Raw genomic sequence first — 144,179 nt, forward strand, 5'->3', positions numbered from 1 at the left:
CCACACAGAATGGAGCAATAGGTGTTGAACTGAAGGCGCTCAAGCTATAGTGATGAATCTCGTCTATGGCTGCAACCCACGCTTTGCAGTTGTTTTCAGTGAGTGCTGGTGGTATTTGGGGCATTTCAAAGCAAATCAAATCCAGCAGAACAGCAGAGAAATAGTGGGCTCTTCATGTTCCATTAAATGAGTTCCCTGGTTTGGAAATGAAATTGTGTCAGTCAGCTTTCTGCCCTAAGTGAAAAAGTAAAAAAATAAAAAACAACAACAACAACAACAAAAAAAAAAAACCCTGAGGATAAACGTCCATGCAGCAAATGTATATATGGCTTTAGTCGTTTCTATAATGTAGCCCTTGGCTTGTGACTGCAGAATACATTGTGGTAATATTTATACTGGAAGAAAGAGGCTATGCTGGTTGCTTAGCTTACAGTAATTGGTTACTTGGCTACTAAGGAGAAAGACAGAGACAAACAGGCACACACAGATTGGGGGACGGGGGGAGGCAACAACACACCCTCAGTGACCTTTCATTAGGTCCCAAGTCCTGGTGTTTTTACCTCTAACACTAAGACAGGCTGGTGACAAAGCCCTTAACACAGGAACCTTTCAGAAGCAGCTAAGATTGGAGCTTCGGAAGCTGGAAAGAAGGCTCGGTGTTTGAGTAGTTGTTCTTCCAGAGGACCTGAGTTTGGTTCCCAGTACTCACACCGTGGCTCAAAACACATCTGGAACTCCAGTTCCAGGGAACTTCAACTGACTTCTTTGTGGAGGTATATCCGCCTTCACACACCCACAGGTAAAGCTCACAAGCATTAAAATAAGTAAATATTTTAAAAGTAATTAAAAAAAAGATCTAAGCTACAACAGAAATTTATACTCATAGCATTTCTTTTTAGTTAGTACAATTCCTTTTCTCTTGATTGATTGGTTTATTTATTTTATGTAAGTTCACTGTAGCTGACTTCAGACACTCCAGAAAAGGGAGTCAGATCTCATTACGGATGGTTGTGAGCCACCATATGGTTGCTGGGATTTGAACTCATGACCTTTGGAAGAGCAGTCAGTGCTCTTACCTGCTGAGCCATCTCACCAGCCCATTTAGTATGATTCCTACTATACTAGAAAGAGCAAACCCAGAGCAATTGTTGTTGCCGGAGAGACAATAAGGCAAACAGCCCCTTTTGACCATGCAGTTCTACTCATTGTCTCTTCCTGACTTTTCTTCTCCCCGAATTCAACTCCTTGGCTGTAAGCCTCAAACTCCTTTTCCTCAACTTAAGTCGCCATATGTCTCAGTCATCTGGCCACCTCATTGGATCTCATGACTTTGTGAAATTCTCCTGTATACTCATGTGACTGAATATTATTTTCTCCTCTTTTTTTAAAATTATTTATTTTTATTTACGTGAGTACATTGTCGCTGTCTTCAGACACACACCAGAAGAGGGCATCAGATCTCCTTACAGATGGTTGTGGGCCAACCTGTGGTTGCTGGGAATTGAATTCAAGACCCCTGGAGGAGCAAGCAGGCAGCACAAGCAGCTACTGCTCCTAACTGCTGAGCCAACTCTCCAGCCCCATTTTGTCCTTTTAGTCTATCTTTTTTTTTTTTTTTTTTTTTGGTTTTTCGAGACAGGGTTTCTCTGTGTAGTCCTGGCTGTCCTGGCACTCACTTTGTAGACCAGGCTGGCCTCGAACTCAGAAATCTGCCTGCCTCTGCCTCCTGAGTGCTGGGATTAAAGGAGTGCGCCACCACGCCCGGCTCCTTTTAGTCTATCATACATTAATTTAGCATGGCATAGAGCATAGAAGGGTATAGTACAAAAGTTTTCCTTCCTCCTACTCAATGAATGGAAATTTCCCAAAACATTTTATCAGAAAAAATACTGACTCCCATCTTAGTCATCTTGCATCCCCACTGGATCACTAAATAACAAAGGAAAGAGAGAGAGAGAGAGAGAGAGAGGAAAAATGATCCTTAAAATACGATTCTGCCTAGTAAGTTTCATTCACACACATTCAAAAAAAAATCAATCTATGTTTTAATTGGGCAAAAAAGGATCAATATACTCTATGTGCGTTGAGTGCTACTAGTTGGCATGAACTCAATGTTTCATATAGATAGCATCTATAGAGTCTCATGTCAACACGGTAAAAACCTCTTATCTCTGTAACAGATGATATGACTAGGACTTAAAAGTGTCAGCTCTTTTCTTAAAGTTATAAAACAGTGTTAAGAGCAAGTTCTATGTTTTCAACCCAGGCAGTTTAGTTTCAAGTAGCAGGGAAAGCCTGATTTACACGTGTACGCCTGGCTTACCAAAAGGGTAATGCTAACACCAAAACAAGCTGTTCTGAGGAAATACACCGTGGGTGATCAAACCTTCCGATTTTCTTTCCTCCCACTACTTTGGTTTTGAGTACCCTTCTTCCTAAATTCCAAGTTGGCTTCAGTTTAAGTTGACATCCTGACATCCTCTTGGCTGGCAATCTCTGGAGTTGGAAAGAAGGGGGGGTGGGGTGGGGAGAAGGGAAGCTGGGTAGAAGAGGAATGGGGAAGGGATGCGAGAGAAGGTAGGAGCAGAGGAGAGAGAGAGAGAGAGAGAGAGAGAGAGAGAGAGAGAGAGAGAGAGAGAGAGAGAGAGAGAGAGAGAGAGAGAGAGAGAGAGAGAGAAAGATTCTTCACCCTTTGAAAACTTCACTTTCTAAAAAAACGAAGTAAAAGCAGGGCTGGGGACAGTGACAAAGGACCTCTCTGATAAGCTTCCCTCGGCCTCCGACCTCCTTCCCGCGGCCCTCCCCACCCCACCCCCGCCCCCCAGCTGCGAAGAGCTTCCAGGAAATGTCCCAGTCACCGCTTCCCCTCCCGGGCTGGGGGCTGGGAGCGGGCGGTCCCCTCCGCCCCTGGCTGCTCCGCCCGCCAGCGCTCGGGCTGGGCCGCGGCAGAGCTGGGAGAGCAGAGCCCGGGCTCGCAGCTTCCCTCGGTCGCCTGAGCGCAGGCACGGTCCCCGCTGCGCCAACCCTGACCCCCGGCCGTCCGCTCAGCAATGAGGGTCCTGAGCGCGCGCTTTCGGGTGCTACTGGCCTGCCTCGCCCTGGTGATCCCTGTCTCAGAGACAAACTGTAAGTAATCCATATCTTCAGGCTTCCCTGGTCCCTACGTGCCCTGGCTGGTAGGATTGTCTCCTGGACAGCTTGTTGCTTCCTAAATTTCCAGTAAGTCCCCCAGCGTCTCAGAGAGTGTTGGCAGCCTGGATCTGGCGGACTGAGTAAAGGTGGGACAAGATCAAAGCTTGCCTTGCTTTGAGAGTCATTGTCCCCAGGACTAATGCAAGAAGCTGGTGATACCAAGTGTCATAGGAATTGGATGAGCATAGTTCTAAACATTGGTAGGAAAACTAAGTCAATCCTCGGTGCCCTCCGATCCCAGCCTGCACCCTCTCTTACAGTTAACCTTCCTTTTGCAATTTCTGGACTTTGTACTTGATTGGCTTGTCTCACATTGACAAACTGTTTGAGGATTACTGAGAGTTTACTTATCATTCCCTAACCTTGGCGTAAGAAGTTGCTGTTGGATATTATCTTGGAGCGAGGATCATTTTGTACTGAGGATTTTGACTGCTACCGATCTGCGGTGGTGGCAAGGATTCTTGGCACCTTATTGTCGTGTTTCTTGATCCCCCCCCTCCCTCTTCCATTCTCAGATTCCAGGGAGCATATTGAGTTTTCTCTTAGGGATATATAAAGAGCAGCACAGGTTTGGTACGTTGTAACTGTCCACAAAATTGTTTTCAAAAGTTTAAATATGTTCGTAATTAACAGTGCTTTCTTCTGCTCTGTTGGATTCCCAGAAACAGGCATGGGAGAAATAACTGCATAACATTTAGGCGACTAAGAGTACCAAAGAAATCTTTCAAGGATGGTTCATTAAATAGGCGTTTGCTAGAATTTCAAATTTTTATTAAGTAATAAGAAGGTGCAGGTATTCTTAAAATTATAATTAACTTAAAGACCAGACTATAACGGGTTTGTTTTATATTGAAGATAAACAAGTTACAATTACAAAACATCAACAGCCAAGCCCCCATAACAAAGCCGCATGTGACTGTATGCTTGCACAAGATCTATCTTGTACATTAGGACAATCAAATGTTTTCAGACAGCAGCAGGGCGGTGGCTGGCACGTGCCTCTGATTCCCGCCACTTGCTCGCCAGACAGAGGTCAGCAAATCTCTGAGTTCAAGGCCAGCCTGATCTACAGTTCCAGAACAGCCCAGCTGCCCTGAGAAACCTTGTCTCAAAGCAAAGCAAAGCAAAATAAACAAACAAAAACAAAACAAAACAACAACAAAAGACAAAGCAAGAGTTGGTGTTTGGGGAAAGAGCAAGGGACAGCAGTGGCTGGCTAGCCACACAGAGACTAGACAAGTTCTTTCTACAAGGACATCACAGAAAGAATATTCGGTCCTGTGATGGCAATATCCTTTCTTGTTACCTGGATGAAAAACGATCTCTGGTTTATGGATGAAGAAACAGACACCTATGTGCTGTTTCTCTTCCCTAAAATTTTGAATTTTTGTGTTTTGGGGTCTTGCTGGCCATGCATTTCATTGTGGTGCTGAGAATTGGGTCTGGGAGTTGGTACATGGTAGGCCAGTGAGCTACATCCCCAAACTCGAAGCTCCAGGAGAATTGAAATGTTAGATACAATTAGAATGTTAAACACATCATGTATAATCAATTATATGGTCCTCAAAATATGCTATAATAAGTGAAACCTTTCCAAAGCAGTTATTTCTTGAGAGAATGAACAAAAATATACAACACCTCACAACCAAAATCAGAGTCCTGCTTTGTAGTTCTGACTTGCCTTTAGGCTACCTTCTGCCTTGACCTTCTAAGTGATGGGATCGCTTGCCTGTGCTACCGTCCAGGCTTCATTTAACAATGAAGTATTCAGTTATCAACTGACTTTCCAAATGTATTTCCATAAATAAAAAACACAAAAATAAACAAGAAATATACACACAACTAACTTGTATTTCTTGCTAATCACTCATGAGAGCTTGTGGTGAAAAGGGAAATGGGAAGAGGAGGATATCTATTTTGGGTAGGCTCATTTGGCCTTATCTAGACTTCCCTTTTGAGTGGAGTAGTCTTCTCTGTGTGTTACTGACCCATCTTCTCTATACGGTTTTGTACTCTGCTCTGTTCTTTCTTAACTCTCCCCTTTGTTATGAGTTTATCCCTGTCTTTCTTAAGTTTCTTTTCTTTACACACACACACACACACACACACACACACACACACACACACACATATATATATATATATATATATATATAAAATATGTAAATAATATAAATATATATTATATTGTTACATATTATAATATATATTATATATAATATATTATATTATTATATATATTATATATATGTAAATTATATATATATAACTTTAAAATCCACACTAATGGATTAACTTAAAATGCTACACTAATGGAGTGATTTTTCAAAAGGTTAGCTTACATTTCAAAAGGTTAGCTGCAAGAGTTAGTTTCTTATGGTTTGGTGAAGAATGTTGCTGCCTTTTGCCCTTTTCTGAAGAGTCTGCCTGAGATAAGGTGAAGAAACTTAGATTAATTGCATCGACAAAGGAAGTCTTAGAAATGCCCAACACAGACCTTGTCCTCTGGTTTACTTTCATGAACACCGTTTTTATCCAGCATAGCAAGCTTAGAAAGAAAAAGTAGAAAATGTGTGATTCAAGTATTAAAAGGGCACCAGAAAGTACAATGAAGCTAAATTCTGTGTTCAAGAATATTAAATGGAAATAAGGAAGGTGTGACCTCGGGGCAAGATCCCACTCAGCTAAGCTTATTGTTTATGTGTTTGTCACTGAACAAGGAATAGTTATATCATATTGGGTGTTATTATTACTTAATTATTGTTTTCATTTGTACTTTTAATCTGGAATGACTACAATCCTGAAGTGGAGGATACAGGCTTATGTCCAGATCTTGAGGAATAGTGGCCACCAAAAGCTTAGGTCCAGGTATGATACGGGTCTTTAATCCCAGGCAAGAGAGGCAAGCTGACCTCTTTGTTCAAGGCCATCCAGGTAAAGAGCAAGTCCCAAGCAGACAAAGGCTTAAGTCCAGGCATGGTAGTACATGCCTACAATCCCAATATTCAGGAGACAGAGCCATGAAGATTCTTGAGTTCAAGGTCAATCTATGGAGCATGTTCCATGACAGCCAAGCTTACTCAAACTACCACACCAGTTTAGTCATTATGACAAATTACATGAGAAAATCAAACAGAAGAAAAGGAAGGTTTTATTTTCAGCCATGTTATGTAGGTTTCCACTCACGTGCACTTAGGGAGGCACATGTTAAGGCAGAGCAATGTGGCAATAGGTACGATATCAAGGAAGTGAAAAGAAAGCTCATTTTTATGAGGAAGTCACTCTCTCCAGACCTATGAAGCTGTGAATTCAAAGCCTTGGGCAAATGTTTCATGGCCTAGAAACTTCCCAAAGGCTCACTTCAGATCCTTTCTTCCTTAGGGCCTAAGTACTCAATGCATGAGCTTTTTTAAGGATATTTAACATCTAAAATATATCTGCCTTCTTGGGCCTCAAAGACCCAAGCCCACCTCATAATGCAGAATTCATCAGAATTCACTAGCCCATATTTATGTGTGAGTCTTTGTATCTTACCAGTTGTATCAGTGCTCAAAAGCCGAGATCCCAAAGTGTTTTCAGACTTTGGCAAATTTTTATATATGAAATGTAAAATGTAAAAACAAGTTACACACATCCAATATGCAAATGCCCATGGGAGTCACTCCTATTTCAAATGAGAAGAATTGTAAAACAGTAAGGCAGAATCCATTTAAAGCAAAACTGAAAACTTGAAGGGCAAACATCAAGTGCTTTGCTTTGTAGTCCCATGTCTGCCATCTAGGGGCACATCCTATCCTGCACCATGGCTACAATGGATTCTTCAGTGGTTTCATGACTAAACAGGTGAAATATTGCGGAAATAATTTCTTAGCTCTGGGACTAGAATACCCAGGGACTCTCAAGTGAACATTTTGTATTTACCAACCTTTCCGCCCATGAAAGATGAATCTTCCTAATTCATGAAATCACCTCAATGACAGTCTTTCCAACTGTCTAGGTAGAAAGTTCTTGTATTGTTTTTTGGTTTTTTCGAGACAGGGTTTCTCTGTATAGCCCTGGCTGTCCTGGAACTCACTTTGTAGACCAGGCTGGCCTAGAACTCAGAAATCTGCCTGCCTCTGCCTCCCGAGTGCTGGGATTAAAGGCGTGCAACACCACGCCCGGCTCTTGTATTGCTTTTAATGGTGCTAATTTCTTTAGTGTCCCCATGGGCACCAACCTATCCTTAACAGACTTTTTCTTTTTTATTGCCAAACAGTAAATTTCTCAAGTCTTTCTGCTCTGAATTTTTTCTTCCGTATTCTTAAGTCTCACTAAGATCAAACACTAATACTGAGGCCACATCTAGATGCTGTAATGCCTTGAAATTTGGCTACCTAGTATGTCATTTTTTTTAAGCCTCCCATCACATTATAGTTATAAAACATGGAGAAAATATAGACAAGTCCTTTGTAAAATGTAGCATAAATGGTTGTTCGTCCAGTTCCCAAAGCAGTCTTTACTTTCATTTGAAACTTCTCCAGTATTGTCTTTACATTAGACCAACACTCCGATATTCTGAGGTTCTTCCAGAATAGCCCTTAAAGCTCCACTTACAGTGTTATACACCTTCTCTAGCCTGCTTCCCCAAACAACTTCAGACCATTCTAAACTGCATCATTTAAAATCACGACAGCCCAATCCCAATGTCAAATTTCTTGTCATCTTGAAATTACTATGGAAAAATTATCCAAGAAAATCAATCAAGTCAAGATTTAGTTGGGCTCATAGTTTCAGGCTTTTTAGTGACTGGTCATTGGCCTGGTTTCTGTGCCTACAGTCATGAAAGGATGCTATGGTACAGAAGCATTGGTCCCCTCACCTCACTGAGGTTAGGAAGCAAACGGAGTGCTTGTTTCATTCTGTGCATCCTCCCTCCCAATCCACCTCTTGGTGAATCCACTGATGAAGCCAGAACACGCTCTCACCAAATTGCATACCAAAGACTCCACCCTGAACATTGATGCTTTGGGTTTCAACATTTGAGTTTCTCTGGTATACTTACAGGCTAATCCATAGCAAAGATGAAATTAGAGAAAGGTTGGAAACTTTCTATAAATTGATCTGAAGGCTACAGAATGGTATATGATCGGCCATGCATAGGGAAAGCAAAGCTATGAGCATTTAGGTAATCTATATGGTGGATCTCTTGTGCTTCTTTTGCAGAGAAGGCCTTAAGATGACTAAATTTATGTGTCTTCTAGTTCTATGTGAGGACTAGATGTCTCGTGACTTCTAGTCATATCAGGTCACATAACTTGAAGCACTTTAGTTATAACAATCCTGGGAAACTCATACAGGGATTTAGTTTTTATTACATTTTTGCTTTGTTGTCCTACAGCTAGCTAGGTTTTACTCACACAGAAATATTGAGACTTGGAAGGAATGCATTCAGAAGAAACTACTATCCTTTTACCTTATTAAAATCTAGGACTAATGTACAATTGTTTGATGTTCACATGATGATAGTTGGATCATCTGCTAAAAGCCTATTTCCAACTCAGTAAATATTCACGGAAACTAAAAGAGATTGGACTTTGATTGTCACTAAAAATCACCATATCACACATGCTTTTTTTTTTCTCCTTAATTCTTTTTTTTAAATACTTACTATTTAATATACAGTCATATACTATAGCTGTCTTCAGATGCACCAGAAGAGAGCATCAGATTCCATTACATTACAGATGGTTGTGAGCTACTATGTGGTTGCTGGGAATCGAACTCAGGACCTTTGGAAGAACAGTCAGTGCCCTTACCTGCTGAGCCATCTCTCCAAAGGAGCAATATCTAGTCTTATGCCTTAAATATCTGGGAGACCTCAATCAATTCTTGGCTTAGCTTGATTCTAAAGCCCTGGGTTTGACAGCTTGCATAGAGTCTCACAGAGCACCAGAAGGATGGTTCCCACAGGGAAACACTACCAAGGCAGAAAGCAGATGGGAGAAAAGTTTACATTGTAGTTATTCTTGGAGCATACACAGCCTTCTTTCCAAAGAAAGGCACACAACAGAGTATAGGCAGTGACTTTGAAGCTTGTTTGAGTTTCTCTTGCTTAGCAGGAGCTTGGTTGGTAATGATGCCATCATGACACATTTTCTATCTTTCTTGTTGTCAGGAAAATTTTCCAGTGTTACTTTTCAGTAAGAGCAATTCTACCTTTACATACTGAGTCTGTGCCTCCTTACCTGTGGGTGATGCATCCATTTATTCCAAGAGTTCTGCTTCTTGAAATCCTGATTTTTATGTTGCAAAACCACTAGTTTTTTTTTTTTTTTCTTGTTTACTGTCATGACCGGCATAATAATGTTTTTCTCTCACAAGTCTCAAAGACTATCAGATGACCATACATTAGATCTAGATTTAATAAGGTAGAAAATAATAGTAGGTTCTCTTGCGAATGCGTTCCTTCACAGCTCCAAATTTCTTTGTAAGTAAAACCTAGCTGTAGGAAAACAGAGCCAAAACCACAAGAACAAGTTCTTCTGTGAGTTTCCCAGGACTGACATAACTAAAGTGCCTCAAATCATCTAACGTAAACAAAAGACAATTATAGTCCTAAGAACCTGGAGTATAAGTTAAAATCAAGCCATTTGTAGGCATTCTTCCTTCTTCACAGTAGTGAGAAGATGTGTTCCACGTTTTTTACTTTGTAACAGGTGGTCCAAGGTGTGTACCACTTTCTTCTAAGGTTTTCACATCTTCATAGTCACCTCTGTGTCCTTGCGTCTCTTCCTGCACATTCCTTTTTAGAAATATTATTACTGGTGATGAGTTACAGCCTCCATGGCCTTATTTTAATTTGATCATCTGCTAACGCCCTGTTTCCAAACTAGTAAATACTCATGGGAGCTGAGAGACTGCGCTTTAGTAGTCACTAAAAATCACCACGACATCACTGTTTCTCTTTCTCCTTAATTCTTCACCTGAACTGTTTAGCAGTAGCAAAGCAGCAATACCCACTAACGGTTGTTGATACAAAGTATAGCATCTTTTTTTTCATCATTGAAATGCCATTTTATTGCAAGTCAATGACAATGGGAAGTAGACATTTTAATTTGGTGATATTACAGAGTCAAGCAAATATTACGTTTCCTGCACAAAAAGACCTCTACAATAAAATAGACAGGAGACATTTTAGAATCTTCTAATAATTACAATATCCATTTCAATAGAAGTGAAAAAGAAAAGCTCTGATTAGAGGTTGAGTAGACTTGTCTGAACATGTTCCTTAAAGTTCTCCGCAGGCGATTTCCAGTCCTTTCTGAACACCTTATCTTCTCATCAGGAGTCTCAGTTGGGCTGCTCCTACTTGTCAGCGAGGTCTCCACTGCACAGTCGTTGTCATGGAACACGTATTTTTTGTTGCTGTTATTGCTGCTTTCTTTTGTCTCTTTCTAAATTGGAACGAGATTTTTCTGTCTTCGATGAAAACATCCCCACGACAGACCACAGTTTTTCCTCCCTCTGCTCAGCCTAGCTTTTCTATCTCCCCTCTTCTCCAGATCTGCTTCCCTCCTGTTCCTTTTCACAAAAGACCTGGCTTCCAAAAACACGACATGACAAAACAGGAGACAATCTGACAAGGTAAAAGCTCTCATAAAGGGGCTGACAAGGCAACCCAACAGAAGGGAAAGAGTTCCAAAAACAGGCAAAAGAGCCAGAACCATACCTACTGGTACATGTATGAATGCACCCCCCCCCCAAAAAAAAAACCAAAAGAAACAAAAAACCAAAAAATAAAAAAACAAAAACAAAAACAAAATCAAAACAAAAACAAAAACAAAAACGCCAAGATGACAAGCATAACATATATGCAGATGACCTGGTACAGTGCTAGCCACTTCAGTCTCTGTGAGCTCATGTGAACCCTGCTTAGTTGATTTGATGAGCCATGTTCTCCTGGTGTCCTCTATCTCCTCTGGCTCCTTCAAGTTTTCCTCACCCTCTTCCACAGGGCAGGGGTCCCTGAGTTCTGAAGGGAAGGACCTGACAAAGACTCCAATCTGTCTATATGATGTCTGGCTGTGGGTCTCTGTATCTGTTCCTGTTTGCTGCCGGAGGAAGTAATATCTAGTAATAATTATTGATGCAAAAAGTATATTATCTTTAAAACATCCCACACACTCTTAAAATTTCTTGAGAATTTAAACTGTGGTTTGAAAAGTATTGTTATGAGGCCAGGTTTGGTGGCACACTCTTTTAGCCCCAACACTCAGGAAGCAGAGACTGTCAGATCTCTAAGTTTGAGGCCAGCCTGGTCTGCATAACAAGTTCCAGAACTGTTGGGGCTATATGTAAAAGGATACTGTCTCAAACACACACACACTAAAAATGATTTTGTTAGTTCTTTGAGAATTTCATACAATGTATTTTGGTCATATTTATACTACTCTCTACCCTTCTCTAAGATCCACCCCACTTCCCTACCCACCTAACTTTGTGTTTCTTTAAGACAAACAAACAAACAACCAACATACCAAAAAACCCATGAAATCTATTTTGTGATACATACACACACACACACACACACACACACACACACACACACACACACACACACACACACTGTGTGTGTCATCCATTGGAGTATGGTCAATGTACCAGAGGCTATACTAACTCTCCCTGTCCCAGCAGAATGAGGTGAAGTGGGCATAAAGTTCTACCCTTAGCTGGTAACTATTTACTATGTCAGTAATTGGACTCCCAATATTTGATCAATCAATCACTCTATAAAGCTAACTCCTAATTATTTGAGTATACAATAAGAGCAGTGAAAACTGAAAAATTTTCCATTGATATTAGTGTTATTCTTTATTTAGAGTTTATATTATATGGGTATAGGACACTGATTAAGTCTATTAAAGCTAGTGATAACAGATAAAAGAATCCTAAATGCAGAATAAATGTCTCTGGATATTAGTCATTAACATTCCACAACAGAAGAGCCTCACTTTATCCACTTATGAATAATCTGCTGATTGGAATATGTCTAATTTTCAAAAACTTCAAGAATACTAGGTCTTGTTGGTAACATCAGTGTTTTTATTTCTACGTGAGCCTTGATGTGCAAAAGCTTACCTGGCAGTGTTCCTATGCAACCTTCATTATATTTGTGACAGTCTTCTGTCTTCAACATTATTTTTTATGTAGTAGTAGTATTTGTATGTGAGTGTGTTCTTACATGACAAGTGCCTCTAACCTACTAAAACATTTTCATCGGCATGCCTTTTGATGGACTTTGCCAAGGTCTGTGTTGATGTCCTTGGCTTGTGTTACCATTGAAGGTCATGCAGATGCCCATGGTCTGTGCTTCAGCATGAAGCCATGTTAATGTCCATGGGTCTTGCTACTGCTGCTCTGCCATGTGACGCCAGGGCTGCCTCTGTGGACTGGTCTAGGTTCATGGTTCTACTGTAGCCAGGGGCCATGTTCATAGTGTGTGCTGCTGCTGGAAACCATGTAGAAGCCTGCGGTCCATGCTCCCTCTAGTATAAAGGGCATTAAAATCTACTTTTGCAGTGATACCAATGATTTTAGATCCACAGTTGAGAAAAAAGGGACATGGAAGGCTTCTGTGACAGCTTCTACCCACCACCCCAACCCCCAAAAGTAGCAACCTACCTACACAGGAAGCCATTGAAGAGAATTCTTAAAAAGTGTGAAAAGGATGCTGAAGTTAGCTCTCCACAATTGATGGCTTCTGATGAGGGAACAACTCAGTTCTGTTTAAGGAGCAGGCTATGGAGAGTCTGACCATGCTCTAGTGAGTATAGTGATAAGACAAATTGTACTTGTTTTTTTCTTTTCTTTTAATTTTAATTATAATTTTTTGGGAGGGGCTGAGGGAGGTGGAGGAGGCAGACATGGAAGCACAGGGAAATGACTGTAATGGTGTTGAATGATGTGAAATTCCCAAGGAATCAATAAAATTATTATGTAGAAAACAAACAAACAAACAAACATACTAAAACACTTAGAATTGGATATTTGAAGATTGGAGATTTTGGAATGATCGTGTTGTGATTCCATAGCCAATCTTATTCCAAGAGAAGGTTATAAAACTTTAAACTAATGCCTTTAACAGATTCAGCAATGAAAATTCAAGGATTCCAATTAAAGAAAATGTACATAGAGAGTCACATAAAGTCTAGTGTGTTTTATATAACTCTCTTCCATCTTATCCCATCTGGTTCACATAAAGTCCAACATACTTGCATGAGGTGAGCAACAGAGCCGGTAACTGCCTTAGTGGGAAAGTAAGAAGATGTGAGTTTTCTTAATGTTCAAATAGTTCCACTCCAAGGATGTTCAAGGCATTTTTCATGAACTTTGTCAACTCTCTCTATCTGATACATATTTCCTCTAAGGTTAAAATTAATGTCTCTTCACCTAAGTATGAGCACCCATTACTTAGTTAACCTTTATCAATTTTTCATACAGAGTGTGAATCCATTTAGCTATCTGCATATTAGTTTGTGATAGACAGAATAATTAACTATGTCCAGAACATATACCAGATGGGGACTTAGCGTTATTACACCCAGTTGGTGTTAATGTAGCAGATTGAATTAATGTATAGCTAACTTTGAAGTCATTCTTGTAATGAGGACTCTGTCCTCTCTTCTTGGCCCCCCATTGGTAATATTAATTGATGTGGTTTATGAAGACCCACTGCTAATCATAATTACTCATCATACTTTAAAAAATAAAATACCTGTTGGCACTTTCTCCACTGTTACCTTTTAAAAATGATTTCTTCAGTTGAACACTACGGTTCATACCTGTTATTTCCAGCACTCAGGGAAACCGAGGCAGAAGGGTTGTTGAGACTTCCACGGACAATTCCACTATACTGTGAGACTTGGTCAAGACAAGAGGAAATAATGAAACATAACAAAATAAAATTCTCTCTTGGCCAAACAGTTATTCCCACCCTGTGATCAAGCCAGCTCAGTCAGTCAATAGGGTCTCCAGGGAAGGAGTGAGGATTGAAAAGAAAAAGACAATCAGACAACACGAGAACATGACCCCAGCCAGGGCTGAAGTTGAAGCTGGTTTATTTTTCCCAGTCTGCTTTTATATCATCCTAGCTACATACAAAGCATCTGGTCGCTCCTAAGGCACAAGCAGAGTATTCAGTATCTTAACAAGACCCATCAAGATACAAAGAACACATTCCCCAGTTGTATTTATCTTGAGCCTACTTCCTTGTCCTAACCCAACGCAAAATTCCTGCCAAATTCCTAGAAACTGGCCCCAAAAGCGCTCCACACCCCTATGTCTATCAGTACAGAGACACATGGACTCATGGTTCAGTTTTTGCTGCTGCGTGTATATGCTCAGCAATTGGGCTTCTGTGTTTTAAGACCTTCTCTTTATCTTTGCTGAGGTGCCATTTTTGTTTTGTTTTGTTTTTTTAAATTGGCAATCATATTTATTTGGAAAGCACAATGTTTTCCAATGCATGCATACTCAAATGACCAAATCTTGGTGATTAGCCCATAAGTTACTTTACGTACTGTACTTATCATTTCATTGTGGTGAGAATATTTAAATTTCTTCTTTAACTGTTTTGAAAAGCCTCAGTGAGCCGGGCGTGGTGGCGCACGCCTTTAATCCCAGCACTCGGGAGGCAGAGGCAGGAGGATTTCTGAGTTCGAGGCCAGCCTGGTCTACAAAGTGAGTGCCAGGATAGCCAGGACTACACAGAGAAACCCTGTCTCGAAAAACCAAAATAAGAAAAGCCTCAGTATGCCATTAATAACATGGGGCTTCCCTTAGACTTGGTAGCTTCCTTGCTTAAACTTCTTTTTAGAAATTTCAAGGTTTTTTTTTGTTTTGGTTTGGTTTTTTTTGTTTGTTTGTTTTTATACTGTCCTTATTTGGGAGGGTGCACAGGTACATACGTGAGAGTGTGTGTCCTAAGGTACAGATGTGGAGGTTAGAGGACCACTTGGCAGAGTTGATTCAATTCACCATGTGAGTTCTAGAGAAAGAACTCAGGTCCTTAGTCTTCCATCCAGTACCTTCAGAGGCTAAACCGTTTGTCTACTCCGAAGTAATCCAAGTATATTCTAATTAAGACCATATCTAACCCAACAATAATGTAACATTTGTTCTATATTTCTTGCAATGTGGATTCAGACACTCTTAGATATGAAAGACATAAACGATCCTTATTTCATGGGGCTGGAGAGATGCGGGGTAGTCAGGAGCAGGTACTAGTCATACCGATAACGAAAGTTTAGTTGCCAGCACCCATGTCACATGGCTAACACCTGACTGTAACACCAGACTCAAACCATCTGACATGTTTGGTATTTCACAGATGCACAGACATACATGCATATAAATAACAAAATAAAACCAACATTTTAAAATGTTACTTGTCTTAGTACTCCATACACTATACTTTAAAATGCATTTAAAAATTTTTTTTTTTAGTTTGTGTTCATTGTAATTATCTAACCAGAAGAGTATTTGAGAATACTTAGCATGCTTCCAACCATTTGGCTATCTCAAAGATATTAAGAGCCGCATGTTCATAGCATTTCTTTGGATATGACCATATTAATTTCATTGGCTTGATTTCCTAGGACCAGAAGAACTGCAGACTGAATGTCTAAGTAGTGTGTCTGTTTGGAAGCTTTCAGATACAAATTGTGAGATATCTCCTTGGAAATCTGCTTGAAATGGTTGATATTGCCTTCATATTTGCCAACATTGAACATTAACGTAAGAAAAAATCTTTGGAAATGCAGTAATTGAAAAATAGGTGATGATTTTGGGGGCAGTGGAGGAGTAGAGTCATAATCCTACCTAGCCTGACTTTAAACGGTTTTTTTGTTTGTTTGTTTGTTTGGCTTTTTGTTTTGTTTTGTTTTGATCACAATTCGGCTATGTTTGCTAATGTAACCTTTTGGTTTATCCACTTCCTGGGAGGTTTCAGGAATTCCAATAACATTTGCATTCAACTTCATGTTTGTGTTGCTCCAGTGTTATCTGTTTTAAAATGCCTATTGGTGTTTCAGTTTATTCTTTTTCTTCTGAATTGATAAGTTCTATGTATATGTTAAAACGTTCAAGCCCTTTTTTTGCTTTTTCTCGCTTGCATCTTGGCGTTCTGTGGACGTTTATTCCATCTGTATATAAAGCATTCTGATGTCCCCCCACATGCCCCAACATCACCCTAGCTTATCATTTTGCCTTGCCAACCTCCCTTCATTCCTGCAAGGCCTGTCCCCACATCCCTTGAGCTTGTTTAGTTTTGTTTTACTGGAACAACTTATATGTTTTGGTGAACAGACATTTTAGTATTTGCAAGCCAAATCTATGTTTATATGGTTTTCCAGTTTTGGTTTGGATTTGAGTTATAAAAGGACACCCCCACTCCAATAAAATATAAACATGGGATAATCCTGCCAAACCCTGTTGTAAAACAGTAGAAACCCATGATTTTATAGAAATAAGTAGCATCAATTGGCAGATGATTGAATGACAGGAGTGAACTTATGGTTGATTCAGTGAACTTAGTTTGATCCAGAACAACACAGACACCACCTTACCACACACATACAACACACACAACTTACATAACACTCACATAAACAACACATGCAATGCAGAACACACACACATAGACACACACCATCATAAAATGTTTTGTTCTACTGAAACAGATTATGTGTTTCAGTAGAACAAACATTTTAGTATGAATGACAGGGTGAACTTGTGTTTGATCCAGTGAACATACCTTTATCCAGAGCAAGACACACAGCACACCACACCACATATACACAACACACAAACTCAGCAAATACTCTTTAACTTTAAACCTACTAGTGCAGCAAGATTTCAATTGTTATATTCTGGGACCACTTAGTCTAAGTGTCTGCCCAACTTATATATTGGTAAGAATCACTCTTATCCCTAGTGCTAGCTAGGAGTTTCAAGATGGTGACCAGCAATTCTAGAGGCCTTACTTTGTTTTTCCACATCAGTCCATAAAACAGGGGTCATGGTGCATACCTCTAATCTCTGATTCCAGGACTTGAGGTGTGGTGGAGGACTGGGAGGGGGTGAGGGCTTTAAAACCATCTGTTTTGTTTGGTTGTGTCACTATGTAGCTCTGATTGTCCTGGAACACATTTTATAGCCCATGCTAGCTTTAAATGCTTATAGATCCACCTGTCTCTGTCTCCTGATTGCTGGGATTAAAGGCATGTGCCACTAGTGACCCAGGTACTGGAAGACGATTTCTAACTACATAATGAGTTTGAGGTTGGCCTGGACTGCATGTGACTTTGTAAAGTGGACTTTAGGAGCAATGTATAAAAATCTAGTTCAGGGTTTTCAGTGAAATTACACCAAGATTACAGATTAATTTGGGGGTATATCTTTGAAAATACTTGGATTTCTTACTAGGAATTACTGCATACTAAATTGTTGCGTCCGCTCTCCACCAGCAAGAAGGACACGGCCACCAGTCCTTCTAACAGCAGTTTATTCAGCAAATTTCAGTCTTCATCTTTCTTCTTTCTCTTCATCTATATCTCCCCCGAACCCTGGGCCTCTCACTCTTATATACTCTCAGTTCCCATCCACTCACAGCAGGCCATGCCACGTCACCAGGTACGCAGCTTCAGCCAATCAGGGCAGCAGGAGCATATCTCCACCAAAATGGATTCGCTAGTATCCTGGTACACCTGCACAGCTCTCACGATGGTTGTGGCTTATATTCAGGTGTATGAGGAAGACAGGTGTAAGTCATAAGACTTAGCTGCAGTCCCTGGCACCTTCTTGGGACTGCTGCCACACCCACTCCTCACACTAAATCTCCTTAGAACTATTTATGGTGGTGTGTGTGTGTATGTGTGTGGGGTGTGTGTGTTCGGTCCTGGGTGTGTGATTTGTATGTGTGTGTTGCTCTGGATCAAACTAAGGATCACTTGAGTACTTGACAAATCCTCTATCACCAAGTCATAGATATCTTCAACCCTACCATGTCTTTGTCATAATGACCTCCAATGTTCCACACTAAATTTATTATTTAATATTAATATTTCTGCTGATATTCTGTTGCCATTCCATTCATAGTTGTGTCTGATTTTTATTTGTGCTAGTAAAGCTGCTGTTTTTATTTTTATTTGAAAAAGTTATGTATTTTAATTATGTTTTATCTTCTACCAACTCCTCCCAGAACCACATACATCCACACCCACCCAACTTTATGTTCTCTGGGTCTCAAAACACACACACACACACACACAAATCAGAATAAGCAAAAACCCAACAAAGTGAAAAATGTACAAACAAAACAAAAAGTACACATATTCACACACTTTAGAAACACACAAAACAAACAAAATAAAAAAAGAAACAAGCATGGAACTCATTTTGTGTTGGCCTTCTACTCCTGGGCACAGGGCCTGTTCTGGCATGTATTTGATATATTTATTCAGTGACACTCCTTTGGAGAAAACTGATTTTCCCTTTGCCAGCTGATATCAATTGTAGACAACATCTTAGGGATGAGACTCCATGTGTACCTTCTTCTCTCTCAGCCCTGGAACCAGACTAACCTGAACTACTGTGCTCACTGCCGTAGTATCTGTGAGTTCATGTGAACTACAGTCCAGCTATGTCTGTAAGACACTATTTCTTGGAGTCATCCATTACCTCTGGCCCTAACAAAATGTTTACCTCCTTTTCTGCATAGATCCTTCAGCCTTGAAGGGAGGGATTTGATGAACACTTTTCATTTAGAATTCTTTTAAAGAATTATTTCTTGTCTAGAATTTTTAGACTATTCTAATTAGCACTAATTGGCTTTCAGTCTTCTTTGGAGATCCCTGGTAAACACTCATGTTATTGCAAGACCATTTTGTTTGTGTTCATACAATACTTCTTTTATTGTTTTATGATATACAGACATAGGACTGGGGACATGTTCATCTTCAGGACACTTGACTGAAAGAAGAAAGGTAGAACTCAACCGGTTTATTATTCTGTGGAGAATCATCTCAATAACTTCACGGTTATGGTTTCTGTTTTGAGGAAATGAGGTTTTACTATGTTGCCTAGGCTGGCCTTATTCCTGGGTCCTCTGTCTCAGTCTCTCCAGTGCTTAGGAGGAATTTACTGTCCTTCCTGACTTTAATGCCTACTTTTATTATCTCTTTACGAGATTATCATGTAATTTCTCTACCTTGTTTTTTCTGTCTTTGTATGAATTATAGTGTTTCTCCCCATTTCTAGAAATGTTTCAACTTTTACATATTATGAGCCCTGCAGCTGAGTTGTTACCCAGTGCCTCTTTGTGAACTTAGATGATAACTTCTGTCCTTCCATCCTCTCTCCTCTCTTCCTGGAATTTTTTTTTTAAACTTTATTTATTTTATGTATGAGTACACTGTAACTGAACAGATGGTTGTGAGCCTTCATGTGGTTGTTGGGTCAGCCTCACTTGCTCCAGTCAACTCCGCTTGCTCTAGTCAACTCTGCTTGCTCCGGCCCAAAGATATATTTATTATTATATATGAGCACTGTAGCTGTCTTCAGACACACCAGAAGAGGGCATCAGATCTCATGGTTGTGAGCCACGATATGATTGCTGGGATTTAAACTCAAGACCTTTGGAAGAGCAGTCAGTGCTCTTACCATCTTGCCAGCCTCTTCCTGGAATTCTAAAGAATGAATCCTTTACGAATTCTGATCTCTGAATGGTCTATTTTTAAATTTTTATTTTAGGTTCCTGTAACTGTCTTCAATTTTTCTTTTAGCACTTTTTTATTTTGGTAATTTCACTGTAGGATTTTGTGTTTGACTTGGTTGTATATTTTATTTTGCCCTCCTCTCATGAATGTATTATCTTGTTAAGTAATTTTGATGACATTCATTACCTTTAAAATGTTTTTTTTTTTTTTTGAGTTCTCTTCTATTTTTACAGATCAAGTCAGTTTTCTTGATGTTTCGTTTTTTTCCCTATCATTTTATTTTATTTTAAATCAGGTTGCAATGTGGGCCAAGTTTGTGATCCTGCCTCTATTTTTTTTTTTTTTTTACTATTTCACATCAGGTTTACTGGGAATAAAAGACAGTAAAACTATTTAGTAGTGGTTACACATCCTTGCTGTGAGGACAGAGTGATTGCATGCTGCCCCCCAGGAGTAGCCCACACCACTTGTTTGAACAAATCAGCTTATGAACAAAGTCACTATTCCCATTAAAGAAGCATCAAGAAGTAGCCCTGAGGAAGAGGATGAAAAGGCCTCCAACTTTTGGATGCCAGGAAGTAGCTTTCTGAGAGCCGCAGACAGACAGCCTGGCGAGGAGCTGCAGGACCCAGCCTCTGGGGCCACACAGTGGGTTCCGATGTTTCTAAAGGAATTCATCATTTAACCAAACAATTCAGTCTTTCCTCCAAACTAATGCTAAGATAAGGTGAATCACAACACTTCCAAAGGTGCAACCCCTGAGACAGGTCATTACCACAATCTCCGCAAGGCATCCATACCAAGAGTTAGTAATTTGTACTGAGGTCATTTCATAAAAGGAACATTTCCCATCTTCCTCCTCTAGTGCCTCTGTCCTTAGGGTTCTTCACTACTTGGGTGTAGAAACTGCTTCGAAAGATTCACCAACTCACTTTCAAGTTGAACAGCCTTATTTCTTAAGAGCTTTGAGCTGTTTTGTATTTTCTCCAGTTGGCCTAACTCTTTGGATAGTCTAGCAATGTCTTCTTCCAGATGTTTCTGAGTGACATCAACTTGTTAGCACAGTTGAGCAAAAGTGGTGGCCATTTCTTGCTGTACTCGGTGACTGCAGTTTGCACTTGAGATGCTCTCCATCATCTGCAGTTTCTTCGTTGCATAGTTTACAAACTTCTGCTTAAATGTACTCTCCTTAGCATGGGTTGTCCACGTCAGACTTTCATAAAGGTACAAAGCTCCGCACATACTTAAGGTAACAGAGATGAGTTTCTAGTCCACCGTTTTTCAAGTCATGCCCCAAGCAACTACGATGCACATGGATGTTCTAGACGTGAGGGATGCCAATCCTTTGGTCGGTATGATCATAAGCTCTTCCTTGGCTGTATTATCCAATGGTGCTGGATTAGAAGGAGCAGTAGGAGTTGTAGCTAAAAAGTTCTAGGGCCCTGAAAGATGGGCTCTGTCAGCTTGAACAGCACCCTCTGTACATTTGTGGAACCCAGGATTGGATGTCCAAGAGAAGACCAGCCCAGGGTAAACCGAAACACAATGTCCTCTTGAAAATCCGAACACAGCTTGTGGCAATCGAGATCGCAGCCGACATCAAACATATTGCAAGGGATTAATGTGTGAAGTTTATTCTGTATACCAGCTGGAAGTAGCGGCTTCAAGTTTTTGATGATTGATTGGTGAGATTGAAGAATGGAGGCATTGACTTCACAGGTGTACCGATCAGCCAAATTTCTTTCCATGCCAACTTCTATGTGCTTATTTAATTCACTCTTAGACACTTTCAGTACACTGGAGGTAGGATGAAACTCAGAACAAAACTCATCAGCCAAAACAGATGGTCACAAATTTCATCTGTCATTGCACAAGAAACCTTGTTTGCCACCTCCTCCGTTACCTCCTTGATCTTCTTAACTCCCAGTGTTAAAAGGTCATGCCCGAAATTTTTAAAAAATGCCATAGAAATAGAAAGTAAGAGCATTTCCTATAAGCAAGTTGTACTTGCTAATGTCATGTGGGCTAGCATTTCTTAATTTGTTCAAACACCATGTAGTCTTTTTTCTAAGTACCTTGAGTTTTCAAAGGTTAGATCAGTGCAGAATTTTACTTTCTTGGAGATAAAAATTACATGAGGTTAGTCATAACAATTTTGTTAATTTTTGATGATGAAAAAATTTTAAAATTGCATGACATATTACACATATTAAAAATTAAACAAAATTTTATGAATCAGATATTCCTTTTTTTAAAGATTTATTTATTATTATAAATAAGTACACTGTAGCTGTCTTCAGATGCACCAGAAGAGGACTTCAGATCTCATTATTGGTGGTTGTGAGCCACCATGTGGTTGCTGGGATTTGAACTTGGGACCTTCGGAAGAGGAGTCAGTGCTCTTACCTGCTGAGCTATCTCTCCAGCCAGAATCAAATATTTCTATCAATATATGTTAAACATTCTGACATATTCTAGTTTAAAAGAAGATGCACAGCTGGATAGAGTGGCACATGCCTGACATTTAATTTTAGGGCCAGCGTGAGTTACACAGAGTTATAGGAGCCTGGACTGTATATAAAATCTGTATTTAAAAACAAGCATGAAGAACCAGAAATAGTGATTCTTGCCTACATTACAGGACTTGGGAAGCTGAGGCAGAAGGATTGCTGTGAGTTGGAGGCCAGCCTGGGCTACAGAGTGAAACATACTTCAAAATATCAAAACATACACACACACACACACACACAAGAACAAAACAGACTAAAAGAAAAAGGTGGAGCGGGTTCTCTTGTTAGGAGACACTGATTGCTGCATTGAAGGAGTACATCTCATAGTCAGCAGTGAAAACAAAGTTTGAACAGCACACTCTCAGAGCTAAACAGATACTACTAGACACTGTGAAAAACATACTGGACTCAGTAAATGTGGTAGTAGCCACGAAAAGGGTTTATTCAATGGAAGAGAGGGAGATCAAATCGATAGACTGGACTTTATCTGTAGCCTTTTCTTCAATATTTGTTTGAGGTATGGAAAACAGAACAATTGCTTTCTTTAGGCTCAGGACATGAGAGCAGTTCCTTTAGTCCACAGCTTGTAATGATGGCCCAAGCGTTCCCCAATCCAGTTAGCTGTGCTTTTCCTCATAAATCTCTCCTAAGCATCACTCACTCTCACTCAGCTTCCTCTGACAAGGACATGGTCCTCGTCCTTTTCTGTGAGTCTCTGATTTATATGCTACTGATTTTTAAATGACTAAGCTCAGCTTTGATTCTACTTTAAGTAACTGCTTGTAAATGCGCCAAAGCAAACTCCACAAAATTATAACAAAAGCATACAAGTGATTTTAAGAGAAAAAACGAACAGAAATGTTCCTCGATGAATTACATCTAGATGCCAGCAATGAAGACCCAGTGCACAGAAGACAGTACAGTGTTAGAGCTGGGCTTGATGGAGTGAAGAGGCCTGCAGCTGCCAGGCCTTGACTCAGGTCACGCAATGGAGAGCAAGTACAAACAAGGAAAGAAGCCCCTTCTTCAGGATCTGAAGAAGCATCCGGAGAAGTCCTAACACACTCCTGAATGAACAAGTTTTCACTAAAAGTGCACAAGTACACTTTGCAAGAGGTTAACAATCACTGACCAACTTCTCGATTCCATCTTGTTAGAATATCCTACAAACTTTCAAATTAAAAAACTGGGAACCAAATGGTAAGCACAGATCAATTTGTTTTCTGATTTCTTATTAACATCTAAAGTCAGTTAATTAATAATATTCAATTACAAACACCCAGGAATGCTAGTTAAGTATGTTTAAAACTGAAAATGCAAAAGAGAGGATGAATTTAATTAAACTCTTACCTAGATGTACCATACGGGTAGATATGCACTATTTTTATATATACATGCACACACACAGTTTGTTTGTTTAAAGAAACAGTCTCACTGTGCCTCACTAAATTGTCCAGTATAGCAGCCCTGAAACCCTGGGTTCAATGAATCTTCTGACTTAGTCGCCCCAGTAGCTCAGACTACAGCCGTGAACTTAGCTTTCTTCTTGTCTATTAAAGGTCAAACCTCTAGGATCTCACTACCAAACACCAGGCTCAGAGTCACACCTGTGTCTTCAGTACTTTACAGGCTTTGATGGGAGGATTATTCAGATCCAGGAGTTCAAGGCTTAACACAGAGACCTTGACCCAAAGTAAAAATCAACATCAACACTTGTTTTCTTAAATAGGGGGACATTCAAGGCTAGCCTGGTCTACATAATACGTTCAGCCAAAGCTACATAGGAAACCCTGTCTAAAAAGAAAAGGAAAGAAAAGAAGAGGAGAGGAGAGGCAAGGCAAAGAGGGGAGGGAGGGGAGTGGAGGGGAGGAGAGGCATACTTCCTCCCCTGCCTCTATTTTCAAGAAGTGCTGGGATAATAATAGGCTTGCACAGGACTTTCTCTGATTTATTTATTTATTTATTTATTTTGGCTTAGATGGTTTTTGTTCTTGTTGTTGTAGTTGTTTTTTTTTTTTTTTTAGATTTATTTATTTATTATATGTAAGTACTCTGTAGCTGTCTTCAGACATCCCAGAGAGGGCATCAGCTCTCATTACAGATGGTTGTAAGTCACCATGTGGTTGCTGGGATTTGAACTCAGGGCCTTTGGAAGAGCAGTCAGTGCTCTTAACCGCTGAGCCATCTCTCCAGCCCCTCTCTGAATTTTTAACCCAATCTTCTCCCCTTCTTTCTCTGGTAAGTTTTCATTTGATTTTATTGTTATTTATATTAGACTTTGGCCATCCCATAAAGAATTCTGAGAGGCTGATACAAATTATACTGAATTGTAAGCATCTAGCAGATGATCAATCAGTATTCTGAATTTTTTGACTTGCATCTACACCTTTTAGACGGCCATGTACATATTGAGTCAGTGAGGAATCCACTGAACATTGTAGTTCTTTGTTTTATAATCTGTTTTTGTGTATATACTTTGGTCAGTCACAGAGCTCATAGATTGCACATTAAGTTGGAGTTCTTTTTCACTGGCTGGTCTGGGGAAAGAACTCAGGATGACTTGCCACTGAGAGACCCATGCAGCACCCTAGGCAGCTCCACAGGCCAGTGCAAGCCTCTAAGCACACCTCATCTTTGTTGATTTCAGAGGTCCGGGGAAGGCTTCGAGGAGGGGGAACATTACCGAATGAGGCCAGCTCATCAGTGTTGACTTTGATGTCCCTAGACTGTCAGCCAGTTATTTTTCCAGATATAAGCACAGACACAGGCCAGAGAACTATTAGTGCTGATGCCATCTTAACAAAATAGGTCAAAGTGAACAAAGACAAAATATTTTCTTTTGCATTCATGCCTTGGTACATGACGTCAAAATCAGGTCATGGTTTGGTGTTCCGAAGGGGTGGATTAGAATGACCGCTAAGCTGACTGTGTAAATATCTTACTCTAGCCATGAAAGGGGCCCCCTGTTGTAACTCCATGGAGTTATAACATAGCAACTGGGAGAACAGCAAGGCCTAGAAAACCTCTCTGTCATACCTTGCCAAATATCGAACTTCAAGTCTCATCAAACAAAGAGTCTTCATTTGTGTCTGGACAAAGCAAACAAAGAAACAGGAGGACATAAGTTGTTTTTGTTTTTGTTTTCCCCCCGGGGTGATGCGTTTGTCTCTTTGGAGTGAATAACTAACCTTTACTGCTTCTTCTCTCCCTGACTAAATCAAAGGCTCCGACCCCTTGAAGACAACACCAGTGATTTATTCTGTTTCCCTCTAGAATAGGAGCTGTAAATTAAAGTTGTAATTAGATCCCGGAGTCAGGAGAGGCCCACCTCACTTCTGTAGGAGATAAACAGTCCAGACAGTTGCTTTTCTGTGCAGTCACTGAGTTGTTCCAGAGTGAAGGTCATTGGTGAAATTATTCAATGACAACAGTAGCTCCTCTACTTCTAAATAAACCCCATTGTCACTCCACTCAAATGCTTCAGTGTCACCTTTGCCTATGTCACAGATCATTATTTCCCCTTTGCATTTCTCCATCACATCCCAGAGTCAAATCCTAACGCAAACCCATCTTATGATCCTTACTTAACTCTTTAAAAATATTTCTCATCAGCTTGTTTATGGCTTAGTTCTTTGGAAGCCCTTGTTTATAGTTTACATTTCCAAAATTCTCTTTAACCTTTAGCACAGTGGCAGAAGAAATGTTTTCCCAGCAGCATAATGCAAAATATTAAACAAGTTATAAAATTTAGACAAAAGCAAGTACAATACCCCTCGGGCAAAGAAAAGACTATCATTGAGAAGATTAAAGCATAAAATACATACAGACCTAGCATTGCACTGTAGAAGTGGCACAAGTCTTCCTGAAGTTTGGTAAGACTTTAAAGGGATGGAAAACCCACTTAAGAATGTCTATCTTTGGATTTTGTTTTTTAATTCCCACAAAAGCCACAGGTTCAAAACACTCTTCACACTGCCAAATATTTACAGTTCAAAATCTAATTATTTTAAGTGAAAAATTCCACATCCAGTCATTATTATTAACTCAAGATTGTTGTGGGCTAATGCAGTTTTTGTTTTCATAAGCTTTCAGGAAAGCGAGCTAGCTATTTCAGCCATTGAACCACAAAAAGAACAATGTCAAAGTGCCTCATGGCTGTTCTGTTTGTACAGTGAAAGGCATTTGCCTCCTGCATGAGACACGGAATCACAAAAACAAACATCAACACTGCCAAGATTCTCCTCTTACACACATTCCTCTACAAGCAGTTTTTAATTCTTGGGATGCCCAATAAAAATGGCTCAGGGAGAGGGACAGAAAGCAAATCTAAAAGAGAAGCAGGCTTGGAAGAAGAAATAGGCAGCCATCTTGGACACCGACAAGGTGTCAAGGTGGGAAAGCTGTAGAAGATGAGCTGTTCTAGAAGTTGGATGCTCTCCCTCCTGTCTGTCATCTCCTCCTGACTATTGAGTAGGTTTGGGGTAGAAAGACTTTGAGGATCTTTAAATATTAACATCAAAGTCTTCAGTTGAACTTAATATTTTTGAGTTCATTTATTCTTTCACAGTTTCACACATATACATAAGACATTTGGTTACTTGTCCCTCACCATCTCTTAACCCAATCCCACTTATCCAACCCCCTCTCTCCTTCCAGCATGTCTCCATTCTGCTTTCCTGTCTTTCCTTTCGCTTTATCCCTGGCTGGGTTTATCCAGGGTGTGCCCCTTGTGAGAACCAGTGAGGAGCAACACACTGAGCCACCACCAGTGGCTTCAGCATAGGAGACCATGACTTTCTTTCCCTAGTGGCTGCCAAAAGCTCCCAGGAGCCCTCTCTCCATCTCTCACAGAGTAAGGGCTCAGTCTTGTTTAGAACCATTGCAAAAATTCTTTATTTCTTGAAGATATAAACAATAGTCTATTCATCCTCCTCCTAAGGATAAACTGAGGCATGGTCCCACCAACGTTCAGTGGGAAAACCAATGAATTTATCAGCCTCTCTGACAGAGCACACTACCTGTAGTACTGTAGATGCTCTCCCTAAAATGTTTTTACCCAACTTGGATAATGGCTTTCCTCTAGCCTCATAGGTGGAGCCCCAATCCCTTCCCCAGTGTGTGTGACCTGTATACTCTAGCTCTTCCCCAAGGCCAAGGGCAATTCAGAATTACATACAGCATTTATGAGAATACCTCAAGCTCCTCTACAGTTAACAAATGCAGCTGTGACCATTTTTGCAAGAGGGCATAGGTGAAGCAGGCAGTTGTTCCTCTGGATTGTCACGTAGAACAATGTCGTAGGTAGGCTACTACTGCTTCTGATTGGTTGCTCTTCATGGGTGCCTCTGTCATGCCTTGCTCCTGAGTCAGCATTTTCCAGCCCTTCTCTCCAAGGTTATTCTTGTACATTTGTTCTGCCCCTCTCTTCTGAGAGATTCCCAAGATCCGTATTCTTTTAAAAAGACATAATACTTGTGTGTATATATGTGGGTATCTATGATATGTGTGTGGAGGCTGAAGTATAGCTTTTTGGAGATTTTTCTCTCCTACTACCTTCATGTAGATTCTGGGGGGAATCAAATCACATACTCAAACTTCCATATAAGGTGCTTTTACCCTCTGAGTCATCTTGCTGCATGGCCCACAAGTTTAGTATTCTTTTTTAAAAAAATGTATTTATTACTATTATTTTATTATTAATTTACTTATTCACTTTACATCCCACTCACTAACCCCCTCTCAGTCACTCCATCCCACAATCTTTCCCCTTATCCCCACTCTCCTTCTCCTGTGAGCGGGCAGTGGCTCCCTTGTATAACCCCTGACCCTGGTACATCAAGTTTCTGCAATGCTAGAAGCCCACTGAGGCCAGACAAGGCAGCCCAGCTAGAAGAATATATCCCACATACAGGCCACAGCTTTTGGGACAGCCCCTGCTTCAGTTGTCCGGGACCCACATGGAGACCATGGGGTACTTCTGCTACATATGAGTGGAGAGGCCTAGGTGTGTTCTTTGGTTGGTGCTTCAGTCTCCGAGAGTCCCAAGGGTCCAGGTTAGTTGATTCTGTTGATCTTTCTGTGGAGTTCCTGTCCCCTTATAGACAGCAATCCTTCCCATTCTTCCATAAGAGTCCCCAAGCTCCATCCACTATTAGGCTGTGGGTATCTGTCTGAGTCAGCTGCTGGGTGGAGCCTCTCAGAAGACTCCTTTCTGCAAGCATAATAACTTTAGTATTTTTAATGGAAGAACTGCTGGGAAGTGACTGTGTCATTTAAAAATGTATTTGATTTTTGTTGTTGTTGTTATTGAGACAATATTTTTGTTGTTTTGGTTATCATTTCCCTCAGACAGAATTACATATTTGCTTTGAAATTCAGAAATTCGACGTTTTTGCTATATGTATTACAAAATTGCATTGTTAAACACTTCCAAGTAGTGAAATGGCTGCTCTTGTAGGACAGGTATTATTGGCACTGCTGCCATTTATCAGTCAGTAATCCACTTGGCAGGTAGCATGCACCTTGTTAACCTTTATGCACTCAGAGCCTTGAGCCTTTGAGTCTTTATCTTTTAACAAACAGTGATGAAATGGCCAGAGATAAGAGTTATAAATACAACCCAAACTATTTATTTAACCATCACATTGACATTTCTGTTTCAGAGATTAGGAGATCTAAAGCAGTATTAGTTTATTTTAGTTATTTGCAACATTTCCTTTTTGGTGAGATTATAATATAATAAAATAGTATACTCCCCTTGTTTCCTCCCTCCAAACTCTCCCATATACCCTTCTTTTTAAAATGTATGGTCCCAGGCTGGAGAGATGGCTCAGCGGTTAAGAGCACTGACTGTTCTTCCAGAGGTCCTGGGTTCAAATCCCAGTAACCACATGGTGGCTCACAACCATCTGTAATGGGATCTGATGCCTTCTTCTGGTGTGTCTGAAGACAGCTAGAGTGTACTCATATACATAAAACAAATAAATCTTTAAAAAAAATTCATGACCCTTTTTTATTAAATATCGTTACATGTATGTATCTATATATTCCTAAGTACAAACAGTTTGGTCTGTATAATGTTACCTATATGTATGTTTTCAGTGCTGACCACATTGGATAACCAATTAGAGTGCTCTTTGAGGAGGGAGTCTTTTCAGTCTCTGCCTTCCTTAGGTGACAGTTGTCCTTTATAGAGGGTTGAGGTCTCTTGGGCTTTTCCCCTGTCTACTTTGGCTTGGCTCTCATTGTCCTTGTTAGGTTCCTGTTTAGACAGTTGTGAGACTTTACCAATGTATTTTCTGACATGGCTAGGAGACACAATCTCAACGAAAAAACTCTCTGATCCTCTGGCTTTTTACAACCTTTCAGGCCATCGTTCCCAGTGTTCCGTGAGCCTTGGGTGTTGAAGTTGGCTGTTTAGTGGGACCATTGGAACCAGGTTCCACAGGTCTCCATTTTGATTAGTTGTGGTTTCCGGTGATAGTCTCTAGGTGTTGCCATGAGGAGTTTCTATGACGAGGGGTGAAGACTACCTTGCATGCATAAGGACAGATATTTAGAATGTACTTACGGACTATGCTGGTTTAGTTGAGTGGTGGTTGTAGGCTCTCTCCCAAGATCCATGACTTTGCTAGCCCTGGGTAACGGGCTAGGTTTCCAGAACCAGGTTTTGTTTCTCTCTTGTTGAAGAAGTCTAGTAAGAGAGCTGTTGGTTAGTGCAAAGGTATGTTTGCCACTAGTCCTCTCTTAGGGAATATCCTGCCGTGGTGGTTGTTGTGGTGGTTCATAGACATCATAGTTGGGTAGGGCTGTTGGTTGCTTCCCTCCTTTGAAGATTGCATGGCACCTTCAGGTATCATAAAAGTGTGTCGTCAGAGAGGAGGAATTCGTGTCAGTTCCAGTTCAGGAGTCTTTGAGCCCTGTGTGTCCATCATGGTATCTTCTTCAGTAGAGACTTCCACCTCTGGGGACCAACCAAAGGCCATACCAACAGCCACTAATGGTATTGGAGTTTCATGGATAACCCTGACCAACAATTTAAAGGAGGGCTTCTCATGCCTGGTGTAATATAGTTTTTTTTTTTTTATTTGTTATATGGTTTTACGTACTATATTATTTGTAGGTATATAGTAAATAATATGATTACTTATGACTGCTTCAGATATCCTTACTGTTTATTTCTCCTTCAGGATTTGTCTCAATCCCCAATCCCTAATCAGAAATCCCCCTCTTTTTACCTTCCCCCAATCAGATTGTATATTCCCTGATAGTCCCCTGATCTATTTCACCTTTGAAAGAGTTTCAGTGGTTCAGGTAGACTCTTTATGAATCCATCCTTTCCTTTTTACCTCCTTCTTTTGTCAAGCTTTTGAGTATATGTCATTTATTATAGTTATGACACACAGACATGAAATAAACCCTTATGTTTATAGACTTACTTTTCTTCATAGTAAACAAAATTATTAATGAATAAAACCTAAAAATATGTAGGTTTCATTTATGCTTTAAAATTTTTTTGACTAAAAACTATTGTCCAGTATATATAATAATATTATATAACATTTCACATTTTCATTATTTTCTTCAAGTATAATTGGTATTGGTAGTTTAAGAATATTTTCAATTTATTTCTAGATATTTGTCTGGATAATAGTTACAATTTGGACTGGTGTGTGTGTATAAATAAACTTTATGCTGAGGGAATAGCATTCTAAAATTTGCATTTTAATTTTTATGTTTGAGGTAGTTATCCAAGAGTATTTATTTATTTATTTATTTATTTATTTATTTATTTATTTATTTTGGCTTTTCGAGACATGGTTTCTCTGTGTAGCCCTGGCTGTCCTGGAACTCAGTAGACCAGGCTGACCTCAAACTCAGAAATCTGCCTGCCTCTGCCTCCCAAGTGCTGGGATTAAAGGTGTGCACCACCACTGCCCGGCAAGTATTTCTTTCAATGTTATTCCTCGTTATTTTATTTTTAAATCTATTCCTCCTCATATTTCCATAGTGTTCCTACTTTTTAACTCTTTTTTTTTCTCTAAAGATTTATTTATTTATTTTATGTATGTGAGTAGCTGTCTTCAGACACACCAGAAGAGGGCATCAGATCCCATTAGAGATGGTTTTGAGCCACCATGTGGTTTCTGGGAATTGAACTCAGGACCTCTGGAAGAGCAATCAGTGCTCTTAATCGCTGGATTTCTCCAGCCCCCACTTTTTTACTCTTATAAAGATGTTTCTGTTATTTTCTCTATGTTGTTTCTATTAAGTGATTTTGTTGTATGTGTGTGTGAACAACCTTGTAAACATTCCTTTCTTATTGGCTTTTTTGATTTGCAAACATGACCCTAAAACTACGGTTACAATTTGTTTCCTCCAAACATAATATTGAAGTTGGTTATATATTTTGTTGTTGTTGTTATTCATCTGTTTAAAACTATTGTGTAACCAAAGTTACTTTTCGTTTTTCTTTGCCTTCTATAGTGCAGGCTTAGCAAACTTCCTTTCCTCTATATTATTCCTCTCCCTGTCATCTCTCACATGGTTGATTGGCATTCACATCTGTCTTTCTTTATCTCCACAGAGATTCCAGATGTTTTCCACTAAAATTGAGAAAGTCTGTTACTTTTGTTGTCATAGATTTTTGACAACTCATTTTACCATGGGATGGCCACAGTTAAGGAGAACATTGACTATCATCTAGTGTATTTGGTCTCTAGAATGACTGAATAATTTTATAGATCATATAAAACAGTTGTAGTGAGCTGTATAAACTGTCATGAGCTGAACTTGCTGCTTGAGTTGTTAACCAAAGGGTTTATGTATCTACGTCTTTTTCTGAGATCCTGCCTACCAATTTTAAATATTATGCATTTTCATAGGCAGAACATTATTTCACCTTGTATTGTTTAATAAGATGAGATATCTTAGGGGGAAAATGAAAATTTTTTATTTATATAAGTGTGCGTTTCTACAGTCTTGTCCAAAGAACGTGCTTCACAAGTCCTGGTGAGGAAGCGCCGTGCAAATACCTTGTTCGAAGAAACTTTGAAGGGCAACCTTGAACGAGAGTGCATTGAAGAACTCTGCAATAAGGAGGAAGCCAGAGAGGTCTTTGAAAATAATCCTGAGACGGTAAGAAGTCGTGGAGACTGTAGAGTCCACCCACGTACATATACAGTTACAGACTGAACATTGCCAGCTTGTGTTTCCTCGCCTCCATTTGAAAGCTAATGACTGTAGACCACTTTCTATGTGTCACCCTGTCACTTCAGGAAGACTGCCAATGACAGGTGCTCTGGCCTAACTAGATTTCCCTTAAATCTCATGGTCAACAACTAGGGTTGACTTTGTGATTTGTAGCGATTTTATCCTAACGCAAATTTGATAACATCGAGGTTTCCAGAGAAGATGTGTGTGAAGTGGAAGTGACCGTGGGTATTTCTATCACCACTGTGCTTCTTGTTTATTTTGATTAGGATGGTTGCTTGTATTTGAGATAGTCTCTTACGTGTAGTCCCAGCTAACCTGAAACTCACTCTCCTCCTGCCTCTGCTTCAGCCTCCCAAATACTGGGATTATAGGTTGGTGTGTACCACCCCGTACAATGTCACCATTTATCTTTAGGAGGGTCTAGAAATGGGGCCATCTAAACTGAGACTACTTATTACAGTGTCATGTATGCTGAGTATACTTTATAACCTTTGGAAAGTTTCCCTAGCCTAATAATATGAGTCGTAAACTTCAGTGTATGGAAATTTACAAGTTATCCAACCCCCAAATGTAACCATAAAGATTTAAACATCACACAGCAGCATGGGACTTATTTCCCATTCTGTTTTAGTAGAGGGTGCTCTGTATCATGCCTGTAGCTAGCAGGCATAGCATTAATACCTCCAAAAAAAGCTTCACCCTTAGAGTTGAAAGCTCATACCCTGAAGGGTTTCCTTGGATATTTTTTTTTTTTCTGAGACTAATTACACAATCTGGAGAAAAGAGGGAGATGACATGTATAATGGTCCTCCTGTGCTTTCCTGACAGCTCCCAGCATCCTGACAATAGCTGAGTGATAACAAGCAAGAACACTTTGTCCACAGTTAGAAAATCTGTCCCAGACTGTAGCCACTCATGTTCTCTGTGGCTGTTCTTGTAGCTCTTTTTATCTCTCCATGTTCTGATAGGTTTGAAGAAGACATTTTTTGCAAATACCCAACAATCAGGTTTCAATCTACTTACAATTGGGACCAAGGTATGAGAAAAACACCAAGAGCAGAAGCAATGTGGAGATTAAATGGTTTATTTGGCTTACATATCCTGATTAAGGTTCATTGAGGGAAGTTGAAGCTAATCCAAACCAGGTGGGAGCCTAGAGGCAGGAGCTGGAGCTAATGCCAAGGCACGGAGGAGTGCTGCTTACTGGCCTGCTCCTCATGGCTTGCTTAACTAGCTTTGTTATAGAATCCAGGACCACCATCTCAAGGATGCCATCACCTAAAATGGGCTGGGCCCTCCATCATCAGTCACGAATAAAGAAAATGCCCTACAGGTCTGCTTACAAGTCTCTCTTATAGAAGCATTTTTCTTAATTGAGGTTCCCTCTTTGATGTTTCTAGTTTGTATCATAAAATTAGCCAGCACAAACAGTTGTAATACAAAATTTTCTATCCAACACAATATAGTAAGCTTAGTTACTGTATAGCATACACACACACACACACATACACACACACATGTTTTACATTTTCATACTAAAAAAGAATGTATATGTACTTTTACAGAGATTGTGGTATATTCCTTTCTACTATGAAAACATTTTAAAAAGTAGAAAGAATACTATAAAACCCATCATACCACCTCTTACCAATAATAATCAAGTCCTTCCATTTTATTTTGCCTGTCTACCACATCTACTCAATGGCTTTGATAGAATGCTTTGAGCATTCATGTCGCATGATTATGTTATCCGTCAATACTTGGCTGTATATTTCTGCATTGAACATATGTTCAGAGAACAGACTTCAATGAGTAGCTGGAAAGGGAGACACAACAAAGGGAAGAAGAGGGAAGAAGACAGAGAAAGAAGACTCATTCATGGTTCATCATCAACACTGGTTTTGTCGACAGACTCCACCCACTCCCTGTCCACATCCCTTATACCCTTAGTCCGTATTCCAGGTGTTTACCCTCTTGCTCACCTCCTCACTGTCTCTAATGTATTCCTGTCATTAGCATATCATTAGCATATCACAAAAATTTGAACCCTATTTGTTGCTGCTTATGGTTTGCCTTTGCTTCTGCCATAAACAACGGTGTTGTCTGAATGATTCAGTGTCAGACCCTTTCTAATAAGTTAGTACAAACCTGTTGTGCAGGTTTATGTGTAAAAGGAGGAAAAAGTAAGGCCTTTGAGATGGAAAAAGCCATGTTCCACCTTGACTGAGCCAGAACTTTGAATATTATTGTGTGCAGAAATGTTGGTTGTGCACGAAATATTCTTATGTTATTTATGCTACATGTGAGATATATTCTGAGAAATTTATAACATGGTCCACCTTCATAAATACATTCCTTTTATTTGTATGTGTGTGTGTGTTTTGTTGTTATTGTTACTGTTGTTGTTGTTGTTGTTGTTTTGAGACAGGGTTTCTCTGTGTAGCCCTGACTGTCCTGGAGCTCACTCTGAAGACCAGGCTGGCTTCGTACTCAGAAATCTGCCTGCCTCTATAAAATACATTCCTTTGTCCACCTTGTGATAACCACTTTTGGTACCCACCAGTTTATAAGTAAGGTGTTACGTACGTGTGCATTAGTTGCAAATAAGGTAAGTGTTCAATTTAGTTCCCTTCGAAGTATTTCATTGTGACCTTAGTGTAGATAATCATGATATAAAAATATATCAAATGAAGGGCACATGTGGTGGATACACCTTTAATCTCAGCACTCAGGAAGAAGGGGCATGTGGATCTCTGTGAGTCTGCACTGGACCTGAGCTACATAGTGACTTCCAGGATACCCAGGGCTATGTAGAGAGACCCCATCCACACAAAAAAGTGTATAAACTGGATGCTTAATGCTTAATCACCATTAAAAAAATTGCTTATAAAAGAGGGCACATATATATCAACTTAAGTACAACCTTTTTAAATCAGAGGCTTTAAAAATTATTTAATTGTTCAGTGGTGTTTTAAGCCTAGGTATATATAGATGTATATATATATATATATCAAGCTGGTGTGTTGGGCCTTATTGTGTATTCTTTCTACTTTTTAAATTTTTTTCATAGTAGAAAGGACTATATGTATCTATCTAATATATACCACAATCTCTGTAAAACTACATACACATTCCTTACCAAGTATTGGCTATCTATCTTTTCTTGAAATATTTTCATACCAAAAAATTAGAATGTGAAAACACACAGCATGTAATTTATTCCCATGTTAGTATAAAAAGTACTAAAGCATGAATCTTTAGCTCTGTGGTGAAATTTCACTTTGCTAATATATCTATTTTTTTATTTTTTCTAGGATTATTTTTATCCAAAATATTTAGGTAAGTTTAAGCATCTGAAGCATAAAATCTTGGAAATTGAAGGGGACTTAGATATGTTCAAGCATCACCTTCTGGCCATAACCCATCCAGTACTAACTTATCATCCTTTAGAAGATGCAAGAGCTATGATGCTCTTGTATATAAAGTCGTGCTGACTGATTTGGAATGACTCTTTACTATATTGAACTGTCACTGTTAGTGTTCCATGTCTTTCTGCTAAAATATCTTTAGGCTGATGCCAATTATTTTCAGACACCCAGACATTATTTACAAATATATTCTCATGGGCTTTCTTTCACAAAATGAAAGATATCTAAGATCATCCAGCCGTGTGTTATACACTTATCCCTCACCCATTTATAGAAGTCTTTCACAACTCCTTTCTCTGTGACGTCATCTCATCACTTCCTACAGTCTCCCATTCATGCTGTTTTGGATTCTGGGCTCTCAGTGGGGTACTATTTGGACCCTAATATATGTTACATGACTTCAATTAAAGTAACAAAGCCTGTTTTCTTAAAGCAAATGTAGAAGTGTTTCATATTAATATTATTTGGGAATGTTATTTCTGCTTCCAAATATTAGGGTTTCTAATTTCCACATCTGTTTCTCATGTAATTCTCTGTGTTTACAACAGCTTTATGCTCTTCTTCCCAACTTTCCTTTCAGAATTCCTCTTACCTATGCTTGGTTTCACTCCATTACCTCTAGCCAACTAGAAATAGAAAGGAAGTCATTGGGAAAATATAGGAATGAACGCTGATATTATTGTTAATATAGTCTTGTAAATGTTTAAGCCATTAAACCCACTACTCTTGGAATTTGAATACAGTACTTTATATATTTTGTTTATTTTTATATATTTCTCTGTGTATTCTCGGTTCAATTCCGGAGACATTTTGAGAAGAATATGTATACTTTGGATCTTATGAGAAAATTACAAAAAATTAGTATGCATTTGTATTTATCTTATAGGATGATTAATAGACTAAAAGTTGAAGACCACTGGGTACACGATCTCTTTGAAACATGACTGCTCTTCAGAGGTTTTAGTGTACACAATGGTTAGGATCCTTTATTTATGCCACCTGCTGAGCTTGGGTGACTTGACTGTACTGTACAATGCTGTATGTAGTTCATCCTTTTGCCAACTGTAAGACATCAATCAATTCTATGGTAGCTCTCAGTTGAGCACAGCAAGATCTTAGCTTTCCAAAGTCTATGAGCCCATTTGTCACCTCTGTAGGTGGGTTTTTAGCAAGATTCCAAAGCACTTAATAAAATGTACTTCTTTTTGCTCTCTTCATTTTTCTCCTCTGATGTGCAATTTCTGTTTTTGCTTCTTTCTCTTCTCTTCATCCTTCCAAGTTTTACCCAAGCTGGATCCTTCTTAACTTCCATGATCAGATGAGATGGAATACATTCAGGGTGGTAAGGCTCAGTCCTTTCTTTCCTTCTCTAGCTATGAATACCAGTGTTGAATATCTTTTTTCAATAGCACACACCATGAACAGTAATTGGGAGGTCCTGTTATTTGTGTCCACAAATATGAAGTTCACAAGGTTTTGTTAAACCCTTTGCTTTTACATTTTAAAGGATAAAAGCATTCATCCAGGAAAAGAATTTATTTTTGTATACATTATGAGTAATCACTTTCCAGAACAGAAAACAAGAATTTACATTGTGGAAGTAGCTGAGAAAGGATAAGTTATCAAGACTCTCATATTTAGAAGGGAATTTAAATGTTTAATAATGAAATGAAATACTACTAAGCTACTTAAAAGTATAAAGTTATATTAACCTTGCTTCTTGAGGCCAGGTAATGAGGTGATATGTTTGTAGGAGCAACCATCTGAAATATACATTCTTTGATCACAGTACATTTGAAAAAATATTAATGTTTTAATATAGAACTATGTATTTTTGGGAGATTCCCGAAATAACAATTTTCTCTTCTTTTATCTCTTTAATATTTTCTGGCCATCCAACCTTCTCTTTTCTTTCCACGACTATTTGGCAGCATGACAGGAGATTAATATACAAGCAAACAAAACTTAAAATCTGAGATGTGCTTTCCAGTTTCAGAATAACCCTTAGCTGGCTTCATGGTTTCATTTTTGCTTTTGTTGTTGTTTTTAACTATTAGAAGAGGTTTATAGTTATAATACGCAGAATATCACTAGGCTTCCTAACTTTAGGTTTCTTGGACTGTTAAGGGGACAGGTAATAAATTTATTGTCAATTTTTCTTCTAATGGGAGGTGTTATTATTATCTAATCCATTAGGTGGAAAAATGCTCTTGATTGAAATTTTATATTTTGTTTTTTATGTCAAAGTGGTGCATTTCACTGTTGAAAGAGAAAGAGAAGATTTTTATTAAAGTTAGATGTCTTATTGCATGTGCAGAGGGGCCATGGTCCTTGTTAGAAAAATGCAATATGGTTTTGTTTTTGTTTTTTTGTTTTTTATCGTTTTTGTTAGTTTGTTTGTTTTTAGCATGAACCTGGAACCTAGACCATCAGGATAAGAATTATCACTTTGTTCTTTATCAGAACAATAAAAGTTTTGTGTTCTACAGGGAAAAAAAGAGAAAAGAAAAATACAATATATACTTCCTTTCACAATGAACATAATAGTGATTTAATCATTCACAATTTATGCTGGGTTATCCTTATAAGGAGAAAAGGTTATTCAGCACATTAGACCACAGATGTCAATACCTTTTGTACAGTGTCTAGACTTAAAAATGTCAGGGTCATATAAAGCCCTTCATGCAGATACCCTCACCATCTGTTGCCCTTAGAACATGCAATTTAGAATAGAAATATCCTGGATTTACTGACATTTATACGTAGATAGAAATAATTGATGTCATTAGTTCATTTCAAGAAATGAAAAAAGATAATGGTTTCAAAGGACTTTTCAAATGAAGTTTTGAAATGATACAAACAGCTGGGCTGTGGTGGCACACGCCTGGGAAACACTTGGGAGGCAGAGGCAGGCGGGTGTTTCTGAGTTCGAGGCCAGCCTGGTCTACAGATTGAATTTCAGGACAGCCAGGGATACTCTGAGAAACCCTGTCTCAAAAAAAAACCAAAAAGAAACAAACAACAACAACAAAAAATGACCCAAACATATGTTTATATATAGACTTATAAAATCAAGTTTATAAACATCTTATGAACTGTTAGAGCTTGAACTCAGTCCTTGTACATACTAAGTGCCACTCTGCCACTGAGTTATAACCCCGGGATATCACTATAACTTAAATTCTCTTTATTCTTAAAGCATTCTTTGTATTTTCCCCAAGGAAATGGGATAAATAAGCTTAACATCTATATGGGCATTGGAAAATATCACCTGGTAAATGAAATGACTTTGTTCATAGAGAATAAATTCTATGGAGAAAGGTAAACTGTGAGCCTAAATGTAAATATTAAAAATCATTCTTTCGGGCTGGAGATGCAGCTCATCAGTAGAATGCTTCTGACATGCATAGGACCTTAGGTTTAGTTCTTAAAAACACACACACACACACACACACACACACACACACACACACACACACACACCAAACAAACAGGCAAACAAAAGCAAACAAAGCAAAGCAGTTTAGCTTGCAGGTCCTGCCGAGCTCGTGAATTCATCCAAATTCTTTCTTCATCTTCTCAAATCATCTCTGGAGAAGCCTTAGGAATCTCAGCACTAATTAAGAAAAACCTAAAGCAAGAAGTAGCCTGAAGTCTGGTAAGAGACAGGGCTGTAGTCACTAAGGTAGCAGTGAGAACACATACAGTAAGGGTTGAAAAAGGTCCACGTGCTCAGATGAAGAAACCAAAAAAGCACAGTAGAGTAAGCTCCAAATAGCAAGACATAAAATATGAATAGAAGTAGGTGAAATGGAAAACAGCAGAGAAGACGGATAAAAGCAAAATTTATACTTTGAAAAGGCTTGTAATTCACCACAGTAACGGGAACTTTGAAGCCTACAGTGACTTCCAGTGAGCTTTTCCATCTTTCTGTGATGAACTGTATTTTCCAAAGATGACACAGAAGTAAGTGTCTCCTGCTCCTCACACTCTCTGATGTGTCGTTCCCACTCCGTTATCAGGAGGTAGATATCTTCCCTGCCCACACACCCTTGGGTGGACCCTGGAGTTGCTTACATCATAATAAAGAGTGGCAGCAGTACAGTATCCCTCACAAGGCCTCACAGTTTCTGCTTTCTCCTTGTATGCTAGCTGCTATGGGAAAAGAGCCACATTAAGACCAGCATGGTGAAAGAAACTCAGCCACATGAATAGACTCTGACATATAATATTTTATATCCATGTAGAAGTGGGGTATCAGACAGTGTGAGCTGACATGGCTCACCTTAGAATGGCTTTCCTCGGAATCCAATGCTCTGGCTGACTTCACATGCCACAGACATCTTTTGTTTGGTGAACTAATTGCTTCTCAGATATTGGACCCCCCAAATCAAATCCAAATAGCTATTTGTTAAACTAGTAATTTGGGGGATGGCTTGCTATCCTGCAAAAGGTAACTAGGTATTGAGTATCTGAGCAAAGAAGTAATACATGCCATTTCTTTTATGTCAATAAGTTTGGAGAACTGTAAACATTAAAGTCTCTTATCTCTTTTATGTCATATTTTTTCTTAACCTGCTTGCCATTAAGCCATTACTTTCATAGAATTGTAGTCAGGAACAAAAGGAATGGGTCAACTATTCCGTGATATTAAGGAATTATGCAAATATTCCTTATGTGTTTAGTCTCTGTGCAACACTAGAATACCTGGAAATTGTCTGCAGCAACCAGAACTAGTGACTGCCTGTGACTTAATTATTGACTTAATTATTCCTGCCTATTAACTCAGGCTCTCATCTGCTCTGCAGGCTTGAAAGTTTCTTTGCTACAGCAAACAAACAAACAAACAACAAACAGAGTTTATGTGGCAGTAGATTTCCTTTTTAATCCCATGTCTTTTGTTGTTGTTGTTTTCAGATAAAGATTCTTATCCACAAAAAAGAAGAACTTATAAACTTATTTTTCATGACTGTTATTTATTGCAAACTGACTTGTAGATTTTTAGCTTTTCAGGGAGATACATGTGTTACAACAAAAAGCTAGCTGTGAGAGATGCTAATGTTAATGAGACGGAAAGAAAGTGCGGGGCAAAGGAAGACTTGACAAAGAATCAGAACATGACCCAGACAGTTCATTTCTTTTAGGATGGATAGTGTAGAAAACGATTTTGATCCACAAACCAGTACAGCAAATGAATGTATTCTCTTGGTAACTTATCAGAAATAGAAAGTTTAGCTTTAGAACAGGTGTGGTGATTGCATGCCTGGGATCCCTCAGTATTGATGAGGCTAAGGCAGGAGGATCATGAGTTCAAAGCCAAACTACACTACATAGGATAATAAGTAGAGGGTTGGAGAGACGAGTCAGAAGCTATGAGCATAAATTACCCTTGCAATGGACCTGAGTTCAGTTCAGGTTTTAGGGAAACTGATACCTATAATCCCTCAACAGACACCTATACATTCCCACACAAAGATACATACACGCCACTTAAAAAGTAAAAATAAGTCTTAAAAATAAAAATAAGTAAAATAAATAAAGCTTATCTAAGGCACATCCTGTAACATCTCAGGGAAGAATTCCTTTTCATCCAGAGTTTCAATATCTAGATGTTTGAAGATGTGCCCAGTAACAACAGCAACTCCCACAATCACCTCCGTGATCTTGACACAATTACAGCTACACACTCTTGTTCAAAGAGTAATACACATTTATGCTTTCTGCAAGGCATAGTACAAAAACCGGATGTCTCCAGGAAAACATAAAAGCTAACAACAAATAGAAGTTGAACACTGACAGAAACTTAGGGAGCCAATCTGTAAATTTATTCTACAAAGACTGCACAGCAGAAGTAAAATGAATAGAGACTATTCTGTGGTCCTTTAACACAGCAGTTCTCAACCTGTGGGGCTCAACCCCTTTGGAAGTGGAATGGTCCTTTCACAGGGGTTGTCTAAGATGATTGGAAAACATAGATATTTGCATTATGATTGGTAAATAGCAAAATTATGGCTCTGAAGTAGTAATAAAAACAATTTTACGGTTGAGAGTCAGCACAACATGAGGAACTGTATTAAAGGGTCTCAGCATTAGGAAGGTTGAGAACCACTGCTTGAACATTTTGGCGTGAAGAACTGGCCGTAAGTCAAAACCAAACTGCTGCTAAGAAATTCCAATGGCCTTCCAATAACAGAAGTTCTATCCTGTGAACTAAAGGAAGGTCAGATGGGTTTACTACAGAATGATGTTCTTCATATCAGAAATATCTATTTGGGGCTGAAAGGTTAACTTACGTTACCGTGAGGGAGACAGGAAGCTAGAATTGGGTGTTCCAGGTGATGGCAAAGGCTTTATTCACACAGCGGTTGTTCTAACCTCACAAAGGAAAGGCTGAGCGATTTCAATGGCTGCTGAATAATTGCAAAGGAAGCTACTTTAGAAACCTTGATGAATTTTGGAACTGGGTTAGCTATCAGACAGGGAGTAGAAGCTGAAGGTTCAATAGTCTGAGCCGACCTCAGAAGCACTCTGTGGAGGTAAAACAGTGAGTGAATCAACAAATGATGTCAAGAAAGCAAAAACTCTCGGAGAAAGATCTGTTTCAGGTGTAGGAAGTAAACTCAAGCAGACCACAAACTGCAGGATTGAAGCTGGAAACCACATAGCTGCCACTAGATGTACAGATAGGAGGATGCAAAGGTGGCAGTCTCTGTGATGCCTGAGGGACCTGATAAAAGAATGTTTGGTACTGGAGTTCTCAGAGTTGAAAGTTCTGTTACGTCCTGCTCTGTTCTTTCGGGGTGTGTTCTGAAAGTCTTTGTCAAAGACTCAGAGGGCTTGTTCCCCAGGGTGAAGCATGTGCCCGGTGCACATGCATCCAGTGAGGAGCCCATTGTTGGAGTGCTCACCCTCCCTAGGAGTGAGCGTACTGCCATTCCGATGAAGTGACATAGTGTCAAACTGCCCTCTGAGTTCATCTCTTTGAATTCATTGCTCTCTACCTGTAGTTTCCGGCAGCTCTCAGACCTAAGCAGAGAAGTTTCTGTGTGCAGTGGATGGTGATGAATGCAGAAACACGACTGCTCAGAGTACAGGGAATAAGTGGAGGTCTCAGCCAGCCAGAAGTGGGAGGTTTTTAAATCACATCCCGTCTCTGAGGATCCAGGCCCACGCCCAAAGAGAAGTGGGAAGATTGGTAAAATCAGAGGCAGGGCAGTACTGGAGCAAAACTGTATCCCATGCACAGGACAGAACTGATGAATGTACACATTCACAGAAGCTGTGGATGTCTGCACAAGATCAAGCCAGTTGATATTCTCAAAATTCTAGTGTCCAGTGAGAAGGAGGCCATGAGTTTCCACCTGTAGCTGGGGAGCTATGGACAGATGATGGCATCAGAGAGAGAGAGAGAGAGAGAGACAGACAGACAGACAGACAGAAAGACAGACAGACAGAGACAGACAGAGAGACAGAGACAGATATATAGAGAGATTAGCCTTACACTAAGACATATATGGGCTGAATACATTGAAGTTAGAGAATTTTCATACCTGTTACCTCAGCAGAATGGCTGAGTGCAGAAGACCTGAAGACATACAACATCAGTAGACATACTAACACAGAAAAGGGCAATCTCTCAGGCCCCCACCCATAGACAAAGAACCAAAGGCAGCTGACAGATGTGGAGAAGGGGAGAGATAGTCCTCTACAGTGATGAAATCCATGGTTGATTACCCAATACCAAGTGGTCATCCCTGAAATCATGTACATCTAAGCCACATTACATAGGCTGAGCAGGCTGTATTTATATATTTAGGCCATAATGTGGAGAGGGAGCCAATGGAAAGGGGTGAGGTACATAGAAGGGATTGGAGGAAGGAGGGGGAAAAAGAGAAATGATATAATTATATTTTCTTTTAAGATTTTTACAAAATTAATTTTAAAAAGAGGATATGATGTTGCTGAGACAGAAAGATGAGGTGGATCTGTGTTTGGGGTGAGTGAGAGGAGAATGTATTCAAGACACATCATGAAATTCTCAAAGATATATATATATATATATATATATATATATATATATATATATATAAAATAAGACTGAAAATAACTGTATATTAGTAAGGCTGTGGCTTAGAGCTGCCTCAAAGGGCTTTTAAAGCCAAACTATGAAAAGGTGTTGATTCTCAGAGTATCAAAAGGTGAACATGTTAAACAAAACTTATAAAATAAAAATAAAAAGTTAAAATGTTAAGTGAGCTTATTCTTAGTTTTTACTGAAAACAGAGCCAGCATAGTAGATCTTAAGATTTAATCAAATCACAATGATAAACCATGATACAAATGAGATAAATTTTTAGATGGGTCTTTTACCATAGCAGCAGAATGATTTTGCCTATCCTAGTTTTAGCAGATTATATTAATACAATACTAACAAGGAATATGTTTCAGATGTTGTTGAAGGAACATTCTGGAAGTAAATTATTCAACTGCACTAGAGTATTTTCATAACTATCTCTACAAATATGTAGCAGCACAAAGGCCATCATGCAAGAAGAGAAGAAAAAAAACAAAAAACCCTGAACTTTAAAAGCCAAGCTCCAAAGTTCCCCTTCTTTTGATTCAGTCTAAACAGCAGTAATCCCTTCTCTCAAGAGGAGAGGATCAACAACAAACATGCCAGGTCCATGTCCTGTGTGGCTACAGGTCACCGTTTTCACCTGTGTGGTCACAGGTCACTGCTTTTACCTGTATGGTTCCTCAATGGAGTCGGTGGGATAGCTGGTTAGGAGAAAGACCTTGTATGCTACTCACTGATGACCTGAGTGTAGTGCCCAGATCCCAGGGAGACATTCTGGGTCATGTCTGCAATCCCAGCTCTCCTAGAGGGAGATGGGAGGCAGAGATAGGACTGGCAGAAACTCAGGAGTTAGCACAGCAGCAGAAATAACAAGATCTCTTGCCTCAAAAACAAGGAGGAAAGAACCGACTCCTAAAAAGTTGTGCTCTCCTTTCCAGATGTCTTATTACAAGAGCATGCATGCATGAGCACGTGCGCGCACACACACTAAATAGATATCTTTAAACAACATATTTATTCCTCATACTACCAATGCTGTATTTTGTTCACATCTGTCAGTCCATTTATATACAACATTTACAACTCAATATTCATCAAGGCGTGTTTTAGATAAAATACTGTTATTCAAGGGAGAAGAAAACATGGACTCTAACCATAAAAAGACTGTCTTCTCCATCTTGTTAAAAATGAATCATGTTACAGCTGCTTTGCTACTGGGTAGGTGCTCATGGCATCTTCAGTTTAACTGAGGAGTTCTCTTGAACTTTGACAGAACAAAAGCAGAGGTGGCAACTTTTAGGGTGGTCTGTTAGTACTAACTCTTGTGAAGCAACAGGGATGGTAATATCCTAGCTTTCGGATCATTTCTGCTGTTAGTTCAGATCAAGCCTGCTGTGATGTGATTGCAACTCTTCTGTCTCACAGGTTGTCTGGGGGCATTCCGTGTTGGCTCATTCCATGCTGCGAGGCAGTCAGCTAATGCTTATCCTGATCTCAGAAGCTGTGTCAAAGGTAAGCTGATGTTTGAAAACATCGTAGAAGTCTTGTGAGTAAAAACCCTTGTGCTAATATAAACCGATGTTTGAAAGCCAATAAGTGAGCTCCTGAAGTGGGCTTTGTCAAGCAGTAATGCAATTTTGAACTTCACACTCTTGACTCTAGCTGCATGTGTATCAAAAGATGGCCTAGTCAGCCATCACTGGAAAGAGAGGCCCATTGGACATACAAACTTTATATGCCCCAATACAGGGGAACGCCAGGGCCAAAAAAATGGGAATGGGTGGGTAGGGAAGTGGGGGGGGGAGGGTATGGGGGACTTTTGGGATAGCATTGGAAATGTAATTGAGGAAAATACATAATAAAAAAATATTTAAAAAAGAAGCGTAATTTTCCATTGTAAATGCATCTGTTACATTTAAAATGAAAATTTCCCCAAACATTTCAGCTGAGCGGTGATCAGTGATAGTAGGCTTCAAGTTACCAGCTGTCAGAAATTTTATTTCTAGCATCTTTATTTTGTCCTGAATTGTATAGTCACATAGTATGACCACATGTTATAGTTCACTGGTAGGTCAGAGGAGAGCTATGCACATTCTTTAAACTTTTGGGCACTAACGATATAAAAATATGAAAATGTGTGTATGATAATATCCTTTATTCTCTGAAGTTTGTTCAGGGCCTACAGTGACCACCGTTTGATAGTTGGACTCATTTTCTTTCCTTTTTCTGCAACTCATTCTCCAGTGTTTGAAAACTATTATTTTATGTATTTTAATAAGAATTTTACATATTTAAGGCAAGAAGTTCCCTTTTAGTTCATCTTGATTCAAGTTGGAATTGTGAAATTCTATTGTTACACGGGGAATAGTTTGCTTGCTCTGTCTTCCTCATAGAATTGTCTTAAGGTTTAAATCAAGTGAAATATTTTTCTGGCCCATTGGTACATACCTGTAATCCCAGCACTTGGGAGGCAGAGGCAGGCAGATCTCTGTGAGTTCAAGACCAGCCTGCTCTACATAGTAAGTTTCAGGACAGTCAGAGCCTTGTCTCACTTTTTCATTTCTTCCATACTTAAATTCCTTCCTTCCTTCGTTCCTTCATTCCTTCCTTCCTTCCTTCCTCTCTCCTTTTTTCCCTCCCTCCTTCCCTCCCTCCTTTCCCCTCCCCTCCTTTCCCCTCCCCTCCCCCTCACTTACTTTCTCTCTCTCTAGCTCTCTCTCTCTTTCTTTCTTTCTTTTTGAGATCGTGTCTTATGTAGCTCAGTCTGGCCTTGAACTGGCTGTATAACCAAAGATGACCTTCAATTAGTGTTCTCTCTCTCTCCACCTCCTGAGTGCTGGGACCACAGGCATGAGCCCACCCCATCAAGTATATGCAGTGGTTGGTGTCAAATCTAGTAATTAGCACATGCTAGATAATAACGCTACCAACTGAACTGCACATCCAGGCTACATTCCATTTTTAATGAGCAAGCACTGTTTGAAAGAATGCGGAAGAATCCATCATAGCCCTGTTGGTTGTAAGCATGCAATGGTAACGTTTCCAAGTCTTCTATTTGCTTTCCTTCCCCGAGGTAAAAATTAAAAAGAGGTCTGTTTCCTTTAGCCATCTCAGACCAATGTGACCCTATGCCATGCAATGAAGATGGGTATCTGAGCTGCAAAGATGGCCAAGCTGCTTTTACTTGCTTCTGTAAGCCAGGCTGGCAAGGAGACAGGTGTCAGTATGGTATGTATAAAAAAATCCATGCCCTTTGGCTTTCCTGGGATGGTTGCATGACAAATCATCTGAATGTGATATTTAATTAAAAATAATTTATTTTTTCATTGCAGATGTAAATGAATGTAAAGATCCCTCAAATGTCAATGGAGGCTGCAGCCAAATTTGTGACAACACTCCTGGAAGTTACCACTGCTCCTGTAAAAGTGGCTTTGCTATGCTCCCAAATAAAAAAGACTGCAAAGGTTAGAGCCCAGAAACGGAATACAAATGTATTCACTGTGTGAGGCTGGTAGAGGAATTTCCCTGGGAAAGTTCTGCGGAAAGTGGTCAGAAAGTACTTACAGGAAATGTGCCTCTATGTCCACGAAGAACCTTGTGATGCTGTGCAATTCTTAGTTTATGATACCAATGTCAAGACTATTTCATGTTCTTCTTGTGTGTGCATACGCCCGAGAACATATTTCAAGAATTCATTTAGTTACATATAAAGGTAATTTAAGCACGTCATAAGAAGAGAGGCTCCGGTGCTACCAACTTTGCAAGGCCATTGTTCTGTATTCAGAATCGGCTACTATACTCCTGTGGTTCTGTAAGAGGAACAGCAGCTACACAAAGAAATCTGCAGCTCTTAATAACCTCACTATTATATCTTATCTTTGCTTTTCAGAAATATCTTTCTGATTTCCAAAATAAATCCATTATTTTGCACTGCATTTCCAGCCATGGTTATGAGAAAGATGGAGAATCTGGTTTTCATTCTCTTTACACCTAACTCTTCCACCATTGCTCTTCACTCTTTTTTCTTTGGATGTAAATAATCTGTCAGGCTAGCTTTTTATATGTGGCTAGTATATTGCTTTTGGCTTTCTCTATGAATCTTCATCTCCCAAAGTTTTCCTTTTTTCTCCTTTCATATGCTGTGTCATTGGACTACTTGGATTACTATAAGACACCTACAAATAATTATCCTAGGTGACTGTATAGCTCAAGCCAGAATTCTGATCCAGCTGTGAAATCTTTCTATGATGCAGAAACGCTTAAAAAGATTTCTTTCTTCCTCCTTTGTTTAGTTAAGAGGTTAAAAATTCAGTAGATTAAGTATGAAGTTTTGTTGTATAAGCCTTTATTTTTGTCTTAGAAAATCCCCGCCCTCGGAATTCATATTTAAGGCACTTTCCATTGACTTGGTAGTATTCAGTATTGTATAGTTCACGACAGTGTAATTTAAAGTGCCGTGGAATGAAGCTGGAATGAAATGCATTTACTAACAGTCTCTTCCAAGCCATTATCTAATTCGGGACTGTACAACTCTCTTGCCTGACTATTTAAAGATTTTAGTTTGGCAGTTAGAGTAGGGGCATCATTAGAAAAGCAGTTACAAAAAGCCATTGTAACTCAGAATACTAGTACATTATACAGATAGTACCCATTCCTACTTGAATATCCTTTAATATTCCTACTTTAATAATATCCTTATTCAAATTTTGTGATTTTTTTCATATTCACATTGAGTTAATACATGCATGTAAAATTATTAAAAATAAGTTTTTGTTTTGTTTGTTTGTTTGTTTGCTGGGAATACAGTTCATTGGTGAAGTGCATGCCTGGCATGTGGAAGTCTTGGGAGCCTTTCTCAGTGCTGCCAAACAACCAATAGAATGTTTCTGCAAATCAGAACTTAGGCAATTAGCTCTTTCTTTACATAGTGATGTATGTGAGATATGCAGCAGAACACAAAATTTATAGAAAAATACATAGAAAACTATAACAGTAGGACCTTGACTGTGTTGTGGAAAGACATGAAATTGGGGTGGCAGTTATTAACTAAATATGAATGTCTAAAACCCGGGCAGATGTTAGATGTGGATACAGAGTCACCATATCAATGAGCTGCACCTAATTCGTATGCGCTATGTATTTCCCTACAAATCTGCCTAAAGCCGAGTAGTCTAAGTACTGTGTTTTTATTTTCTTCTAAACCTGTGGACTTTTAAAAGGCTTTATGATCCTTAGCTTTTCTTTCATTAACTGAGGATTCATGTGAAGATTTAAGGAATATTAGAGATTATATGTATTGGGTGGTTTCCCTAATTAGTAATATTTACCTAATTCTTGTATAAGTCCATCACATTTAGAACATTGGCATCGGCATACTTAAGATGTAGAAACATTTCCTTACTACGGGGATTAATTTTATTATTTCGGAGTGAGTTATTTGGAATAGAGTGATGTCTATGTTTTCATCTGTTCCTATACCCAGATAAACATGCCAGTTTTCAAAGCTGGAAATGCACTTCTCGTTCGACTTTGTCTGTGCCCATTGCCCTGCGAACACAAAGCTGAGGAATAATTGCAACTATGTAGAGCTGTCTCTCCCTTGTTTGACTTTGTTTGGAATGGCTGCCTTCTGCCCTCTTGCAATCTGTCTTTTGCTTCCCACTATCCTGTCTAATACAACAAACGCACCTGAAATTTCGAGAATATTAAAAGCTCCTAAAGGATTCCAGAATAAATGAGGTTCTAGAAATTCTTTTACACTTTATTCTGGTCCACCTTAAATGTTAATTATTGATTACTGTAGACAAGGTGGATTAAAAAAATTAGGTATTTGTCTACATCCAGGTAAAAAGATAAAACAGATGAGTTGACATTTGTTAAATATTTGTAGTGAGGCATCAAATGAATTTACATTGACAACCAATTTCATAAAATTTAAATATAGATCATTTAGAAGCATAAATATAAATTTGGAAGTATATTTATAGAATATTAAGAATATAATTGAGTCTCTTCTTTCATGTGTTTTTATACTTCTTCCTGGTAGATAGGAAATCAGTAAAAAAAATAAATAAATAAAAAATTCTTTTTGTTCCATTCCTATAAAGGAACATTAGGCAAACTTCCCATGAATTCATGCAAAAGTCATATTTAAGGAACTAAAACATGGTGATAAATTTATTATTGTGCTGTCCCAAGACTGTTGATATAAACATCAAATATGATTTAGAAACCAAATAAGCATTTATTTGATATCAGAAAATGTTAACATATTGATCTTATTCATAGATTTGGATGAATGCGTTCTAAAGCCAAGTGTCTGTGGCACAGCTGTGTGCAAGAACATTCCAGGAGACTTCGAATGTGAATGTCCCGACGGCTACCGATATGATCCCTCGTCAAAATCTTGTAAAGGTATGTCGATGACGCTGTCACTGCCTGTGGCAGAGATGGTGGGTTTGAACCCTGAGTTAATAGCGGACAAAGCAATACTTTTGCTAACCCCTGATGCGGCTTGGTTGATTTGGTGGTTACAGGCTTTCTTACCAAGTAGAAGTACCAAGTAAGACTCATGGTCTTTGGGGGTTTAATATCACTCATCCCATTTAATCCATGAACCTTCATTTAAAAAAAAAAGCTAGAGGCTTCGTTGTTATAAAAGCAAAGAGAACACATTTTTATAGCCTGTAGACAACTTTAAAAGAAAATTTTAATTTGAAAGGGAAAATCCATATAGACAAGGAGAGATAACACAAGCTTTATTTGTGGGACTGAAACCGTGAACCTTCTTAGCACCTCAGATTTTATTCTATATTGTTTTCAGTCATTTTTTTCTGTGCATGTATAGGTTATTTTAAAATAGAAAATTGGGGCTGGAGAGATGGCTCAGCAGTTAAGAACATTGCAGAGAATTTTTTTTTTATATTTTTATTAGGTATTTTCCTCATTTACATTTCCAATGGTATCCCAAAAGTCCCCCATACCCTCCCCACCCCACTCCCCTACCCACCCACTCCCACTTTCTCGTCCTGGCGTTCCCCTGTACATTGCCTGTCCAATGGGCCTCTCTTTCCAGTGATAGACAACTAGGCCATCTTTTGATACATATGCAGCTAGAGTCAAGTTGCCATGATATCAGCATGAATGCCTTGGGAAGCTTAAATGCATTATGTCTGCATTTGCTTTAGATTGTTTATGAATTATCTTATATATATATTCCTTTAAATGTTTTAAAATTTCAAATCAGATTAACATCATGTCTGAAACTAATCACTTCAATAATAATAGAACACACTGTATGCTTGTGATGATTTTAAAGCAGAGCACTCAGTGACACTGATCAATCGACACGCCTCTACAGCCTCCATGTGACACTTGTCTGTTTTCAAAACATGTTCATCACCCCAAATACAAACTGTGAAGCAGACAACATGAGCTCTCTCTTAATGGTTTTCTTACTAGAGAAAATCTGTTATTCTACTAAACTTTTCTGTCTTAGAATTTATATGAATGGATAGTGATTTTATAGTATGCGTTTATCTTCTAATTGTTTATAGTGCTGTTGTAATATAGATATTTTACTTCCTTCCCTCTGCATGCACACTCCTACATTTCTGCTTTCCACTATTCCTTGTGGGAATCTCTGTGGGAAACTTAGGGGTTCTGATTCACTGAAGCTGAACTAAGCAGGGTCCTGATTACAACAGAGACTTCCTAAATTCAGATGGGCTTAGTGAAGGATTTAGGGTGCTAGTTTACAGCCACAGAACCTCCACAAGTCAGGTCCTTGTCTTGTTAATTAGCCCTAACTCTAACTCTAACCCTAACCCTAACCCTAACCCTAACCCTAATCCTGGCCCTAGCCCTAACCCTAACCCTAACCCTAACCCTAACCCTAACCCTAACCCTATCCCTAACCCTAACCCTAACCCTAACCCTAACCCTAACCCTAACCCTAACCCTATCCCTAACCCTAACCATAACCATAACCATAACCCTAACCCTGGCCCTAGCAAAGATGAATCTAATGGACCTCAGGGAAGTTAAGTTTTAGAAAGGAACTTATGATGAAGTCATAGGTAGTGTTTAAGAGGATGCAAATGAGCAGAGCTTCTGTGGGTAGCAGCCACCCCAGAATTGGGGTACCACTGAGCTGCTCCTTTAGGGACTTACTGGAGGACTTCTGGCAGAAACTGGTGAGGAATGGGAGGGTTGGTCCAGTCACCTGCCTCAATGTCTATTTCAGGTATCAGAGGTACAGTTTTGGTCACACCCTCAGATATAGCTTCTAGGCAGCTGTGCAAAAGGAGAGGCGAGATAACAGGAAATCAGACTGGAGACTAAAACTCCCAAACACTGTTGGCATTTGTGGCGCCTCCAAGGATGACAAGATCACGAAGATTTCCAGCCTCTGGACAAGGATAAGGATCAAAGACTTTGCTGCTAAACTGCCTGACCAGCTTCTATTATCTACTCTCACCCTTATTATTAGGTGTTTTAATCACCTAAATTGTAGTTTCATTTGCTAAAGGGCAGATTTCTAAATGTTTTATAAATGAGTACGTATATATCTTATTTTAATATTACATCATATAATTTTAATGCATTTAAAGTATGATTAACTCTGGAAATGTATCTTAAAGTATTTAAAAGAGCATATATTACATGATAACCTTAATAAGAATTTCATAAATTTATAATAGGGTATATCAAATGTAATTTCAACGACTTTCTATAGCCCTGGAATAGTTTTTAGCTTAGACATGTTATTGCAAAGTGAAGAGGTGGGGACAGATCAGTTAAAATATTTCAAATTATGGAGAGCAATAGCACAGTAAAGTTTGAAAAGCACAAAGAACATTAATATAGGTCATTAAATTTATGGCCACAAGCTCTTAATATCACCCAATGTGACCGTGACAAATATTCACTACTTATGGTCATACTCTACAGTGGAAACAAAATGATGAGTCAAATATCCACACTCTCTCCACTTAGAAATACCAACTGATGATGCATGATTAAATAAATCAACACATTAATACGTGATATGATCTGAGTTGATGAGAGCATGAAATACAGTTGCTCTAAAACATAAAGCAAAAGATATTAGCTTGTTGTGAGATGAAGGACTTCTGAGAGAGAAAGGGGTGGCTTTGTCAAAGCATCTCAGAAATGAAGAGAAATGAATTTGGGAAAGGCTGGCTTAGAGAGCATGATCACCAGGGACGAGGAAATGAGCTGCTGAGTCCCCATGCATTGATCGGTTATATAGAAGGACACTGAACCTGAAAGTCAGAGGTCAATTGCAAAGGTCATGAGGGTGACCTGATAGCAAATGAATGGGTAGAGAATTCTGTCTAGGTATGTATGGTGGATAGCCCTGTGGGTCTGAAGTATTAGAAAGAAGCTGCAACTGTGAAAGGTGTTAGATGGTTAAAACTGCAATTTATGAAGATTTCTCATTGTTGCACTTCCAGAGTCTACCTACAATTTACCTTGGGCGAGTTCTCTAAGTAGCCACCTCTGTGTTAGACTAAATAAACATCCTGTGACTAACAGATAAACACTCTTGGGAATTTATTAACTTAATGAAACAAAACAAAATAAAATATAACATCTGATGCCTATCTACTTACTTTATCACCTTAATGTTTTCACTAGTGTGTGTGTGTCTTTGTTCTCTTACTGTAAAAATTTCATAAAATTACTTCCATGTTGGAACTTGGGATTTATGCTCACATCAGCATATGTCCTGGGACATTATTACTCCTACTGGATTAGAAAATAAACTATCCCTTATCTCTTTTGAATAAAAACCAATATGGCCAGTATTAATTGTTGCCTTATTATATTATTAGAAAGAGTCTTGTGCTTTTGATATTGTAAGTTTATCCACTGATCTAACTTTCAGTCTATTAAGGTCAGCTTTCCTTCCCTTCACTTTCTCTCCTTCCATATCCTCATCTTTATCCACCTGATTTCTTCTCTTTTACAATTATTCCTTATTTCAAAAACAAAGAATCGGGAGATGATTTCTAATGAAATTCTTATAATCACAAATGACAGTGAAAACCCTAAGTTGAAAATCAGAAAATTAGCATAATTACTACACTATTACTAATTATTGAAAATGATTAAAAAAAGTTTGGAATGTATTCATAAAAATTGGCATTTGGAGCTCTAAGAAATTTCTAGGTCAAATGTTTAGATATGCTGCCATGGCTACTCTGTTTTCTAAGGAACTGCATCTATATCAATTGAATTGAACATTTAGAAGCTATGAAGGGTTCTTCTCTTTCCATCCCAGATGTCGATGAATGCTCTGAGAACATGTGTGCTCAACTGTGTGTCAATTTCCCTGGAGGCTACTCTTGTTACTGTGATGGGAAGAAAGGATTCAAACTCGCCCAAGATCAGAAGAGTTGTGAGGTAAACCTTCTAAATCCGAAACTTCTTACCAAGTTGGGGACGGTGGTGCACGTTTTAATCCAAGCACCTGGGAGACAGAGGCAGGAGGATCTCTGAGGTTAGCCTGGTCTACAGATTGAGTTTCAGGTCAGCCAGGGATAACAGAGAAGTGAGAAGAAAACAACCCCAAACAAACTTCTGCCCTGTTTTTGGAAATGAGAAATCCAGGTGTTACCAGGATCCCTGGTCCTTGGCATAATGATCTTCGTTGAAGGAATTCAGTTGAAATATAGAACACAATGTGGAAGATAGGTGAGTTCATTATAGAATAGGGAGACATATTCACAGAGGGTAAGAGCGGTAAGTAGCCAGAGAAAACATTGCAGAGCTGATGGCTTTCAAGGGATAAGAATGACGAACATTCTCACAAGGTGAAAGTGACAATTACTAGACTCTACATTGTGTCCTTATGTAGTTTAGTCTTCTTCCTCTTCCTCCTTCTCTTCTTCTGTATCTTTTTAAAGATGTATAAAATCTCTAGAACAGACAGCTTTCCTGAGTGCCATTTTCCTGCCATCATGATTGACAGGCCTATCTGATTGACTCTCATTTGAGAGGGCAATGGTATGCCTTTGATCTTCGTCAGAAAGCCAGGTAGTTATCCATTATGAAGTGTTAGGGTCCTGGAATCCTACCACTTACACTTTAGATAGTTATCCTGTAATGACCTCCCTGCATCTCAGTGTGGCATGTCTCCTCCTGGTCCCAGAGATAGGTAGGACTCAGGTCTCATTTCTCTGACCAGTAATTAAAGCCTGGCAGTTCAACTCTGGTTTTACAAGGGGCTGATTATAAAGACAGCATCCATCTCCAGTGTCCCCTAGTCCCACTAAAAGAATATGACATAGAAATTAGTAAGAATATTTTATGGCATCTTTTTGTATCACATTCTAGCCAGCATGCCCATTGCTTCTCTGTGTTCATAAGTGTTCACAAATTTCCTGCTGGAAACAAACTTGTCACAAGAAGATTTAATGACAATAAATGTATCACAATTAAGAGACAGCAATTGTGTTCACCAGAGTGTCTCAAACCTTTCAACACTCACATTAAATGCATAATCGACCCAAGAAATCAATTGGCAGGAAGTTCTAATGTTTCCCTTATTGAATAAATAAGTCAACATTTGACCCCCCTCACCCCTCCTTTTTATTTCTTTTAGAAATAATAAGGCACACATGCTAGTGATTCTTCCTATTCTTGCATTTTAAAACATGTAAATGTAAAATTATATATGATTATGAGGCGGACTGTTTAAAATACCTAAATAATGACTTCAGTGTGTACAGCTATAACCAAATATAACTTTATGTCTACACACACACACACACACACACACACACACACCACATATACATACAACCAAGATGAGTCACTATATTCTCAGAAAGAAAATTTTAAAAGATCACACTACCCATGTGAAGAGAGATTGAGAAAGATCAGGAGGTTCATGGATATAAGTAGTAATTCTGAGGTGACTCGAGAGGCCATGTGGTAGGATTTATTTTATAGCTTAATCTCTTATTATTTCCGTATGTCCTGTAGAACATACCACTATTCACATTGGAATGGGTATAAATTCCCCCGGGGAGGGCCTCGTTTAATAACTATGCAGAATTAGTTGTAAAAGCCCTTCTTTGTAGCCAAAAAATCTCATCTCTTGGTAATTTTCTACTTTAATATTCCTGTTGAGCTTTAAGAAACAAATGCTTGATAAAAGATCACATGACTTCAAGTCATTTTCATGTAAATTTCTTAGACAATGAGATGCTAACTTAGTTTTATTCCCTCCTGGGTTGGCAGTATTCTCTTGAGATAGCACATTTTCCCTCACAATAGTTTTTTTTAATAACCAAATGAATAATTTGTAGATATAATTAATGCAAGCAATTGTACAGTTTATTGAAGATACACTTGCTGGAACGTGATGAAAAGGTTTGTGTTTAGCACTGAGGCGTGTGAAAGAAATACTAAAGAGAATCTAAAGCCACATACATGTATTTTTGGAGGTGTTTTGCAGGAGCTTTACAAGGAAATGGAAGACAGTTGTTGTTTGCAAAGACATTGTATTGTGCAAGAATTTCAGAGGCTGTTTTGAGAACTAAAGAAAGAAGACAACCAGCACACATTAATCCATCCCTTTTGCTTTGTCTAGGGTATTCCAGTGTGCCTTTCCTTGGACCTTGACAAAAACTATGAATTATTATACTTGGCCGAGCAGTTTGCAGGAGTTGTCTTATATCTGAAATTTCGACTGCCAGATATCACCAGGTGAGGAACCAATGTCAGTGGGAATTCCTACAGGTTAAACAGTCAAGTATGAAAGAAAGGCAGAAGATGGAAAGCTGTAGGTCTGCCCTCAATGTGATGACTTAGGAATATTACCATTTCAATGATCTTTGCACGGGTTGCTTTCACACTAGAACCTTTTCAAATCTGCAGAGACTGGCTCTGCCAATGCAAACTTACTTTCTCCCCCCCATTTTCCATTTTCCAGTGGTTTCATATTTACTAAGAAGCTGAGAGTGGGGGCCTAACCCACTTGTGAAATGTTCATTCATCTCTTCTACATTACAAGTGAAAAGTCAGTGAATGGATGGAGTATCGTTCCATTCAAAAGTAATAAGAAACATTAACAAGGTGGCTTGAGTCATAGACTAAAGAAACAGTTACTTAGTTGGGCAATCCAAATGCCTCAACTTTTGTTCTTGTAGTTAGATTGACATTCCAGAGAGTTTTTGTGTCTGCTTCTTAGTCATGATTCTAACTTGTCAAATACGCACATGCTAGCTTCTCAGTGCATACATGTTCAAGCTAGAAGCAATAAATTAGAATTTTGTTGTTATAAAGAGAAGAGAAAATTATTTAATATCGAGTTTAGAGCTTAAATTTCAAAGTATACTAATTATATAATCATGCATATTTAAGTTTCAATAAACATTGATTGCTCTCTAATCAGTTTAACTGAATGTGTAGAAGTCTTAGAAGAATAAGCATTAAAATTTATTCTAAGAGTCAGTTAAGTGGGTGTGTTTCATTTTCCTGGATATTTGGTTTCACCACAAACATTTCCAAATAAATATTATTTTTAGTGATTGAGATTATTGGAAATTCTACTTTGCTATAAGAACAAGGAAAGTAAGGGAGAAAAGTGTTAAAATATTTCTGTATTTACTTTGAGAATATTTATTTCTTTATGACAACTCATTCTGACTTGATATCTAACATTGGATCAGAATTAGGAAAACAATTTTTCCTTAGTTTTGCCATTGATTTATTTACTTTGCACTTTCAGAAGTGTAATATCTTTTATACATTACATATTAAAGGCACAGATTGATGAATATTTATAAACTTGCTTTAAGCAAATCTCTTCACCTCTGTTTTCCATAACCAACTGCTTCCTCTTGCCCTGCCAAATGTTGACAAATTCTGTCTTTTTTCAACTGTACAATACTTTTGAAACAGAATAAATCGATCCCCAAAGTAATGAGTCAGGATGCAGTGATGTATTCCAGGAAGAACATATGCAGAACATGACTCTTTGAAATACCATTTAGCTTTATTTTTCAAAGAAAAGGAAATTATCTCCATAATAGGATCAACTTCTGGAAGATCGTGACCAAACACAGATTTAATTTTTGGCAAGATCGTTCATTTTCAACATCAGCCAAATGCTCAGACAATTGTGAGGAAGGACATAAGTCCTATGCCAAAGGAAATAGTTTTTTTTTCTTCTTAAATATAAACAGGCCAGTGCATTCTTGTTACAGTGTTATGCATCCAACACAGTTCACATTCTATCTCTTTCAGATATTTTCTTGGAAATTTAAGCTACAGGGATATTTGTTCTGTCTTCTTTTCTTTGTTTCCTTTGAGGATGGTCTGTCCTCATTACAAATATTGCCTTTGTGACTATTGATACGTGATGATGGAATATCTATTTTTTTTTGTTGACTTGCTATGAACAATGAGTCTTTAACACAAATTATTTTACTTAGTTTACACAATAAATAGTTATACAACTCTTTTTCCTTTTTCCTATTTGTTTTTGTTTTAAAAACCATCTTTACTAGCTAGTGCCTTGGGGATCTTCAGGCTGATTCTCAGGAACACATTCTGAGGGCAGGCAGGCAGTCAACACACAGAATCCTTAAGATTGTCCTTCCCTGTAATAGCTGTACTGGACACATGCCCAGAGTCTTGATAATAGCAAGCGTTGTTAGAGTACACTGTCCCCCAGCAACTAGCTAGGCTGTATTTTTTCAGCTTAATTCTTAGGCATCCTACCTCAGTGATTTATGCTATTACAACATTTGGAAAGCTTTGGAAAGCCTTTCTCCTTTTCTTTTCTTCCTTTCTGCCTTCATTTTCCTTCCTTTCCTCCTTCAAATCCTTCCTGTCTTGCCTGTGAAACTTTTTGTGCACCTGAAAGGTGGGGTCCCAGATTTTCCTGGCAGCCATTTTCCTCAATGTGGCTAAACCCTTACTTCTTCTAGCTTCTTGTTTGACACCGCCATATATTCCTGCCCTGTTCTTCCTCATAAACTTGTGGCCTTTTCTGTGTCTGGAAATCTCATGAAACACAGCAACATGCTTTGAAGAAGGAACAAAGGCACAGAGCATTCTGATCATTTCTCTCACACACTTGGTGTGTTATGTAAACTGTTAGGGAACTATAAAGATAATCTGTGGTCATGACTTTATATGTTGGTTGGTTGGTTGGTTGGTTGGTTGGTCAGCCCTTGAGGCTCACAGTACTGCTCTGAGGTAAGGCAGAACCATGGTGCTCCTTTTTAATGATTACAGGAAAGGTTACTTATATTTTTAATAATCTAAGGGCTAGAGAGATGGCTCAGTGGTTAAGAGCGCCGACTGCTCTTCTGAAGGTCATGAGTTCAAATCCCAGCTACCACATAATGGCTTACAACCATCTGTAATGAGATCTGATGCTCTGTTCTGGGGTGTCTGAAGAAAAAGCTATCTTATGGAGCGCTGTGGGTGATTCTTTTCTGGCATATGTGAAATCATAGGGAGCATATGATTTTTTTTTTTTTTTGCTAGATAAACCAAGATTGTCATTGTAACATCTTTCACTAGTCATTCATGGATACAGTAAAGTCACACACAAGCACATATATACACACACATATATATATATACACATGCAAACATACATACACCTACAAACATACATGTAGAGTGTATAAATATTCCTGTATTAATTCTAGCATCCAACACAAAATACATACCTTCAAAAGACAAACCATGAATGAAAAAAAAAATACTAGCAATGTATTGACTCACTGAGCATTCAAGAAAACAAAATAACCAGGGTTTGAAATACATATGGAATCAGAAACAACCTGTGAACAATTTAATGCTGCTTTTTTGAAAACTCTTTAAATCTCAGGGAATTTTTTTTTCCTCTTTTCATATAGTACTGTTTGCCAGTCCAAGCTGTGTGTGTTGGGGGAGCCATTGACCCTTCTGAATCTCACAAAAAGTGTGTCTCTTTGTTTAGGTTTTCAGCTGAATTTGATTTTCGGACATACGATTCAGAGGGCATCATACTGTATGCAGAATCTCTCGATCACTCAAATTGGCTCCTGATTGCACTTCGTGATGGGAAGATTGAAGTTCAGTTTAAGAATGAGTTTTCGACCCAAATCACAACTGGAGGCAACGTTATTAACAACGGTATATGGAATATGGTATGTTTGGGACTTAAAAATTAATCTCCTTATTTGGATGCACTTTTTTTTGTAAAATTATAATCTGATTGTCAAGTGGGAGCATACCAAAATATGTTGGGTCAGCCAATGCATTCTACACATGATTAGTCTTGGTAGTGATTTGAGAAATTCCATGTTATATATTTGAATTGCTCTGTTTTTAAATTTTTACTCTTTTTTTTTTAAGTAGTTGTTGTTTGGGTGAATTATGGGGTCTCCCCTTTAGGTCAGGAATCATTAGTAGGTATAGTTAATATAAAGACATATATAATCAAAGAAAACCACCCCTAGTTGTCATGAGAATTTTTAAACTATAGAAGTGCATATAGTAGTAGCGTGAGAAGGTTAATTCAGTTTTATGTCTATGTAAACAGTTAAGTAGCCAGGGTTGAACAAATAGCGTTATACTTGGGAGATTTAGTAACCAGAGGACTTTAACATTTCCATATAATATTATCAATTTCTTTTCTATTAATAATTGAGTTAATCTTTTTAATCCGTTTAACTAAAAGTGGGACTTTTCTTGGAGAAAAGATCACTCTCCCTTTTGACTGTGGGGAGAAGTGAGGGAGAACCACAGCTTCTTTCAGCATTCTGCTGCTCTTTCAAGCGTCTCCACCTTCAGTGTGGGGCTCTTGGTGGTCCGCTTATAGAAGACCGGAAGCAGCTTCAGTTCCATGTTTTATATTCAGTACTTTTGGTCACGGTTAGACTAGTATTGAGTGATATGTTCATGCTTTAATTTAAATCACCCTAGATAAGACTTATACAATATGTGAGTGAGTGAGTGAGTGAGTGAGTGAGTGAGTGAGTGAGTGAGTGAGTATGTGTGCATGTGTGTGCCTGTGTTTGTGTGTGTGTTCATGTGCATGAATATTAGCCTGTGTGTATGTGCTTAACCGAGGTCTGGTGCCTTCCTCTTGCTTTGTACTTTATTTTTTGAGATGGGAATCTCTCACTTGGAGCTCACTGATCTGGCAAGACTAACTGGTCATCAAGCCCCAGGCATCTGCCTGTCCCTGCCTCCTTACCCTGGAATGATTACTGATCATCATGGTAACCAGCAGTGTTAGGGAAACCAACCCAGGCCCTCATGTTTGTGTGTCACCTTAACTGAAAAACATTCATTTAAATCAGTCTATAAACTGAACACTTGTCCCATGGCATTTGCTTCCTTAGTTTTAACCTATTTCAGATTTTCAGAATGTATTTTAAAATCAACACAATCCTGAATTGTTTTATGAAGCATAAGAACTACTACTTAGGCGGTGTAGAGATTAAACAATTATCATGGCGAGAACGTAAGGAAATAATGTTGCTTGATCAGTGATTTTGTATGCTCCCCACACTGGTATTGTAACTCATTCAATGGATATTTATTGAGCCCTACATTTGCTAATAGGTAGTCTTCCCAGTAAGCCTAGAAGGATGTATGAAGCAGTCATTGTTCACATAAAGCTTACGTTGTAACACTGAGCAGCACACTATAGATACGTATGTCAAGTGCTTATTGATGTTGTGAAGAAGGAGGAAAGCAAGATGAGGCAAGGGTGTGACACTGAGTGTGCACATAATTAGCAAGCTTGTGAAATCGGCGGGGCTGACCTGAGAAAGTTACCTCTGGGAAGTGGCTGGAGAGAGCAAGCCAGGAAAAAAATGAGTGAGATCCTAAAATGATTCTGTGCAATGTAAAAGGCAGATTCCCAGTCTCAGCGGGGAGGATGTGTTCGGGATGTCTGACAAATTGCAGGAATGGAAGAGAAGAAGAGTTTTAAAAAAAAAGTCAAAACTGAGGTCTATAATATGACCACCTGGGCAAAGGTCTCTGGGGACCACAGTGAAGATTTGCATTTTATGATAGTTTTGAATAGTGACAGAATGTGATTTAGATTGTAAAGAATGATTCTGATCAAAATCTGATGGCTTTTTGGAAACTAGTCAGTGCAGATTAGGGTGGAGGTTGGGAGAGCATTGTAGGTCCCCAGAGCAAAGAAGACTATGGCTTTGGTTGGAGTGCTTGTCATGGAGTGGGGGACAGTGGACACTTTCTGGGACATTTTTTATTGTATGTCTTCATTTAAAATTCTGTTTGTGTTTTTACTTTGCTATTCATTTCAGTAACGTGATAGAAGCAGCATCTAACTTGAGTTAAGAGTGGACCCAGCTTCTGCATGCAAATTTCTACCCCCAGGGGTCACGTGTGCAGGTCCAGGAATTAGAAGCATGTGTCTTGAATAATAGCCCAACTTCTTTTTTAAAAACACGGAAATGCAAAGCTACATCTTGAAAATATTGGTTTGCACACTTCAAAAACTGAATGTTTCAGCTACAGGACTCAAGTGGCTAGCAATTAATTCCCAAGAAATCAATACAAGGCAAAGAGAATGAGGACACGTTTACATTTTACTGTGTCTACCTGCTAGGCTTCGCTTTCTGTTATTGATTAGTAAGCCTTTGCATCGTGAGTGCCGTATTCTTACGTGAAGCAATCGCAGTGACCGTCCTCAGATAGACTGGCATGACTATTCATGCTTACTGTCACTTCCAACCTTCTTACAAATCAAGCACTTGATTTTTTAAAAAAGTATTTTATTTATTTACATTTTTCATGTTGCTCCCCTCTACGTCTTCTCTCTCAGAGTTCTTCACCTTATCTCCCGTCCCTTTTTCCTCTGAGACAGTGCTCCCCCCCCCCCCCCCCCCCCCGCTCCAACCACTGGGCACTCCCCTTCCCTGGGGTATCAAGTCTTTACAGGATTAAGCACATCCTCTCCCACTGAGACCAGATAACACAGTCCTCTGCTACATATGCCCCAGGGGCCACGGTTGTCAGGGCCCATGTATGCTTTTTGGTTGGTGGTTTAGTCTCTGAGAGCTCCCAGGGGTTCCGGTTAGTTGATACATTGTTCTTCCTATGGGGTTGTCATTTCCTTTAGTTCCTTCAATTCTTTCTCTGATTCTCCCATAGGGGTCCCTGACCTCAGTCCAATGGTTGGCTTTAAGTATCTGCATCTGTCTCTATCAGCTGCTGGGTAGAGCCTCTCAGAAGACAGCCATGCTAGGCTCCTGACTGCAAGCACATTATAGCATCAGTAACAGTGTCAGTGTTTTGTGCCTGCCCATGGGGTAGATCACATGATAGGCCAGTCACTGGATGACCTTGCCTTCAGTCTCTTCTCCATATTTTTCCCTGCATTGCTTTTAGACAGGAACAATACTGGGTCAAAATATTTGAAGGTGGGTTGCTGTTCCCATCCCTCCACTGGGGGTCCTGTCTATCTACTAGAAATCGTCTCCTCAGGTTCCCCATTCCTACGGTTGGGCATTTTCATCCCCACTGTCATATTCAAGGTCTGTGGGACTTTCTAGACATCTCCCATATATGTGGGAAAACAGGAGAGAAACCTAGACAGCCAGGAAAATGAATGAAAACAAGCATTTGATTTTTTAAGGACTAGTTTTCTATTTTGAAAAAAAAAACAAAACAATTTGTGTATGATACTCAGAATGCTGGACATTACTGATTTCTTATGATTTTTTTTATTCTTTTTTTTTAATTTTTAATATTTTTATTACATATTTTCCTCAATTACATTTCCAATGCTATCCCAAAAGTCCCCCATAGCACCCCCACTTCCCTACCCACCCATTCCCATTCTTTTGGCCCTGGCATTCCCCTATATTGGGGCATATAAAGTTTGCAAGTCCAATAGGCCTCTCATTCCATTGATGGCCGACTAGACCATCTTTCGATACATATGCAGCTAGAGACAAGAGCTCCGGGGTACTGGTTAGTTCATCATGTTGTTCCAACTATAGGGTTGCAGATCCCTTTAGCATCTTGGGTACTTTCTCTAGCTTCTCCATTGGGAGCCCTGTGATACATCCAATAGCTGACTGTGAGCATCCACTCCTGTGTTTGCTAGGCCCCTGCATAGTCTCACAAGAGACAGCTATATTTGGGTCCTTTAAGCAAAATCTTGCTAGTGTATGCAATGGTGTCCCCGTTTAGAAGCTGCTTATGGGATGGATCCCTGGATACGGCAGTCTCTAGATGGTCCATCCTTTCATCACAGCTCCAAACTTTGTCTCTGTAACTCCTTCCATGGGTGTTTTGTTCCCAATTCTAAGAAGGGGCACAGTGTCCACATTTTGGTCTTCATTCTTCTTGAGTTTCATGCGTTTAGCAAATTGTATCTTATATCTTGGGTATCCTAAGTTTTGGGCTAATATCCACTTATCAGTGAATACATATTGTGTGAGTTCCTTTGTGATTGTGTTACCTCACTCAAGATGATGCCCTCCAGGTCCATCCATTTGGCTAGGAATTTCATAAATTCATTCTTTTTAATAGCTGAGTAGTACTCCATTGTGTAAATGTACCATAATTTCTGTATCCATTCCTCTGTTGAGGGACATCTGGGTTCTTTCCAGCTTCTGGCTATTATAAATAGGGCTGCTATGAACATAGTGGAGCATGTGTCCTTTTTACCGGTTGGGACATCTTCTGGATATATGCCCAGGAGAGGTATTGCTGGATCCTCCGGTAGTACTATGTCCAATTTTCTGAGGAACCGCCAGACTGATTTCCAGAGTGGTTGTACAAGCTTGCAATCCCACCAACAATGGAGGAGTGTTCCTCTTTCTCCACATCCTCGCCAGCATCTGCTGTCACCTGAATTTTTGATCTTAGCCATTCTGACTGGTGTGAGGTGGAATCTCAGGGTTGTTTTGATTTGCATTTCCCTGATGATTAAGGATGTTGAACATTTTTTCAGGTGCTTCTCTGCCATTCGGTATTCTTCAGGTGAGAATTCTTGGTTCAGTTCTGAGCCCCATTTTTTAATGGGGTTATTTGACTTTCTGGGGTCCACCTTCTTGAGTTCTTTATATATATTGGATATTAGTCCCTTATCTGATTTAGGTAGGTAAAGATCCTTTCCCATCTGTTGGTGGTATTTTTATCTTATTGATGGTGTCTTTTGCCTTGCAGAAGCTTTGCAGTTTCATGAGGTCTCACTTGTCAATTCTTGATCTTACAGCACAAGCCATTGCTGTTCTATTCAAGAATTTTTCCCCTGTGCCCATATCTTCAAGGCTTTTCCCCCCTTTCTCCTCTATAAGTTTCAGTGTCTCTGGTTTTATGTGAAGTTCCTTGATCCACTTAGACTTGACCTTAGTACAAGGAGATAGGAATGGATAGATTCGCATTCTTCTATATGTTAACAACCAGTTGTGCCAGCACCATTTGTTGAAAATGCTGTCTTTCTTCCACTGGGTGTTTTTAGCTCCCTTGTCGAAGATCAAGTGACCATAGGTGTGTGGGTTCATTTCTGGGTCTTCAATTCTATTCCATTGATCTATTTGTCTGTCACTATACCAGTACCACGCAGTTTTTATCACAATTGCTCTGTCGTAAAGCTTTAGGTCCAGCATGGTGATTCCACCAGAGGTTCTTTTATCCTTGAGAAGAGTTTTTGCTATCCTAGGTTTTTTTGTTATTCCAGATGAATTTGCAGATTGCACTTTCTAATTCGTTGAAGAATTGAGTTGGAATTTTGATGGGGATTGCATTGAATCTGTAGATTGCTTTTAGCAAGATAGCCATTTTTACAATGTTGATCCTGCCAATCCATGAGCATGGGAGATCTTTCCATCTTCTGAGATCTTCTATAATTTCTTTCTTCAGAGACTTGAAGTTTTTATTTTTTATTTTTTTTTTAATTTTTAATATTTTTATTACATATTTTCCTCAGTTACATTTTCAATGCTATCCCAAAAGTCCCCCATAGCGCCCCCCACTTCCCTACCCACCCATTCCCATTCTTTTGGCCCTGGCATGAAGTTTTTATTATACAGATCTTTCACTTCCTTAGTTAGAGTCACGCCAAGATATTTTATATTATTTGTGACTATTGAGAAGGGTGTTGTTTCTCTAATTTCTTTCTAGGCCTGTTTATTCTTTGTGTAGAGAAAGGCCATTGATTTGTTTGAGTTAATTTTATATCCAGCTACTTCACCGAAGCTGTTTATCAGGTTTAGGAGTTCTCTGGTGGAATTTTTAGGGTCACTTATATATACTATCATATCATCTGCAAAAAGTGATATTTTGACTTCATCTTTTCCAATTTGTATCTCTTTGATCTCCTTTTGTTGTTGAATTGCTCTGGCTGGGACTACAAGTACAATGTTGAATAGGTATGGAGAAAGTGGACAGCCTTGTCTAGTCCCTGATTTTAGAGGGATTGCTTCAAGCTTCTCACCATTTACTTTGATGTTGGCTACTGGTTTGCTGTAGATTGCTTTTATCATGTTTAGGTATGGGCCTTGAATTCCTGATCTTTCCAAGACTTTTATCATGAATGGGTGTTGGATCTTGTCAAATGCTTTTTCCGCATCTAAGGAGATGACCATGTGGTTTTTGTCTTTGAGTTTGTTTATATACTGGATTACATTGATGTATTTCCGTATATTGAACCATCCCTGCATCCCTGGGATGAAACCTACTTGTTCAGGATGGATGATTGTTTTGATGTGTTCTTGGATTCGGTTAGCAAGAACTTTATTGAGGATTTTTGCATCAATATTCATAAGGGATATTGGTCTGAAGTTTTCTATCTTTGTTGGGTCTTTTTGTGGTTTAGGTATCAGAGTAATTGTGGCTTCATAGAATGAGTTGGGTAGAGTACCTTCTGTTTCTATTTTGTGGAATAGTTTGTGAAGAACTGGGATTAGATCTTCTTTGAAGGTCTGATAGAACTCTGCACTAAACCCATCTGGTCCTGGGCTTTTTTTGGTTGGGAGATTATTAATGACTGCTTCTATTTCTTTGGGGGATATAGGGCTGTTTAGATCATTAACCTGATCTGGATTCAACTTTGGTACCTGGTATCTGTCTAGGAACTTCTCCATTTCATCCAGGTTCTCCAGTTTTGTTGAGTATAGCCTTTGGTAGAAGGATCTGATGGTGTTTTGGATGTCTTCAGGATCTGTTGTTATGTCTCCTTTTTCATTTCTGATTTTGTTAATTAGGATGCTTTCCCTGTGCCCTCTAGTGAGTCTGGCTAAGGGTTTATCTACCTTGTTGATTTTCTCAAAGAACCAGCTCCTTGATTGGTTTATTCTTTGAATAGTTTTTCTTGTTTCCACTTGGTTGATTTCGCCCCTGAGTTTGATTATTTCCTGGCATCTACTCCTCTTGGGTGAGTTTGCTTCCTTTTGTTCTAGTGCTTTTAGGTGTGTTGTCAAGTTGCTAATGTGTGTCTCTCTAGTTTCTTTTTGGAGGCACTCAGAGCTATGTGTTTTCCTCTTAGAAATGCTTTCATTGCGTCCCATAAATTTGGGTATGTTGTGGCTTCATTTTCATTGAACTCTAAAAAGTACTTAATTTCTTTCTTTATTCCTTCCTTGACCAAGGTATCATTGAGAAGAGTGTTGTTCAGTTTCCACGTGAAGGTTGGCTTTCTATTATTTATTTTGTTATTGAAGATCAGCCTTAGTCCATGGTGATTTGATAGGATGCATGGGACAATTTCAATATTATTGTATCTGTTGAGGCCTGTTTTGTGACCAATTATGTGGTCAATTTTGGAGAAGGTACCATGAGGTGCTGAGAAGAAGGTATATCCTTTTTTTGTTAGGATAGAATGTTCTGTAGATATCTGCCAGATCCATTTGATTCATAACTTCTGTTAGTTTCACTGTGTCCCTGTTTAGTTTCTGTTTCCATGATCTGTCCATTGGTGAAAGTGGTGTGTTGAAGTCTCCCACTATTATTGTATGAGGTGCAATGTGTGCTTTGAGATTTACTAAAGTTTCTTTAATGAATGTGGCTGCCTTTGTATTTGGAGCATAGATATTCAGGATTGATAGTTCCTCTTGGAGGATTTTACCTTTGATGAGTATGAAGTGCCTCTCCCTGTCTTTTTTGATGACTTTGGGTTGGAAGTCAATCTTATCAGATATTAGAATGGCTCCTCCAGCTTGTTTCTTCATACCATTTGTTTGGAAAATTGTTTTCCAGCCTTTCATTCTGAGGTAGTGTCTATCTTTTTCTCTGAGATGAGTTTCCTGTAAGCAGCAAAATGTTGGGTCTTGTTTGTGTAGCCAGTTTGTTAGTCTATGTCTTATTATTGGGGCATTGAGACCATTGATATTAAGAGATATTAAGGAAAAGTAATTGTTGTTTCCTGTTATTTTTGTTGTTAAAGTTGGCATTCTGTTCTTGTGGCTGTCTTCTTTTAGGTTTGTTGAGGGATTATCTTCTTGTTGTTTCTAGGGCGTGGTTCCTGTCCTTGTATTGGTTTTTTCCTGTTATTATCCTTTGAAGGGCTGGATTCGTGGAGAGATAATGTGTGAATTTGGTTTTGTCGTGGAATACTTTGGTTTCTCCATCTATGTTAATTGAGAGTTTGGCTGGGTATAGTAGCCTGGACTGGAATTTGTGTTCTTTTAGTGTCTGTATAACATCTTTCCAGGATCTTCTGGCTTTCATAGTCTCTGGTGAAAAATCTGGTGTAATTCTGATAGGCTTGCCTTTATATGTTACTTGGCCTTTTTCTCTTACTGCTTTTAGTATTCTATCTTTATTTAGTTCATTTGTTGTTCTGATTATTATGTGTTGGGAGGTATTTCTTTTCTGGTCCAGTGTATTTGGAGTTCTGTAGGCTTCTTGTATGTTCATGGGCATCTCTTCCTTTAGATTTGGGAAGTTTTCCTCTATAATTTTGTTGAAGATGTTTGCTGGTCCTTTGAGTTGAAAATCTTCATTCTCATCCACTCCTATTATCCGTAGGTTTGGTCTTCTCATTGTGTCCTGTATTTCTTGGATGTTTTGAGTTAGGATCTTTTTGCGTTTTACATTTTCCTTGATTGTTGTGCCGATGTTCTCTATGGAATCTTCTGCACCTGAGATTCTCTCTTCCATCTCTTGTATTCTGTTGCTGATGCTCGTATCTATGGTTCCAGATTTCTTTCCTAGGGTTTCTATCTCCAGTGTTGCCTCATTTTGGGTTTTCTTTATTGTGTCTACTTCCCTTTTTAGGTCTAGTATGGTTTTGTTCATTTCCATCATCTGTTTGGATGTGTTTTCCTGTTTTTCTTTAAGGACTTCTACCTGTTTGATTGTGTTATCCTGTTTTTCTTTAAGGACTTCTACCTGTTTGATTGTGTTATCCTGTTTTTCTTTAAGGACTTCTACCTGTTTGATTGTGTTATCCTGTTTTTCTTTAAGGACTTGTAACTCTTTAGCAATGTTCTCCTGTAATTCTTTAAGTGAGTTATTAAAGTCCTTCTTGATGTCCTCTACCATCATCATGAGATATGCTTTTAGATCCGCGTCTAACTTTTCCGGTGTGTTGGGGTGCCCTGGACTGGGCAAAGTGGGAGTGCTGGGTTCTGATTATGGTGAGTGGTCTTGGTTTCTGTTAGTAAGATTATTACGTTTACCTTTCGCCATATGGTAATCTCTGGGGTTAGTTGTTATCATTGTCACTGTTTAAAGATTGGAGCAGACTCTGTGTTCCACTCACCCGAAGTCTCAAAATCCTGTGGCGGGGGTCGTGGGTAGCTGGCTGGTGTCAGCAGACCCTGAGCTCTAGCTACCCTGGTGCTGGTATGGCCGGAAGAGGCCTGTGGTCCTACTCAGGCCGGTTTTCTGCTTCCCTAACTAATGCAGTCTCAGGTCCCGCGCACAATTGGATTGGAGCAGAAGCTGTGTTCCACTCACCAGAAGTCTTAAGATCCTGTGGCGGGTGTTGTGGGTAGCTGGCGAGTGTCAGCAGACCCTGCGCCCTAGCTAACCCGGTGCTTTTCTGACCGGAAGAGGCTTGTGGCCCTACTCAGGCCGGATTTCTGCCTCCCCAACCAAAGCAGTCTCAGGTCCCGCGTGATTGGACTGGAGCAGAAGCTGTGTTCCACTCACCTGAAGTCTCAAAATCCTGTGGCGGGGGTTGTGGGTAGCTGGCGGGTGTCAGCCGACCCTGTGCTCTAGCTACCCCGGTGCTGTTCAGGCCGGAAGAGGCCTGTGGCCCTACTCAGGCCGGTTTTCTGCTTCCCTAACTAATGCAGTTTCAGGTCCCGCGCACAATTGGATTGGAGCAGAAGCTGTGTTCCACTCACCAGAAGTCTTAAGATCCTGTGGCGGGTGTTGTGGGTAGCTGGTGAGTGTCAGCAGACCCTGCGCCCTAGCTACCCCAGTGCTTTTCTGACCAGAAGAGGCTTGTGGCCCTCTCTTATGATTTATATTACAAAATTATTCATTGATTCTGTATGTACAGTGCACCAGTTGCAAAATAAGAGTACTTAAAATTTTTCTTGGGTAAAGTGGTTCATGTTTCTTTTTGAAATTGTTTACTTTATTGCATGTAATTAAGAATGTTAGTTTTTTAAAAAGTGAGATGTGATTTTAATTTGAGATCAAATTCTATCACCTTAAAATGTGTTTTTATCACAGGTATCACAATTATGCTCTCCAAGTGAGTTTGAACAAATTAGAAATTATATTAAATTAATTGTTATATAAAATTACTTAACGGAATACTATGCTATTTTTTTCAGTCCAGTAGGTCACATGGCCCTGCATTGACACCTGCTTTGCCTTTCTAATTGTAGGTGTCCGTGGAAGAATTAGACGACAGTGTTAGCATTAAAATAGCTAAGGAGGCCGTGATGAATATTAATAAACTTGGCAGCCTTTTTAAGCCTACTGATGGATTTCTGGACACCAAAATATACTTTGCAGGCTTACCTCGGAAGGCGGAAAGCGCACTCATTAAACCGGTAACTGTGTGCCATTTGCTCCTCTCTTCTTGGGTGGATCCTTTTACCTGCCATAGGTTCGAAGATGCCTTTTCATGACACTTGATGCAAAATCATTTGGCTAAGCATACAAAGGGTGACAACTTGTATTGAATGTGGCAAAGAACCATAGACCACTGAAGTTATAGAAAGGAAATAAGAAAATGAGCCTTGTGGGTTTGCGTCCATTTAAATTGCTGCATTGCACATTAAGCAGCAGGTATGCTAAATCCTCAAGTTGTCAGCTCAGTGTTCATTATAATATTGTATACTCAGCCATTGAGGGTACAAAAAGATTCACTTAATCACACACACACACACACACACACACACACACACACACACACATGAGTAGAAGCCAAACATCGTTCTTAGCTTTATTTTAAGACATAAATTTGGTGGTTATGGGTAGCAAGCACAGAGGGTGGATTGAACACATTATTAGAAATATTAGTTACAGCAGATAAATACAATGTTCTGAATACAATGCTTCTAAAATAACCATTGAAGAGAGTTCAAGAAATTAATCACTATCTCTGAAGAGTTTTAAAACGTCACTTGAATTCACAGGCATGCCAGAGGAACTGGCTGATATAATTTAAGTATTTGCTACTTTATATCTATCTACCCTTCTTTCTTCACAACTTGCAGGTTGCTTTAACTTTTAATGGATTTCTATGTACCACTAAATTGGATTAGCTAAACTATGCCAGGATGAATATTCCAGACTTTTGAAATTGATAGATTACGGTACTTTAATGAGAAAGCAAATTATTCAAAAAGAATCAACCATTTGTAAAATGGCTACCATGCATCTTGAACCTGCCTGGATGTTTTGGCGAAGCCTAAAGAACGAGAGCCCTTTGTTCCTGAAGAAGATTAGAATCTTCCTGGGCCACTTTAACCTATATTGCAAATGCACACACCAAGAAGACAGGAAGCAGCTGAGAGCCCAGGGCCACTCCAGAAGCACCGAGAGAAACTACTGCTGGATCTGGCTGAAGTTGAGAAGCAGATAGGACCTTAGATTGTAAATACCATCAGGACCCAACTGCAGGCCTGCAGTGGTATAGTCTCAGTTTACTGACAAGTACTATCTATCAGAAAGGAAAGAAAATTAAAATCCAATTAAAAGTATTGTCATAAGCTATCAAAGAAAGGGGTTTCCATCCAAATGCAACCTATACTGAGAATCAATTAAAGCCATTTCCACTTCTGCACATGTATAAAATCTACTCCCTGACTTCTATCTTGTTGTGTTAGATTAATCCTCGTCTGGATGGATGTATACGAGGCTGGAATCTGATGAAACAAGGAGCTTTAGGTGCCAAGGAAATAATTGAAGGAAAACAAAATAAACATTGTTTCCTCAATGTGGAGAAGGGCTCCTATTACCCTGGTTCCGGGATTGCTCAGTTCAGCATAGACTACAGTAAGTGAATCCTGCTGTGTTTCTTTTTTCTCATTGATCACTAAATACATCCCTTGACAAACTGCAATGACTTATTCTGCTAGCATTGCCCAGTGACTAGCTGCTATGACAGGCATTGTCTTACTTGTGTGGTTAAATACTTATAAAAATTTTCAGGTATTGTAGGGGAAACTCTATGGACTGTTAATATGCATATTATTATGTAACATTTACTGGCATATAGCCTGGTTCATTGAGGTTTGATTCAGCTGACCAGTTTTAAAGTTCACTGCTTTTACAGTTTGTTTGAATTCACTAATCAAGGCATAAGAAGGCATTGGTTTCCATTTCTATCATTTTCATTGATCTGTAATAAAATTTATGGCTCTGATGAAATTGCCTATGTATTTACACATTTTGTATAGCTCACTCTGAGCGTTTGACATTCTCATAATTATAAACTTATTTAGTTTTAACATTTTTTATCTATTATCTATCATCTATCTATCTATCTATCTATCTATCTATCTATCTATCTATCTATCTATCTGATTTTTTTGCAGCGTCTGTGTTCATGTGAGCTTGACCTTATTGTTTCCTTATTGTGTTTTGTTTTCTCATGTGTCTTTGTGTGTCCTGTCATATTTTGGTTTAGAGGTGGCTATTTTACATGCAATAGTAGAGACTGAAGTGAATACTGCTTGTGTCTGGAAATAGGCACTTCTCTCCTTTGTTTGTTTATGGAGGGGTATTGCTCAATTTATTGAGAATGTATTGAGTCATTAGTGAATTATTACTCGAGGGGTGGCTTTTATAATAGAGCGGAGCGTTTCATGAATCTGTTCCCTAGATTCGTTCCCTTCCTGAGGTCTTTCCCTATGTAATAGACCTTCCATCTGCTCCAAGCCTCACAAGAGCCGCCATCATGCTATTTAGATGTTCAGCCTCTTCAACTGTGAGCCAGATAAATTACTTTTTAAAACATATAGCCTAGCTTCACATGTTATTTTTCAATAGCTTTGGAAAGTGTGCTAATACAATTTAAGTTTTGTTTGGTTCGGGAGTGCTTTACTAGAGATTGATTTTTATTTATTTATGTCTTTATTGATTGATTTTTATTTTTGAAAGTAGAGTCAAAAGTCTCATTAGATTGGGGTCCTAGTGAAGTCTGTGTGTACCTTTACAAATAACCCACTGTGAATATCTCTGAGTGCACATCCGGCACTTGGTTTGTATGAGAGAATCTTAGGACTAGATCTTCTCTGTCAAAGATCTTGCAGATATATTATTCACGCATGACTTACTGCATTTTCTTCTAAAGATTACTAATTGCAAAACTTACCAAAAGCAGAAAGCTCGTGCTTAAAATAAGTTTCCCAACCTGATCAAATTTAAGTTTTATAGTCTTAAATACTACTTTCCTAATTCCTACTTAAGTTGAATATGTTTTCGTATATTAGTAGTGATTATCTGTGCGACCTAATCCGATTCTTAAGGTCCAGAACAGTAGATCGGAGTCTGGACACTAAGAAGTACAGGCACTGCTGTGTTGTCAGGATATCTGCTCCAGCTGGATGCAAGGTGCAGTTCTGACCATCAGTGTGCCAGGCAGCTGCCCTGGGAACAAAGGGATAGGTCTATTGGTGTTGGAAAGATCCTTGCCTGTAAATCCTGTTCAGATCCTTTTGTGCAAATTAGGAATCTAAACTTATACAGAATGTCTGAACCAGACAGGGCAGTGGTGGGTGGATGGGTGATCAGCTTTTACTTCGGATAAAGCAGGTACGGAGGTGGGGGGTGGGGGTCGGGGTAGCGGTGGGAGCATATCCTGTTAGCAACAGACTAGCTGAGATCTTTGCTCTACCTGCGTAGAAATCAAGAGTGAGCAATGAAAAGCTCATGGGGCCCTGATCCTGGGCAGCTTTTCGTCCACTAATGTTGGATAATGGTAAATGATGGCAGAGAGAGCGACCGCGGGGAGCACCCTTTAGCATTGCAGCTCTTCTGCAAGCTTTGAGAACTAGGATTCTTAGCTCTACAATCACAGCCCAGCAATTCCTCAATCCCACAACCCGTAACAGCAGCTGATGTTATAGTTCCTGGCTCTGGGCTATCTGAGACCCTGTGTCCCTAAAGGTGCTACAGTTTTTATAACTTTTCCAGCAACCACAGCCTGCAGGGCTTCTTTTCTGGATCTTTACAGCCTTTAATTTTCTCATCCTTAGTTCTCTGCCCCCTCTGCTTCTGCCATATCCTGTTCCTTCTTTGGCTACTCTAACTGTTCAGCTACTTCTTCAGCTGTCAAGCAGCTGCTTGCCTTGTGGCTCTTCCAGCAAAGCCTGCTGGCAACTCTTCCATTGTTCTTGTGGCCCCTGTAGTTCAGCAATGTCTACCTGGCAGCCCTGAAGTTGTTTGTCGTGCTTCTTTATTCATATCAGCCCACGCTGGTAAAAGTAGGCAAGAAAAGATCACTTCAGAAAAAAAGCCTTTTGTTAAGTCCTTGTGTTTCAACACCAGAGGAAGTAGCACAGTGAGCCAAACAGCCTGCATTTACAGCCACAGTAGGTGCCTTCCCCACCAATCAGTGCGTTTGGCTCTTTTAATATTCGCCTTCTAAGTTTTTCCGGCTAGGCTGTCCAGGGTCAGTGCCCCTAAGCTGGTCTAAGTGGAAATCATTACAGGGTCATCCAGAGGGTCATTCACAGAGGGCTGTGTAGCAAAACAGTCCTGGCAGGAGAGGCTTTCTATCCAGAGCTGAGCAATTACCTTCAGTTGTTGTGTAATTATCCTAAAACGTGTCTATGGAGTGTTTGAAAAAGCGAGTGCTGGCATAAGCTTAGTCTGGCAGGCCATTGACGTGGGAGGCAATAAGGGAGAACTCAGCAACTTCCAACTAGACGCTGCTCACTAGAGGTCAAATCGCCCATCCTCCAATGCTAGAAATCTTGCTAAGAAGAACCCAATTTATCTTTATATATTTTTTATTTTTTATTTTTTTCCATTTTTATTAGGTATTTAGCTCATTTACATTTCCAATGCTATACCAAAAGTCCCCCATACCCCCCCCCCACTCCCCTACCCACCCACTCCCCCTTTTTGGCCCTGGCGTTCCCCTGTACTGGTGCATATAAAGTTTGCAAGTCCAATGGGCCTCTCTTTCAAGTGATGGCCGACTAGGCCATCTTTCGATACATTCGATACATATGCAGCTAGAGACAAGAGCTCCGGGGTAATGGTTAGTTCATATTGTTGTTCCACCTATAGGGTTGCAGTTCCCTTTAGTTCCTTGGGTGCTTTCTCTAGCTCCTCCATTGGGGGCCCTGTGATCCATTCCATAGCTGACTGTGAGCATCCACTTCTGTGTTTGCTAGGCCCTGGCATAGTCTCACAAGAGACAACTATATCTGGGTCCTTTTAGCAAAATCTTGCTAGTGTATGCAATGGTGTCAGCGTTTGGAAGCTGATCATGGGATGGATCTCTGGATATGGCAATCACTAGATGGTCCATCCTTTCATCACACTTCCAAATTTTGTCTCTGTAACTCCTTCCATGGGTGTTTTGTTCCCTATTCTAAGAAGGGGCAAAGTGTCCACACTTTGGTCTTCATTCTCTTGAGTTTAATGTGTTTAGCAAATAGTGATGTTGATTGAGTTTTCTTTGTATTAGCCTTATAATTGTTAGAAAAGGTGCAGTTTGAATAGAGCGTTATCCTTCCTGGTGCCCCAGGGATAGGTAGGAAGTTCCTCTATTTTATTTCAGATTCACCTGCATGAGTAGCACTTTAACTGCCATTAACTGTAACTCTGGGGCTTTCTGTGCGTTCTGACTTCCAACTTCCTTATTTGGGCTTCCAGGGAAAAAGGAAAGCAGACATGATCCCTGGAGGTCCCCTTCCCAGAACCAGATTTGCTAAAGAAAATTTTCCAGAAAAAGAAATTTAAATAAGTTACATTGTAGCTAAAAATTACTTTCTTCAGTTATTCTGTGGATAATTTGAAACCAACTTACTTCATAAGTAATGTTTAATGTTATAACTTCCACACATTTTCATATTTATTTCAATATATATTTGAAATACTTTGTTTAATTTATTTCACAATAATTCCATATATTCATCCTGGGCAAGAGTCACAATGAGAAGTGTATTCTCATTATATGTAGCTAAATGGAAGAATATTTAGCCAAAAGAAAATCATTCCCTTGTTTGTTTTACCCTTTCGAAGTATATGGAGTATACCCAAGTAGTGTATGGAATTTGTTATGTATTTATTTCTTCACAATAAATGAGGAAGACTTAATTAATATTATAAACTATTTTTTTAAAAGTACTTGAGGTTAATTTAGATAGTTATTTGTGAACTTTAATGTGTGACTATGTTGTGAAAAATGTGTCTCTCCTTGTTTCATTTCCAAAAGCAACTTAGAGGAGAAAGGGTTTTCTTTCAGCTTTCAGTGCCAGATCATAGTAGGGAAGTCACAGAGGCAGGAACTTGAAACATCTCATTCCATCCATATTCAAGAGTAGAGAGAAAAGAACGCATGTGTGGTACGTGCTTGTTTGTTTATGCTCAGCTCAACATATCCACTGCTATACAGTTTAGGGCCACCTGTCTAGGAAATGCTGCCACCTGTAGTGGACTGGATCTTCCTGCATCAATTAATTTAAGACAGGCTGTCCTCCACAGACATGCCCAGAGGCCTATCCAACATAGACATTCCCTAATTAAGAATTTTTTCCCAGTTGATTATAGGTTATGTCAAGGAGATGATTAAAGCTAACCATCACAGTATCAATGAGCAGTTTCATCCTTTGGTGAACATCACAGAACAGGCTTATATCTGTATCCATTATTGGCCAGATTATCACTACATGGTACATGACTGTACTTTGAAAACACAAAGTCAGTGAATATTTATTGTCTTCTTTGAAAAGCAAAGCCATGCTAATGACACATATGTCCGATGGCATGCACTCCACTTTGGTAGATAACTAACTAGCCAAGTCATTCAAAAGATTAAAATATTAAAACAAGACTATCACAGAGCCAAGGTTCCCAACCTAATTTGAAAACTAACTGTGGACTTCATGGTATTTCTCTAAGTCTATCTACCTTTCCCTGTACATGGAACACATTTTTTTTTTTTTGTTTCCATTGCTGTAGAATTAGTGATGGTGGGATGCGAGACTTCTGTACCCCTATTTTTCTCTTAGAAAGAATACAGGTACAATGTTGAATAGGTATGGAGAAAGTGGACAGCCTTGTCTAGTCCCTGATTTTAGAGGGATTGCTTCAAGCTTCTCACCATTTACTTTGATGTTGGCTACTGGTTTGCTGTAGATTGCTTTTATCATGTTTAGGTATGGGCCTTGAATTCCTGATCTTTCCAAGACTTTTATCATGAATGGGTGTTGGATCTTGTCAAATGCTTTTTCTGCATCTAACGAGATGACCATGTGGTTTTTGTCTTTGAGTTTGTTTATATACTGGATTACGTTGATGGATTTCCGTATATTGAACCATCCCTGCATCCCTGGGATGAAACCTACTTGGTCAGGATGGATGATTGTTTTGATGTGTTCTTGGATTCGGTTAGCAAGAACTTTATTGAGGATTTTTGCATCAATATTCATAAGGGATATTGGTCTGAAGTTTTCTATCTTTGTTGGGTCTGTTTGTGGTTTAGGTATCAGAGTAATTGTGGCTTCATAGAATGAGTTGGGTAGAGTACCTTCTGTTTCTATTTTGTGGAATAGTTTGTGAAGAGCTGGGATTAGATCTTCTTTGAAGGTCTGATAGAACTCTGCACTAAACCCATCTGGTCCTGGGCTTTTTTTGGTTGGGAGACTATTAATGACTGCTTCTATTTCTTTGGGGGATATAGGGCTGTTTAGATCATTAACCTGATCTTGATTCAACTTTGGTACCTGGTATCTGTCTAGGAACTTCTCCATTTCATCCAGGTTCTCCAGTTTTGTTGAGTATAGCCTTTGGTAGAAGGATCTGATGGTGTTTTGGATTGGACATAGTACTACCGGAGGATCCAGCAATACCTCTCCTGGGCATATATCCAGAAGATGTCCCAACCGGTAAAAAGGACACATGCTCCACTATGTTCATAGCAGCCCTATTTATAATAGCCAGAAGCTGGAAAGAACCCAGATGTCCCTCAACAGAGGAATGGATACAGAAATTATGGTACATTTACACAATGGAGTACTACTCAGCTATTAAAAAGAATGAATTTATGAAATTCCTAGCCAAATGGATGGACCTGGAGGGCATCATCTTGAGTGAAGTAACACAATCACAAAAGAACTCACACAATATGTATTCACTGATAAGTGGATATTAGCCCAAAACTTAGGATACCCAAGATATGAGATACAATTTGCTAAACGCATGAAACTCAAGAAGAATGAAGACCAAAGTGTGGACACTGTGCCCCTTCTTAGAATTGGGAACAAAACACCCAGGGAAGGAGTTACAGAGACAAAGTTCGTAGCTGTGATGAAAGGATGGACCATTTAGAGACTGCCGTATCCAGGGATCCATCCCATAAGCAGCTTCTAAACGCTGACACCATTGCATACACTAGCAAGATTTTGCTGAAAGGACCCAAATATAGCTGTCTCTTGTGAGACGATGCCGGAGCCTAGCAAACACAGGAGTGGATGTTCACAGTCAGCTATTGGATGTATCACAGGGCTCCCAATGGAGAAGCTAGAGAAAGTACCCAAGGAGCTAAAGGGATCTGCAACCCTATTGTTGGAACAACATGATGTACTAACCAGAACCCCGGAGCTCTTGTCTCTAGCTGCATATGTATCGAAAGATGGTCTAGTCGGCCATCAATGGAAAGAGAGGCCCATTGGACTTGCAAACTTTATATGCCCCAATATAGGGGAATGCCAGGGCCAAAAGAATTGGAATGGGTGGGTAGGGAAGTGGGGGGCGCTATGGGGGACTTTTGGGATAGCATTGGAAATGTAATTGAGGAAAATATGTAATAAAAATATTAAAAATCAAAAAAAAATCAAAAAAAATATTAAAAATTAAAAAAAAGAAAGAATACAGGAAATCTATTCAACTTCCTTCTAAATCTGTGCTATAAGGTCTCACTGCTCTGAGGTCTGAACATTGGTGAATTTGCTTGAGAGGAAAAGCTGTTAAAGAGAAAATGGCAAGTGTGGAATACTCTTTATCACAGATTATAATAATTAATAATTATTATTGTCTCCATTGTAACTGCAACCATTTTTTTCTGTCCCACTTTGTTTATCATTTTGAATAGATAACGTAACTAATGCAGAGGGTTGGCAAATGAATGTGACCTTGAATATTCGCCCTTCCACTGGCACTGGAGTCATGCTTGCTTTGGTTTCTGAAGGCACAGTGCCCTTTGCCTTGTCCTTGGTGGATTCTCGCTCTGGAACTTCTCAGGTAACCTTATTTCCAACCTAGATGAACTTCTTTCATTTCCCTACTTGTTGACTGATTTCCAAGGAGTAGGAATATATTGGAGTGCTGAGAAACCATTGCGTCTGGAGCTTCGGTTAGGCAGACTCACTCATACACAAGCTGCTTGGAGACATGACAAAAGGGCATAGAACTAACTCTACCCATACACAGAACCTGTGAAGGACTATGGGAATTCATGTGCACCCAAAATAAGGATGTTAGAACTTATTGCAGCTGTGCTGTTGTAATTGCTTGTTCTTTGCACGTGTTCATCTTTTACCCTGTGAGTACATCAGAAAAGGAAGAGAAAATGGAAACTATCTCACTTGATGTCCTTTTTGCTAACTTCAGTTTGGAATTAGGAAGAACAGGAGAGACTTTGATACAAAGAAAAACAAGAGATCTATGCTATCTCAGTTTCTAGAAGTGCTAATAGCGAATAGTTTCCTGTTTGTGTCTTATATGTATGCATTGCAGCGACTTTTTGTAAACAGCTTAAATTTATGCCAAGATTGGATTCCTTGTTTACTCTGTAATCAACAAAAACAGTGGATTCATTTTGAAAATTAAAGTGTAATTTGTGAGTTTCTGTTGAGTAACAATCTCCACTAGACCCCACCCCACCAGTCTTTCTATGTATTCCTGCCTAACCTGGAACTGATTATGTAGATCAGGCTGGCCACAGACTCACAGAAATCCACTTACTTTCTGCCTCCTAATTGTAGAAATTGTTTAATTTAGTCCACAATAATTCCATATATTCTTTCTGGGTAACAGTTACAGTGAGAAGTGTATTCTCATTATATGTAGCAGGGATTAAAGGAATTCACCACATGCCTGACTTGGTTTTCTCTATCAATGAGTTAAGGATATGAATATTTGTAAAGTTAAGATTTCCTCAAGTAATCTGTAATCAGAAAGTATAGACTTTGGGAAGCATCACAGCATCTCTCTCTATTTTGGTTTAATTTTCTATCTCCTCTTTACAACTATGAGTTAGTAGCGGGGGGGGTCACTCCTAAAAGTTGAATATTCTGAAAATTCCAGTAAAATAAAACACTTGTCTTGTTTGAGACTCTTCAGCTGCCTACTGTAAGTGTTGCTTACAATGCTGGTCTCTTTTGCAGGCCTCTTTCCCCACATTGTCCTTGGTCTGTGCAGCTATGTGGATGGTACAGGGGAGCTTTTCTGCTTTGATATATATGAAAGCACTTCAATTTTCCCCAACACAGAGTCCACTCTTCCTTTCTCATATGTAACTTTTGAAATTAGGGAGACATAAATACAACTTAGCCACATTGCGTTTCTTTCTTCTATTTGGCCACACAACTCAGTTGATGTAACTCAATCTTCAGAAATCAGTATACATTGCATCTTAATTAAATCTGGAGCTTGTAAAACTAATGAATGTTTGAAAATTAATTGTTAAAATTTTAAGCAACTTTACATTTAAATGTAGAGACTCTATCATTTTGTGAAGTTTAGGTTTGAATGTCAAAAGTACAGAGTTTTTCCTAAGTGGCTTTGCCCTCATTATTGTTCATATGAAGTCTTTGCTCTACTGTTTAGGATATTGTGGTATTTGTTGAAAATTCAGTGGCGGCTCGATTGGAGGCCGTATCTCTGTGCTCAGATCAGCAATCCCAACTGAAATGCAATGTTAACAGAAATGGACTGGAACTGTGGACCCCACTTAGAAAGGATGTCATTTACTCTAAAGATCTTCAAAGGCAACTCACCGTCTTGGACAAAGCAATGAGAAGAACCGTGACCACTTACCTGGGTGGCATCCCAGGTACTTTTCTTCAGTTCTACCAAGATGTGTTGAATCAAATATCTTGTATATAGGTCTGACTGTTCTGGAACTCACTATGTAGACCAGATTGGCCTTGAAGTCAGAGATCTACCTACCTCTGAGTTTCGGGATTAAAGGAATATACTACATGCCTGGTCAAATTGATAACATCTTAAAAACAGAGAATTCTAGTAATAAAGCATTAAAAGTGAAGATAAGCTTCCAATACCCTTTACACTGGTTTTAGACGGTTATATTAGCATCTTATCAATGTGTGTAACTTTAATGGTAACGTGAGACTTTTGCTGCATTTGGTGATCTATACCAAAGAGAATGATAAACACTGTTGAATTTATTTATCACTAACCCAATGTTGGCTTACTCTATATTGAACTCATCAATTAAGAACATATACCCAAAAGTTGTGCACCACCAGTGCTTGAATAAATTGCTTATATATAAATTAATCATGTTTAAATTCCTTTTGATAAATGAAAATCAAGAGAAAATTGAGTTTAAAGATTTTTTTAAAGCTAATTTTTGTTTATAATTAATATTTAGCTATTATATATACTCTGAGGGTAAATTAGTGTCATAAGGAGTAATGGCGTTGTGGTTAAAATGATGTATATATAATGTCAGTGACATTAGCCAGACTTAAAGAGGATTCCTAAATTACGTATTAGCTGCTAGATACAGATGTTTGTCACTATTTTGGAAAGCTTAAGGTAGAGATTCTTAACTACTTGTGGCATAATGTGCTTTTAGAAGGAAGCACAAGAGAGTGTCCACTGTAATTCAAATCCATGAGGAAGAAAATGCCAAAAGAGAGGAAGGTGTCTTGGACTCTAGTTCTTAGGAGACGTGGAAGCAACATAAACAACAAGGACAAACCTTGGTGACAAGAGTCCAATGCAACAAAGCCCAAAGGCAAAGATGGCCTCACATGACTCACTGAGGAACAATCCAAAAGGCTGTTTTGTAGGGCAGTATTGTCACATAAAAGTCAGTCCCTTGTTATGATTTGCTTTTATGCTCAGCCAGGAACTATTTCTTAGGAAATATAAAAACCAGTTTTTATTCCAGAAATTATACAAAGGTGTGTTTGTCACGACATTTAAAAAGGATTTCTAAGACACCACAATTTCCAGTTGAAGAGGTGATCTAACCACACAGAAATGTTGCTCAAGTTTAAAGAGAAACCAACATATATTATTTTATAGTAAATGTGGAATATCATAAGCACATGTTCATTTCTCCTTTCTAAGTGTGAACATTTTCCTTCAGTTTGGTTGGCAATGATTGCACTTATGAAGTCAGAAGAACTCACGATATGCTGAGCTCCATGCCCAGCATAATGCGTTTGCTGAACAGAACCACATTAGCAATTTTTTTCCTGTAGGAATTTGTTTGGAATTGTGACGTCTGAGTAAGTCTTCTAACTGGAAACAAATAAGATGCTGAAGTATTGGACTAATGATCAGACACTGTTTCCACAGATGTTTCCTTCAGTGCCACACCAGTGAACGCCTTTTACAGCGGCTGCATGGAAGTGAACATCAATAGTGTGCAGTTGGACCTGGATGAAGCCATTTCTAAACATAACGACATTAGAGCTCACTCGTGCCCATCAGTGAGGAAGATCCAGAAGAATTTCTAGAGTCTGTTTCCTGTTCTTCTAATATCTCTTTTCTCGTTGTAATTATGTTCACGTTCCTATCACCAGCTGGCAGGTGTTGCCTGTGATGTCCAATGTTTAAATATGATGTGGTACTTTGTCCTTCAGATTTTTGTTATATAAATCACATTTTTGAAAAGTCTTGCACTCATTGTTGTCTAGAAATTAAATAACGAAACACATGAAACACTTAAACTTCAATTTATTTCCTATAAATGACACTGCTTTTTTTTTTTTTTTGTATTGTTTTGTTTGTTTTAAAAGTAAGACTTATCATCATGGAACTAGTATTTAAATGTCCTGTTTTTCTCAGAAGATGAATCAGTTAAACCCAAACAAAAGCCCACGTGACTAAATGCTAACAGTTGCAGGGAGACACTGTATTTTTGTTGTTGCTTTTTGCCTGTGAAAGTGGCAGAGCTCATAGCATATCACAGGCGAATTGAAGGAAGGTCTCAAAGCTTTATTCCAAAGTAATTCCTTGGACTGAGGAGCACAGCTCGTTTAGGCTTCATTTTTCTTTTACTTGGCTTTCCACTTGAGCCAACACCTTCTCTGAAATATAGAAGAAGGGCAGATTTTCACAGGAGCAGCACGTGAATGTTGTCTCGAAGGCATTGGTTTCTATCAGAGACATCAGGTTATGCTGTAAGGGGTGTGAACATTGGGCAGACACATCACTCAACCTAAGCTGCTTAGAGCACACAAGGTCAGAGTCAGAATGGCGGCCGTCCTTAATGGTGGGAAGGAGGGTGAAGCCATCAGGAAGTTCATAGTTGTTTTTCATATTGGGTTTTAATTACTATAAGTGGCTTGAATGTGATTGTTGAAGTTAAAAAAGTGACGGAAAGTAGAGTAAATTTTTAACAAAATGATAATAATAAGAGAGATGCTGGATAAAGTTACATGTTCTATATCTTTGTAATGAACTTACAGAGGTAAGATTGTCCAATATTTGATGATAGTGCATTTGCAAGTGGCTGGCCGCTTTGCTGTTCTTCCTGGATTGATCGTTTCAGGGGTGCATCAGACACTTTGTTGCCATTGGAGAAGTTGGATTTTATTTTACTGTAGATATTTTGCATCACATGAAACATAATAAAAGGATACATATTTTTAAAATATGTGAGCAATTTCTTTATTTAAACAACTCATAGCCTAAAGCCTCAAGTCTTCACTCAGCATAGTAGAACTCCAGCTGAAAGACTGGAAATCAGAAATCCTTGGTGAATGGTTATGTTGGCTGTAGAGTGGGGCTCAGAAAGGGGAGGGGAGCAAGAGTAAACACATACTGAGTATCTTTAGCCTGCTGGGCATTGTGTAGATCACTGCGGGTGTAACTTTTCTCCTGCTATGTGTGGTAGGTGATAAAGAATAGCAGGTGACTGCTGATTATGCTGGTGTAAAAGAGAAGGATGGGACTGAGATGGTGTCTGAGGGGGTAAACTTCGTGTTGTACAATCAGGAGGACAAACTGTGTTAGGGTCCTTAGCACTCTACAAAATACCAGCTGTGGTGCCATGTGTTTCAACCCAGAGAATCGGTGAACAGAAGCAGAATCAGGTAGATGGCAGGGGCTCAGTCTTTACCAGTCCAGCAGGAGTTAGCTCAAGGTCCAGTAAGAAACAGTATCTCAAAAATTAAGATGGTGAGCAATCAAGAAAGGTGCTCAATGCCTCCACATTAGCATGATCCCCACCCACCACACATGCATATGCACTCAACACAGAGGAAGAAAATCGTGAATATGATCAAAATGCATTATGCACATGCATGAGATGCTATCATGAAACAGAATTGTGCATAATTACTTAAAATATGCTAATAAAATGAAGGATCCCGCAATACCTCTTCTGGACATATATCAAGAAGATGTTCCAATTGGTAAGAAGGACACATGCTCCACTATGTTCATAGCAACCTTATTTATAATAGCCAGAAGCTGGAAAGAACCTAGATGTCCCTCAACAGAGGAATGAATGCAGAAAATGTGATACATTTACACAATGGAGTACTACTCAGCAATTAAAAACAATGAATTCATGAAATTCCTAGGCAAATGGATGGATCTGGAGGATATCATCCTGAGTGAAGTAACCCAATCACAAAAGAATTCACATGATATGCACTCACTGATAAGTGGATATTAGCCCAGAAACTTAGAATACCCAAGATACAAGATACAATTCACAAACCACATGAAATTCAAGAAGAAGGAAGACCAAAGTGTGGACTCTTAGAATTGGGAACAAAACACCCATGGAAGAAGTTATAGAGACAAAGTTTGGAGCTGAGATGAAAGGATGGACCATCTAGAGACTGCCACACCCGGGGATCCATCCCATAATCAGCTTCCAAACATTGACACCATTGCACACATCAGTAAGATTTTGCTGAAAGGACCCTGATATAGCTGTCTCTTGAGGCTATGCCGGTGCCCGGCAAACAAAGAAATGTATACTCACAGTCAGCTATTGGATGAAATGCAGGGCCCCCAATGGAGGAGCTAGAGAAAGTATCCAAGGAGCTAAAGGGGTCTGCAACTCTATAGGTGAAACAACAATATGAACTAACCAGTACCCCCTGGAGCTCTTGACTCTAGCTGCATATGTATCAGAAGGTGGCCTAGTCGGCCATCATTGGGAAGAGAGACCCCTTGATCTTGCAAACTTTATATGCCTCAGTGCAGGGGAATGTCAGGGCCAAGAAGTGGGAGTGGGTGGGTAGTGGAGTGGGGGAGGGAGGGTATGGGGGACTTTTGGGATAGCATTTGAAATGTAAATGAAGAAAATACCTAATTAAAAAAATTGAAGGCCCAAGAAAATCTCATTTTTTTTCTTTTAAATTTATTCATTTATTCATTATATGTAAGTACACTGTAGCTGTCTTCAGACGCACCAGAAGAGGGCACCAGATCTCATTACGGATGGTTGTGAGCCACCATGTGGTTGCTGGGATTTGAACTCAGGACCTTCGGAAGAGCAGTCAGTGCTCTTACCCGCTGAGCCATCTCGCCAGCCCGAAAATCTCATATTTGAATGATAATACTCATTATCAGTATTTCTCACTTGATAATGTATATATAGGCAGTGCCAGAGATTAATTCCAAATTTCTTATCAGACTCAAATACCTTCCTATATACAGTGAGTTATATAGAAAATCAAAAAAATTTTTATATGTCATATATTCTGAGATAGATTCACATAAAAAGAGGAAAGGTCTAGACTTTCAGTTAGAATATTTGATTTGGTTGGGAATTTTGATATTTGTTTTGGAACAAATATGTCTAGTATTAAGGAACCCTTGGAAGTAGAAGGAGTGAAGAACTCTATTTATCTAGATAGGAATGAGATCAGGGCTTGATAAAAAGCTCTCAGGTTTCTTTTCACTGCAGTTTCAAAATGTTTTTTTTTTTTTTTTCAGGTTGTCTTAGGAAATCCAAACAATGAAGCTCCTGGTCTGGGCTCCCATATCAGTCCTTCGCTCCTTAACATGACTGCTTTCATGATTGTTCACATAGGTTACCTGATACAGCAACGTTCAAACTCCCAGACACCTTATCTTTGAAAATTGGATCGACTACGGAAGAAGTATCAGTGTCAACCTGCTTTGTGTTTGTGTTTTCAGAAGGTAAGGGTAAGGTAAAATTATCTGTGCCAGAGTCCTTCGAGATTTTGATACATATTAATATAACCAAGATGGTGTCATAATACTTAATTAAACTATGCAAATTTGCATCATTATCTTGCTTTTGTCTAGAAAACAGCTGAGAAAATATCTTACTTCTGCTCATGCACAAGTGATTCTAAAATGAGTCTGAGTTTAGAATGGTCGGTAGCAGAGAAGTCAATGAATTCCCAATGAAAGTTTAGTGAGCTGTTGACTGATAGAGGACACATGCGAATTTCTATTAAATTTTCCTGTAGTCCAGTCCTGTCGTTCCAACTATCTTCTCTGATACTCCTGTCTGTAAAGTCCATGTGACATCTCCCATAAAGATGGATTCTGTAGAATGACTGAGAAACAATACCAAAGAGTCTAGAGAGGAAGGCTAAGTTATGAAAGAGTCTGCGAGAGCTTGGCCATACTGATAGCATGGAAGTCAAGAGGCCGATAACCACACCCATTCCCGGCCTTCTGTCCAAATGCAGAGTTTATCTGTGAGCAGAGCACAATGATCTCTGTGTCCTTATAGAAAGAAGAAAGAAAGAAAGAAAGAAAGAAAGAAAGAAAGAAAGAAAGAAAGAAAGAAAGAAAGAAAGAAAGAAAGAAGGAAGGAAGGAAGGAAGGGGAAGGGAAGGGAAGGGAAGGAAGGAAGGAAAGAAGGAAGGAAGGAAGAAAGAACCCCACAGAAATAGACAATGAGAAAGAAAGAAGAGTGACGATGTTGACTTGTAGAGATTGTGCTTTAATGGCTTAGCAGTGGAGCAAATGGCCAAACAGCTGCTAGCAATCACAGATTTATATATATATAAGTATATATATATACCCACCCAGGGATCCTCTGTAAGAGAAGAGAGAAAGCTATTAAGCTAAAGGTCATTGTGTGAAGACTTGTGTGAATGCTGCTAAATTACTTCTTCCTTGGGCTGAAATTCCGAAGCTGTGTAATAATAGAAGTCAACTGAGCCACTGGTCTCCAATCGCTTGTTCATCTCATGTTCATCACTCTTGTCCAGTTCTCTCCTAACACAAACACAGATCCTGAGCACTTCTGAGATGCAGAAAGCAAGGAGGACAAGAAAAAAATAATTCATGCATTTATGATGTATTTGTGGGGAGCACACAATGTGAGACTGTCTTGCTTTATACACCTGCACTATGAGATGGAGTAAATCGCAGATATACAGAGAGCTAGAATTGGAGATGAAAAGAACATTACAGACCCAACTCAAGTAGGAAGAGTGTCTTGTGTGGTTCTTTTTTTTTTTAACTCTTTATGGATGTATCCATCAGTTTTCATTTCACAAAATATGTGGCATAAAGAACCCAGAAAGATGTGACTTTTAATATGGTTTATGGTTTCAGTTTATACTCACTGGACTCTAGCTTTTGGGTTTGCCTGTGATGGAGTACTTTAGGAGAAAAGCTGTGTACTTTAGCAAAGCTGAGAAGGGGAAGGGGGAAGGTTTGTGAAGTGGCAATATGCTCTCCAAGGACTCTGGTCAATGACATAGCATCCTTCTACCATGTCACACTGTCTACAGGTTCTAACAGCTCCTAATCGTGCCACAGCCTGGGTATACTGGCTGGTTTTATGTGTCAACTTGACACAAGCTGGAGTTATCACAGAGAAAAAAGCCTCCCTTGAGGAAATGCCTCCATGAGATCCAGCTATAAGGCATTTTCTCAATTAGTGATCAAGGAGGGAGGGCCCATTGTGGGTGGTGCCATGCCTGGGCTGGTAGTCTTGGGTTCTATAAGAAAGCAAGCCAGAGGAAACAAGCCAGTCAGCAGCACCTGTCCATGGCTTCTGCATCAGCTCCTGCTTCCTGACCTGCTTGAGTTCCAGTCCTGACTTGCTTTGATGATGAACAGCAGTGTGGAAGTGTAATCTGAATAAACCCTTTCCTCCCCAACTTGCTTCTTAATCATGATCTTTGCGCAGGAATAGAAACCGTGACTAAGTCATATAGTAAGTTTTAGGAATCCAGGCTGTGTTACTTCTTTCTGTCTGTTCATGCTATGCTCGTTTGAAGAATAGACGCAAATTCTTTTAACATCAAGACCAGGGAAGAGAAAGAAACAATGTCTATGAAAGAAGAGATAAAGGAGTGAATGTACAGGTATGAATTTGTGTGAATTAGAGAAGCTCTATTTCAGGTTTAATAAATAAAATTGTAAATGAGACAACGAAAGCAACAACATGTATTATCTTGAATTTCTGGAGGTTCAAATCCAAAATCAAGATCTGAGTGGGGATTGATTTTTCTGGGTACTGTGAAGAATGCTCTTTTAGGTCTGACCTTGTAATTACCTGAATTTTCCCTATCTCTGTAAACTCAATCCTGTACTGTGTATCTCCATATTTCCTCCATTCTTATATAGACACTAGTCATGTTGAATACTAGTCAAACAGTATTTGCTAACTTGATAGCATTTATAAGGATCTTGTCATCAAATGTGGTCTGTCATATTCTGATGTATTAGGGGCTAGGATTTTCTCTCAACACATGAAATTTAGAGTATGAACATTCAATAGATAGTAGGTTTCTTGCACTTTATAAAATAATCTAGAAGAAAACTTCATGGACATTTAAACAGTGGAGGTTTATGCATGGGTTTTGTATTGTAAAGGACAATGTCTACATTGTACTTTAGATCTCAGGTTAAAGTGTATATTAGCTTGAGAAATTTGGACTGCCAGAGTGAGTTAATAAAACTATAAGATAGGATTAGGTGCACACACACACACACACACACACACACACACACACACACACACACACACACGACAGATACAAAGGAGGGATTAGAAATGCTTACGTTTAACTAGCCTTAATTATTTTTAGGTTCATTTATTTTATTTTATTTTTTTATGGATATGTTTTGCCTACCTGGTTCTTGAGGAGGTCAGAATAGGGCATTGGATCCTAGGGACCTGGAGTTACAGATGTTTGGAAGTTACAATATGAGTCTGGGAATCAGTCTATAGTCCTCTGTAAGAGCAGCAAGAGCTCTTCGATGCTGAACCATTCTCTAGATCGTTAATTACCTTTCATAATACACAGTTTAACAAATGAAACACATTGCTGACTTGCTTATAAATTATGTTACAAGGAAGATAAGGAACTTAGGTGTGGTGGTTTGAATAAAAATGTCCTCCACAAGGAGAGGCCCTTGGACCTGTGAAGCTTCTATGCCCCAGTATAGGGGAATGTCAGGGCCAGGAATCAGGTGTAGGTGGCTATGTGAGCAAGGGGAGGGGGAAAGGGCTAGGGGATTTTCAGAGGGGAAATCAGGAAAGGGGATAACATTTGAAATGTAAATAAAGAAACTATCTAAGAAAAAATGCCCTCCATAGACTCATAGATTTGAAATCTTGGTTAGCAGGGAGTGGTACTATTAAGAGATGTGTTCTTTCTGGAGTAGATGTAGCTTTGTTGGAGAAAGTATGTCACTGGGGGTGGGCTTTGAGGTTTCAGATGCTTAAACCAAGGGCGAGTGTCTCTTTCTCTCTTCCTGCTAGCTGCCAATTTGAGTGTAGAACTCTTAGCTACCTCTCCATTAGGATGTCTGCTTGCTTGCATCTGTGCTTCCTGCAAAAATGATAATGGATTAAATCTCTGAGCTGTAAGCCAGCCCCAGTTGAATGTTTTCCTACATAAGCATTGCCATGGTCGTGGTGTTTCTTCATAGCAACAGAAACCCTAATTGAGACAATAAGAAATAATTCACTAATATAGCTAGTTTAGATATATCTCCTCTGAAAGCATTAAAATCTCTTTATTGCTTTGTGAAAAATTGTGGTTATTTTATATAACTTTATATTCAATGTGGGCTTCATTTTGAGAGTTGTTTGAATAAAATTTATATTTCATAATCTAGTGAACTAAAAGCAGATATTATAAAATGCTTTGTTCTTTCTTTAGAAGGTCTTTTGTGGTGGGCAGGATGAAGACTATTAAATAATGAAATTATTAACTAAGAACAAAATCACCTGCAATTAATACATGATATTTAGGAAAGTGGTAGGCTTATGTTGTTAGTGTTGCTGTTGTTTTGTCTCCTATGCAGCCTGTCTCAACTTCTGAGTTCTGGTATTAACAAAGTATGCCTCCACTTCTGGATTTTGGGAAGTGGTTTTAATGTTTATTGTTAAATTGCATAAGGACTAGAAGGTATGAGACCATTAACCATTAAAAATAGTCCCATAATTATGACGAGTAAAGGTATAAAAACAATACACATTTAACACTTTTTCTAGGGATCCCCTGTTGCTCTATTCAGGGGGCTATTCAGTAATAATTCAAACATATATAGTTCTGTTAATTGCATAATAAGATATAAAATATATAAACTGTTGTAGGATTAAGATTAGATGCTCTAAATACTTGCAGAGTTTGTGGACTTGAACAAGGGCTCTTCATTTTTGTTCTTGCAGACTGTCATGGTTTCTTTTAGTTGTCACCTTGGGTGAACTAAGGGGTACAGGGATGGTTGGAGGACATTATTGCTGAGTCTGACTGTGGGGGTGTTTTGGGAATGTATGGAAGGATAAATTAGTGAACTGAGTGAGGAAAATTGGCTATTGTCCAACGTGGGCAAATCTTATGAGGGTAAGGACAGAACAACAGGCAGAAAGAAGGCCAGTTTGGTTTTTTATTTGCTTATTAGTTTCTTCCTCACCAGCTAGATTACAAACACTTAAAAGTTGGGGAAATATATTCCCTTATTCTTTTGGGATCTCTACCTATCTCTGGACTATCTCTTTGTGTGCTGAAATACTGACGACGTCATGGAAAACCTTGGCTCATCAGAAATGTGAGGTGCAAGCAGAGATTGGAGGAGAAACAAGGAATAAAGTCAATAGGAATGAGACGTGAATTTTTGTAGACACTCCTTTTGCTTGCTGAGAAAAACTTGTCATGAACCTTGCCACCATTTTTTTTCTAAGAACAGTATCTTAATAATGAAATCTTTTTGAGTATTTACAGTAGAGCATTACCCAGAGGAAAGAGGAGGCATGGACATCATCTGTGCTTGTCTTCTCTCTTCAATAAAAAGAAAGTTATCCTTGCTTACGACCACAACTAGAAGGTTTAGGAGGGAAACACACCAGATACTAAAGAGATATCACCCAGCCAGGAAGATATCGACCTGCAAACATGCATCACGTTTTTCTTTTCTTTCTTGGAGTTTTGCATCTTGGGCAAAACAGATGACTCATATTCCTGTCGAACATCCCACACCCACAAATCATACCAGCGCTGTCTCAAAGGGAGTCCTCGACTCATGTCAGCCTGGACCTGTCATTGTTTTCAAAGACTCTTTCATGTTTCATCATAACTGACATTCCTGAGAATAACTGACGGGAACTCTACTCTCTACCCATCACAAAGGAAAATAATCAAAATTATTTACATTTAACAGACCTATTTTCTTCTCTCTGACTTAAAAGCCACGGCTTAACTCTGTATTTCTGTACATTTTATATTTTTACTTGTAGTCCTGATCTTTCTCCCTGCTGCCTTTAAAAATAAACTCATACTTCAGCCTTAATTTTGTTTCATGCTCGTAAATCAGACAGAACCAAAACACATGCTCATATTCTTTGAAGATCGCTACCTTTTTTCATCTCTGTCTAACATCTCATTCTGACCTTGACTGTGTGACTCAGCCTCTCATTTTTCCTCAGGACTCAGTTTTTATGAGTAAAATTAATATGGCAGAAAATATTGATATATAAGGTCATTCTATGGTGCTTTGTGTACATATGTGTCAAGTCGTGAGTCTAAGCTGGTGACCTAGGTTCTGATAAAATGGCTGTCCAGACTACTCTCTCTCTCTCTCTCTCTCTCTCTCTCTCTTCTCTGCTCTGCTCTAGACAGCTTTTTCTTGCTATCTAAAAACTCTCTGGTTGAGACAACTCTCTCTGCTAGCAAAAATTCTAAGAGCTCTCTGGATAGCTCACGGGTTTTTGGACCAAAGTCAGAAAAGCTGCTATAAAAACTTTCTAGATCTGAGCAAGTCAGAAATCCTGTTAGAAAAATTCTAAAAATAATTCTTGGGTTTTCCGATCAACATCAGAAAGCAAGAAAAAAATTTGAAAAGAGCAGTGTTCACTCTTCAGACAGCCTTCTCTACGTAGGTGCTAGGAAACACTCTAGAAGAGCTGGGTCAGCTCTCTAAGTCATTCTTGGGATTTTCTGAGCAAGAAATCATGTTAGAAACAATTCTAAGGGAAATATGAAAAATTCGAAAAGAACTGTTTCTGCTTTCCATGGATTTTCTTGCTAAAATCAGAAATCCTGTTAGAAAAATATTCTTGCAGAGCTGTTTTTGCTCTTCTGAGATCTCCAGACAGCTCAGCTCTCGCTAGAGAAAATTCTAAAGAGGAACTAACTGCTGTCACTTTTGCTAGCTCATTTTATCCAAACCAAAAGCCTCACTTTTTATTTACATATGAATTCAGTTATTTATTCCAGGTTCCCTTTTGTTTATCCCCATGAATCAGCATCTAGTGACCCCCAGCCGATTCTACGTAGACTACAAGCACATATTTTCTTTTTATCATTGCAAAGAATTCAGAGATCTGCCTGCCTGTTAAACACAGATAAGAAGCTAGTTGGGTGGGACCCAGTCTTGAAATCACTATTTCTAGCACACCTGGACCTAATCTTGCTCTGTCCCAGGCTGACCTTGAACTCAGGAATCTGCCTGTATTGGTATCTGCCTGTCTTTGTATGTTTCTGACAAGCACGCTTATAGTATAGCTTCCTCTGTTCCTTTAGATTAGTGAAGCCCCTCATATAATGCTTATTTTTTGCATAGTTGAAAAATTATATATATATTTTTTAATATTTTTATTACATATTTTCCTCAATTACATTTCCAATACTATCCCAAAAGTCCCCCATAGCGCCCCCCACTTCCCTACCCACCCATTCCCATTCTTTTGGCCCTGGCATTCCCCTATATTGGGGCATATAAAGTTTGCAAGTCCAATGGGCCTCTCTTTCCATTGATGGCCGACTAGGCCATCTTTCGATACATATGCAGCTAGAGACAAGAGCTCCAGGGTTCTGGTTAGTACATCATGTTGTTCCAACAATAGGGTTGCAGATCCCTTTAGCTCCTTGGGTACTTTCTCTAGCTTCTCCATTGGGAGCCCTGTGATACATCCAATAGCTGACTGTGAGCATCCACTCCTGTGTTTGCTAGGCCCCGGCATCGTCTCACAAGAGACAGCTATATTTGGGTCCTTTCAGCAAGATCTTGCTAGTGTATGCAATGGTGTCAGCGTTTAGAAGCTGCTTATGGGACGGATCCCTGGATACAGCAGTCTCTAAATGGTCCATCCTTTCATCACAGCTACGAACTTTGTCTCTGTAACTCCTTCCCTGGGTGTTTTGTTCCCAATTCTAAGAAGGTGCACAGTGTCCACACTTTGGTCTTCATTCTTCTTGAGTTTCATGCGTTTAGCAAATTGTATCTTATATCTTGGGTATCCTAAGTTTTGGGCTAATATCCACTTATCAATGAATACATATTGTGTGAGTTCTTTTGTGATTGTGTTACTTCACTCAAGATGATGCCCTCCAGGTCCATCCATTTGGCTAGGAATTTCATAAATTCATTCTTTTTAATAGCTGAGTAGTACTCCATTGTGTAAATGTACCATAATTTCTGTATCCATTCCTCTGTTGAGGGACATCTGGGTTCTTTCCAGCTTCTGGCTATTATAAATAGGGCTGCTATGAACATAGTGGAGCATGTGTCCTTTTTACCGGTTGGGACATCTTCTGGATATATGCCCAGGAGAGGTATTGCTGGATCCTCCGGTAGTACTATGTCCAATTTTCTGAGGAACCGCCAGACTGATTTCCAGAGTGGTTGTACAAGCTTGTAATCCCACCAACAATGGAGGAGTGTTCCTCTTTCTCCACATCCTCGCCAGCATCTGCTGTCACCTGAATTTTTGATCTTAGCCATTCTGACTGGTGTGAGGTGGAATCTCAGGGTTGTTTTGATTTGCATTTCCCTGATGATTAAGGATGTTGAACATTTTTTCAGGTGCTTCTCTGCCATTCGGTATTCCTCAGGTGATAATTCTTTGTTCAGTTCTGAGCCCCATTTTTTAATGGGGTTATTTGACTTTCTGGAGTCCACCTTCTTGAGTTCTTTATATATATTGGATATTAGTCCCTTATCTGATTTAGGATAGGTGAAGATCCTTTCCCAATCTGTTGGTGGTTTTTTTGTCTTATTGATGGTGTCTTTAGCCTTGCAGAAGCTTTGTAGTTTCATGAGGTCCCACTTGTCAATTCTCGATCTTACAGCACAAGCCATTACTGTTCTATTCAGGAATTTTTCCCCTGTGCCCATAAAATTATATATTTTTAAATCCATGGTTTTAGAGTTCTTTTCCACAGCTATAAGGGCTGTCCTGAAGGTCCCAGGACTTACCATTTTCCTGAGACATTAGCTCCACCTTTGCCTCCTGGGCTCTTGCTGTCTCTGATTATCATGGAGTCATTAACATTAACAGGGAGGACATTCCTTAAAGGAAGAATGTAAAATATTATACAAACAAGCCTTATGCCCACAACAGCCTCAACCCTCATTCATGGAGACCCACATTGGTTATCCCTGTCCCAGGGCCCAGAACTATGTCATTCTGTTTCCACCAAGGCCATGCCAGACCCGGCAACATATGAATACACATTATGCTGTTGGCCATTCACTAGGTTGTGGATCTTGCAGAGAGCACGGCAGTTGTGAACCCCCAAACATTTCCTGCTCTGTGATTATGTTGGCTCAGGTGCTTCATGCCTTGTCAGGCAAGCTGGTGACAGGGACTCTCAAAACAGAAAGACTAAACTCTTACGTATTTAGTCAATCAAGTTAGAGATAATTCATTACAGGGCCCATAAGAAATGAGAATAAAGCCCATGTCCTTTCATTACAAAGGCAGAAAATACAAACATTCTCTTTCAAGTTGGTTGCAATTTTAAAAATGTGTTGTCTCAATTTCTGTATGCAATCTCATTGTGTATTTTGGATCGCGTATTCACTATCACAAAGCGACTGTAAGCATATAACAAAAACCTCTTGGCTGAAGCCATCTCAGGAGAGTTTCTCTACTTGAAGCCTCCATCCTCTCTCTTCCTTAAGCAACAGTCATTTCTACCAGATTGCCCACTCTTCCAGCCTTAGATAACCTAGAGCCAGATCCTTGAACCGTCATACCCCGTGTCCTCCACAAGGATGGTAGATTCAGGGCACTTTCGTTTTGGAGGTCTATCGTTTACAGCTACCCCTGCCACAGCATCCATGGGGACTAAATTAAAGTGTTTTGCAACTGATAGGCAATTAACGTGCTGCCTGCTTTTCATTGCATCCTTACTATCCTTCATCGCGAAGTCATGTGAACTAAATTCTGTTTACTGGCTGAATGTGTTTTGTTTCCCACAATAAACAAACGCGATGAAACTAACCACGCGCACTTCATCTTTACCGAAATTAACCGTGCGCACTTCATCTTTAGCTGCAGCCCTCCACCTGCAAGCAATACGCTTTTTCTTTCTTTAGTGAAATGGATCTACTTACTAGGTGGTATTTGTTCCTTCCATTTCTTCTTATATTCAGATATGAATTCCTACCGAAGATCAATGAGACTCATGTTCGTATATGTGAAAGTTTATAAGACCATACACGCTTTGGAAGATCGCTGTATTCAATGAGCTGTACGATTAGAGAAGCTTTGAGATAAAAGATTGATGCTTCGGTTTTTGTTCATGCTGATTTTATACCTGCTGAGAATCTTACATCTGTTATCTAAGAAAAAAAAAAAATCTGTGATTGATCTTCAAAAAGGAAAAGAAAAAAAGAGAGTTCAGGTTTTGACCTTTGGAGTTCACTCACACTTTCAGATTTTACGTTATAAACCAATTGTTAAAAATAAAATTTTGAAACAATATGTTAAAGGATTGAAATATTAGAGTTGAAGACTTTTCTCTCTTTTTCATCAGCTAAAACCTAAGTTACCTCATTTCATTTGGCACCTTTTTGGATGAGGGATGTCAATAACAGAACTTCACTACTGCATATGTAGCATAAAATGGCCTTATTGGGATCAATGGGAGGAGAGGCCCTTGAACCTGAGAAGGCTCGATGCCCCAGGGTAGGGAAATGGTAGGGTGGAGAGGTGGGAGTGGGTGGGTTGGTGGGGGAACACCCTTATAGAAGCAGGGGGAGGGGGATGAGATAGGGGATTTCTGGAGGGGAAACAGGGAAAGGGGATAGATAACATTTGCAAGTAAATAAAATATCCAATGAAAAAGACCAAAATGTTTTCCTTTATGGAAACAAAATTTAAGCTTTCATAAATTAAAACTTCTTCATTGAAATCCAGTCATCCCATTATCAAACTGAATCTTGGATTTCTCAGCTTTGACCTTAGAATACAGACTTTGACTTGTGACTTTGACTTAGATAAATCTATATATGTTTATTCTGATTAGGATTTGTGTGAGTACAAGTCTGGGGGAATTTTTAAACCTTTGACTGAAGGAAGCTGGGCAAACATTTGTGTGCTTTTGGGAAGATATTCCCAAGGATATTTTGGGGAGATCTAGGTAATCCCCAGTTAATGTTGTTCCCTTTGACCCACTCTTGAAAAGGCATTTATTTATCTTTTCCTTTCATGAATCAGAATCTGGTTTTTGATACAGGCATCGTGGTTTATGGAGCAGCGGATTGGTTGTAATTGTGACTTTGAAAGTGAATTTTAGGAATAATGCAAGTTTGAACAACCGAGAGACCTCTTATACAAGCTACTCAGAATATTAAACAGCCCCAGCATGAGAAATGCTATTCTCTCCCTGTGATCTTATCAGGTCAATCAACTTGTCTCCGATTTGAAACACTCACTTTGATCTTGTTTATACAGAAGTACTTCCGCTTAGATCTATGGGATCAGAATAGTACAGGTAACCTGTTTTTCTCGGTTCGTTTGTATGGTTTCTGACATGAGAAGAAAACAAAACAAAACAAGAAACCACAAGGTTTATGGGACTGGTTGTAGCATGTTTGGCCACCACTAGGGGGCGGTACAAGAATGCCGTATAAGTGAAAGTACCAAGTAAGTTTCAACAATGTAAATTATGCGCTTGAACGGCGAATGCATTCTCCCACTTCACAGAACATTTTTCATACTAAAGTATTGTGAATTTATGCCCATCCTATTGAGAATTACTCCACCGTAGAGCGCTAAAAGCAGGTACGTGTTAAAGGGGTCTGGTTCTCTTTATAAAGTAAAGCATGATCAAACATTTATATTTCACTATAAAAGAAACTGTATTAACTCTTCAATTATGAAAATTCTTGTAATTTCATCACTTCCTTTCTACGAAAAGTCTTTTTTCCTGTAGAATTAATTCAGGACACCCAGAAAAGTATCACAATGAATCATAAGTGACTTAGTAAGACACTGACATTTCAGGGCAGGTAAAAAAATAGCACTGTTTTTTTTTTTTAAAGGGGGAAATTTTGAAGTCAATGTTTGTATCAACCAAGTGTGAACAAAATCAATAGATAGGAGCATAAATATTTTAAAACATAAACGAGGAAACAGAAAGTAAATAAGATGTGTTTCATTATTTATATGAGCGCTAACTCTCATATTTGTTCCTAAAGTACAGGCACAAAATAGGAAATCATTCGACTTACTCATGCATTTTTAATGAATACATTATTTCCATTGTTGTATTTTCAAGCACTGTGTTACCTGTGAATAGTTTAAGAAATATTTTAGCTTATGCAGCATACAGTAGGGAAGTTCGCAGGCCTTGGGTTCATTTAATTTGAAAATGTTTCTGTTAGTTCACTGGATTCTTTCGGATAACATAAATTCTGATTTTGATTTCCAATCTATATGCAGTGCTTTTCTCTTCCTTGTGAGTGTTGTTGATTTTAAACAGACCTGAATGGCATTCTTTGTCATTCATCATTTGGCCCTACATGAACTTCCATGTTTTCTGAGTTTCACTGGGAATGGGGTGGGGGTACGTGTACACAGTCATTGGTACAGATTTCTTTAAGCCTTGCAAATATCTTCTGGACATGCAAAGCGCGCAGAAAGCCGCTGGTTGTCTGGTAGTTGCTTCTGAGAACAGACAGTCATGGATCTGTTTCCCTTTGCTTGGCTGCACAGACGTCACCATATGCAAAGCCACAGTGGGTGTCTGTTCAGAGAACGTGAAATCTTGTCTGCTGTGATTTCATCACTGGGTGAGTCTGGTGTCTGTTGTTTTCTCCACTCCCCTCTGTCACTTGTGTGGACAGAGCATCAACGCCATTGATGGGCTCAGAACAAGTTGTGCTTTTCCATTCTCAGCCTTCCCTCCTCATCCCTTCTTCCCTAGGCTTTCTTCCCCATTTTTTTTTTTCATCTTTTTCTTAATATTTGAATGGAAGGTTTTCCAGAACAGATGAGAATGAGAAAAAGTCAACAGGGAAATGAGCTATTGTCAAATTGCAGCCTCAAGGGACACCATAATGACACCAATCTGAAGTGATTTGGGCTAGATTACATGGTTATTACAGGCACATGTAAACCGTATGTAAATAAACTTGCGGCCTGCTTACCTATTGATCTTGGAAGTCATGACCGACTTCTTCAACGCTGCTCATTCTGGCTATCCTGAACTTTATCTTCAGTATGAAAGATCACCTGTCTTAACAATAGCAACAACATTTCAAGTCAATTGCTTTCGATCCAGAGTTGAGGTGAGCATATGTGGGCTGTTGCCTCTTCATCTTGCCTTCCTCAGCTGTTTGGCCATGATAATTACACTCTGTAATGAGTCTGAATATTCTCTGAGTTCTAATTCAGGCAGGAGGCGTGCTGGCACAGCGACTATGTGTTCTTACGGAGCTAGCTCCATTTCCTCTTCCTTAGGACTGGATGATGGCATTTCCTTTCTGGCTGCAGTAGAGTAGTATATTTGAGATTATATTTCATTAGTTTTATTGCTGCTTGTTAAGGTTTTATTATCCTCTCTGTTTTATATTTCAGACTGGCAAACACTCGCCAGCGGTGCTAAGTGACTTGATATATATGAATCATAACTTTGTGACTGAAGAGTACACCGTCGGCAAATAGAGGGAGGCAGGCATCGGAAGTGATATTTTATAATGGCATTTAGCACACGCGTTCACGGAACAGCTCCTGTGCAGAGAGGAGCAACTCTATTTCAAGTGTTCTTCCACCCTGCTTGGGGTCTGCAGCGTTTTTTTCACAAGTGGGCCATAATGTGCTTTAAAATAAGAATCCCTTCTTTCTGAGTCATTATCATTTATTGCATGTAATTGTTTTCTATCCTGCAGTAACAGTTCAGCTCTGTCTGTAAAGCAATAGGGAAAAACTGGAAATCCTTTGTGTTCTTAGGCTGATGTTTCTTTCCTCGGCTGAATGAGAAGTTGAGTGGGTTTAATGGCCAGTTACAGTTCCATAATTGGAGTGCTTCCAGGCAGATCAATCACAAAGCACTGCTTCTCCCAGAGTTAGGACTCCAAGTCTAACAAGTTAAGGGGGGTTCTTGATGTATAAACGGAAGTGGAAAATATGTACCACCTGAGATATTTATAGTGGTTATTGAAACAAATACAAGAATCATCACAGAGTCATGATTCAAAAAAAAAAAAAAAAGCTACCTGAAATTTGAGGTCTTTTTTAAGTTTCACTTGCAAAATTCTTTCTGCAGGCCCAACAGTGGGGAGAAGGTACTTGTAGAGCCCACCTCCAGCAGAAAGGCAGGGCATCAAGTGGAAGGATGGGAGCCTAGCATGGCTGCCCTCCAAGAAGCCCAACAAGAAACTGAAGGAGTCAGATGCAGATACTTGCACTCAACTAATGGACAGAAGTTGGGGACCCCTGTGGTTGAATTAGGAAAAGGCTGGAAGAAGCTGAGGAGGAAGGTGACCCCATTGGAAGACCGGCAGTCTCAGCTAACTTGGACTCCTGAGGTCTCTCAGACAATGAGCCACCAACCAGGCAGCATACACGAGCTGGTCCCCGGTCCCAGACACATATACAGCAGAGAACTGCCTAGACAGGCCTCAGTGGGAGAAGGCACACCTACTCTAGAGAGACTTGAGGCCCCAGGGAGTGAGGAGGCCTGGGTGTGTGTGCAGGGGTTGTGTGGGGTGGACCATCCTCTTGGAGACAGGGGGGAGGAGGAATGGAATGAGGAGCTCTAGGAAGGAGACCAGGAGGAGGACAATGACTGGACTGTAAAAAAAAAAAAATAAAAGTAATAATTATTTTTAAAAAAAGAGAGAGAGAAATTGTTTTTGCCAAAATAAAAGTAGTGGTTATGCTTCCTAGTTCAGATATTATATACGTTTCATTACAAATAATATTATATATATCACATATGATTATATATGGATATATACATTTGTCTATTGAAATAGAATTCCTATGAATTTTTAAAAAACATTGTTATTTTTGTGCTTTGCTTAACTGAAACTTGTTCATGATATAAAAATTCTATTAGGTAAGTGTTCACTCACCGAACAACCTAAAATCCTTTGGGTATTTCAGACAAATAGAAGTGCATTTATATTTTTTTAAAAATGTTTTTCGTTTTGTATTTATATATATATATTTTTGATATCACATTAAAGAAAGGTGGATTATTCCTGAAATCCAACATCTCCACAGTAAATCAAATTGGTAAGAACAAAACAAAGAAAGCACAATAAAACACCAGTGTTTTAAAACACTTGACAATGTCAGCTTACTAGCTCTAAAAGCAATAGAAACTTCATCCCCTTTCTCCTAGGAGGGCACTGTGGGTGCCCCAGAGTTTTTTTTTTCTCAGAGAATAGAGAAGTTGCAAGATCAGGAATGTCTAGGGGGCCTCTGCAACTTGAAGTAAGTATAGGGAATCCTATTCAATCTTCCACTGACTTCCAATCCCCAGGGATCATAGAAGAGAAATATCTGGAAACCTCTACTTATATTTTGAAAGACCCTGGGTTTGAAACAAAACAAAACAGTATGGCAGTGAATTATTTTGAAAATAAATAGACATATGAGATGGGAATAGAAAATACTGTGTCCATATTTACCAGTCCTCTTTCTCTTTTGCTTTTTGATAGCTTCACCTTGGTGCTGTGATGAACAAATAAACCACACAGGCAAAATTCAACAACAACAACAACAGAACAAAACAACCGGAGGTGGAAAGTTGTATTGTATACTGTGAGAGGAAAAAAGAGGGCAAGAGAGAGATCTCAGTGCATAAAGTCCTTGCTACACCAGAGTGAGGGCCTGAACTTGAACCATCAGGGGCCACTTAACAGCTGGATATCACAGCAGTCTTCTATCAGGGCCACAGAAAGGGAAAGTGGAGACAAGAAGACTTCTGGAGTATGCTGGGTTGCCAGTCTGGTCAAGATGGCAAACTCCAAGTTCAATGAAAGATCCTGTCTCAAAAACATAGGTGTGGAGAGATAGAAGAAAATACCTGATTTCATTTCTGGCCTCCACATGCAGCACACATGAAGGCACAAACACAGGTTCAAGTACCCACACAAACACTTATACATACATTTTTTAAAAAAGTCTAAACACCAATGGTGTAAAAAAAGTCATGGAGAGAAGGATAGTGGGATGAAGACAAAAGTTTGTGCGGGATGCTTGGACTGAGGGTAGTACATAGCTGAGGTCATCAGCAAGGAAGACTTTCAGAGCTCGTGCCCTCCATGTAGAGAATCTGAGTAGTGATAGAGATGGCGAGGATGGGTATTTAAGATGACCTGTGGTTTTCAAAATGTCTTTCTGTCTTGTTATTTTTCAAAGGACATCTTTAAATGATCTGACTGTCTTGTAATTACTTCCGGTTATCCTATTGTGTTTCTTTTTACCACAAGCCTAAGCTGAGCTTGGATCGCATAGACGTGGTGATGGCTGAGGTTGCCCTGTGTTTTTTGCTAGTCATTTGGTTGCTGAATTTAGTGAACTCTTGCAGCCATTGAACTTATCTCTTGGTAGGGAGTATGCATGCAGTATTCCCAGGTGGAGACGAGAATGGAAGCACAGCTCTTCTTCATCTCAATGGAAAGGCTTGGACATCCTAGGAGAAAGACGTGCTCACAAATTATCGATCTCTTAGAAGAGACAGAAAAATGATTGTTGAGTGTGGGAAAGTGGGTGTGCAATAAGAGTCTAGGCAGGAAGCCTGACTCAATGTCCTTGGTGAATATCATGCTCAAAATGGAGGCCTTGACATTTCATTGACTTTTAAAGCTCTGCTGTTCTTTGCTTTGCATAGAAGGAAGAGTGACAGTGGTCAAAAGAATAGAAAGTTTTTTTTCCAGTAGTAGAAATGGTGGCAGAGATATTTTGTCCTTATTTGCCAAGATTTAATACTATGCTTCATTTTTTCCCCTGGATTAGGAAGAAAACTATTGAAGTGTAGAAGACAATGGGCGTTGAGACAATAATGAACACATTATCCTGGCCATTATATTCAGTGATTTCATAGCACAGTCTGTTAGAGCTCTTTTAATTTATTGAGACTGTTAGAGTGTTAATATTTGCAGTAAGAGATGAAGCTCAAAGATGTGCTCACCAATACCAGTAACATTTCAGGGGATACACTTGATGGGACTTGAAAGGACGGCAACACACCTGTTACCTCCATCATCCAGCCATCATGTACTTCCATTTTTTTTGCTTCTTTGTACATCACTTTCTTTGAATAATAACCTGTGGCATATATAACATTTTTCCCCTAAAGCTTTCTTAAATCTAAAACAAAACATATCTAGTGACCCACAATTGTTCCACATTCTGTTTTTAAAAACTTATTTATTATTTTTGTTTATGGATACACATTTGAGGCTTCTTAAGTTTATGTGCCCCTACAAGCCTGCAGATTCCAGTGGGTGGAGGATCTACAGAAACCATAGTTAAATGTTGCTGTGAGCACTTAAAGAGCTGTTCCTGTTGCTCACTAAACACAGATATCTTTGTCACTCATTGACAAACCCAAACCAAATCACTTTGTTGCCTTATTAACATTTTTTATTACTTCGAACAATGTCTAATACATTTTAACTTTTTGCAATAGCTACTTTGAGCAAGAGAGAGATTTGGAGAAGGTTTGGATGTGAATTATGCTTATTGGGCCTTTGGCTAATGATTGAGTCTTGAGGGCTTTCACCAGATCAGTGGCTTAATCCATTGCTGGGTCCAAAATACTTTGACAGTATTTGGAGGTGACCCTTTGGTGGAACTAGATCATTAGAGATATGCTTTGAGTAGATATTTTTTGTTCCTGGCCCCTTTCCCCTTATCTCTCCCTTTGCTTCCAAGCCTCCAGGAAGAGAGCAAGAAACCCTTCCACTTCCAGGTTGTTCTGCTTTGCCTTGGTGTAAAAGCAGTGGAGTCAGTGGGCCTTAGGCTAAAATCCCTGGAATCATGTGCCAGAAGACATCTCTTCACCTTCAAGTTATATTTGTTTTGAGTATTTGTCACAGCAATGAAAAACTAAGACAAAATACTTTTTTTTTTCCATGTTGGATTTAGTACATGTAGTCTGTCATTCACTGCATCTAAATAAATGATATTAGTAAGAGGCTCTTCAACTTTCTTGAACTTTAGAGTAACTTGCAAACCTCCCAACTGTAAATGTAACTTTTATTCGCCAGTTGTAATTATCATCTCAGAGGCTTAATGCTGAATACGTTCACCCTGTCTGGCTCTTTCTGAACTCTGGCTGGCTAGTTCAACTCAGTTGTTCTGGTCTAAACATCTCTCCCAGGTGACTGATTCAAACTGGCTTCTCTCAGCTTCTGACTGAATTGCTCTGCTTGGCCTCATATTAACTTTGGCAATATGTTCTAATCTTCTGGCTCCTTCTCATTCTCTGGCTAGTTCTATCTTCACCTGCAACCTGCTTCTGGAAAACAGTTCTGGTAAAACTGCCTCCTCTCTATCAATTAGCCATCACTTTTCAACAGGACCACATCCTTCTATAAACCAACTTTATCCCCAATATTTCACATTAAAGGTGTGTACTAAGGGTGTATCTGTGTTCCAGCCAGAGGAGCCATGTTGCTGGATTAAAATTCCTCTACTCGCAACAATTCTAAAACCTTTGCAGTCACCTAGCCTCTATCATCTAACCTCTCCCCAGAGAAGGCAAATGGGTTTGATGATGTGTGGTACATTTTTTTGCTTGTTTTCGAAATAGAAAGCATAGTTATTGTGATTTACAGTCCAAATGTCTTCTGAGCCACTCTAAATATGGACTATAACAATGATAATAATTATATATTTAATGGTTTTACATAATTATATTCACTCACTTAAACTCATGGTTATTTTATAATTAATTCCCCATTGCAATTGAGGCCCTTGAGGTTCAGAAAACCTCAGTTGCTCAGCAAAAATCTTGGCAAATTACAGTGAGTGACTTGGCTACAGACACTCTGCCACAGAAGTTTCTTCTTCTTCCAGAGATTTCTTCTTTATTATCACCCAGTACTATGTTATACATTCCCATTGATGATTTTGACTTGATGTTCTTGCGTCTGGCTCAAAATTTTGCCCTTAAAACTTCTGTTTATTTGCTGTCATTATTATATGTACATATAACTGACCAAAACCTGTGTGGAAAGTCAAACATCTGAAACAAAATGGAAAATATCTCAAATTAGAAAAACATCTGAATGATGAGAAAGTTTCCTTGGTATGTTAAACCTAGAGGACCAAGAAATGAGGAGGCTCTGGTTAATGGCAAGGGACTGCCTACTGGATGCCTGTTGTTAGTCAGGTATTGGCCTAGCTTCCTCATTAATGCAGCTATGTATTATCATCAATGACGTATTTGTGTGGGAAGAAACACACTCCTGGTCTTTGGTTGTGAATCAACCATGATTACGATGTATGTTGCGAAGTAAATTACTATATATGCACTATGTGCCTCTTAGGTTTTGAGACTTTTTAAGTATAATGTCCACTGAATCAATTTAATGGTTGCCATTGTTAATTGATCTCACAAATTTCCCATTTTAGTTTTCATTTCATATATAATTAAATTTGGGGATCTGGTTATGGTTATGGTTATAGTATCTTTCATGGATGTCCGTGTGTCCGGTTTCTAATTTAACTTGCTGGAATCAAAAATATCAGTGATGAGATTTGGGGAAAGCAAAAAGCAAGTCAAAGGAACAACTAAGGAAGTCTACAGTGGTGTCTTTGTGGGCTTCTAGCATCAGTCTGATTGACATTGAGATTAATACGATCTTTGTCTTACTGGAGACTTTATACGGCAATGATTGTGCAAGTACACAGTATGGATTTGTTTTAAAGATAATTGCAGTCTTTCTGTATCACTGGGTGGTAAAAGTTTGCTGAACTATTTTCTTCCTGTGCTAGGGACACTCTCAAGCAGGAAGCTTGTTGTGTATTTTATCAAAGACTTAGTCTCACTCTCAGAGAAAGAGAGACTGTTTTTTTTTTTTAAATATTCTCAGTACAGAGATAGCATTTGTGCTTATTTAAGTTGTAGGTTAAACATACATTCAATGTATCCTTTAAAGGTGTCTTCAAATCTTGGTTAAATGTGATGTTTTTTTCTGTTAAGCTAAGAGTGGTTCTCCAGAAATTGATTGCATTACTTTGAAAATGTATCATTTCTTCAATGTATATGAAGCAGATACAGAAATCTATTCTTGGCAATCAAATCACATGGGCTTCTACAAGAAGTCTATAGTGGAGGGACGGCTGGCCTATTTCCTGGTAGGTGTGAAATTATTGGATGCATAATAGAGAGTAGCACTTGTGATCTTTTAAGTAATCAAGCTCTTAACTCACTATTTATTGGCTGACTAGTAAGCTCTGTAATTCTGTGGGTTACTGCTCTTATCTCTAGACCAGTTCTATAACTCTGTGAGTGCCTGCTCTTATTCTAAATGTAGCGAAGCAGTGCTTTAAAAACTTTCAGTAGTGACCCTGAGAGTTGGCTCAGTGGTGAATGGTGTATACTGCAGAGGACGCTCGCTCAGTTCCCACCATCCATGGATGGAGGCTCACAACTGAGTAACTCTGGCGACAGGGGATTGAATGCTCCTTTCTGTTTCCTACGGACACTGCACTCACAGGCACATACACATAACGAATAAATATCTCAACAAATAAATAAAATTAAAGATACAATAGAAAAATAAAGAAAATAATAAGCTTTCCCAATGTGATCTGACATATTTAAATAAGTGCACTCTTACAATTAATTTACCTGCAATCATTTTGTTAAACTGAAATCCCCTTTCTTCTAAATAGGGAGATATAATAATACCAGATAAAGCTAGAACACGAAACCCTGAGATTCCACCTCACACCAGTCAGAATGGCCAAGATCAAAAATTCAGGTGACAGCAGAGATGCTGGCGAGGATGTGGAGAAAGAGGGACACTCCTTCATTGTTGATGGGATTGCAAGCTTGTACAACCACTCTGGAAATCAGTCTGGCAGTTCCTCAGAAAATTAGACATAGTACTACCAGAAGATCCAGCAATTCCTCCCCTGGGCATATACCCAGAAGATGTTCCAACCGGTAAGAAGGACACATGCTCCACTATGTTCATAGCAGCCTTATTTATAATAGCCAGAAGCTGAAAAGAACCCAGATGCCCCTCAACAGAGGAATGGATACAGAAATGTGGTCCATTTACACAATGGAGTACTACTCAGCAATTAAAAACAATGAATTCATGAAATTCTTAGGCAAATGGATGCATCTGGAGGATATCATCCTGAGTGAAGTAACCCAATCACAAAAGAACACACATAATGTGTACTCGCTGATAAGCAGATATTAGCCCAGAAACTTAGACTATCCAAGATACAATTTGCAAAATACATGAAACTCAAGAAGAAGGAAGACCAAAGTGTGGATACTTCGCTCCTTCGTAGAATGGGGAACAAAATACCCATGGAACAAATTACAGAGACAAAGTTTGGACTGAGACAGAAGGAAAGACCATCCAGAGACTGCCCCATCCGGGGATCCATCCCATATACAACCAGCAAACCCAGACACTATTGAATATGCCAGAAAGATCTTGCTGACAGGACCCTGACATAGCTCTCTCTTATGAGGCTATGCCAATGCCTGGCAAATACAGAAGTGGATGCTCACAGTCATCTATTGGATGGAACACAGGGCCCATAATGAAGGAGCTAGAGAAAGTACCCAAGGAGCTAAAAGGGTCTGCAGCCCTATAGGGGGAACAAAAATAAGAACTAACCAGTACCCCCCAGAACTGTGTCTCTAGCTGCATATGTACTAGAGGATGACATAGTTGGCCATCAATGGGAGGCCAATTAAATTACATTTAAGCCCTTGGTCTTGAGAAGATTATATGCTCCAGTACAGGGGAAATGCCAGGGCCAAGAAGTTGGATTGGGTGGGTTGGGGAGGAGGGTGGGGGGAGGGTACAGGGGGCTTTGGGGATAACATTTGAAATTTGAATGAAGAAAATATCTAATAAAATGCCTTAAAAAAAAGCTAGAACACGATCTACTTTATTGGCTATTCATTTGTAAATCAAACCATAGGATAAACGTTTTTACATTAATAGGATTTCTTTTTTCATTTTTAACTTACAGAGTCAGAGGCAGTGAAGAAAGGGGAGGAGGAGGAAGAAGAGGATGAGGAAAAGGAGGAGGAGAGAAAGAGAAGAGTATATATAACTTTCTTTGGAGGAAGATTAACATGTAATTGCTGTGACTTACTATTGTACCAACAGGATAAGATTACATCCTTCCCACAGGTTAGGGTTAGTTTTTTTTTTTTTTTTTCCTAGCTCTTTGTAAAGAGAAGGTTCTTTTGTATCAGAGGAAATTTACTTGGAAGAAATTAGAATTTCATTCCTGGACCTTCCAACACTTTTATTGACTTCATGTGAGAAAAAAGGACAGCATTGTTCGCAAACGACAATGCACACATGCAATATTCCACGACTAACAGCCACACGTGATTTACATTGGGAATACAATCACAACTGAAAATGAAAACTTGAATCCACACATCCCTCTGACAAAGCAAGTCATCCATTTGGAGCGAGTGGAATATTCATCTTTCAGTAATGGCTGGAGGCAGCAGACAAGTCTGAAAGGAGATGATTAATCTCCTAAGGAAAACCTGGCAAATGTATTATTTATCCAGCCTCATCATATTTCCCTCTTCCTTGTCTTTTTTATTTTGTGTGGTGCTGTGCAATTCTGTTACGTCCCTTGTAGTGATTAGTAAAACTTTTAATCACTAGAGTGTGAGCTACCTGGCATTGTCCTGTAACAAGTTTTAGTGTACTACATGGAAGAAGCACATGTTATGGGTTCAAAATAGAAACCCAGAGAACAGACCAGTATTCATGTCATGAGCGTTAACTCTGGAACCACAGTCATCCTGTTCAAACTCAAGCTCTTCCACTCACTAAAGTGTGACCTTTGGCTGTTAACCTCTGTGTGACTCATTCTGAGAAGGCACTAAGTATGCGACTGAAACGTGATGATTAAGTAAGTTTATACATACAAAATGCACATGTGTTAGTTCTATTAAAAATTGATTAGAGCAGCACTTGCCGTTAACACTATGCTGCAAATGTTGGGTTGGTGTGTACTCTAGAGCAAAAGGGTATGGTGGTAGGCATGGGGACCTTATGGTGCACTTAATGGGGAGAAGAATGCCCTGATTATTGCATTAACAATGTGAAGACTCAAGGGGCAAGAAAGAAGATTGAGAAAGTCAATATTGTGGGATACCGAGGAGAAATTATGGGGAGAAAAAGAGTAGATGCCAAATACTAATCGGATAGTGTAAATTTAAATACTACGCAGGAAAATTAATTCTTAGTTGTAATCAGAAATATTGTGGCATGGTATTTGAAGAATCTCAGATGAGTCAGACCTCAATGAAGAGAGGATTAGCCATGTCCCTGGTAGTAAGGATATTATTGAATGGTAGTTACTGAAACGTGTGTATTTTAAAAGTTCTTAGCTTTGTTTTCAACACTCGAAGATCTAAAATTGAATTAAGAAATTGACTGTCATTTTAAAGAGTTCTCTGTACTCTGCTAATTGTTTATTCTGAAACAAATTCAGTGAGTTTTGGAAGAAGTCTTTTGCATTGAGCCTTGTGGACTTGGATTCCTTAATTAAGGAATGAATTTTTTTTTTTTTTTTTTGATTTTTCAAGACAGGGTTTCTCTGTGTAGCCCTGGCTGTCCTGGAACTCACTCTGTAGACCAGGCTGGCCTCGAACTCAGAACTGGCCTGCCTCTGCCTCCCAAATTCTGGGATTAAAGATGTGTGCCACCACACCCATCGAACTGTTATCTTAACTGGGTGGAGCCTAAAGCCAGGCTTTAAAAAAATGTTTTCTTTCTCTTAAACATACTTTAAACTGAAAATCAAGTTTCAATTGATGAATCCTGTGATTTTCTTATCTTAGAAAGTGAGAAAAATATGATCCTGTGGTCAGATTTCTGTAGTGTGCTTCAGCACTAGGTTGAGTCAAAGTTGCTGTCTGTAAAAGACTTACAAATCTTTGAAGGACATGCAATAAAGCATTTTGGTATGATGAATTGAACACCCATCTTCTGTTTAAAAAAATACTATTTAAGGTATATTAATCTGGAACATGTATATGCTCATAAAATAAAGTTCTAAAATTACATTTAAGCAAAATTCATTTCTGACTCACAAACTGTACAAAAGTAAGGCACAATGTGCCCTGGCGCACACCTCTCTGCTCCTTGCTTTCTAAAACTTACTGCCATGCCAGCCACATAGCATTTGTGAGAAACAGAGTCCTGAAGACATCCACAGAGATTTCCAGATCCTCCTGCCTCTGAACTATGATTCTGGTAGAGAAAGTTGATTAGTAACAGGAAAAGAACAAGACAGTTTATTAAGAGACAAAAATGGAAATGGACTATTAGAGATAGGACAGAACTCAAGGGCCTCTGCCAAGTAAGGACTTTGTGAAGTTTCCTGGGACATTAACAAGTTGGACACTTTGTGTTCCTGCTGTGTTCTATAGTGCAGTTCATGACAGTGGTATAAACTACAGTCTCCCTCTGTTAATATTCATATCCTTGGAATCTCCTACTGTATCTTCTTCTCGTTCAACGCCACCCCTTGCTATCCCTCCAGTACTGAAGCATCATCTTGTCTTAAGAACTTCACACATACTGTAGCTTTTGTCTGCTTTCAGATCTTTCCTCGAAATTCAGTATCAGTAAGCCATTCCTGTCAGCATTTAAAATAATGCCTGCTTTGTGTATCCACCTTTCCATCTTCATTTACGGATTTTTCTTTCTTTCTGTTTCATGCTCACTAACCAACCCCACCTCCAAACAAGAAGAAGAAGAAGAAGAAGAAGAAGAAGAAGAAGAAGAAGAAGAAGAAGAAGAAGAAGAAGAAGGAGGAGGAGGAGGAGGAGGAGGAGGAGGAGGAGGAGGAGGAGGAGGAGGAGGAGGAGGAGGAGGAGGAGAAGGAGAAGAAGAAAGGAGAAGGAGAAGGAGAAGGAGAAGAAGAGGAGGAGGAGGAGGAGGAGGAGAGGGGAGGGGAGGGGAGGGGAGGGGAGGGGAGAGGAGAAGAGAGAGGATAATTTCATTCCATACACTACACAAATTAAAGTTCCATTGTAGCAAAGGATTCTGGTATACCACCACATCCACGGTGCCTAGCAGCACAGCAGTACTTCTAAGTATTACAGTCTTGTATACATTGCCCTTTATGACTGAGATAGGAACCATTCTAGGATATCTAAGAGCGTTTGTCTTTGTTGAGAGTTGTCTATAACTGTAAGTTGCTTTTTGGTGTATAAGCTCATACTAAGGAATTTTGAAAAATCACAGCTTTGGTTTCAAACTCCACGATATTTAATAGTCATCACTGTAAATAAAAGACCCACGTAATAAAAATGTTCACAAATGTTCTCGTAAGACCTTTGGAAAAGTAAACGATACTTTTGGACTTAGAGAGTTCTCTATTGTTTACTTTCCTAGGGAATAAATAAATCAGCAGAAAAACTACTTATATAGGTGGTATGCAATGACACCACAGGGAAATGCATTTGACGAGTTCTAATAAAATATGTTCCAGGCAAATTATAATTGCTGCCCAGGAGAGAAGAGCAAAGACCCAAGAAATGATTACTGCCTTTAGTGAGTGGGAATTGTGTGCTGCACACAACACACTTAACCAAAAACAATATAAAAACAAAATAAAACAAAACAAAACAAAAAGAATGATCACAGAAAATGATTTCATATTGGGGTAAAGTCAAACTGAATTCATCCAAATCAGCTTGTAGAAATAATAAAGGCTGGATTTTATTGACTATGCTCTTTATGCTTGGTTCTAAAGTAGTGACTCTGCACACCTTAATATTCGGATCCCCCAAGAAAACTGTGGTTTGAATACTAATTTCTTCATTGTGTAGATGAGAACATTGATTTTCAGTGACACATACATCGCACAAATTTACTCTGCTGCTAATAACATTGTCTCACCTAGGCCTAATTCAGCTATAAAAATACATTGCTGGACATGAGGGTCATGTCTTGGATGCTAGATCTAATAACATTTTGGGGTAATAACGTTCAAATTCAAGAGCTCTGTCATCTTTGAAACATCCCTTCGGCTTAAATTACCTAACTAACACTGACAGTTAATGCCACAGCAATTCTTAACATTCAGACTTTCTAACAATTATATGCCCATTTGTGTAGGTTATTTAATTTGTCTTAATCCTGAGATTAAAATTTTGTGTGGATTCAAAGTCTGCAAGTGTCCTTCTCATCCACTACCACCACTACCACCACCACCACCACCACCACCACCACCACCACCACCACCACCACCACCACCATCACCAACAAAAAGACTGTTGCATCCTAGCAGGATAATCCCCATTATCCCTAGAAGATGGGCTTATCTGTCTCTCTTTCAGTTTGAGTTCTGTCTCTTCCAGATTGAAACAAATTGGACCATGGAAAAATAAAGCAAATGCCAGGATAAAAAAATAAAAAATAAGGAAGAGTCTTCAGTCTGAATTGAGTGCTATAGGTAATTGGAAATGGTGCAAGGATGACGAAGTTCTTGAGTCTGAGGCAGGGGAATAGAATTGGGTAATGATGGTTGTTGTTCCTTTCAATGTGATAGGCTCTCCCTTTTATGGGAGGCAAAGTCTCTTCTTTATCCAGTTGGTCCTTGACTTCCACTGTCTTCAGAACCCTCTCTATTTGTACTGTGTTGTTTCTGCCTACATGTTTTTAAACAGACTTTGGCCATGGGCCCAGCTTTTCTGTATTGAATGCCAGTAAACACTCAGTGATTTTTCTTAAGCCCTGGAGAATATAGTATATAAATACTATAAACTAACAACTTTCGCCCAACTTTCTCTCCTTTCTTTGTTTAATTTCCCCTTGTCTCCCTTAAAATTTGATCTGCCTTTCTCTAGCTGTAAAATTCTTTCGATTTTGTTGTGCTGAGTTAGTAGTAATCCATTGTGTATTTGGTATTTTGTGATAGTCGTTTATTACACTGTGTCACAAGCAGGTTCAGTTTATTTACCTCAATGACCTATGATGCTATCATGGTTAAAATAAGAGAAAGGAAACCAAGTTCTCTCTTAAGGGTCTGCAGCCAAATTCCCTTTGTCCAGATGGCTCCTGCTGCACAGCCGGGAAAGTTAGAGCTTCTCTTGATGGTTTAATGATCTCTAGCTCTAGGCTGCCTAGCCCCATCTCCCTTCTATTGCCTACACCCGTGTTAACCATTTGGGACAGGTTCTGGATTCTCTGCTCCTTCTCCTCTACTTACTTTGTGAAGGGAATAAAACTTCAATGACCAGCCCTCTCTGGGAAAATGCAACAATATGATTATAGGGAGGGCTTCTTTGACTTATTATAACTTTAAGCTCACATAACCACAAACATGTTTATCTTTTTCACTTCTTAAAAATGAATTAACATAAAAATACAAAAAACCTCTCTTTTCTTTCTTTTTCTTTTGGATATTTTCTTTATTTACATTTCAAATGTTTTCCCCTTTCCAGGTCTCCCCTTCAGAAACTCCCTATTCCACCCTACCTCCTCCTGCCTCTATGAGGGTGCTCCACCCAACCACCCACTCCCATTTTTATTTTTTAAGCCATACACATATCTCTATGCACCTCATATTGTTTGGGACCTTTTCCTTACTTGAATATCATTCCTGACTACTTACCTCACATATGTATACCATATCTTTCTCTGGTCCCCAAGGTATAAACAAATAAAACGTCCTAGGGTAGACCATTTTCTACTATGTTCAAGCATGAGATGTTTCTGTAGCTGAATGACTTAATATTGTCCTGGCTAGTTTTATGTCAACTTGACATAGTGAGTGTCATTGGTGTTTCCCCTCTTCAAATCTTCCCAGATCTCTTGCTTTTTCTAACTTCACACCTTCTCTGTCTCTGTCTCTGTCTCTGTCTCTGTCTCTGTCTCTGTCTCTGTCTCTGTCTCTCTCTCTCTCTCTCTCTCTCTCTGTCTCTCTCTCTGGATTTATTTATTTATTATAGGTAAGTACACTGTAGCTGTATTCAGACACCCCAGAAGAAGGCATCCAATCTCATTACATATGGTTGTGAGCCACTGTGAGGTTGCTGGGATTTGAACTCAGGACCTTTGGAAGAGCAGTCAGTGCTCTTAACTGCTGAACCATCTCTCCAGCCCATTCTTTCTCTTTTGAGAAAACAAACAGGCAAATTAAACACACAAACCAGAACAACAACACCACCGAAGCATAAGAAACACACACACACACACACACACACACACACACACACACACACACACACACACCCTTTTAACTAGTATCTTTGACTCCCGCAGGGTATTTGATAAAAAGCTAATATCCTTGAGAGCTGATGCGTTCTGCCAGCTGATGTGTCACGTCCTTTACATGTATAGGCTCTCATTTCATGCAAAGGCTTTTGAATTATACGTTTAAATAACTCTCTCTTACAAATTGAGGTGCTGAGACCTGGAAAGTGTTGGGGAGAAACACTGGATTGTGCATTTTAAAAATACTTCAATAAACACATTATCTAATGATTTTTCTCTAAAATGAAGCTCTGTCTGGTGTTAAAATAAAAGTGAAAGAAGATACAGTTGTAGTAAAAAAATGTAGACTAGAGACAGGGAGGAAGCTGTTAAATTGTGGCAGCAGCAGCTGCAACACAGTATGGAGGTCTACCGTTGTAAGAGGCAATGGAAGGTTTGTTAGCACCAACCAAAGAGTATACATGGAGAGACCCATGGCTCCAGCTGCATATGCAGCAGAGGATGGCCTTGTTGGACATCAATGGGAGGAGATGCCCTTGGTCCTTTGAAGGCTCCATGCCCCAGTGTAGGGGAATGCCAGGAGAGGGGAAGGGCTTAAGGGAGGTGACAGTGGGTGGGTGGGTAGGAGAACACCCTCACAGAAGTAGGCAGATGGGCTAGGGGGCTTCCAGGGTAGAAACTGGGAAAGATGATAACATTTGAAATGTAAATATAGAAAATACCCAATTAAAATAAGAGAAAAAAATCACACAAAAAAAGGTTTGTTAGATTAAACATTTAACAATCTTACTGTGTTTTCTTTCTAAGGGATGAAGAACAAATTTACTTTTGATTTTTTTCTTAGATTGTAGGAAGAAATCTTTACTAAACATACATACATACATACATGCCTACATACATACATACATAATTGTGTGCATACGTACATAAATATATACATATATATGAATATAGATTAAAAAGATGTATTTTTTTAAGTAATACATTTGAAAATCTTTTTTATAAACCTAAAATTCCTTTCATTAGCACTTCTTTCAGGATATACCTCATGATAGTCTTATTATTAAATTATTTTAGACTTATGAACAGTTTTTTCCCACAATTTCATGCCCTGATTCTTTGAAGAAAAAAAAATTTTCCCTTTCCTAAAATCATGGTAGCAATGATTATCTTGCTAGTAATTTAATGGCTTTCTCTTCTCAAAAGCTAACTACTAGAGAGTGTGTGCTTAGGCTCGAGCAAGCATCTCTCTCTCTCCAGGAGGGCTGTGTTATTTGTGGGAGAACAGGGTCACTGAACTAATTCCCCTGGTAGAGATACACTGTCTAAAACAGTACATTACAGTGTGCTTTAAGTGAACAATACATTCCCAAATCAAATGACAACTTGGGGAATTGCCCACATTTAACCTAATAACCAGCTGTGCAGATGCTAAAAGGCAATTGATCTACTCTAGACGTTGAGAATAGTGGCAGGTCTTTTAGTTCAATAGTCAGATGGCTACCCAGCAGGGCTGGAGGCTTAGCAAGGCCAGCTCTGACTGATATTAGTCATTACTGGAGATGATCAAAAAGGCTGACTGAGGCTCTTTGAAACCAGTGGCAACTCCATTCACAGATTCTTCCCCTCAAGCTCGAGACCCTGTAAATTTCCTCCCTAAAGTTTAGTTAAGGAGAAGGCTTTTGATTTACAATTTCCCTTCTCTTACTTTTTTATGCATAGATAAATAGTAAGAAAAGAAATAAAAATGCAATGGAGATATAGTATTTTTTTTTAAATCAAAGGGGAATTTTAGGAAAAGATGTATATTTTCCTTTTACATATTTCTGTTTTTCTTCCCTTATGGTCTGGTACAATTTTCCTTGCTTCATAATTTCGAACTCCTGAACTCTCTATTGAGTCTTTGCCTTCTATATGGGGATAAAAGTTTTGTGCAAATCTTAGATTTTATTGTTCAGTTGTCATATGTTTTGGTCATAGAGTGACTCTGTTTATATTTTTCTTAGCTTTATTCCAGAGAATTATTCTTGGTGATTGAAATGTGTATTCAGTGTTTTTATGTACATTCTTTGTTTGCCAGTTCATAAAGTCATTTACTAAGAAAATGCCTCGTGTGTGTAGGGGGGGCTGTGGTGTTTCACCCCTTTAATCTCTGTAGTCAGGAAGCAGAGGCAGGTAGATCACTGTGAGTACAAGTTTAGTCTGGTCTATAGGATCAGAAAAAAGAGAACTTGCTGTGTAGACTAGGTTGGCTGTGAATTCACAGGGACCTCCTTGAGTCTGTCTCATCAGTGCTGGGATTGAAAACATGAACTGCCATGACTAATAGGTCTTCAATTTTTAGATAAGACCTTTCATAGAAAAAAATCTATTTTGTTCTACACTTAATTTTCAATTTCTGCCATACTTTTCTGACAACACTTTGGAAAATGCTTAAGAAATGTCATTTCAGTTCAAATAAAAATGTTTTTTCTTCTCTAAAAGGTATTTCAGAGCCAAAATTATACAGTTTCTTGAGATGTGAACCCTAAAATAGACCATTAAAATGATTCTTATGCTTATATAAGTATCAATTTCATGAGAAAACAGTTGAGAATTTATACAGTTAAAGAACTTAGTTTTTTGGGAAGTACTGTCAATGCATAAATGGGTCTTGGAACCTCAGAAGGGAAATGAAGCCACTAAGAAGACAGAAGCATGGATTGTATTGCTGAGTTCAGATAATGATATATTGGCTATAATTACTGCACTTTTTTGATTTTGTGGTGAACACAGATAACTCTTTTTTAGCTGGAGTCCTAACCAAACATAGTACACTTTGTATTAACCACACTCCTCATATTCTGGATTACACTCCTAGATGTGTTTGTCTGCATAACTCCCACTTATATCCTCTGACCCATGTCTTCCCATTTCTTTACCTTCCTGAGAGAAGCAACTTTTTTTTTTTCTCAAAATGCAATCGAAACAGATAGCTTAAAGAAGAAGTGCTTTTTTAAAGGCCTTGCTCAATGGCACAGACATGCAACACCAGATATTCTGGAAGTAGAAATAGGACGATCACAAGTTTAGGGGCAGCCTGGGCTACACAGTCAATTCAAGGCCTGCCTTGACAACTTAGTAAGAAGAACTCTCAAAAATATAGCTGTCAACAATATAAAAAAGGGTCTAAATTTGTAGCTTGGTAGTTGTATATTTACCTAGAATATGTGCATAAACTTGGGTTAAATCCTTAGTTAAAAAAAAAAAGATCAACTATCAAACAGACATGATACATAGATAGGTAGATAAATGATATAGACAGGTGATAGAAGAGATAGAATAAAATAGATTGATAGATAATACAAGTAGAATAAAAATAAATGAACAAAGCATTTTGGTAATGCTTTTAATTCCTACTCCTACATTTCTATTTCTTCTTGGTAGCCATCAAATTATTAACAGTTGGGGAGTAGAGAGATGATCCTGTGGTTGTTAGCCCCTACTGCCCTGGTAGAAACTTGGGCTTAGTTTCCAGCATCTATTTGCCTATTTATACCTACATGTAACTCCACTTCCAAGGGATGAGATTCCCTTTTCTGACCATAGTAGACTCCTTCATGCTCATGGTGCCCACAAACTTGCAGGATATTCATACAAAAACATTTTAAAACAATATTCAATCAATTTATTGATTAAAGCCCCTGTGATTCAATTAGTTTCCCAAATCACCACTTTAAGAATCATTGCATCAAGGAGCAAGCCTTGAATACATGGAACCCAGGGAAGGGGCATGTCTGATCCAGACTGTGACAGTAAAGAAACAGGGTTGAAGGAGTAGTGTGCATCAACAACATTCTCAGATGAGTGGGCCAAGGAAAGAAGGCTACGTTTAGAAAGGCACGTCTAAAATACGCCAACTGCTTGGCTTTAAAGAATACCATTAACTCACAAAACCATGCCCACCCTTTAGAAATCGAACAATAACATGACTGGCTGCTAAATGCAATTGTAAGTAATAAAATATCATTAATCTCTTGATGACTGGATATGATTAAGTTTGCATTATAAATGATGTTCCGTATATTGTGGAAAAGCATAAGACATTCTTTCAAGCTCCATTAGGGCATACATGATGGAGAAAGCAAAATAATTAGAGAAATGGTATTACCCATGCTAAAGCAGGACCTCTGCCTCCTCTGCTCCACTCTAGACCTTATACCATCTTCTCTAACACCTGAACCATATAGTAAGAGTTTATAAGATTAATCTATCATTTGGTGTTTTCCATCATTTTTATCATTTGATTTTCCTTATTTTGAGATATCTGCTTCTGAAGATGAAATATCCATAATGACTAGAATCAGTTCTTGTCATAAATTTGGGAGAAATCTCATTTTCTACTTGCTATGTGTCAACTTTTTATCTGAAAAAAAAAAAAGTTTTCCTTTTAACCTATGCATAGCCCGAGGAAAATGGAAATTTAAGACAATGAACTGGACCATTTATTTATTTGCAATTAGTATTCTTCCTTCAATTATACACTGTTCACAGTCAACTGCTTAGCTAAATTAATTTCTTTTGTTCCTCCAAGTGGTATTCCCTGTAAACATATTCCCAGTGGTGAGGGGATCTGAGAGGAGGAAACAATGATCTACGATGTCAGTGATGGGAACATATATCCGAGTTATCATATCTTATGCTAAGCACACGAAAACAAATGCATGATCCTGGAACAGTTATTATTGCATCATGTAGAACCCTTTTTAATATTTTACAATTACATTGGCTTTTTTTTTTGAAACAAGAACATTTTCTCACATGACATATCTTGATTTTGGATTCTCTTCCCACTACTCATCCCAATTTCTCCCAGCCTTCCCTCTAACCCAGACCTACTCCCCATCTGCCTCTCACTAGAAAATATATAGGCTTCTAAGGGACAGAGTAAAATATAACAAAATAAAACATAACAAAAGTGAACACATTGGAGTGGGACAAGACAAACAGAAGAAAAAGCCCGAGAGAAGGCACACAAGTCAGAGACTCAATGGTTTGCACACTCAGGAGTCCCATAGACACACTAAACTGGAAGTCATAATATGCATGTAGAGGACCTAGCACAGACACATGTGGAGTCTGTGCCTGCTGCCTTAGTGTCTGTGAATACCCACGGACTATGATCATGGTGATTTGGTGTCATCATTGTTCAGGTACCATTGGGGCAGCCATGCTAATGAGACTTCATGGGTGTAGCATCTGACATCACTAGGAGACACAATATCACAGCAAAGTTCCTGATCCTCTGACTTTTACAATCACTCTCCCCACCCGCCTTGTATATAACCTGAGCATTAGGTGTGGAATGGTTTGGGAACGTATCCATTGGGACTGAGGTCCAGGACTCTGTAGTTTGGTTGATCATGATTGTCCGTAGTGGTCTATCTGTTGAAAAAAGAAGTTTCCTTGATGAGGGTTCATGACTATCATGATCTGTGAGTGCAAGAACAAATGTTTATATAGATTTTTGTCAGCAATGAGTCTAGTTTGGGTAAACTACAGATTGTAGATTCTTCTCTAATAACCATGACTTAACTAGAACTGAGTAGGTATATCGGTTTCTACTACCAGACATGATTTTTCTCTTGTTTCACTCCTCTTAATTTGTATTAGTGAGCTGTTGCTTAATGCCAAGGTTTACAGCCACTACCTCATTGTGCCATGCTGGCCATTGAAGTGCTTCATGCCATAGCTGGGTAGAACTGTTTGGAAGCATACCTGGTGCCTTCTGGTACTATGAAACTAGTTCTTAGGAGCGATGTTCAGATCAGTGCCAGATCTCTTTCTTTTCCCTCCCTCCCTCCCTCCCTCCCTCCCTCCCTCCCTCCCTCCCTCCCTCCCTCCCTCCTTCCCTCCCTCCCTCCCTCCTCTTCTCTCTGTTTCATTCTTTCTTTCTAACATAAAGACTCATATAGCCCAGGCTAGCCTCAAAATTGCATGTAGCCAAGGATGACTTTAAATGTCCAATTCTCCTGCCTTGACCTGTCAAGTGCTAGCGATTATGGGTATGCATGACCACATACCCAATTACATTCTGTGCTGAGTATCAGACTTGGAGCTTCATGTATGTTGTCAAGAACTCTACCAATTATTATATTCCCAAACTTAGCTATGTTGTTTAATAATCCAGGATTATTAACGGCACAAAGGAATTGCTTTAAGCAATAGGGAAATTTTAAGTTTATAGAAATAATAGGTTGAAGGTCCTAGGGTTGGGATATATTCACACATTTGGAGGAGGCTTGAAATCAGAGCCAAGTATTGTCTATATGGTCAGGAAATGTTTCTTCATTTAACATTTATGTTTTCCAAAATAAGAGTATGTGTTTGGCATGGTTCACCTTTTTTGCGTATCTAACACATTTCCAGAGTGGGAATTTAGACTGAGATCCTCTGGCTAACCCTGGCCTGTTTCTTGTTGCTCCAGTCTGATGTGGATAGAGGTTGATTTTCTTGAATGCACACATGAGAGCACTATGAACAGATGAAAAACAATTCTGGCCACTCTCCCTCAAAAGACAGTGTGCTTTGCTCCTCCTCTGTGGTTACTGGTTCTTCAGAGGCGTGTTCAGGAAAAACACCATTTCTGTTAAGTACATGCCATCTTTCTTATCAAAATCGACAGGCTTCGTGAAATGAGTGGTTTCTTAGATAAATTATAAAATGCAGCAGGAATGAATGGATTTGGGGGGAGGGGATGTCCTATGTTAAGCTGCTCAAACATATTATCTCATCAAAGGAGCATATTCTAATTTTACGCTTTCTTCATTGAAATAACACATATTAAATTTGTGTGAATTGTGCATATGAAGGAGATAGGAAACATCGTTTGATAGAAACTAACTTTTCAAGAATCATTTTTTTTTTCTCTAAGAACTGTAGGCTGAGCTGTGAAGGGCTTGAGGTAGCAGCCATTTGGACTTGTCAGAGACTTGTGAGTTTCAGATGCTAGCTCATGGAGTGGAGGTTGGAGAAAGCTCGGTTTAGAATTCAATTTTATTACTATAAATAAAATCCACGGGCTATTCTTTTCGCTTTTCAAACGAGAGATATTTGCAGAGAACAGAACAAATATAAACTGCTGGCATTCCTCCCACTGGTTTTTTTGCTCTTTTAATGGGATGTGTTATGAGGCAGTTAGCAGGAAAGAACTGACACCACCTTCCTGGGGAAGGTGGGCAGTAAAACAGCCAGCGCCACAGAGAAGCTCCTGAGGTATTTTTGCAGCCTCATAAAACTGAATTCTACAAGGAGCTGTCTGATTAAATTGTCACAGCCTGAAAGAGTCACTGCTGAGCACCGAGCGCTCTGGGAGGAAGTTTCTAGCAGGTTTAAAGGAGCGAGCAGTTCAATGCATTAGCTTCAAAAGGTGTGGGACTTAACACTTCCACATACCCAGTTGCACCAAATTAAAAACAGGATGGACTGGGTAGGTCGCCTGACAGCCCTCCATTATGCAGGAGGGGTGGGTAATAATTGACCTTCTCTATCCTTCTGCACACATGGTTAAAGTTTGAGAAACACAGTAGACTGTATTGTTTTGATGACTACAGGAGAAATGCACTCATTTTTATAGGATGCAGGAATCCAAGTAACATTTATGGCACACATATGAGAAGACGAACATCATAAGATGTGGATGTGAGTTGTTTTGTATTTCATTTGCACCCCTCAACAACTTTTGTATTGAGTCTTATAACTACTTGAATCTCTGAGGAAGTGTCAGGGAGGTTAACTGGTTTATTTAAGATGGGAAGATGGGAAGATGGCCAAATGGCCATCTATTTGGAGCCAGAATTTATAATGGACTGACTTAAACTCATGATGTTTGCAGAAACGTAGTTAAGTCTACTTGTTATTATTCTAGATATAATAGGATGCTTCCTCACAGAGTCAATGAAGAAGACTGTTCCCTAGTTAAAAGGATATCAGACAACTAGGAAATGCATTCCTCTTGCATCTGCTGAACAACACTTGTCTTGAGCCAGGACAATAAATAGTTTGTGCATAGCAGATTGAAGTGGAAAAAATAAGACCCAATATTCATCATGTAAGCATTCGTTTTAGACAAGACTCAAATAAAAATTACAACTCGTTGTCACATGGGAGCCTCAGATAAAAGCGCAACAAATTCCACCTGATGTTATTAAATGTATTTTGACCTTTTGCATTGATGGGTGTTTCATGCTTGGTGAAATTACAGACTTCAGAGACACAGTGTAGAGAGTTTTGATGAGAGCACTAAGTATGTAGACAATACGCCAAACAAGATATGGGACACTTTCATTGTCTTTCATGCTGTTTCTTAGTCCCTGAGAAGTATGGCTCATTTATATCATGATAAAATTTCAGCAGGACATTTAGACCTAATAATTTATACCTATAAATCTCTGTGCTCTGAAGACTGAGGCAGAAGGATGGACAACATCTCAAACAATAACAAAATTTTGATCTGAACTTCAACCAAATGAAACCATTTATTTATTTATTTTATTAGATATTTTCTTTATATACATTTCAAATGCTATCCCAAAAGTTCCCTATACCCTCCTTCCGCACTGCTCCCCTATCCACCCACTCCTGCTTCTTGGCCCTGGCATTCCCCTGTACTGGGGCATATAAAGTTTGCAATACCAAGGAGCCTCTCTTCCCAGTGATGGCCAACTAGCCCATCTTCTGCTACATATGCAGCTAGAGGTACGAGCTCTGGGGGTACTGGTTAGTTCATATTATTGTTCCACCTATAGGGTTGCAGACCCCTTGAGCTCCTTGGGTGCTTTCTCTAGCTTCTCCATTGGGGGCCCTGTGTTCCATTTTATAGATGACTGTGAGCATCCATTTCTGTATTTGCCAGACACTGGCATAGCCTCATATGAGACAGCTATAAGAGGGTCCCTTCAGCATAATCTTTCTGGCATATGCAATAGTGTCTGGGTTTGGTGGATGATTATGGGATGTATCCCCGGGTGAGGTATTCTCTGGATAGTTCATCCTTTTGTCTTAGCTCCAAACTTTGTCTCTGTACTTTTACATTTAATTTATTCCCTTCAACATGCTGTTTTCGAGATGTGTTCAAGTGCTTTATTGTCTCCATAATTCTGTGTTTATAGATCTCATATTCCATTGTACTAACCACACCGCAACTGAAAAGTTAGGCTGTCACCAGGTACCCCCTCCCTTTTTATGTTTTATCTTTCTTTCTTTCTTTCTCTCTCTTTTTTTAAACTTTTTATCCTTTGTGAACACACCCAGTCCGGCTCATCTTCCCATCCCTTCATATCTGCCCTATGCCCTTGCAACCTTCTCACACAACTGAAAATAAAATAAAAACAAACAACAACAGAAACCATCTTGCAGTGGAAAGTTGTAGTGTGCTGCAGTGTAGAACTTCTCACAGCATACCCTTTGGTCCACACACACACATTTTTTCCTTGCAAACGTTCATTGCCATGAGTCATTGGTCTGGTTCGAGGCCTCTGGTTTCTGCTACACCTTCAATGACAGATCCTTGCCAGGACTCATCTCTGATATCCTGTCGTTGCCCTGTGTTGTGGAGACCCTGAAGCCTTAGATCTGTGGGTCTGGCCTCTGTGTGCACTCCAGCATTTCAACCATGGGGTAGATGCGGTGGTGGGCCAATTCAAAGCCCTGGATCTGGGTCTGGGTCTGGGTGCTAGCTGAGGTGGTCAGTCTGCCTGCTCTCCTGCCCCTACATCACCAGGGCTAGCTCTAGTGTGTTGTCCTGCTGAGCTCTTCTTCTTTCATGACCTCGGGAGCCAGTTCTTGTTAAAGGGCACAAAGGATCTGTGGAAGGAGCATGTGTTTCTCTTAGCCCATGCCACCACAAGACAAATTTCCCCTCTTTTTTTCTATCTGTAGCAATGATCCTCAAATTTTTGGAAAGAGGTATTCATTTATTTATTCATTCATTCACTCATTAATATATTCATTTATTTTACATATATAAACATTATCATCTTTAATGTGAGAAAGCACAATATACATTTAGGGTATTAAAGTTTTTGTTACTAGATGTAGATGTTTATATTTAAAAAGACTATTGTTTTGGTTTATGTGTATGAGTGTTCTCCTTCATGTGTATCTTTATACCACTCACATTCCTGATGCCTGAAAAGATCAGAAGAGGGCACTGTATCCTCTGGAAGTGGAACTGAGCCAAGGCTCCCCAGAAAAGCAAGTGCCCTTGATGGCTGACCCATCTTTCCAGACCCATGCTTTTATTTTTGACAATTTAATCTACCCTTTTCATTTGTTAGTTTCTGTTCAGATCTGATAAGATTTTTGTTAATTCTACAAAGTGTCAGCAATGAGTAGACTCAGTGTGACATCGAGTGTCTCCCTGCTAAGTCTCACCAATGAGTGCAACCAGTTTGAAACTTATTAGTGTTTCTCACTGGTAAGTTCTGGCTTTTTTCTTTTTTTTGTCTTTTTCCTTAATAGTATTTACAGTAAAATTCAGTCCTTGGTTTAGCTAAAGGCACTTGATCATTTTGTAGAGATTTAATTGATCTAACACCAGAGAATATAGTATATAAACTTACTAGTTGGGGAAAGGATCGAGGGCCCTGAAGGAATAGGGACTCCACAGGAAAACCAAGCGTCAACTAACCTAAATATTTGGGGGCTCTTAGAGACTAAACTACCAACCAAAGAGCATACACATGCTCCACCTAGTTCCTTCTACACACATATGTAACAGATGTGCAGCTTGGTCTTCATGTTGGTCCACTAACACATAGAGCATGGCCTGTCTCTAAAGCTTTTTCCTGTCTGTGGCTTCCCTTCTCCTAACTGGGCTGTTCTATCTGACCTCAGTGGGAGAGGATGCACCTACTGCTGCAGAGACTTGATGTGTTAGGGTGGAGGAGATACACAAGGGTAGTCTCCACCCTGTCAGAGAAGAAAGGGGATGTAGAGGTAAGCGCTGTATGAAGGGGACCAGGAGGAGGTGGGGCAGTGATTCAGATATAAAGTAAAGAAATAAATTATTAATGGAAAAAAGAGAACAAAATTTTGTGTTAACAGATCTACTTTCTGGTGCACATATAGAATGTGGCATGTACCAGCATGACAAAAATACATGCATAAATGGATGTACTGTCATAACATTTTTTTAAACTGCTAAGGTCCTATTTTCTCCTCAGGACATCTTTTTGATTATTTGTTTGTTTGTTTGCTTATTTGTTTCAAGATAGGGTTTTGCTGCCTAGTCATGACTGTCCTGGAACTCATTCTGTGACCATGCTGACCTTGAACTCAGAGATCCACTTGCTTCTGTCTACTAAGTGCTGTAATTAAAGGCATGAGTCACCACTACCTGGCAAGGACACCTTAATTATTGTAGGTGCCTCGTTTATCGCCTTAGTGAGGGCTGTAATGTTAACTTGTTTATCTAAGTCTAGCAAAGCTAATTATTTTTTATCTTTTACATATAGTTATATAAGTAATTAGAAATGGCAACTTCACCTACACTTATTGTAGTTGCTTGACTGACATACATCCTCAGGTATATGAGCTTCTCTCAGGCAATCCCTGAACTGAGTGTGAACTGAGTGATGGAAAATGGTGAACAAGCAGAGAAAGAACATAGCCTACTCTTAGTTGTTCCTTAAACTCACTAGGGAACGGTATCCTCAAAACTCTATGTTTTAGGAGCTCCTTTTGCTTTAGAAATAAATAACCTCCACTTTTCCCCCCGGGTCTAACAATACACAAGGATGAATTATTCATCTTCATCCGGTCCACTTTACTAAACTTATCCCTTCCTAATAAGATCTCTTTCTCTTTTTCTAGTGATACTTTGAATAGACCTTTAAAAAATGTTATTATCTCATTACTTCTCATTATCTTGTTTTCTCCTCCTCCTCCTCCTCCTCCTCCTTCTTCTTCTTCTATTTTTGGTATTCAAGACAGGGTTTCTCTGTATAGCCTTGGCTGTCCTGGAACTCACTCTGTAGACCAGGCTGGCCTCGAACTCAGAAATCCACCTGCCTCTGCCTCCCAAGTGCTGGGATTAAGGTCATGCACCACCACTGCCCAGCCCTCATTTTCTTCTTATAGGCGAGGAAAATTACTCCCTCAAAGATTTCCAACTGATGTTCAGCTAAGAACAGGTTGTGTGAATCTACTATGGCAAAATCCGGGGCCTCATACTTGATAAGACCCTGAAGCAAATGTGGAAGAGTCAAAGACAAGGGGATGCAGAACTGTAGTCCTGCATCACTTCAGAGAGTGGACTGCAAGTGCCAAGTACTCAGAAGCAGGAATCCTCACAGCAGCAAGCTGCTGCTCATACAGACTTAGTTGCCTTTCTGACAACAAGTAGAAACCAATGGTTGTTTACCTGGCCAACAGAGAAAGTCTATCACAGAGAATATTTTTAATAAAAGTTCAGTGCTGATTAGAAGATCAACAGCTGACAGCTCACTTTGAATCTCTCCATCTTATTGTTGGTTGTCTGAGTGGTTAATTCTAACAGAATAAGAAATCTTATTATATATTCAAAGAGTGTTTAAAGCAATGAACTATAAGAATGAAATGAGATTTAAGAAACAAGTTGGGTTATATTTTGTTTTATTTCAGTCATCCTTAACTGTCTGGGATTTACCTGAAAGGAAATAAAAAGCCATGGGTATTTTTTTGAGTGAAGTTGGACATATTTGTATGCTAGGTTCCAGGAAAGAGGATTTCTCACTGTGTATATCATAAAATGTGGTAAGCAACGTACCAAGGAGAGGCTGACATATCATTCTGGGATCATGTAGAATGGAAAGGTTGGAATATATGTAGAAGGAAAAAATACATACACATTGATGACTGACTAGATATGCAAAGGAAATAGTATTTACCTGTAGTGGTTTAAATGAAAATAGCCCTCATAGGCTCATATGGAGTGGTACTATTAATAGGTGTGGTCTTGTTGGAATAGACTTGGCTTTGTTGAAGGAAGTGGGTCACTGGGGGCTGGTTTTGAGATTTTAGAAGGTCAAGCCAGGTCTGGTATCTCTCTCTTCCTGATGCTTTCCAATCCAGATGTAGAACTCTCAGCTACCTCTCCAGCACCATGTCTGCATGCATTCCACCATGCTTCCCACCATGATGACAATGAACAAAACCTTTGAACTGTAAGCCAGCCCCAATTAAATGTTTTTTTTTTTTAATGAGAGTTGTCATGGTTATGATCATGGTGTCTTTTTTTTATAGCAATATAACATGAACTAAGGCAATGTCATTGAAGATAATGAGATATTTTAAAACAAAATACCTCCTTTGAATGAGTGACATTCAAATACAGCAATTAGAAATATATGTATGTTTATACCATTCATATACATATATGCATCTTTATATGTATGGTGTGGCTCATGTGCATGCATTCTTTTCTCATCACTTAATTTACTCAGATTCAACTATAACTCTCTTTTCTGGAGGGAGAGTTTCCTTCATTAAAAAGCAAGCTTAAGGAGTATACTAATGAAAAACAAGAAGGTTTGCCCTTGCCACATTCTTTCCACCCCTCTGGCAGTACTGTAATGAGTGCCTATTACTGTTTTCGTTGTCACCAGCTACTCATGCAAACTACATTAAATTTGTTGAAAATGGTCATTAAGACAGTTAATTATTTTTAAAGTGTTAACTGATTATTATACAAGCACTATGCATTTACTCATTATTATTTCTTTCCATTAATTATACATAATCACCTAATTCCTTAAAGCAGATGAATTTTGTTTTACTATGCTGTTCATTTCTGCTAATTTGACTTACAAGATAATCCTTTGCACTGACGCAGAACCATACGTGGGAGAAACTTATCAGAGAAACTTGACAAACATTAACTTATTAATCCCAATGACTACTTGGTATCAGGCTGAGACACTCTCTCTTGATAACTTGGGTCTTATAAGTGTTATCAAGATGCCAATTAATAATGCTTGAGTAAACAAAGATGATAAAACCATATGCTATGCTCTACATGCCATGAAAATTATCCTGTTTTCCAGTGAAAGAGAGAAAAGAAACCACACCTGGGATTTAAAATTATTCTGGTTATCATATAAGTGCGGAGAATCTAACAATCCTAGTTTTAATAGGAGAAGAAACACAGGCACATATTAGTATAGTTCAAGCTGAAGTATCTTCTGTATAGCCATCTCACATTTACATATACAACCCTGAACATACTTGTGCATCAATACAACCTGAGTTCCCAGCCTGATTCTTCTTATTGACATAAACCAATGCTCTATGAAGCATTTTACCATTGTGCTATTGGATACTGCTCTTTTTGCATACTTGTCTCTATCTGATTTTTTTAAATTATGAGTTTTCATGTCAGCAGTATATTTTTCAAAACACAATGTCTCTTTCATTTTTTTGTATCTTAATTCCCACTGATTATAATTTCCACTCTCTTTTCTTTCAAGTATCTCTTTTCATATAATAGACATTTAGAAGAAAATGCCCAAGAAAACAGATTTGTTAACAGCTCTTAAAATAAAATAGGTATTTAAGTTTTACAGTTTCAGCCACTGCAGTAAATTTGGATACTTTCAAAAATAATTTCATGTCTTTATGATAAGTAGTTTAGTGTAAGAAACAGTTGTACAGATATAGGAATTTTATTTTTTTTTGGGGGGGTGTCGAGACAGGATTTCTCTGTATAGCCCTGGCTGTCCTGGAACTCACTTTGTAGACCAGGCTGGCCTCGAACTCAGAAATCTGCCTGCTTCTGCCTCCCGATATAGGAATTTATATATATGAATGATTGACTGTTAGCTTAGGCTAAATAGATAAAGAAAATTGCTTCTGAACCAAGACACAATGAATTACACAACTGAGTTCAGAATATACCAACTTTATTTCCTTTATTTACTTACATGATTGTTGCATAATAAAATCACCATTGTCAAAGTATAATGGTGGTATTGATCTCCTAAAGAACTGAGCTGTTCCAATCATGTACAAACATCCTAGCAGTGGAAAAGTTCCCTGGTTCTCACACATATCCATATTCCTTAGAATGCACTGAGGAAACTAAATGTTTGGTGCAGTAGAACATGCATTGATTCAAATGATGCTTGTTTGAAATATTTTTCTAATTGTAATATGATTTTTCTGTTCTTTTATTAGTATTATAAGTCATCGGATATAAATGCTAATACCAACTTAGCAAACTACTTAACAGTCAAGTGATGTCAAGAAGATGTCTCATCTTCCACTCCTTCTAAAGTAATGAATTTGGAATTTATGATCTCTAAGGTCTCTTCAAATTTAAAGCTCCTATTTTATTAAGGTTTAAATAAGTATGTTGTGGCTGAAATATTTTTTCTGAAAATTTTTTTATTAGATATTTTCTTTATATACATTTCAAATTTCAAATGCTATCCCAAAAGTTCCCTATACCCTCCCCCCACCCTGCTTCCCTACCCACCCACTCCCACTTCTTGGCCCTGGCATTCCCCTGTACTGGGGCATATAAAGTTTGCAAGACCAAGGGGCCTCTCTTCCCTGTGATGGCTGACTAGACCATCTTCTGCTACATATGCAGCTAGAAATATGAGCTCTGGGGGTACTGGTTAGTTCATATTGTTCCACCTATAGGGTTGCAGACCCCTTGAGCTCCTTGGGTGCTTTCTCTAGCTTCTCCATTGGGGGGTGAAATAGTTTTAAAATCACATAATTACTCAGGCATGGTGTGAATGCCTACCATCTCAGCTTTTGTGAGGCAGAGAGAAGATGATTGCAAGTCCAAGACCAGTGTGAGCAACATAGTGATCAGAGAGCCAGCCTGAGTTGTGAGCCAAGACCTTGTCTTTGATGTTTACTCTTGATTGTCAACTTGACAGGATGTTTACTCTTGATGATCAACTTGGAATCAACTATGAGGCAGTCACCTGGACGGATCTTTGAGGGCATTTCTTGAAAGGGTAAGTGAGAAGAGAAGACTCTCTGTTAGAATGGGTAACACCTTCCAATGGGTAAAACCTTCCATGGGTCCAGCATGAAAGGGTCTAAGGTAAAAAGCAGTATTTCCTGTCTGATTCCACTCCTTGGTGCTGAGTGTACTGCTGCTGATATCCTTCACTGACAGCAGACTTTAGCTTCCCCAGTCTTTCTTTCTTTCTTTCTTTTTTTTTTAACTAAAAGAGCTGATGATTTTATTTTCACATTTCACAATATAAGTGAAAACTGCACTTTTTGGTATTATTTCTCCCTACAAAAATATTCAGTTAGGAAGGGAAGTTTCCTTTCCATGCATCTAGTAAACACTCGGGCTCAGCACCAAGGGTTCCTGGTGGAATAGAACAAGAAATACAAAACCATCAAGAGCGCTTCTGCTCTTATCTGTCTGGCCGGGTCATACCAGGCCGGGTGGGCACCATCATAGGGCGGGCAGGAGGTCTCATCATGGGAGGCCCGGGCATCATGGGCATGTGGCCCCCCCATGGGCGGTCTCATCCCAGGAGCTGGTCCCACAGGCATCATCCCGGGTGGAGGGGGACCCATCATGGGCATCATGGGAGGGCCTCCCATGTGGGGTGCAGGCATCATGCCAGGCCGAGGAGGGCCCGGGAGACTGGGGGGAGGTGGAATCATGGCCCCTCCAGGTGGAGGAGCAGAGAACGGAGCGGGAGGGATCTTCCCTTGTTGAAATGCAGCAGTTGTCTTGTCAATCAGGCTCTGGGCCTGCTCTTCCATCCATTTCTGGTAGTAGTCTTTCACATTCTCTTTGTGTTTCCGACCACTGCAGTGTGTCTTCCTCACAGACGGAGAATCGTGGGTAAGATACGTATCACAGTAGTCACAATAAAACTTGGGCTTGATGCTCCACAAGCCGTTGGCTACCCCGGTCCCCGCCGCCAGGAACTCCCCCAGTCTTTCAATATGCACTGAAGAACACCACCTTTCCAGAAACCCCCCAGGCCTTTAGAGGAAGTTGGTAGTACTGAGGCATTCAGGTACTTTACTGAGTGGGCAGCCATCAGGTCCTCAGACTACAATGTGCAGTTGACTATGTTGGCCGATTCAGTCCCTAATCTATAAGTGAATAGTTCCTTTGTGAGTAGTAAATCCCCATTTATAGCCCCCTCTCTGTTTTGATCTAGAGAACTATACATAACACTCTATTCAAATCAAAACAAAACCAACCAAACAATAAAACAAAATTAATTTTATGGATGAGAAGCTCTCAGCCTTAGAGTGACAGCTTAGTGCTTAACAGCACTGGCTGCTCTTCCAGAGGACCCGGGTTCAATCACATGTTCACGACTAGCTAGAGCTCAGAGTAGAAAAGACAAACTATTAACTATTTACATAAAAATTGGTTGAGTGGTTTGCTCTTAGGGAATTTATACTTCAGAAGGAAAACTAGGATGAAGAAGAAGTTCATTAAATCATTTGAACGGGTGCTTTAGTAAGTCTGTGAATGAATTCTGAATGTGCACGCACTAATAATGAAGCTTCCAGTCAGATGCGAAAATCTGCAGCAGAGAAAGAGTGATTGAGAAGCCTAAAGGTGTATATGTATATATATGTAATATATATATATATATATTAGCTGAGATTTAATGATCATGTTCCTCCTGTGACCTCTCCACTCTGCATATATTGATGGCTCTTCTCCTCCCCTAAAGTAGCCAATCCTATTGAATCATGGCCCTCTCTAATGTCTTGTTTCTGTGATCAACACCTGAGAGGAATGGTTTGAAAGAGGAAAGGATGATGTTACTTAGCTTTTAGAGACGTCAGTGAAAAGCCATAACAATGTCTGTTCTTATGGAGGAAGGATTGGGCAGAGGGAAGTTGCTTACCTTATGGTAAGGACAAAGAATACAAATAGCTTCTCTATTTTAGAAGGCATCTCTTTACTCTCATCAGGATGCGATGCCTGCTGGCTGGCAAAGCTCATATTCAGGACAGGTCTCTGGGACCACATGCAGACGTGTAAGCTCCTAATAGTCTAGGACTTTTCTTAGACCAATCAAATTAGTAATCAAGTTTAATCATGAACAGGGTTCAACATTTATGACCTCATTTAACTCCATCTCTTTAGACATCCTGTTTCTGAATAAAGTCACTTTCCATATTAGGGATTCAAATAAGAATTTTAGGGTGTCACAATTCAGTCCTTAATTTTCCACTCTCTGGCTGCTAATGTTCATGTCCTCTGTAATGTAATATGGATATGAACCTGTAATATCAGACAAATTATGTGCTTCTAAAAATATAATGATGAGACAGGCATAGCACAGACATTTCTCTTTGAAGATGGGCAAATCAGAAAGAAAAGAAAAGAGATAAGGGTCTTGAGCGAGTTCAGAATTTGCAAGGCCAGACTCAGACACTGAGACCACTGGGTGGCAGTGTCATCTTGACAGCAGTCTGGCTCTGTGATTCTGCAGAATAGCCTTGCCCCTGAGACAGAAGATAGGCCACCAGCCCAATGCTTTTTCTTTTTGTTTTGTAAAATATAAATTTTTATATGTTTATTTTCTCATTCTCTTTATGTAAATACAGACAATGCTTAGCAAGAAATGATGTGTGTGACAACTTACATGGTACCATGATTCACTTTATTTGCAGTTATACTTTCTGAGGCCTAAAAGATAGGTTAGCTGGTTAAAGGCTTAACTTAATCCAGGAGGAAACAGCACAGATCCAGTGCCTGATGTACATGGAGAGGATGGGGGTATATTGCCCTCAGAGATAGTCTGCCTTTTTCTTAAGGATAATACTATTGTCTGCTATAGAAAAAAACTAGAAGTCTGATGGCTTTCCTTTATCCCATCCAGTTTTCTCTGTACTGTTCTTGTCACCAAAGGCAGTGTTTCTTCTAGTACTGCTTATAATAATAATAATAATAAGTATTATTATTATTATTATTATTGGTTCCATATGAGTTGACTGGTTAACTTCACGACTAAGCTGTTAATGTAATCAATTATCTGGCCACTTTCATGTTATTTTTACAGGACTTGATTTTCAGTTTTTGTCAGTATTTATATGCTGAATAAATAATTTTCAAATCTTTAAATCCTAGTTCTCTTCAATGTAAACACTCTTTTATTTCCTTTTGCACACTGTCTTTGAATAACTGGGGAAATCCAACTGTATCCACAAAATTTGACTTAGAAATAGCTCTTGTTAGATATGGGAAATCATTACAAATGCAGCCTCCCCCATATCACAAGAGCACAATTCAACAGAGTTCTTGCTTCTTTGTAAGAAGGAGTATCCTTTTGCAAATTTCCAATAACATGTTTCTCACTTCTGTCTGAAACTGAGTTGAAGAATGTCTGCTGCCTGCTGCCCGCTGCCATTACTCTTTGCTATGAGGGATTCATTTTTTTATTCTTTTTTTATTAGATATTTTCTTTATTTACATTTCAAATGTTATTCTTTTTCCTGGTTTCCCTTCCGAAAACCCCCTATCCTATCCTCCCTCCCCCTGCTCACCAACACAACCTACTCTCACTTCCCTGTCCTGGCATTCTCTTTCACCGGGGCATAGAGCCTTCTCAGGACCAAGGGCTTCTCTTCCCATTGATATCCAACCAGGTCATTTTCTGCTACATATGCAGCTGGAGCCATTGGTCCTTCCATGTGTCACATCCTTGCCAGCAACTGCTGTCACCAGAGACTTTGATCTTAGCCATTCTGACTAGTGTGAAGTGGAATCTCAGGGTTGTTTTGATTTGCAATCCCCTGATGACTAAGAATGTTGAACATTTCTTTAGGTGCTTCTCAGCCACTCAGTATTCCTCAATTGACAATTCTTTGTTTAGCTCTGTACCCCATTTTAATAGGGTTATTTGGTTCTCTGGAGTCTAATTTCTTGAGTTCTTTGTATATATTGGATGTTATCCCTCTATTGATGTAGGGTTGGTAAAGAACTTTTCCAATCTGTTGGTTGCCTTTTTGTCCTATTGACAGTGTCTTCTGCCTTACAGAAGCTTTGCAATTTTATGAGATCGCATTTATCAATTCTTGATCTTAGAGCATAAGCTATTGGTGTTCTGTTCAGGAAATTTTCCCCTGTGCCCATGTGTTTGAGGCTTTTCCCCACTTGCTTTTCTATTAGTTTCAGTGTACCTGGTTTTATGTGGAGGTCCTTGATCCACTTGGACTTGAGCTAGGTACAAGGAGATAGGAATGAATTTTGATTCTTCTACATGTTAACTGCCAGGTAAACCAGCACCATTTATTAAAAATGCTGTTTTTTTTTCCATTGGATGATTGTAGCTCCTTTTTCAAAGATCAAGTGACCATAGGTGTGTGGTTTCATTTCTGGGTCTTCAATTCTATTCCATTCATCTACCTGTCTGTCATTGTACCAATACTATGCAGTTTTTATCAATATTGCTCTGTAGTACAGCTTGAGGTCTGGGATGCTGATTACCCAGAAGTTCTTCTATTGTTGAGAATAGCTTTTGCTATTCTAGGTTTTTTGTTATTCCAGATGAATTTGAGAATTGCACTTTCTAACTCTATGAAGAACTGAGTTGGAATTTTGATGGGGATTGCATTGAATCTGTAGATTTCTTTAGGTAAGATAGCCTTTTTTTACTATATTAATCCTGCCAATCTATGAGCATGGGAGATCTTTCCATCTTCTGAGATCTTCGATTTCTTTGTTCAGAGACTTGGAGTTCTTATACAGATCTTTCACTTGCTTAATTAGAGTCACCCTAAGGTATTTTATATTCTTGGTGACTATTGTGAAAGGTGTCATTTCTCTAATTCCTTTCTCAGCCTGTTTTTCCTTTGAGTATTGGAAGGGTACTAATTTTTTTTTTTTTAGTTATTTTTTTTAGCCAGCCACATTGCTAAAGTTGGTTGTCAGCTGTACGAGTTCTTTGGTGGAGTTTTTGGGGTAATTTAAGTGTACTATCCTATCATCTGTAAATAGTGATAGTTTGATTTCTTCTTTTCCAATTTGTATCCCTTTGACCTCCTTTTGTTGTCTATTCGCTCTGACTAGGACTTCAAGTACTATGTTGAATAAGTAGGGAGAGAGAGGGCAGCCTTGTATAGTCCCTGATTTTAGTAGGATTGCTTAAAGTTTCTCTCCATTTAGTTTGATCTTGGCTGCTGGTTTGCTGTATATTACTTTTACTATGTTTAGGTATGTTAGCCTTGAATTCTTGATCTTCAAAATAATATGAAGGGATGTTGAATTTTGTCAAATGCTTTTTCAGCATCTCATGAAATGATCATGTGTTTTTGTCATTGAGTTTGTTTATGGAGTGGATCACATTCATGGATTTCCGTATATTGAATCATCCGTGCATCCCTGGTATAAAGCCTACTTGATCTTGGTGAATGATCATTTCGATGTATTCTTGGATTAGGTTGGCAAGAATTTTATTGAGTACTTCTGCATCAAAATTCATAAGGGAAATTGGTGTGAAGTTCTCTTTCTTTGTTGGGTCTTTGTGTGGATTTGAGATCTGTGTAATTGTTACTTCATAGAATGAATTGGGTAGTGCTTCTATTTGTGGAATCGTTTGAAAAATATTGGCATTAGGTCTTCTTTGAAAGTTTGATAGAATTCTGCACTAAAACCATCTGGTCCTGGGCTTTTTTTGATTGGGAGACTTTTAATGACTGCTTCTATTTCTTTTGGGGTTATGGGACAGTTTAGATCATTAACCTGATCCTGATTTAACTTTGGTATTTGCTATTTATCTAGAAAATTGTTCATTTCATCCAGATTTTCCTGTTGTGTTGAGTGTAGGCCTTTTTAGTTGGTTCCGATGAATATTTTAATTTCCTCAGTTTCTGTTGTTATATCTCCCTTTTCATTTCTAGTTTTGTTAATTTGGGTACTCTTTCTGTGCCCTCTGGTTAGTCTGCCTAAGGGTTTATGTATCTTCTTGATTTTCTCAAAGGACCTGCTTCTGGTTTTGTTGATTCTTTGTACAGTACTTTTTGTTTCTACTTGGTTGATTTCAGCACTGAGTTTGATTATTTCCTGCCATTGTGTCCCATAAATTTGGGTATGTTGTATCTTCACTTTCATTAAAGTCTGAATAGTCTTTAATTTATTTCTTTATTTCTTCCTTGACCAAGTTATCATTGAGTAGATCTTTGTTCAGCTTCCATGTGTATGTGGGCTTTGTGTTGTTTTTTTGCTATTGAAGAGCAGCCTTAATCAGTAGTGATCTGATAGGAGGTATGTACTTATTTCAATCTTCTTATATCTGTTGATGCCTGATTTATAACCAATTACATGGTCAATTTTGGAGAAGGCACCATGAGGTGCTGAGAAGAAGTCTTTTGATTTAGAATGAAATTTTCTACAGATATCTGTTAAATCCATTTGGTTTCACTCTGTCTCTGTTTAGTTTGTTTCCATGATATGTCCTTTGATTAGAGTGAGGTGTTGAAGTCCCCCACAATTATTGTGTGAGGTGCAATGTGTGCTTTTGCTTTAATAAAGTTTCTTTTTTGAATGTGGGTGCTCTTGCATTTGGAGCATAGATGTTCAAAATTGAGAGTTCTTATTGGTAGACTTTTCCTTTGATAAGTATGACGTGTCCTTCCTTATCTTTTTTGATGACTTTTGCTTGAAAGTCGATTTTATCCGATAGTAGAATAGCTATTCCTGCTTGTTTCTTGGGACCATTTGCTTGGAAAATTGTTTTCCTGCCCTTTACTCTGAGGTGGTGTCTGTCTTTGTCACTGAGGTGCATTTCCTGTATGCAGCAAAATGCTGGGTCCTGTTTATATATCCAGTCTGTTAGTCTATGTCTTGGGGAATTGAGTCCATTAATGTTAAGAGATATTAAGCAAAGGTGATTGTTACTTCCTGTTACTTTTGTTATTAGAGGTGGAATTATGTTTGTGTGGCTATCTTCTTTTGGGTTTGTTGAGGTTACTTTCTTGATTTTTTTAGGGTGTAGTTTCCCCCCTTGTGATTGCATTTTCCATCTATTATCTTTTGTAGGGCTGGATTTGTGGAAAGATATTATGTTAATTGTTTTTGTCATGGAATATCTTGCTTTCTCCACCTATGGTAATTGAGAGTTTTGTTGGGTATAGTAGTCTGGGTTGGCAGTTATGTTCTCTTAGGGTCTGTATGACATCTGCCCAAGATCTTCTAGCTTTCATAGTCTTTGGTGAGAATTTTCATGTAATTCTGATAGGTCTGCCTTTATATGTTACTTTATTTTTTTTCCTTACTGCTTTTAATATTCTTTCTTTGTTTAGTGCATTTGGTGTTTTGATTATTATGTGATGGGGAGGAATTTCTTTTCTGGTCCAGTCTATTTGGAATTCTGTAGCCTTCTTATATGTTCACGTGCATCTTTCTTTAAATTAGGGAAGTTTTCTTCTATAATTTTGTTGAAGATATTTACTGGCCCTTTAAGTTGGGAGTCTTCACTTTCTTCTGTACCTTTTATCTTTAGGTTTGGTCTTCTTATTGTGTCCTGGATTTCCTGGATGTTTTGTGTTAGGAGCTTTTTGCATTTTGAATTTTCTTTGTTGTGTTAATGTTTTCTATAGTATCTTCTGCACTTGTTGGTGATGCTTGCATCTTTGACTCCTGATCTCTTTCCTAGGTTTTCTATCTTTAGAGTTGTCTCCCTTTGTGATTTCTTTATTGTTTCTATTTCCATTTTTAGACCCTGGATGGTTTGGTTGAGTTACTTCACCTGTTTGTTTGTGCTTTCCTGTAATTTTATAAGGGATTTTTGTGTTTTCTCTTTAAGGTCTTCTACCTGCTTACCTGTATTCTCTTACATTTCTCTAAGAGAGTTACTTATGTCTTCTTAAATTCCTCTATCATCCTAGAGAAAGAACCCAAGGAGCTGAAGGGGTTTGTAGCCCCATAGAAGGAACAACAATATGAACTAATCAGTACCCCAGAGCTCCAAGGGACTAAACCACCAACAAAAGGGCACACATCGTGGGACTCCTGGCTCCAGCTGCATATGCAGCACAGGATTGCCTAGTTGGTCATCAATTGGAGGAGAGACTCTTTGTCCTATGAAGGCTCTATGTCCCAGTGTGGGGTAATGCCAGGGCCAGGAAGCAGGAGTGGGTGGTTTGGTGAGCAGGGGAAGGGGGGAATGGATAGCCGAGTGTGTTTTTCGGAGGGCAAACCAGAAAAGGGGATAACATCTGTAATCTAAATGAAGAAAATATCCAATTTAAAAATAAATAAATAAAACAACTTTAAATAATAACAAAATACAACAAAAAAAACTTTTGTTTTTCCTCTATCATCACCATGAGATGTGATTTTAAATTAGTTTTTCTGGTATGTTGTGATAACCAGCCTTTACTGTGGTGGGAGAACTGGGTTCTGGTGATACCATGTGGCCTTGATTTCTGCTGCTTATGTTCTTGTGCTTGCCTTTTGCCATCTGGCTATCTCTGGTATTAGCTGGTCTTGCTGTCTCTGACTGTGGCTTGTCTGTCCTGCAAGTCTGTATGTTAGTACTCCTGGGAGACCAGTTCTCTCTGGGAGGAATTTAGGTATGGTGAGCTGTGGTATAGGGTCAGCTCTGGGGTGCAGAGACCAGAAGGATCCTGTCCCCAGCCAATCCTTGATTCCTGTGTCCTGATGGCTCTGAGAGGTTCCCTCTTGGGCTAGGATTTTGAAAAGAAGTGGTGGTCTTACCTGGGCTCAGAGGCCTGTCTGTATGCCTGGGAGGTTCTCTTCCTCCTGGATGTATTTGGGTATGGAGTCCTGTGGCAGAGGATCTGCTCCAGGTGCTGATGGAAACTGGAAGCCAGGGGATTTTCTACAAGTTGCCTTGGAGTTTAATAGCAGTAAAAAAGTAACTATGGAGCCCAGTCCCTTTGGGTTCATCTAGGATACAACTCCTGTACCTAAGGATCAGGAATCATTGTGGAAGAGGTGACAGTAAGACTGTAAGAGTCAGAGAAAGGATTGGGGAGTGTTCTGTGAAACTGTGTCTTCTAGTAATATCAGAAACTACACTGAAGCCTTTTATCATCCCTAAACATAAGCAGAACAAGTATAACAGCCAATGACATGCTAACATGTATGGGGGAAGCCAGTGTTACTTCTATATTACACAAAACTACAAGTAGGAGAAATAGACTCCCAGAGAAAAATACAAGCAGAGACCATCCATACCGCAAACATGATTTAGTTTCCAAAGTCACTGTCTTAGTCAGGGATTCTATTCTTGCACAAACGTCATGATCAAGAAGCAATTTGGAGAGGAAAGGGTTTATTCAGCTTACACTTTCACACTGTTGTTCACCACCAAAGAATGTCAGGACTGGAAATCAAGGAGGTAAGGAAGCAGGAGCCCATGCAGTGGCCATGGTGGGATGTTACTTAGTGGCTTGCTTGAGTTCTGGTCCTGACTTTCTTTGGTGATGAACAGCAATGTGGAAGTGTAAGCAGAGTAAACCCTTTCCTACCCAACTTGCTTCTTGGTCATGATGTTTGTGCAGAAATAGAATCCCATCATAAACTTTATTGTCTGCTTAAGTCTCATGAAGAACATTTTAAACAATCATAGAGAGCCAAACAAGGAAAAATATAAAATACATGGCTCAAATATTAAAAGGTCACCAGCAAGTGAAATGGAGCTGAATCCTGTGTTCTAGGAGATAGTAGATTAAGGGAATATGACTTTGGGAAAAGATCCTACCCAGGTAAATTTAGATCCAGGCATCGTATATATACCTTTAATCCCAGGAGATAAGGCCAAGCAGATTTCTGAGTTCAAGGCCAGCCTGAGACAGAGCAAGTTCTCGGTGAAGTAAAGCTTAAATCTAGGCATAGTGGTATACACCTTTATTTCCAGGAGACAGGCATTCAGATCTTTTGAGTTCAAGGTCAATCTACAGAGCAAGATCTAGCACAATTTAGGCAGTGAAGGGGTTGGAAAACAGAAAGCTAGTGATAATGTAATAGAACAATGGGGCTAGTTTCAGTCTAGTTCCTGAAAGCACCAGAATTCAGCACCTTTGGCCATGTGACTCTGGCTTTATATTCAAGAGGAGAAAGAGACTACTGGGACAATTGATGCCGGTTAGCTAGAGCTAAGAAATTAGTGGTGATTAAGAGACCAGCATCATTATGGTGAAATCTTCTGGTAAGTGTTTTCTGAGAGAACAAAGAATCTGTGTTTCAGAGATAGCCAAGGTTGTACCACCTGCAGAAGGTATATTGATAATGTGTATGAGTCACCCAGGTGGTACTGGTTTTGAAGGCATGAAGTTGTCATGAAGAACAATTGAGGCTTGGCACTATGAGAAGATATGGAAGGCCATTGGTGAAAGTGTAGCCTCAGTTACAGTTGATGGCCCAAGATTGAAGGGGTCATTTAAAGGAGTTGGACTAAATGTATTTTTTTTATTTTGCTATGTTTAGGTATGCCCCCCATAGACTCATATGTTTGGACAAGCTTAGAGGGACCAGGGAATGCAATGTGATGGTTTGTATATGCTTGGCCTAGGGAGTGGCAAGATTAGAAGTTATGGCCCTGTTGGAGTATGTGTGCCACTGTGAGTGTGGGTTATAAGACCTTCATCCTAGCTGCCTGGAAGCCAGTATTCTGCTAGCAACCTTCAAATGAAGATGTAGAACTCTCAGTTCCTCTTGCACCATGCCTGCCTGGATGTTTTGGTATTTGTGCCTTGATGATAATGGACTGAACCTCTGAACCTGTAAGCCAGCCCCAATTAAATCTTGTCCTTTACAATACTTCCTTGGTCACAGAGTCTGTCCACTGTAGTAAAGCCCTAACCAAGACAGTCACACAACCTCAACTGTGCTTTATTTTATTCACTAATTCCCACATACTTTCAATTTTGAGGAAAGATTATCATTTGGTAGACAAATAACAAAGACTTCAAAATATCTGCTATGAAATAAGAAATAGGGCTGTAAATATAGATGATAGAAATGGTTGCATTATCCATTGTTAAATCTCCGAGGATTGTAAATTAATGTCTTTTTTTCATTGACCACAAATTGCATCCTCTCCCACAGTTTTGTATCACACCAGATAATCAATCACACATATTTTTCTTTTATTTTAGAGCCTTCAAAAAGACAAACACAGAAGCCATCAGGAATGTCTGCCTGACTCAGCAATTTGAAAACTGATTGGTTATCATTTATATTTAATCTTATGAACCTACTTGGAAAGAAAGGCAAAGCTTTCAGAAGACAACCAAAAGACTTCCTTTAACCAGTGAAGTGGCTATCTGTAATAAAGTGGATGAAACCAGACAAATATAATCACACACTGCATTGGAAAATGAGCTTAAGAAAATTAAAGTCTCCCAGTGGCTAAGGATTATAGATTGGTGCAACGATGTGACTGATTTTCTTAAATCACTGTGCTAAAAATAACGACATCAAATCAATATCTCAAGGAGTTGATAAACTTGGCAATACATTTAATAAAATAGTTTATTGAATTTAAGTTTTGAGCAGCCACTTATAAAACAATTGTCTTTGTAAGACTCTCAGCGCTGCACAGTTACTCTGATGTGCCTTGTGCTAAAATGGCCCCAGAACTTTGTAAGAGACCTTTACAAAGAACACTAGAGACCCACTGTTCCATCCTCCTACTCCCAATGCTCCCCTTGTCTCAAGCGCCTCCAACATCCCCTTTTCTCACTGTTTCTCTCAATTTAATTTTCTTTTCCCCTTCTCTGATTGAGATGACACAATAAAGGATGGTGTTTCCAAGCAATGGCTATTCCTGATGCCGCTCCAAGTTAGACATCAGTTAGACTGTGTTGGTTATTGGGAAATACGAGAGGGAGTTTTGTGTTTTTTCCTTCCTGTGTCAGGCTGATTGTGGTTGTCTTCTCTTTGACTGGGTCCAGGCAAAACTAAGAAGTAACATTGAGCTATGTAATGATGCTGACTAACTTTCTATGTAAAGTTTATTCATGTGTTGAACTCTTTCAGTAAGAAGTAGAATGTAAAATAAGATGCAACATAGATTTATATGCAGTATTTAAGTTTTACTAGTATTTTTTCATATGCATGTTTTCATTTTGCTAGATAGCATGCAACTATTTAGCCTAGACAAGTAAGCATTTGGTAAGGCAGGGAAAACAAAATTTGAAGCAAAAAATTCTTATAAAGACAGCACCATGACATTTTTAGAGCAGGTGAGTAAAATGCATTATTAAAACAGAACAATAGGAAAACACTGGTATGTGAGACACTTCCTTAGACACTGCAGAGACCTATCATTAGCAGAGGCTGTCTTGTACGCTTGTTTCCATGGGTGCTGGCATGCACAACAAGCCCTGGAGGATTTCCAGGAGCACGCTGTTGCTAACCACCTGGATTTAAGGCAATCATTTATTCACTGCTGAACTTTTCTCAGACTGCAGAGACAAATAAATAGATCAACAGATAACAACCATGCATGTGAAGACAGGTTCTTATTTTAATGTGGAGCAGCTCCTCTTTTAGAAAATCTGTCAAGCAAAGCACACAAATTGAGTCTTGTTTATTTTATTGTAATTAAGTCCTAAGTGGACATTTTCCACACCGTTCCTTAGGAAATAAACAATAAGGTAAGCTACTTTTCACGCTATTTATTTTCCCAATATGTAACTAATTAGTGAGCTCATTCTTTACACATCTGTCCCTGTTGTTGAGGATTTTTTTTTCTACTGAGTTTAAAGTCATTGTGTAGAAAATAGAACTTAAGAATCTAACAATAATAATAGCAGTAATAATAATAAACCCACAAAGCATGTCTGAGGAATTAAGTAAAACAATAAATAGGTCATTTTACAAGAGTGTGGTGATTTTGAACTTCCTTTCCCACTTACCCACATGGAGGTTGGGTTGGTTAGTATCAGTGGGAAATCTTATCCTAAAATGGAAATATATTAGCATGAGTCAACCTCCAAGGGTTCACGATGAGTTTGAATAACTATTCTGAGTTCAAAAGTTTTTTGGGATCTTAGTTAAACCTCCATGATCTACTAGCACAGACCAAAGTCTCCAGACTGGCTTGTGTCCAGGATTGCGTCAGCATCT

The 144,179-nt window shown here is 39.0% G+C and overlaps 1 protein-coding gene and 2 pseudogenes across 1 annotated transcript; 1 reads left to right on the forward strand and 2 right to left on the reverse strand.

The window, feature by feature from the left end:
- The first annotated feature begins 2,921 nt into the window (after positions 1-2,921).
- Positions 2,922-84,648, forward strand: Pros1 (protein S). The gene is made up of 15 exons (XM_021184759.3): positions 2,922-3,126; positions 32,439-32,596; positions 35,989-36,013; positions 45,605-45,691; positions 47,285-47,407; positions 47,512-47,643; positions 50,468-50,593; positions 54,489-54,610; positions 56,805-56,920; positions 60,174-60,363; positions 70,996-71,163; positions 72,445-72,613; positions 79,887-80,035; positions 81,623-81,848; positions 83,348-84,648. The coding sequence occupies exons 1-15, from the start codon at positions 3,051-3,053 to the stop codon at positions 83,506-83,508; spliced, it is 2,028 nt and encodes a 675-aa protein (XP_021040418.1). The 5' UTR covers positions 2,922-3,050; the 3' UTR covers positions 83,509-84,648.
- LOC147000664 (mitofusin-1 pseudogene) lies at positions 20,826-21,915 on the reverse strand (annotated as a pseudogene).
- Positions 84,649-131,466: 46,818 nt separating the features above from the next.
- LOC110311329 (U1 small nuclear ribonucleoprotein C pseudogene) lies at positions 131,467-132,002 on the reverse strand (annotated as a pseudogene).
- Positions 132,003-144,179: the final 12,177 nt, after the last annotated feature.

This window comes from Mus caroli, unplaced genomic scaffold (genome assembly GCF_978045245.1).
Source record: "Mus caroli unplaced genomic scaffold, Mus_caroli_1 scaffold_17, whole genome shotgun sequence".
In the NCBI taxonomy this organism is placed as follows: Eukaryota; Metazoa; Chordata; class Mammalia; order Rodentia; family Muridae; genus Mus; species Mus caroli.

Bases quoted from the DNA above. Each gene is read 5' to 3' on its own strand.
- Pros1 (XM_021184759.3), top strand. From the start codon at position 3,051: ATGAGGGTCCTGAGCGCGCGCTTTCGGGTGCTACTGGCCTGCCTCGCC. The intron at 36,014-45,604 runs GTAAGTTTAAGC...TCTGTCTCACAG, and splicing joins TTTTTATCCAAAATATTTAG to GTTGTCTGGGGGCATTCCGT. The intron at 72,614-79,886 runs GTAAGTGAATCC...CATTTTGAATAG, and splicing joins TCAGTTCAGCATAGACTACA to ATAACGTAACTAATGCAGAG.